This window comes from Schistocerca cancellata, chromosome 2, assembly GCF_023864275.1.
Source record: "Schistocerca cancellata isolate TAMUIC-IGC-003103 chromosome 2, iqSchCanc2.1, whole genome shotgun sequence".
Lineage (NCBI taxonomy): Eukaryota > Metazoa > Arthropoda > Insecta > Orthoptera > Acrididae > Schistocerca > Schistocerca cancellata.
Genome location: NC_064627.1, coordinates 855352572 through 855496750, shown reverse-complemented (window position 1 = coordinate 855496750; position 144179 = coordinate 855352572). Strand labels below are relative to the sequence as shown.

Genomic DNA, 144179 nt, shown 5'->3' with positions numbered 1-144179 from the left:
ACCAGTGTTTGTTCCGCTATCATGTAATCATACAATAAAAGGATCCTTCTTTCTATGTATTCGCAATACATTACATTTGTCTATGTTAAGGGTCGGTTGCCACTCCCTGCACCAAATGCCTATCCGCTGCAGATCTTCCTGCATTTCGCTACAATTTTCTAATGCTGCAACTTCTCTGTATACTACAGCATCATCCGCGAAAACCCGCATGGAAATTCCGACACTATCTACTAGGTCATTGGACACTACAGACATCCATGCCCGACGCAGGATTCGAACCTGCGACTGTAGCGGTCTGGCGGTTCTAGACTGAAGCGTCTAGAACCGCTCGGCCACGCCGGCAGGCACATGAGGAAAGTTCCCAACCGATTTCTCATACACAACCAGCAGTTGACCGGCGTTGCCTGGTGAAACTTTGTTGTCATGCCTCGTGTAAGGAGGAGAAATGCGTACCATCACGTTTCCGACTTCGATAAAGGTCGGATTGTAGCTTATCGCGACTGCGGTTTATTGTATCGCGACATTGCTGCTCGCGTTGGTCGAGATCCAATGACTGTTAGCAGAATATGGAATCGATGGGTTCAGGAGGGTAATACGGCCCAACGGCCTCGTGTCACTAGCAGTCAAGATGACACGCATCTTATCCGCATGGCTGTAACGGATCGTGCAGCCACGTCTCGATCCCTGAGTCAACAGCTGGGGACGTTTGCAAGACAACAAGCATCTGCACGAACAGTTCGACGACGTTTGCAGCAGCATGGACTATCAGCTCGGAGACCATGGCTGCGGTTACCCTTGACGCTGCATCACAGTCAGGAGCGCCTGCGATGGTGTACTCAACGACGAACCTCGATGCACGAATGGCAAAACGTCATTTTTTCGGATGAATCCAGATTTTGTTTACGGTATCATGATGGTCGCATCCGTGTTTGGCGACATCGCGGTGAACGCACATTGGAAGCGTGTATTCGTCATCGCCATACTGGCGTATCACCCGGCATGATGGTATGGGGTGCTATTGGTTACACGTCTCGTTCACCTCTTTTTCGCATTGACAGCACTTTGAACAGTGGACGTTACATTTCAGATGTGTTACGACCCGTGGGTCTACCCTTCATTCGATCCCTGCGAAACACTACATTTCAGCAGGATAATGCACGACCACATGTAGCAAGTCCTGTACGGGCATTTCTGGATACAGAAAATGTTCGACTGCTGCCCTGGCCCGCACATTCTCCAGATCTCTCACCAATTGGAAACGTCTGGTCAATGGTGGTCGAGCAACTGGCTCGTCACAATACGCCAGTCACTATTCTTGATGAACTGTGGTATCGTGTTTAAGCTGCATGGGCAGCTGTACTTGTACACGCCATCCAATCTCTGTTTGACTCAATGCCCAGGCGTATGAAGGCCGTTATTACGGCCAGAGGTGGTTGTTCTGGGTACTGATTTCTCAGGATCTATGCACCCAAATTGGGTGAAAATGTAATCACATGCCGACCGGTGTGGCCATGCGGTTCTAGGCTCTACAGTCTGGAACCGTGTGACCGCTACGGTCGCAGGGTCGAATCCTGCGTCGGACATGGATGTGTGTGATGTCCTTAGGTTGGTTAGGTTTAAGTAGTTCTAAGTTCTAGGGGACTGATGACCACAGATGTTAAGTCCCATAGTGCTCAGAGCCATTTGAACCATTTTGTAATCACATGTCAGATCTAGTATAATATATTTGTCCAATGAATATCCGTTTATCATCTGCATTTCTTCTTGGTGTAGGAATTTTAATGGCCCGTAGTGTATATTCTTCTTCACAAATAATGGCAGAGCCGCCGACACCGCGGCACCTTTTTCGGTCTGCCCTTTTCATATCGCGCGCGTGTCTAGTACGGCCATTTACGTTAGAATGGGCTTGAAAAGGCGGATTTATGATGGGAGAACACCACCTACACAATAGCGCGCTGCCACTTTGGCACTAGACAAGGACGTTGCAAGCTTAAAGCGATAAACTGCGCTCTTTTAGTGTTCGTTTGGCATGGTCTGATATTTCAGAATTGTGAGAAGAGAGAGGTAACTCGAAACGACGATTTCCTCTCTTTTCATATGCTAGCAGCTATCCACGAACTTTAATTGGCCGCTGAGAGTTTAGGTGCACTTTTCTACTTTTCTAGGGACCATCAGACGGGAAGGGATTTCGAAAACGACGATTTTCTCTCATCTGATAGGTTGAGGACTAGCCATGGTTTTAACTGGCCGATATGGTTTTTAGGCGCTGGTGTTTCCTTTTTTTTTCAGGAACGTCAGGAGAATAGAGGAGCGAAGGTTTTCGTCTCTTGGTTATCCGACTCTGTCTTTGTTCAGACTCTGTGTCTCTGAACTCAGCCACTGCAAGTCGACGTGGTAAGTGCTCCTCTCAGTGTTTGATTTTAACTGAGACTAGCTAGAATGTGGTTGATCAGACATTATTTCATTTCCAGGACCGTCATGATAATGTTTGATTTTCCTTAGCACGGTTTTTCATATTTTCGTATTTAGATATTTCATTTTATCCGCCATTCGCAAATGGATTCTTGATAGTGTGAATCTTGTACTTCGATGTTTTTGCTCCTTACCGCTCCCATATATTAAATCTTCTGCACGACTGAGTAGCGCCCATCCTATCGCCTCTCTCCCCCGCCCCTCTTGAAACATGGGTAACGCGATTGTTTCTGCTACATCTGTGAAAATATGCTCGCGTGCTGTCTCTGGAAGTAACATATGTGGTACCGAGCGAGGTGGCGCAACATACAGGACTCGCACGGCACGACAGATTAATTCCGCATCCGCCTTAGATTTACGTTTTCCGTGATTTACGCAAATCGCTCCACGCAAATGCCGGGATGGTTCCTTCGAAACGCCATGGTCCATTTCCTTGCCCATCCTTGAAACAATCCGAGCCTATGTTCCGTCTCTAATCATCTCGATGTCGTCTGGACTTTTAACCCAATCTTCGTTTTCTTTAACACTTGTTGCGTTTGGAACCACTCTCGCACTTCCGGTAGTGTTATGGAAATATTTCAGTAATTCTTTCTTTCATAATAATTTTTAATTAGCATTAACTGAAATAGTTAAGTAAAAATTCTAATTAGATGTAAATAAAATGATTATGAACTAAGTTATGAGAGAGGAGGAGGAGAAGGAGGAGGAAGAGGAGACTAGTGTTTAACGTCCCGCCGACAACGTGGTCATTAGGACGGAGCACGTGCTCGTGTTGGGGAAGAACAGGGAAGGAAATAGGCCGTGCCCTTTCGGAGGAACCATCCCGGCCGGCATTTGTCTTAAGCGAGGGAAATCATGGAAAACCTAAATCAGGACGGCCGGACGCACGTTTAAAGTTATAAGAGAACAAATCTGTAACAGCGTAGTTTGTTTTTGCCTACATTCGCACGTAACCATTATTGTTAGTTCATTACTATTCCGATTAATATTCCGATTCCTGTCCTGTGATTGCTGTCTTACTCCTGTTGCGATTGCCACTACTTCGTGTTAAGCAGAGTGAAGTACTGAAAATATACCAAGTTATTTTAACGAAATTATAATTATGTATTAATACCTTCAGCTGCCGACGAGCGTTGATATACAGGGTGGTCCATTGATTGTGTCCGGGCCAAATATCTCTCGAAATAAGCGTCAAACGAAAAAACTACAAAGAACGTAACTTGTCTACCTTGTAGGGGGAAACTAGATGGAGCTATGGTTGGCCAGTTAGATTGCGCTGCCATAGGTCAAACGGATATCAACTGCGTTTTTTTAAATAGGAACCCCCATTTTTATTACATATTCGTGTACTACGTAAAGAAATATGAATGTTTTAGTTGGACCACTTTTTTCGCTTTGTGATAGATGGCGCTGTAATAGTCACAAACGTATAAGTACGTGGTATCACGTAACATTCCGCCAGTGCGGACGGTATTTGCTTCGTGATACATTACCCGTGTTAAAATGGACCGTTTACCAATTGCGGAAAAGGTCGATATCGTGTTGATGTATGGGTATTGTGATCAAAATGCCGAACGGGCGTGTGCTATGTATGCTGCTCGTTATCCTGGACGACATCATCCAAGTTTCCGGACCGTTCACCGGATAGTTATGTTATTTAAAGAAACAGGAAGCGTTCAAAATGGTTCAAATGGCTCTGAGCACTATGGGACTTAACAGCTGAGGTCATCAGTCCCCTAGAACTTAGAACTACTTAAACCTAACCAACCTAAGGACATCACACACATCCATGCCCGAGGCGGGATTCGAACCAGCGACCGTACCGGTCGCGCGGTTCCAGACTGAAGCGCCTAGAACCGCTCGGCCACAACGGGTGGCAGGAAGTGTTCAGCCACATGTGAAACGTCAGCCACGACCTGCAACAAATGATGATGCCCAAGTAGGTGTTTTAGCTGCTGTCGCGGCTAATCCGCACATCAGTAGCAGACAAATTGCGCGAGAATCGGAAATCTCAAAAACGTCGGTGTTGAGAATGCTACATCAACATCGATTGCACCCGTACCATATTTCTGTGCACCAGGAATTGCATGGCGACGACTTTGAACATCGTGTACAATTCTGCCACTGGGCACAAGAGAAATTACGGGACAATGTCAGATTTTTTGCACGTGTTCTATTTAGCGACGAAGCGTCATTCACCGACAGCGGTAACGTAAACCGGCATAATATGCACTATTGGGCAACGGAAAATCCACGATGGCTGCGACAAGTGGAACATCAGCGACCTTGGCGGGTTAATGTATGGTGCGGCATTATGGGAGGAAGGATAATTGGTCCCCATTTTATCGATGGCAATCTAAATGGTGCAATGTACGCTGATTTCCTACGTAATGTTCTACCGATGTTACTACAAGATGTTTCACTGGATGACAGAATGACGGTGTACTTCCAACATGATGGATGTCCGGCACATAGCTCGCGTGCGGTTGAAGCGGTATTGAATAGCATATTTCATGACAGGTGGATTGATCGTCGAAGCACTATACCAAGGCCCGCACGTTCACCGGATCTGACGTCCCCGGATTTCTTTCTGTGGGGAAAGTTGGCTTACATTTGCTATAGTAATCCACCGACAACGCCTGACAACATGCGTCAGCGCATTGTCAATACATGTGCGAACATTACGGAAGGCGAACTACTCGCTGTTGAGAGGAATGTCGTTATACGTATTGCCAAATGCACTGAGGTTGACGGACATAATTTTGAGCATTTATTGCACTAATGTGGTATTTACAGGTAATCACGCTGTTACAGCATGAGTTCTCAGAAATGGTAAGTTCACAAAGGTACATGTATCGCATTGGAACAACCGAAATAAAATGTTCAAACGTACGTACATTTTGTATTTTAATTTACAAAACCTACCTGTTACCAACTGTTCATCTAAAATTGTGAGCCATATGTTTGTGACTATTACAGCGCCATCTATCAGAAAGCGAAAAAAGTGGTCCAACTATAATATTCATAAATCTTTACGTACTACACGAATTTGTAATAAAAAATGGGGGTTCCTATTTAAAAAAACGCAGTTGATATCCGTGTGACCTATGGCAGCGCCATCTAGCGAGCCAACCATAGCACCATCTGGTTTCCCTCTTCAAGCTAGACAAGTTTCGTTCTTTGTAGTATTTTCGTTTGACGCTTATTTCTTGAGATATTTGGCCTGGTCACGATCAATGGACCACCCTGTTTATCAACGTCCGTCAGCAGCTGAAGGTATTAATATATAATTATAATTTCGTTCTAGACGGCTGCAGGTCATCAATGGTGTCTGTTCTTTCGGACGTGTCAGACACCATATCCATATAAGTTATTTTAAAGCGTGTACCGACCATTAGACAAAAGTATTACCTGCGCCAAGTCAGCGTAATTTTCATCATCCGGAGATGTAGTTTCAGAGACTAGAATGTATTTAAAGGGAAAGGAAGACAGATTCTTTACTGATTGGAATCTAAGATTTGTGATATTTAACGTCAAATGAAATTATCAAGTGAAAAGTAAAAAGTGAAATTAACTGCATTTTAGTGTGAATATTTATAAAAGTTAACAGTATCGGTATATACATTCAAATGTTGGTACAAAATTTTAGTACTACCACTGCGGACTATTACGATCCCTCGTCGGTCGTAAACTTTGAGCTAGCTGGAACATTTGGAAAACTTGTTAATATATATTTATTGGCCTATCTAAAGAACAAAAACAACTTTGCAAACCTGTAATTGAAAATCAGAATCAATAGTGCAGGCCCGATATATTTTTTTTTACGTCGACGCAGCCGTTCTATAGCGTGTGTAATAATTTATGTAGAGACCTGCACGCAGCCCAAGAAAACCAGGTATTAAAATATCTGCAGTCAAGACAAGACCACAACAACCCGGCACCAACATACATGTTCTATTTTTCTCAGGACCCAAATCTAAATTTATGCATGCGATTAATGGAAAGCGTCCTGTCTGGTGGAAAGTATAGACAGCATCGGAAAGTAAGCCGACAATTTATGTCAAGCCAACAAGACGGCAACTTACATTCCGCCCTTTTTGCCAGAATATGTTCTTTTTATCGTCATTAGTAATCATGCACGTGGCTCCCCACCTCTGGATCCTCCAGTTTTCAGATTAGTAATAATCTATATGGCTCCCTCGATAAACAGAGTAGTAAACTTACAGCAGTGGTAAGAAGCCGGTCTCACATTCTGAAGGAGGGCGATTCAAATCCCTGTCCGGCCACCCAGATTCGTGTTTCCAGTAATTTTCTTAAACCCCCTAAGGCAATTACCATCGCAGTTCTGATGCAGGGGCACTGTCGATTTCCTTCCCAAATCGGAGTTTGTGGTCCATTTTTAAGAACCACATAGTCGAAGGGATCTTAAGCCCTAATTTTCTTTTCTTCCTTTCTCCATCTGAGTGTGACCCTCTTTTGTTCGCTGGATCCACCACACACGCATCATTGTGGTAGCAACATGCCATGCAAAGTGCTGAACTATTATACTATGAAAAACCTATTTCCCACTTAATTTGATGGCTTGTTGGCCACTCAATAGACAGGCCCGGTGGGTCAGTACGTCCGCTATGTCCTTGCAGTTATAATCTGTTTCTTACAGCTGGTACATTGTGTGAAGCAGTTCGCCAGGGATGACAATATATTACCACAATATATTAACACAAACACCCAGTCATCTCGATTCCCGTCGGGAATCGAACCCGGGACCCCGTGCTCGGGAAGCGAGAGCGCGACCGCGAGACCACGAGCTGCGGACAAAAGAGGTTTACTAAAGAGATTACTTACACTATGCTTTTCCGCCTTATTCTGGAGTATTGCTCTCATGTGTGGGATCCACAGCAGATAGAACTGATCGAAAAAATTCAAAAGAAGGGCTGCTCGTTTTGTATTTTCGCGAAATAGGTAGGCCACGGATACGATACGCGAATTGGGGTGGCAATCATCAAAAGAAAGACGTTTTTCGTTATGGTAGGATTTCCTCATGACATTTCAAAAAAAAAAAATGGTTCAAATGGCTCTGAGCACTAAGGGACTTAACATCTATGGTCATCAGTCCCCTAGAACTTAGAACTACTTAAACCTAACTAACCTAAGGACAGCACCCAACACCCAGCCATCACGAGGCAGAGAAAATCCCTGACCCCGCCGGGAATCGAACCCGGGAACCCGGGCGTGGGAAGCGAGAACGCTACCGCACGACCACGAGATGCGGGCTATGATATTTCAGTCGCCAACTTTCTCCTCAGAGTTTGGAAATACTTTGTCGGCGCCACCTACATAGGGAGGAATGTTTATCCTAATAAAGTAAGAGAAATTAGAACTCGTAAGGAAAAATAAAAGCGTTCTGCCAGGCACTTAATTGTGAAATGCAGAGTAATCATGTAGATGTAGATGGTTCACAAGCAGTCGAGGAGTTTTTTTTTTTTTCTTTATTGAATTTCAATTCCCCCCGAAGGGGGCGGGCTGGCAGCAGCTTAGTATGCCGCTCTTCAGCCTACAGACTTTGTGTGAGAAAGATCAAGAGAATAAATAGTAAAAAACAGGTGATAAAATCGGAGACTTAAAGAGTAACATGGCGTAAAGAAATCGTGAAACTTAAAACAAAGAACAGAGGGATGATGATGCTAATAAAATACATACGAAGCAGACAGGGAAAACAATAGACAGATAGACAGACAATTAAAAAACACGGCGACAGTCTGGATTCTGTTCGCAAAAGACATAAAATTCACTCCTAGCGACAGCATGGTTTCTGTTCGCAACACGAGAAAGACAAACAACACTGAATAGTCACTGGAACACTGCACTAAAAAGTTGGCAAATGTGACGTACCACAGTCGAGAGCAGGTGGGGGAAAACTGGACAGAAGATGGGAAAACAAAAAAGGGGGAAAAGGAGAGTAAAAGCGAAGGGGGGAACCGGGAAAGGAGCTGATGGAGGATGAGGACCCATAAAAGGGGTGGGGGGCAGACGCGACAGGGAGTGGGGTAGGCAGAGGAGGGGAATACAAAAGGACTTGGGGGGGGGAGAAGGGAGGTCGGGAGAGGTTTAGTGGGGAGAAAACAGGACGGAAGGGGGGGGGGAAGAGGGAGCCCAGGGAAAGGACAGAGGAAAGGAGGGGGACTGAGGATCAGAGTTGATAGGAAGGATAAATGGAGGGAGAGAGGGCATCGTCCGGGAGGGGGAGTTGATGGAAGCCACCTTGGGAAAGGAGATGTAGGGTGTAGAGATGGAGGGTAGGGGGGACACAACGGTGAAGACGTGGCAGGGGGCGGGGATGGGAGAGGAGAGGAGCAACCAGGGGGTGAGGGGGTTCAAGACGCTGGGAGGTGTAGAGGATGCGGATATGTTTGAGGAATAGGAGCAGATGGGGGAAAGGAATGAGATCATAGAGGATCCGCGTGGGGGACGGGAGGTGGGTACGGAAGGCAAGGCGGAGGGCATGACGCTCAAGGATCTGGAGGGACTTATAGAATTTGGGGGGGGGGGGCAGATATCCAGGCAGGACTGGCATAACAGAGGAAGCAGTCAAGGAGGTTTACGTCCCGCATTTATAGCCTCTTCAAATGCGTATCTGAAACCGTTACTTCTATTTTTGACAGTTTGACGACTCCAGAACGAACTGCAAAAGCACGTGTCGGCAAGAGAACTGTGCAGAGAATAGTAAAACAAAAGTGTCGGAGCTCTACAAACCGCAGGAAAATTTGTTTTCGTGTCGCCTGAAAATAAGCGCAATAAACTTGTAACTCAAATAGGTGGTTTTGACAACGACGTTTTAAAGCGCTCCGTGTTTGAAATGTGTATAAGAAGAGATTACCCAACATCACAAAAACTTGTTACAATTGTGCCCAAGCAAATTGGCTTCAAAGGCAGCGTTTCGTCAGTGTAAAATTTTTAAAAATATATTGCTTTTAAACTTGTTAAGAAGAGAGTTTTTAATTGAAAGAAGTGACATAGAAGCAGCACGAAGCACATCTGTTATAAGGATGCACGATAGAAGAGGAGAAGGTAGTTCTGCAATGTATTACCTTGATAAAACGTGGGTGAATCAGAATCATTCCATGAATACCTACTGGAAAACGAGTGATGGTACTGGCAGTTTTAACGTTCCCTTAGGAAAAGATTCTCGGATACTTATTCTGCATGCTGACTCTTCTTCTGATTTGGTTTCTGAGAGTAAACTTGTATTTAGGTGTAAGAGAAACAGTAGAGACTACCGTTCGGAAATGAGCACTGTCACGTTCCAGAAGCGATTCACTGAACAGTTTTTGCCATACCTAACTTCGAAGTCGGCCATTGTAGTTATCGTGCCAGTTATCATTCAGATGTTACAGAGAAATGACAAAGTTCGAGCACCAAGAAAGGGGATATACTATGGCTGAGAAACAAAAATATTCCGGACAATATAAGCCAGACTCGTGCTAAACTCCTGCAGCTCGTTAATTTACAAAAATTACGCGACAGAGTGTACAAATTTGACTTTCTTGTATGTGAATGTGATTACACAGTTTTGCGTTTACCCACATATTACTGTCAATATAATCCGACAGAATTAATTTGCGCACAGGTTACAAGCTATCTGGGGAAAAAAAAAAAAACATTCAAGATAACAGACACTGAAAGGCTTGTGCATGAAACAATGGACAGCATCACCCTTCAGCGTGGGCACATTGTGTGTGTCACGCTCAAAAGTTTCAAAGACAAGACTTTCACAGGGAGGTGAAGATGGATAAAAGCCTTGAACGTATCATCCTAACTTTACAATGAGATGGGTTGGACATGGATTCAGAGTCGGACATGGATTCAAATAGCAGATGGTATTACGACGAAGGCTTAAAACAAAGTAAAGTAATGATCTTTCTTAGTTTTAAAGACTCATGGTTTAAAAACGTTTTTGTCAACATATCAACTGCATACACTGTACATGAGAACTTCCTAGCTTTTACTGATTACGACTATGTAGCCTGTGAAGTAATCAGACGATAATGTTCAACACATTGCCCAAGGAAAAGTTAAGATTTTCGCAGCCTGTTGTATTACTTGCGAGAATGTGGCTGTATAAATTGGTCAAGAACTCCAGTATTCCGACACGTAAACCCCTGTCATTCATGGCACGAATTGGAAAATACCAGAAAGTGAAAGGGAGGGTTACGTGTCGAGATATCGGGTGGTTTTCGACGTTGTCGGTCAGCATCCCATCGAGTAATTCAAAGAAGATGGCTAATTGTTAGCTTGTTGAATGGATCATAAATGCCTTCTCCCACTGTGATGTTGAACGAAAAATTTGAACTCATAATGCCTGTTGACACTGAAAAATATGATAACATGCTGACAATTCCTATGATAGTCTTTTGCGCTAGTGTTTGCCACCAATGATTCCTTTTTTTATGAGTAGTGATTTAAACTGAACAACAGTGAAACACACCTACATAAGCGCATTATACACATTTAAAAAATTATATAGAGTAGAAGCAGTTGTCAAACAAGTATAATGATTTTCGTTTGAGTTTGAAGTTTATGTATTACATTTTTCCTTATAATACAGTCCAAATCGCAATAAATGGTAATTATTGCAACATTTTCGTTGATATTGTCGTTATACAATCGTTGTTTTGAGAAAAATTGTTCTTCACGTAGTGGGGCAGCGCGTGGAGAATTTATTCTCTATTGTATTGTTGCCGTTATCAACACAGGCTCTCTAATTACACTGTTGGCAACCAGAAAGTGATTAGCAAAACCCTGATGCCTGTAAGTAAAGTTCACTGTGCCCACTTGTGCCCACTCTGATGGAGAAATAAAGTTATTGTTCATTGAAGTTCATTACGCTGAGGATCTAGGATGATGTCTGGGATTCATAGAAAATGCAGTTTACTATAACAATTTTCACTATACTCTGAAAACGATAAAGCCTAAAGTTCCAGACAAATGTTTACCCAATCAATGCTACTATCAGCTATTGTAATATCAGAGCTGTTCAGAGTCTATTGCACGCATCCTATTATCCCTAGATAACGAAACTGTTCCATAATCGTTATCGATGTAAATGTTCAAAGTGAATGCTCGCCAAAATTTGATGTTAATACTCATCAAGTGCCACGCTAGTAATGGTAGAAGGTCTGTCCTGCGGCGACACGTGAAAATACGACATACGCAAACTGAGAAAAATTCACTGAAGTCGTTCTGCAATTAACACTTTACCACAATGCGAACTCATTGTTACGTGCATACTGAGTTACATATTACGGCATCCAAGGCTGTTCCTTGCAACTGCATATATGCGACGCGGCTTCCTACATGGAGTGTGCACTGAATCGAATGTAGAAGAGAACTGGGGCCTCACTCTAGCTCGCAGCGCTCTTACTTATATAGCCGCGGTGCGGACCGCCAAAGGCACAGCCGACATTTGCGATCCTGACTAGCCGCTGCGGCTAGCAGAACACCACTTCAAGTTACTAAATAATTAATTGCTTCATTCTCTGAAGGCCAATGAAGCTCTCAAACCAAGTGTGCTATCAGCACACAGGTAAGTATCTGTAATAAAATTCTGATGTGGCTAGGTTACTTTTTAGTTGTACTGCACGCAATAGATGAGCTATGAACTTGCCCTTTGGAGAGACGCTACAGCTATAGTTTTATAGCTACATTTTGGAAACTTCTCATGTCTTTGTTATTATAGCGTATCTCCCGTCTACTAGGTAGACGGGGTAAATAAACATCCTAGCTTTATCTAATCACTTAATCTCTCTTGCTTCCGTACTTTTAGGCCACAAAAACAGATGAAACGTCCCCTTTGAAAAATTATACATGACTGTACTTAAACTGACACACAATATTTTTAGCGCAGCGCAATCTGACTTTCAGAAATCCCTACAGTGGTTAGTTTGCATTGTTGTCTGCCATTGTAGTGTTGGGCAGCTGGATGTTAACAGCGCATAGCGTTGCGCAGTTGGAGGTGAGCCGCCAGCAGTGGTGGATGTGGGGAGAGAGATGGCGGAGTTTTGAAATTTGCAATACTGGATATCATGAACTGCTATATACATTATGACTTTTGAACACTATTAAGGTAAATACATTGTTTGTTCTCTATTAACATCTTTCAATTGCTAACTATGCCTATCAGTAGTTAGTGACTTCTGTAGTTTGAATCTTTTATTTAGCTGGCAGTAGAGGCGCTCGCTGTATTGCAGTAGCTTGAGTAACGAAGATTTTTGTGAGGTAAGTGATTTGTGAAAGGTACAGGTTAATGTTAGTCAGGGCCATTCTTTTGTAGGGATTTCTGAAAGTCAGATTGCGTTGCGCTAAAAATATTGTGTGTCAGTTTAAGTACAGTCATGTATAATTTTTCAAAGGGGACGTTTCACAGAAAATCATGGATTTCAACAAAAATATTACCTTGTGAGATCCAGCATGCTGTTTCCATTAAATTACAATGAAAAAGAAATCCGAATATAAATTTTGAAGTTTCCAGCTCCTTCCTGTTGCGCCGATGATTTTTACGTAAAATGTCCAAATTTCGAAAAACTGTTAGAGTTATTAAAGTGAAACTTAACACATTATTATTTTAGCATCACTCCTGACATGCTATTAACTTTTCAGAACATTTACTTTACTTTTAAGGTATTGCGCAACATTCGTGACGTCATATTTAGTTAGAGCGGACTACGCTGGCACACAATGGAAAGCACATGAATTCTATATGGCGTGAGTAGGCTGCTTACCTACAACATCTTCACAAAGCTGTATCAGTTGTTCTTTCCTTCTGACATAACACAGACAATTGCTGTGGAGCAGTGGAAAAGGCGTTCTGCTCGTTGATTTTTTGGAAAGAGGTGAAACAATAAATGCTGCGAGACATTGTGAGACCATGAAGAAACATCGCAGACCCATGCAAAACAAACGTCACTGGATGCTGACAATGGGAATGTGTGTCCTTCATGACAACGTGCATCCGCACACTGCTTGTGCAACACAATAGTTGTTGATTTCGTTTGGTTGGTATGTTTTAAGCCACCCCCTCACAGCCCCGGTCTCGCACCTAGTGGCTATCATCTGGCCGCTAAATTCAAAGAATACCTTTGTGGAAAACGCTTTTCCGACGACGACGAGCTGAAAACCGAGGCTGAAAAAGGCGGCACGTCACGTTTATGACACAGGAATCCCAAAACTCGTCCTGCGGATGACAGTATACACTATTGGCCATTAAAATTGCTACACCACGAAGATGACGTACTACAGACGCGAAATTTAACCGACAGGAAGAAGATACTGTGATATGCAAATGATTACCTTTTCAGAGCATTTACACAAGGTTGGCGCCGGTGGCGACACCTACAACGTGCTGACACGAGGAAAGTTTCCAACCGATTTCTCATACACAAACAGCAGTTGACTGGCGTTGCCTGGGGAAACGTTGTTGTGATGCCTCGTGTGAGGAGGAGAAATGCGTACCATCACGTTTCCGACTATGATAAAGGTCGGACTGTAGCCTATCGCGATTGCGATTTATCGTATTGCGACAATGCTGCTCGCGTTGGTCGAGATCCAATGACTGTTAACAGAATGTGGAATCGGTGGGTTCAGGAGGGTAATACGGAACGCCGTGCTGGATTCCAAGAGCCTCGTATCACTAGCAGTCGAGATGACAGGCATCTTATCCGCACGGCTGTAATGGATCGTGCAGCCACGTCTCGATGCCTGAGTCAACAGATGGGGACGTTTGCAAGACAACAACCATCTACACGAACAGTTCGACGACGTTTGCAGCAGCATGGACTATCAGCTCGGATACCACGGCTGCGGTTACCCTTGACGCTGCATCACAGACAAGAGTGCCTGCGATGATGTACTCAAAGACGAACCTGGGAGCACGAATGGCAAAACGTCATTTTTTCGGATGAATCCAGATTCTGTTTACAGTATCATGATGGTCGCATCCCTGTTTGGCGACATCGGGGCGAACGCACATTGGAAGCGTGTATTCGTCATCGCCATACTGGCGCTTCACGCGCTGTGATGGTATGGGGCGCCATTGGTTACACGTCTCGGTCACCTCTTGTTCGCATTGACGGCACTCTGAACAGTGGACGTTACATTTCAGATGTGTCACGACCCGTGGCTCTACCCCTCATTCGACCTCTGATAAACCCTACATTTCAGCAGGATAATGCACGACCGCATGTTGCAGGTCCTGTACGGGCCTTTCTGGATATAGAAAATGTTCGACTGCTGCGCTGGCCAGCACATTCTCCAGATCTTTCACCAACTGAAAACGTGTGGTCAATGGTGGCCGAGCAACTGGCTCGTCCCATTACGCCAGTCACTACTCTTGATGAACTGTGGTATCGTGTTGAAGCTGCATGGGCAGCTGTACCTGTACACGCCATCCAAGCTCTGTTTGACTCAATGCCCAGGCGTATGAAGGCCGTTATTACGGCCAGAGGTGGTTGTTCTGGGTACTGATTTCTCAGGATCTATGCACCCAAATTGCGTGAAAATGTAATCACATGTCAGTTCTAGTATAATGTATTTGTCCAATGAATGCCCGTTTATCATCTGCATTTCTTCTTGGTGTAGCAATTTTAATGGCCAGTAGTGTAAGAAAGTCGTCCAGGGGATGACAAAATGTATTGAGGTAAATGGTGATTATATGGAAAAATGATGCAAAATCTATACTACAATGCATGTAAATTTTATTAAAATTAATTCTTTTTTTTATTTCAAATAATTCTTGTAACCTTAGTTTCGGGATTAGCCGCGTAGTTGGGCCTGATAGCTCGTGGTCACGTGTGCCGTTTGCCGGCAGACTATGAGCGGTGTCTGCCGCCTCCTCCTGGTGGTGGCGATGGTGCTGGTGGGAGGGGGCGTGGCGCGGAGGCGGCGGCCATGTCCCAGCCTCACCGCCGCAGACCTGGACGCCCGGGAGCTGCTGCTGCAGTACGCCGAGTGGCGCCGCTGGAGGGAGCTCGTCATATTCGTCAGCCCCACAGCAGGTACAGTTTCCTTTTCTCCTACGTAAGGCGCCTTCACTGATGCTCTGCTCCGGGCTTACCATTGAGGTTGCACCGTACAGAGCGCGATGCTGTTGGTATCCTAATGGTTGTAGAACGCAAGTAGAAAAGTGAATGAATGTCGTGTGACTAGGGCCTCCCGTCGGGTAGACCGTTCGCCGGGTGCAAGTATTTCGATTTGACTACACTTCGGTGACCTGCGCGTCGATGCGGATGAAATGATGACGATTAGGACAACACCCAGTCCGTGAGCGGAGAAAATCTCCGACCCAGTCGGGAATCGAACCCGCTCTCTTTGGATTGACATTCTGTCGCGCTGACCATTCAGCTACCGGGGGCGGACTAGTAGAAAAGTTAATTACGAGGAAACACTTAACTAGGGCCGCAATGCCGCAAAGAAATGCCTGCTGACCAACACTCCGCTTCACACCTGTTTTACGCTTAATCCAAGGATGCTGCCAGGGCGTGTCTCCATTTGGTGTAATTTCCACTCTAAAGAATTACAGAACGTGGAAAGAGATGATAGTTTTCCCCCCAAAATGTTACTCAGAACAGCTTTACATCTACACTTCTACAGCATACTCCGCAAGTCACTTAATGGGTGTGGCGGAGGGTACTTTTTGTACTACTAACTGAGTCCTCCATCCCTGCTCCATTCGCGATGCTTGGGAAGAATGATTGTCGGTAGCCCACACTCTTGGCTCTAGTTTCTCAAATTGTCTCCTCGTGGTCATTACGTGAGACGTATGTTGGGGGAAGCATTATGTTGTAAGACTCTTCCCAGAGGTCGCGTCAGGCAGGTGTCTTCTTCCCTAAGTAGCCCAAAAATAATTCTACATCTACAGGGTGATCCATTGATAGTGACCGGGCCAAATATCTTACGAAATAAGCGTCAAACGAAAAAACTGCAAAGAACGAAACTCTTCTAGCTTGAAGGGGGAAACCATTTTTATTACATATTCGTGTAGTAAGTAAAGAAATATGAATGTTTTAGTTGGACCACTTTTTATGGTGTTTTCGTTTGACGCTTATTTCGTGATATTAGGCCCAGTCACGATCAATTGACCACCTTGTATAATATGCGTGCCACTGAAGCAAAGAGATCACTGCAGTCAACAGTGGGACTGTAACTCTTTAATCTGTCAGGTACAAACATAAGATCCGTATGATTGCTGTGGAACGCAAAAGAAGGAACGGTACCATTGTGCACTAAATGTTATGTAGAATCGCTAAAACTTTAGCTGATAGCAGTGTATTAGTTTCTCGTGTAGGGGCTAAGAGAATCCCTCCATCATACTTCACACCTACAATGTCTGTCCTACTTTATACAATTTCTCTTGGATTTCTACTTACCAAAATTCTGTCATTCCATCCGAATACTCGAAGCCATGCACTCGTCCTCCTCATCCTCTGTTTACACTCCTTCACTCCATCTCTTCCTCCCGTCCATAACTCCCCTTTTACTCTTCCACCTTTTGAGTTCGTATGCTCCATGCAACAAATTGACATCAACCACTTAATCGTTCCATGCTTAGTAACCAACTCTTGCACTCCGCCATACGTATACAGGCTGTACCAAAATCCCCATTACCCCACCTCTACATTGCTCATATCCGTGCGAAATGTTCTTTCAACAGCATGGGTCTGATGAGAGGAGGGCGTACCATCATCTACTTCAGGTGATCGCCGGCCGCGGTGGCCGAGCGGTTCTAGGCGCTTCAGTCTGGAGCCGCGCGACTACTACGGTCGCAGGTTCTATTCCTGCCTCGGGCATCGATATGTATGATGTCCTTAGGTTAGTTAGGTTTAAGTAGTTCTAAGTTCTAGGGGATTGATGACCTCAGATGTTAAGAGTCATTTTTCCAGGTGATCTGCGTGCAATCCGTCATTATCATGGAATTGTGTCGAACCGCGCACAGGCGTCACGTCGATTCTCCAAGTATTGGTCACTCATGAACTGTTTTAGTTTTGAAGCTGTTCGCACGTGTCGCCGTAAAGTTATTAATGGGATGTTCATCTCCCGTGCTCGTTTGTATAGCGACTGTTTTGGCGAACGTTCCACTGATGCTGCAGCGGAACCAGTTTCAAACAGCTTCTTCTCCCAACGTTATATTGTTGGTTTCGGTGGAGCAGCCGTATTAAATCTAATGGTGAAATCATTTCGAATCTCTCTCAGTGTTTTCCCACTATGGGGTCGTTCATGAACCTAGGTACTCGTGACCACTCGTTGTTTCAGCGCGTAACTAGATTCACCAGCCATTCATTTCGCAATTCGATATCACCTGCAAAAATAAAAAGCAATTAGTACACACGTAGGTTGGGGGGGGGGGGGGGGGTAATGGATTTTCTGGTACAGCATGTACGAGCTTTTCCCTCAAATTTTACATGTTCACGCGCTCCAGGACCTTAGGATACTTTAAACACCTCTCCTTACCTGACCACGGAATCAGCCCAGAGACCACCCCACTCTTCCAATTTTAAAGGAACGCTCCTTTCCCTGTCAGGTTTCCTTTCCTTCCCATTCTTCTCTCTCCCATCCCAACAGCTTGGTTTGGGACTCTACTTTAGTAGGCACTAGCTTCGTTACTCGCAAGGTTGCAGCGGTAGAAGCTGGTGACGGGTTTGCAACCACTGGTCACGTACTCTACACAGACGGCGGACCTGTTGACCTCACACAGGCACTGCATTCTACTCGACTCTAGCAGGGATGGTGCTGTACATCAGCGTCCCATCCCGTTGCACGCCATTATCTCATTTTCTGACAGATGCATCATGTGTCAGTGGGAGACTGAATGGTTGCAGGTGTCGGACAACAAACTGTGGTCGCTCAAACCAACCACAAAAGCTTGGCGGACTTCGTGTCAGCCTCCCTGCTGGAAGGAGGTTTTGCTTACTAGACTGCGTATCGGGCATAGCCCTTTCACAAATAGCTTCCTCCTCCGAGGGGAGGATCCATCTTTCTGTGAAGATCGTGGCCTGCCACTTTCAGTTCATATTGTGGCTACGTGTGTCCTGTATACTGATAATAGGGCAGCTCTTGGTTTCGCTGGAGATCTGCCCACTGTCCTCGCATATACCGATACCAGTGTGAACAGAGTGGTGAAATTTTGTGAACTATCAGGCGTCATACCTAAACTGGTGGGGAAGGGCGGCAGACTTTAGTACATTATAAACTGCTCTGCATGTGGGGACAGCCTTCGTCCCCACCCATGAGATTTCATGTTGATTTTTCGTCAGAGCGCTGATGAACGTGATGTCGAGCGCTCCCTCAACCCAACTCTTCATCATCATCATCATCATGATCCAGTCGGGACTCGCCTCACTGACGTCAGAGCTGGTCATTCAGAAGCTGTGACGGGTCTGCAGGCTTTGGTAATGGACAGTATACAGCTGCTGGCCACGTTGGCCTCGCAGAAACACACACACACACGCGCGCACACACACACACACACACACACACACACACACACACACACACACACACACTCTGGATTCTGTTGGGCTTTACTTTAGCAGACATTTGCTTTGCTGCTGCCACGGCTACACTGGCATAAGCTGGCGATGGGTCTGAGCCACTAGTGATACTGAACGATGTGGCGCAGTGGTTAGCACACTGGACTCGCATTCGAGAGGGCAATGGTTCAAAGCCGCGACCGGCCATCCTGATTTAGGTTTTCCGTGATTTCCCAAAATCGCTTCAGGTAAATGCCAGAATCGTTCCTTTGAAAGGGCATGGCCTATTTCCTTCCCCATCCTTCTCTAACTAGATGGGACGAATGACTTCGCTGTTTGGTCCCCTCCCCCCAAACCAACCAATCTCTAGTGATGGATCTCTTATAACTGGTGGTCACCATGGTCTCCTACAGACACTAGGTCATGCAGGGATTGCTATGGAAAGAATTTTCTTTACTGCAGGTGTAAGGTTGTGGTTCGCTTTCTTTTTATTCTAGAATTGAGAACAACTGTGTGAGGTGAAACGACAAGTTTAATGTTGCACTGTTTCTCACAAAATTACAGATTTCACACAGTTTTCAACTCGCCAACGTAAAAACAGCGCAAAGGATAACACATCTTGCCAACATGAAAAAGTGAAATAAGTTTATAGACAACAATGTTAAATATTAACTCTCTGAAAGAACATTAATCCTAAGCACAATATTATGAAAGTTTAATTGGAAGTTTCCTTACATTAATCCTAAGCACAATAATATTAAAGTTTAATTGGATGTTTCTTTACAAAATTGGTCCCAAACATACATTATGATGTCGGTCAGTACTACGAAAATCGTCCGATTCCGGTTCAAAGTTCGGTACTATTTAGGATGACAATCAAGTCTACGATGGATGGTTAGTCAAGTGCCAAAATTTGAGCGCAAGATTATCCAAGGCCGCTTGAGTTTACAATGGACGCAAGCTGGTGAACCACCGAAGTTTATGCCTCTGCGCACGTTATCTACCTTAAGCTACGATGTACTGCTGTCTGCAAGGCTGCTCTCTCCCACTGAAATTCCTACAAAACTAATCTGGCCTTTGCTGAACTTTCCAGCAGAAACTTTCTCTATGTTTCTCGTTATGTGAGAAAACATGTACTCAGCCCTAGTCTTATTATGTGGCGATATACACGCGCATGGTTGGAGCAGCGTGCATATTATAGTGCACTCTCAGTTCTCACAAGAGTAATTAACTAATTTGGCCGGTTCGTTTCTCCACAGTTGGAGCTACACGTTGCTACAGCTAATTTTTTAGCTGGAGTGCAGCCACTGTGAACGCAGTGTCCACACAAATTTCTTCTCTGTGCCATATGGAGCGTTAAACGCTCCGTTCTGCACTTGCTGCCAGTTCAGAGAAGAGTCCTCATATTGAAATTTCTCTCTAGCCCTACTCCTGGCAGAACTGCCTCCCTCCACTTGGGTTCCTTTTTCACATCACGGCTTTTTTCGACCAATAGGAGCGTTCCTCTTATTTTCTTGAAACACACTTTACCAATCGTAACGTCCCTTCTATCAAACTGTGTCGAAACTTCAGTATTTTTCTCCTTCCTAGTGCGTTTCCGCCAGTTGGACGTTATATGCCCGTTCTAGATGCCTAAAGTACATTGACCTTGTCATGTGTCGCACTCGCTGGACGAAAATGCGTCACTTGCTTTCGTTCGTATCCCGTTAGAATTCCAAAACGCAGTTTTATAAAGCTTCTTCCCTGCCCTTGAGCAGATGCCTCGCTGCAGGCAGTCCTCCAGCTCGAATCACCTGGTCTGGGGTCGCTGTCCTCCTTCCTGCCACCCCTGTAAGTGGTTTCTGGCTTAACTCCCGCAGCGCAGCTCCGCTACAACGTTGTGGAGCTGACTTTTCAAAACTAAAAATGACTCGACTCGCGTTCCCTGTTCTACCTTCCGCTCAAAGACATGCATTCTATAGGAATGGTGTGTTAATTACCGGCGATTGACTGTCATCCCTTTTTGCATTACATATTGATAGGCAAATGTTCTCAAAACTGTCGATTTACGTTAGGTGTCATCTTCACCTTCTCATTACGATTTGTAAAGCTCTCATGTAAGGTACGAATCTGACCATTTATTCTGCCACCTTACATAGGGTTCGGTATGTGATCCGTGCAGCATGCGCAGAAGCTGAAGATGGGTCTGCAGCCCCTGAAAATGGGAATTCTACATCTGGTCGCCGTGAAGGGCTTACACTGATACTGGGTGCTGCTGGATTCGACTTTAGGATGTGCTTACTTTGTTGCTGTCTGTGATATTCGCTATTTTTGACTTCATTAAAACGGCAAATACGAGCAGTTAATACTTTCGGCCAGAAGGCAAATACTTGTTTATAAATAATGATTAATGTATAATGAGGCGTCGCATGGCGACGGTGGAATTTTCTAAATAATGTAATTCGTCGTCTTTGGGCGGCAATATAAACAGGAAAATACGGATAGGTATGCGATCCTTCACTATTTTGTTCGCTGGAGAACAAATGAAGCCTTGAGCGCTAAAAAGACTTTTACTGTTTTTCTCGAGTAAGACGGACGGAGATTTGTGGCGGTCTGATCTAATTATTTTTACTAAATAAATAAAAACGTGTTCCGTCTAAGTTTGAGTGAAGTGTAAGAAGAACTGTTAAAACTTATCGTGACGACGCACGGGTGACTCAAAGAAGACAATGGCTATATAAAAGAGCGCTCAATGGACATGATATGGACATAAAAATCTACCGTCATTGTAGTATTAAGCTTAAGGTACGATATATGTTTTAGTAATAATAAATATTTGTTCTGGGAACACTGAATCATTTAGCAGTGCTCATTTCTATTATCTCCTCAGTATTATTTTCATTTTAATTATGCATTTTGCTAATATTACAGACTCCAAGATCAGCAGTCCAATGTGCGTGTTACATTGATAAAAAGAAAACTGTTTTATCGTCTTCTTGCATCAGCTTTAATATTGAATTTCCCTTTTGTGTGATGTTACAGTTGTTTTTGCGCCCTTAAGAACTTTCTGGTCCCTTAGGAAATTGTTTTGTCATAACAATAACTTCACAACCGGGTATGATCGTATCTACGATCACGAAGTAATTAGAAAGACGATAACGCAACTTCTTAATCAATAGCACGCTAGTTGTGACTGCCTCAAGCCACGCGAAACTGCAAGTAAAAACTATTCACATCTCATAATGCAATATTTTATGACAATGGTCAATCCATGATTCTTACGCCAATTGTGATTGATAAAACAGTTAGTTAAATCTCAATTTCCAACTTTCCATTGAATAACAACATCACTTTTATTTTGTAACATCACATGTCTCAGCTGCACAGGCAGAAGCTAGGGATGGTTCAACAGCCTCTGGTGATGGACCATCTACGTTAGCCTCACACGGACACTGTGATCTGCTGTACTTTACCATGGTGGGTATCTGGTTTGGTGCAGGGTGCTGGCTGCCGTCACTGCTGTCGGTGCTGCACAGTCAGCAGCTGGTGACGGGCCTGCAGCCCCTGGGGTCGGGGCCTCTGCAGTTGGCGACTGCGCTGGCCTCTCGCAGGCACCGGGTGGGCGCCGTGCTGCCGCTGCCCACCACCAGCAGCCACCTGGACCATCTGCTGCAGCAGGTGCCACTCACACCACACACTGTTATCTTCTGTAAAGATACTGCTGTTTAAACTAGTAAACAGTTGGATGGACGGGTCATCGCAGTCATCATCATAAACTTCCTCGTTTGAATTTAAAATTTGGAACTGCAGTTGTGGAATGCACATGTGACATTTCTTTTCCAGGCTGCTACGAGGGTCACTCCAAAAGAAATGCTCACTATTTTTGTGAAAATACAGTTTTAATTCTGCAAGTGTGAAAGTTTTACAGTGTCTAGATACAACCTTCCCGCTTGTTTTCAAGCTTAGTTCAACCTGTTCCCGTGAGTGGCGCCGTCACAGCATGTCTTCAAGATGGCTGCTATACTTGACGTTCGTCAGAAGCAACGTGCTGTCATGGAATTCCTGTGCTGTGAAAACGAGACAGTGGGAAACATTCACAAGAAGTTGACAAAGGTGTATTGAGATGCTGCTGTCGATCGCAGTACAATTAGTCTGTGGGCAAGCAGTTACGTGATGAAAGCACGGCAATATTGAGGATTGTCCTCGCAGCGGCAGGCCTCGTACTGCACACACTAAAAAAAATTGGTTCAAATGGCTCTGAGCACTATGGGACTTAACATCTGTGGTCATCAGTCCCATAGAACTTAGAACTACTGAAACCTAACTAACCTACGGACATCACACACATCCATGCCCGAGGCAGGATTCGAACCTGCGACCGTAGCAGTCGCGCGGCTCCGGATTGAGCGCCTAGAGCCGCTAGACCATGCACACACTCCAGACAATGTGCAGGGGGTTAACGAATTGGTGACTGCTGACAGACGCATCACAGTGAACGAATTGTCACGCTACGGTGGGATAGGGGAAGGAAGTGTTTGCAGGATGTTGACAGTAGCTCACAAAGAAACAAGAAAAACGGTATGTAGAGAACTTTTGGAACAGTACGAGAATGGTGGAGATGAATTTCTTGGAAGAATTGTGACAGGTGATGAAACATGGCTCCATCATTTTTCACCAGAGACGAAGAGGCAACCAATGGAGTGGCATCATACAAATTCACCCAAGAAAAAAAATTCAAAACCGCACCTTCTGCTGGAAAAGTTGTGGCTACGTTGTTTTTCGATTTCGAAGGACTCTTGCCTGTGGATCATGCCAAGTGGAACCACAATAATCTCTGATGCATATGTAACGACACTGGAGAAACTTCAAGCTCGACTGAGTCGTGTTCGACCGCATCGGCAAAAGCAGGATGTTTTGCTGTTGCACGACAATGCACGGCCACATGTCAGTCAAAAAACCATGGAAGCGATCACAAAACTCGGATTGACAACGCTGAAATACCCGCCTTACAGTCCTGACGTGGCTCCATGTGACTATCATCTCTTTGGGAAGCTGAAAGACTCTCTTCGTAGAACGGGGTTTGAAGATGATGACTCGCTTGTGCACGCTGCCAAACAGTGGCTCCAACAGGTTGGTCCAGAATTTTACCGTGCGGGTATACAGGCGCTGGTTCCAAGATGGCGTAAAGCAGTTGAGAGGATGGAAATTATGTGGAGAAATGAAAGTATTGTTCCTAAAGGGTGTATCTACACACTGTAAAACTTTCAAAGATGTAGAATAAAAGATGGATTTAAAAAAAATAGTGTGCATTTCTTTTGGAGTGACCCTCGTAGTTACGTGAGCAGAAAGTTAAATGACACTTTCTGCCTGCTGTAAAACTTGTAACTTTGGGATTTTTTTTTCTTAGGGCTGACGTTTCTCTCGAGTCCCAGTGTCCATTTTCTCTCTCAGCTCCTCATATTCTTAAAGGTTTCTGGTGAGCATAGCATCGTGTAAATCATCTTTCAGCTTTCTTTGAATTATCACCGTTTTGTCAGAAACCAATTTCTGAAGCAAGTTTCCCTTCGACTCTTTTATTCAGCTCCGCGTTTCTGCTGCTTTAGTGATATCATTTTTTGCTGTAGAACTGTATACAGGGCCATTTGACTAAGCTTTTCACCTCAGGTAGGTATTCCCTGAACCGTTTAAGATATCGTGATTCTGTTTCCACCCAGCTGAATTGTAGAAAAATCCCCAATAAATTAAGTACAATATCTTTTCATAGCTGTATTAGTTACAGAGATATCGTTATGAACTCTGCTATTTCAAATGGAAGTGTAGTAATTCCTGCTGCTAGTATCTTATTTCTAAAAGAGACAATTTCAACGGCGTTTTACTCTCTGATATCCGATTACTAGTGTCCGAGCAATTATAATACTTAGAACTTAGGATTTATCTGTTTTGAAAACGAAACCGATTACAGTCTTGCGGGGAAGTTTGTGTTGTCACGTTAATTTGTTGGAGCGCTGTAGCTTGTGGTAGCTAAGAGAATTTAAATACAAAAGTAGTATAGCGGAGCAAATTTTTATTAGTGGTTGGACCAACACACCAACTGGAAGGTAAAGGAAGTGCCATCTAAGGAGAGTAACAACTGCTCTTGTTTCTGTCCGAACCTTGAAAGATAAGTACACGTGAAAAATTGAATGCATTTATAAACCAGGAGTTGAGGTTAAAGATTGTTGCAATAACTTCGCAATATGAGTATAATGTCAAGCTACACAAATTGAAAAATTACATAACCAAGAGCAGCAAAAAGGAAATTACAAAAGAAAGTGGTGGTAAGCACTTCCTTAAAATTCCTGTCTGCTGGAATCGTTGCCATAATCTGAGATCACACTTTGTGGCACACGGAGGGCCCGTGCTACGACCTGCTGTGTTTGACCAGCCTCCAGTCGCCCTAGTATTCTACCCCTCATAATGTCATCAATAAGTGATCTTTGAGCCATTTTCAACACACAATCACCATTATCACGTCTGAAAACGTCTGCACACTTACTCGCTGCACCGTACTCTTACATGCACCAACACACCTCTGCGAATGTGGGCTGTTGGAAGTGCTACTGTGGAACGACCGCAGGTCAAATGCACCGCATGGTCATACCCCGGGGTGATTTAAACCCGCAAACCGCCCACCAGAGCGTTGGTCACCATGTATCAGCATTATCCTTAACTTATGAGCATGAGTGTAGAATCTGCCGACTCATACAAATACCTGGGTGTAAGGATATGAAATGAATGATCATATAAGCTCAGTCGTAGGAAAGCAGGTGCTGTACTTCGCTTCATTAGTAGGACACCGCAGTGTGTCAGCAAATGAGATTGCTTACAAATCATTTCTGCGACACGTCGTAGAATATTGCTCAGGTATACTTGGCACATATCATGCAGGTCTAGTAGAGGATATTGAATGTACAGGTATACAAAGGAGGGCAGAACGAATGGTGGCAGATTTGTTTGACACATCAGAGAGCATCAGGAAAGTGCAGAAAACCTAAACTTCAGACAATGAACACAGGCCAGACGCTGTCTTACGACATCCTACTTACAAAGTTTCAAGAACCAGTATCAAGAAAGAAATCTAGGTATGTGGAACGGGTTCCAAAATTCCTCACCAGAAGGGACCGCGAAGATACTCGTAAGATCAGACAAATTACAACGCCCACTTAGGTACTGAAGCTGTCTTTTTTCCCACACTCCACGTGCAACAGGAGCAAAAAGAAGGTCTAATACTTGACAGAATGCGAAGTACCTTCTGCCATGCACTTCACCTTGGTTTGCAGTGTATAGCTGCAGATGTAGAATCGATGATAGAATCTAGGGAAAAATTAAATCAAGAGGGATAGACGAGGATAGAGAACATTCTTCCCAGAAGTTTATGGAATGTCTTAATTCTTGGGCTTCATGGTACGGCAGAGTGTGACTATATTTATTGTCTGCTGTGTCCACAGGCTTCCGATCAATTGCAGTTCAACAGCTATGTGTCGTGGTTGGTGCTGCGCCGAGCGCAGCCGAATGCCTCCCAGCCACTGGTAGAGCGCTTCAGGTACCTCAGCCTGGCGCTGGACAGCGACGTCGTGCTGGCTGAACTCCACACACCAGAGACAGCAACACGCAGGTGAGCTGACACCACCAAGAGCTACTCATTGTAACATCACAACCTACAGAGACTCAGTCCTCTCAATCTGGACCTCTCGAACTTGTATCATCAAAATGGTGGCACTGTCTAACAGAAGATCAGTTATACAATCAAATCATATGTGGATATTGCTGTATTATCAATGACTGCACTGAGGCGCACAGCTTTTCGCTGTCAGGAATCAGATGGCGTTCAGCTCATAGCCACATAACAGCGCAGGCGTAACCACCCCTAAGCAACTTTCGCAGAACCCCCAGCAATGCCCGCCCGCTGGTGTACATATGGAACATAGCAACCTACCGACTGCAGGCCAATCACGCCATGCCACGCCACCCTGGGTTCATCGGCGGCCTGTGTACACCTGAGCGCCCGGACTAGTTCAAAGCTCACGCCCCACCATGGAGCCCGCATCTCGTGGTCGTGCGGTAGCGTTCTCGCTTTCCACGCCCGGGTTCCCGGGTTCGATTCCCGGCGGGGTCAGGGATTTTCTCTGCCTCGTGATGGCTGGGTGTTGTGTGCTGTCCTTAGGTTAGTTAAGTTTAAGTAGTTCTAAGTTCTAGGGGACTGATGACCATAGATGTTAAGTCCCATAGTGCTCAGAGCCATTTGAACCATTTTTGAACCCGCCATGGACTGCAGTGCGAAGTCAGGCTGCAGTCTCACGTAGTGTTTGGGCTCGTCACTTGTAACTTGTAACTACGGACACATACAGACTTCAAGTGACAGTGTTGTATGTTTGTGATAGGGACTCAGTGTACAATTCCCTCCGACAGTGTCTGTATTAAGATCCTGTGTGAACTTCAATCGAGAGATTAAACTTGTTTTTCAACTCATGCCTCCACTCTTTGCTCTTCTGCACTTCCCAGACACAACAGACAAATTACATGCTAGACTTGTGATTCATTTAGATACTCTATACTCTCACCATGGACCTCTACAACTTCTATCCGCGAAAGGATACCAGCGTCCAATGTAATATCAGTGACACACACCAAACATATGTGGACAAACTATGTGCCAGACCGTTGATTGGTTCAGAGACTCCATACTCTCACTCTTGAACCAATACAGCTTGTATCGTTGAGAGGACTCTATTGTCCAATGATAGATCAGGTATATACCTGACACATATGTGGACAAAGTAGCTGCTATAGTCTGGGTTGAGGTAAAGACTACATCCTATGACTCTGACCCTCTCCAGCTTGTTGTCACCAAGAGATGCCGTTGCTGGCAGGTCTGGTATGCATAGCTACCAATATAAATAGACTACATTATCAGCGTTCAGTTATCAATGCGATGGTCCAGATGTGTTACGCAAAGTCAGTGCCGTCTGATGCGACATGGATTCTAGGTAGTGAGAAATAGGTGGTATGTAATAATCAAGGCAGTGCAGACAGCAAAATTGCTCTATACGGCGTCTACAAAATGATCGAGGACGTACGAGAAGACAACGTTTTTGTCTGTCTTTAAACGATTTCCTGTATGGTAAACGGGGCAGTTCTACTTGCAGAGTACAGAATGTTCGACAGTGCCTATTAAATATTGCTAGAGGTTGAAATGAAGGCTTAATAAATGAAGTAGTCACATCATCATTTGATTTTCTTCCCTTGATGAAGGTCTCATTCAGACTTCTTTATGAATTATGGTCTTGAACGATACACATACGTATTGCTCCTGCTAATTTTCTGATGTCATCTTCCATTAGGTCCTCACCTCTTTCTTTATATCCTTGAACCCAACAGAAAACTTCCATGTACTATCTATTCGCTTGCAAATAATGGAACAACGCTCTAATTGTTGCATTACTCAATAACGGAGACAAAAAAGTATAGAGCACACAACTTCTTCTCTGTAATGTATAAGATATTCACTAAAATTGCAAATAAAAATCATCGGATTTCATTCGATCAAAGGAACAAACTGGCTTACAATATTGAATTTATCTCAATGGGCCACATACACGGCGTGATCGAGAGTACACACCAGAGCAATCAATATCAAGTACCGCTTTGCCTGTGATTCATAGATTCTGAGATAACGATTGACATGAATCAGCAAAATGCGTGATTCCATTTATCAACCTATGTCACTGTACTGAAGAATAAGGTTTCATCAAGACAATGAAAAGAAAGTAGGCAAATTAACGATGAAGTCACAGAGCCAGATTATGAGGTATGGCGTACACTGTGAGTCAGTGAAGACAGATCGTCCAAAAAAAGTGAACCACCCAGAACGGGATGAGAAAACGAAATCAGACTTCACGGGTTGAGAATACATGCGGTGTCATTTCAGTGATTACAATGTCGAGTCAAATTTGACAGGAACCTTGCAGAATGAGCCCATTTATCAGTATAACGTAGCATCCCATCTGGTCGGGATGCATGCACTGATTCGACTGGGAAGGGTGTCATAAATCCATTGTATCGTTTCCTGCGGCAAGCTGGCCCACAACTGCTCGTTGATATTCTGCATACTGGAGGCGGGGCGGCGATCTTGTTGGCCATTGGAGTACCTCGACATCACGCAGACAGGTCATAGAGACACGTGCTGTGTGTGGAGGATCTCTGTGCTCCCCCAAAACATTGGAGGAATGGGACTTCTCCTGGGGTCGCCACCATATACACCGACGACGGTCACCTGGGTCAGCGCAGAACCCTGATTCATCGCTGAATGCAGTGCGGCACCATTTGTCACCAGTCCGTTGTTGCGTCCTGACACCGGACAGAGGGAAGATATGGGGTCTAAAGACAGTCTGCAATTTCTGAGTGGTGAGGAGCAAATACAGAAAGACAAATCTCCAGTGAAGGCAGGTTGATGACCTGCATCAGCGCCAAACACTGCCACAGGGCATCTACGGGAGACGCGGATTTTGGGACTCGACTTGATGCTTGCATCAGAAGACTCATGGTTTTTAGGGGTCCGATTAACAATATTTATTTGCCATCAGACTAATACGGCAACGGCCTTGCCGCAGTGGATACACCGGTTCCCGTGAGTTCACCGAAGTTAAGCGCTGTTGGGCGTGGCTGGCACTTGGATGGGTGACCATCCAGCCGCCATGCACTGTTGCCATTTTTCGGGGTGCACTCAGCCTCATGATGCCAACTGAGCAGTTACTCGACCGAACAGTATCGACTCCGGTCAAGAATACCATCATAACGACCGGGAGAGCGATGTGCTGACCCCACACCCCTCCTATCCGCCTCCTTCCCTGAGGATGACACGGCAGTCGGTTGGTCCCGGTAGGCCACCCGTGGCCTGAAGACGGAGTGATCAGACTAATACAGTGAAGCCTAATTCCAAACAGTAGAAAAAGCAAAGGTGGCAGTCGGTTGCACAACAGAAGTTAGTATCTGAAGCCACGCTGGCGGATGGTAGCAGCGGTAACGAACACTAGCAACACGTTAAGTACAAACTAGAGAAGAACTCCAAGCGAGAAAAACAGACGTGTCGGAGCTTACCGAGGCTGGCCACGAGCGACACGGAGTCGGCACCCCAGCGATCTGACTGAGAACCTCCTCTGAATACAAAAATAAGGGTTTTTAAAGAATCGTGGCGGCGCACAATTTCTCCCTTCCTATAGTCGCCCGCCTATACACCGGCACTTAATAAGCTTAGGCCAATCTGTCGAGTCACTCTGCAGCTCCAGGGCGCCGCTGGACAGCCGCATTTATACACTACTGGCCACTAAAATTGCTACACCACGAAGATGACGTGCTACAGACGCGAAATTTAACCGACAGGAAGAGGATGCTGTGATATGCAAATGATTAGCTTTTCAGAGCGTTGACACAAGGTTGGCGCCGCTTACGATACCTACAACGTGCTGAGATGAGGAAAGTTTCCAACCGATTTCTCATATAAAACAGCAGTTGAACGCCGTTGCCTGGTGAAACGTTGTTGTGATGTCTCGTGTAAGGAGCAGAAATGCGTACCATCACGTTTCCGACTTTGATAAAGGTCGGATTGTAGGCTATCGCGATTGCGGTTTATCGTGTCCCGACATTGCTGCTCGCGTTGGTCGAAATCCAATGACTGTTAGCAGAATATGGAATCGGTGGGTTCAGGAGGGTAATACGGAACGCCGTGCTGGATCCCAACGGCCACGTATCACTAGCAGTCGAGATGACAGGCATCTTATCCGCATCGCTGTAACGGATCGTCCAGCCACGTCTCGATCCTTGAGTCAACAGATGGGGACGTTTGCAAGACAACAATCATCTGCACGAACAGTTCGACGACATTTGCAGCAGCATGGACTATCAGCTCGGAGACCATGGCTGCGGTTACCCTTGACGCTGCATCACAGACAGGAGCCCCTGCGATGGTGTACTCAACGACGAACCTGGGTGCACGAATGGCAAAACGTCACTTTTTCGGATGAATCCAGGTTCTGTTTCCAGCGTCATAATGATCGCATCCGTGTTTGGCGACATCGTGGTGAACGCACATTGGAAGCGTGTGTTCGTCATCGCCATACTTGCGTATCACCTGGCGTGATGGTATGGGGTGCCCTTGGTTACACGTGTCGGTCACCTCTTGTTCGCATTGACGGCACTTTGAACAGTGAACGTTACATTTCAGGTGTGTTACGACCCGTGGCTCTACCCTTCATTCGATCCCTGCGAAACCCTACATTTCAGCAGGATAATGCACGACCGCATGTTCCAGGTCCTGTACGGGCGTTTCTGGATACAGAAAATGTTCGACTGCTGCTCTGGCCAGCACATTCTCCAGATCTCTCACCAACTGAAAACGTCTGGTCAATTGTGGCCGAGCAACCGGCTCGTCACAATACGCGAGTCACTACTCTTGATGAACTGTGGTATCGTGTTGAAGCTGCATGGGCAGCTGTACTTGTACACGCCATCCAAGCTCTGTTTGACTCAATGCCCAGGCGTATGAAGGCCGTTATTACGGCCAGAGGTGGTTGTTCTGGGTACTGATTTCTCAGGATCTATGCACTCAAATTGCGTGAAGATGTAATCACATGTCAGTTCTAGTATAATATATTTGTCCAATGAATACCCGTTTATCATCTGCATTTCTTCTTGGTGTAGCAATTTTAATATCCAGTAGTATAATTTCCCTCTTACTCCTAATCTGTAGGTAGGGATGCTTCTGGATTTTACATTATCAAACTCCAAGTTTGGAATCAACAGCGTTCAGCTGAAAGACAAACGTTATTGCCACTCCTATTATGGCCAGCAGCAGCAGTGTTTCACGTCACTTGCCCCCGCCCTCCGTCCTTCTGTGGGTGGGGACTGCTGTAGTAGCGCTCCAACCTGTGAAACCAATGCGGGCTTTCAAAAAGCATAATGAAATTGTGTTGGCCCTCAACTACGTTCCCTCTGACTCAAAGTTGAAATATTAAAAGTTTCGGCTGGTTTCGTTGTCTAGGGGCTGGGATATGTAGTTGCCGCATTACAAGCCAAATACTGCTGAGTCTACAGTATACAATACGAATATACACATGAATGTAATGGTCGAAGGTTCCTATCACTCGGCAATTGCGAATTTTGAATGTGACATAGACATTTATAAATGAAAGATTGAAATTAAGTAAATTCTGCAGGTACTATTTTAACGACTTTAAATGATAGGTACGATAGCATAAGTTCCTTTAAGAATGCCCTTTATTACTGTAAAACTCTTATTGCTGTCGATGGTCCAGCAATTAAATAAAATATAAGTTGAATAAGAGGGAAACAATAGATTCCTACTTCACGTAATTAATTATGAACAACAACATAGCTCGCGACTTATTCACTTCTAAACGCGCACTACGTCTTCACTGCAGAAGCCAAGGGAATGTCACAAACGCACAAGTCGGCCCTAAGAAATATTTCTATCTCCCGCAAAAACGTGCTAACTGCTCCACTCTCCAAGTCTTTTCTGCGACTGCCCGTCGCGCTTTCGCGTCCCGCACTCCCCTGTCCTGTGTTGTACACCCCCGCTTCCATACAGTCTCCTCATTAACGAGCGCTGTGATTGGCTAGAGGGCTCCCGTCATGTCTTCAAGCCAATGCACTCTCACAGACATACTGAAACACATACGAAATACTGGATTTACATTTAAATGACTTGAAATTAAATAAATATTCCTACAGCTCGATCATAAACACGCTCTAACACAAGTTATTAAATACATAAACCAATTACATTAACATATATCAAAGGAATAGAACGGAAGTAAGCCAGTAGCCTAATGTCTCTGTGCTTTCTAAAACACAGTAAATAACTGACCAATTTCTTCATAAATAGTATGTATATCGGATATACACAAAGACATATACGAATAAATATATTTATATGCATGCTGCTACCGTTTTTTCGTGTAACTGTGGAGTACTTATGGCCTGTCGCGATCGATAGTAATCGGCCACTTTGACCTCCAATAACTCATGTACTATTCAAATTAGATGCCTGTAATTTATACAAATTTAGGTTTACAGTAATAGTTTTCTAGACTGTTTAGATTTTGTAAATTCGTCGCTGGATGTTACTTGTATAATTTATCATCAGATACTAAACTTTAAACTAATAAAGATATTGAAAATTTGATTACACCATCAGAATCGTAGTGCAAATAATGGTAAATTAAGCTGGCCGTTGTGGCCGAGCGGTTATAGGCGCTTCAGTCCGGAACCACGCGACCGCTACGGTCGCAGGTTCGAATACTGCCTCGGGCATGGATGTGTGTGATGTCCTTAGGTTAGTTAGGTTTAAGTAGTTCTAAGTTCTAGGGGGACTGATGACCTCAGATGTTAAGTCCCATAATGCTCAGAGTCATTTGAGCCAATGGTAATGTACATGTTTCTATTTGAGCTATCTTGATTCATCTGGCTACTATTAATTTCTATACGAACTGTAAAATGTCTGAAATTAAGGTTTCACAACATCTGCCATCTTTGTCAGTCCCTGCATGTCTCCTTCATCAACACAGCATCACTATGGAATTCCCAGCCATGCGGCCGATGGACCACATGGTCCAGCCATTGCGCGGCATCACGTGGTTGCCAACGAGCCGCTGCTTGCCGAGCTGCCCAAGCGACGGCCGCCAGCTCTGAATATTTTCAGGGCGCCACAACTCGCCCATTACGTCATGCCAGTGACGTTGCAGTTATCAGGAACAAGTACCAAGACCGCTGCCTCTGCTAAGGCGTGCCTTTTCTTGGCCATCTTCTACTGAGACGCCTTACAACAGCGTCTAGGCGGTGGATTGAGTTACCAGTTAATTCTCTGAAGTGAAGATTTTCCCCTGGGACAGCTGCAATTTGCAGGACTCTAGTGTTATTATTTAGCTCCGATAACCTAAATGGTACCACTTTTGCCTGCCCTCTGCATTGTGTCCCTGTTTTCTCACCCTGGAGTGCCCTTGATGGCTCCCAAAAGCTCTAAGCCTAACAATGTACAAGTCATTATGTGGTCAGTATAGGACACCAAGCTTGCTGGTCATGGCAATATTTCCGACACAGCCGTTTGTGTTGTGCTAATGGCAGCCTGGCACTGGACGGTAAGACCCTAGAGCGGCTCCTGCTAGTGTCGGACCGATGGTACATTTTGACGCAGAATGTTGCGGGGAGTACGTTGCTAGTTCTAGGATGGCAGGCACAGATGTGCACCATATATAGTACCGTGATCCTCTGTGATGGTGGTCAGACGTGGTCGACCATATCCTTGATGACGGGTATGTCTGCCCTCACGTTCCTATGCAGTCCAACATCAGACCACTATCACGTCCAAATGCCTCACAAATCTGAATAATGCACTATTCGACTACCTGTTTCAAATGGAGAGCTACAGTGAGACCGTTTTCAAATGCCATCCTGTGCTGGTAGCACTGTCTCACACGAATATGCCCGAATCTCCGTGTCCCTCATAGTGATCATTCCACATCCGAGGCTCATTACGAGGTGCATTCAAGTTCTAAGGCCTCCGATTTTTTTTCTCCGGACTGGAAAGAGATAGAAATATGCGCATTGTTTTAAAATGAGGCCGCGTTCATTGTCAATACGTTCCAGAGATGGCAGCACCATACGGCAGATGGAATTTTACCGCCAGCGGCGAGAGTGAGAACTGTTTTAAATACTTAAAATGGTGACGTTTTCCTTACTTGAACAAAGTGCAATCATTCGTTTCCTGAATTTGCGTGGTGTGAAACCGATTGAAATTCATCGACAGTTGAAGGAGACATGTGGTGATGGAGTTATGGATGTGTCGAAAATGCGTTCTTGGGTGCGACAGTTTAATGAAGGCAGAACATCATGTGACAACAAACCAAAACAACCTCAGGCTCGCACAAGCCGGTCTGACGACATGGTCGAGAAAGTGGAGAGAATTGTTTTGGGGGATCGCCGAATGACTGTTGAACAGATCGCCTCCAGAGTTGTCATTTCTGTGGGTTCTGTGCACACAATCCTGCATGACGACCTGAAAATGCGAAAAGTGTCATCCAGGTGGGTGCAACGAATGCTGACGGACGACCACATGGCTGCCTGTGTGGCATGTTGCCAAGCAATGTTGACCCGCAACGACAGCATGAATGGGACTTTCTTTTCGTCTGTTGTGACAATGAACGAGATGTGGATGCCATTTTTCAATCCAGAAACAAAGCGCCAGTCAGCTCAATGGAAGCACACAGATTCACAGATTCACCGCCACCAAAAAATTTCGGGTAACCCCCAGTGCTGAAAAAATGATGGTGTCCATGTTCTGGGACAGCGAGGGCGTAATCCTTACCCATTGCGTTCCAAAGGGTATGGTAACAGGTGCATCCTACGAAAATGTTTTGAAGAACAAATTCCTTCCTGCACTGCAACAAAAATGTCCGGGAAGGGCTGCGCGTGTGCTGTTTCACCAAGACAACGCACCCGCACATCGAGCTAACGTTACGCAACAGTTTCTTCGTGATAACAACTTTGAAGCGATTCCTCATGCTCCCTACTCACCTGACCTGGCTGCTAGTGACTTTAGGCTTTTTCCAACAATGAAAGACACACACTGTGGCCGCACATCCACCAGCCGTGCTGCTATTGCCTCAGCGATTTTCCAGTGGTCAAAACAGACTCCTAAAGAAGCCTTCGCCGCTGCCATGGAATCATGGCGTCAGCGTTCTGAAAAATGTGTACGTCTGCAGGGCGATTACGTCGAGAAGTAACGCCAGTTTCATCGATTTCGGGTGAGTAGTTAATTAGAAAAAAAATCGGAGGCCTTAGAACTTGAATGCGCCTCGTATGTACCCTACCAAGCCTGGCAACGACACTAAACACAAACAACACTAAAACAGATGTGATTCTTTAAATTTTCCTGGTGTACTGAATATTTCAGGATTGCAACCGGATCATGTTGACTTCTTGCCACAATATTTCGGCTGGTAACCGTCCAGCTGTCTTCAAGTGAGTGTCCACAACTTGACACTGCTAGTTCACGGTGTCGGCTTTGTAGCAAAAATTGGGTCTGAAACGCGTGCGAATCCTTTTGGGATTCAGTTATTGTAGAATTTGTGGAAATACGTCTAGCACAAAATCTTAGAAATAGTGACGGCGCCTTTCAATTGAACAGGGCTTGGGACCCGGTAATCTCTTTAATTTCCTTTGAGAGAAAACAGTTTATACGTAAGGCACGTGTGGTGACATCTGATGTTTGTTTTTAGCGACACAAGCCCGCATTACGACAGAAGATTTAGTTTCACCTTTAACATGTGCCTGCGCTCCACAGATGGAACAGTATTTGCAGAAGGCGCGGATTTCGATAGAGGACGCTCCTGTGACGGCCGCCAGTGCGCATGCGTTTCCGCGCCAGTTTTTGATATCAAACCGAAACCGTGAACTAGGTGTCACCCCCCCCCCCCTACCAACTCTAACTCCACCTTCCTCCTCCTACCGCTCAGTGCTCCCTCTCCACTCCCCTTCTCTTCTCATGTGCGGTCCCCCCCCCCTCCTACACCCTCTCCATCTCCTGTGCCTCTGCACTCCCTCCTGCCTTGTTTTCTCTCTTCATCTCCCATCTCCTGCCTCTTGGTACGCTTCCTGCCCCCTTTTTCATCTTCCTCTCGCCCCTCCAGCCCCCACCGCACCTTCCTCCCCTCTTTTTCCTTCCTCTCCGGCCTCCAGTCCCTCAGCACGTCCCTACCAGCGGTTTTTATTCTTTGTGAATGTTCCATCGTTTCCAGTGGTTTTTTTTAAGCGTCTCGCTCTGTGTGATTTTTAAAACTGTGGCTGACTTTTAACTTGCGTTTGACTCCAGTGATTTTAAGTGCGCAACGAATCGCCAGCTGTGGCCTTTTAACTTTATGTCGACTTTTTAACTGTCACCCAGTGCATGTCCCCGTATTAACGTATATTTTAACTTCCATCATCTCCATTTACTGTCATTTTTTACGTCCCCCTTGATCTCCCTTTTTATGTAACTCTTTCATGTATTTTTGTATAGCCATTTGGCTGAAGAGCAGTGGACTGTGCCACTGCCAGCCCTCCCTCGTCCATATGGGGCAGGGGCCTGAAATTACAATAAAGAAAAAAAGCTAGGAGTCACACTATCCTATCCTTCAATGGTACCAGCGCTCCCTCCAAGCTCACACAAACCAGTTTACCACTTGGTGCAACCAGTGGCTCCTTCAAATCAATCCTTCCAAAGCCCAGACTGTAGTAACCAAAACCAACTGCAGGAACGCCTCGGGCTGCAGATCGGAGCCGCCAGGCGGGGAAGCCGCCGGCGGTGGAGCACGCACCTCCGGGTAAATACAAGCACGAGTCGGACGACAGACCGACGACAACCGACCACGACCGACTATGACCGACACAACAAGGAAGAGATAAACAACGGAGACTTGTAGAAACCACAACACCAAACACCTCCAGTAAATCCACTTGGAACCAGAGCCAGGCAAATGTCAACAACGAGCAACGACCAGAACGCAGTACCGCTGAGATAGAAACGCAATCCAGAGCGAGTACCAGAATGACTGGACTAGGGCAGAGCGGGTCCCTATATACGAAACCGGAGGGAGCGGCTATTGGCCACTGTCTGCACGTGGCATAGCGGTGGCGCCCTCGCTGCACGAGAGCCGCTGCGCGGAATAGCCGCCGCGGACGCGGAGCCCTCTATGGGCTGACCACGTCCATTTGTTCTGGCGCGTGTTCGACTTCCATGGTGGGAGGTACTAGACAGACAGTCATTAGAGGATGGGCCACCCCCTCTTTCCAGCTCCATGATTTCTACCTCACAGTCTATGACTGGCCTCTCCAAATTACCCCCACTTCGAAATACCTTGGCCTCACCCTTGACTGTCACCTCACCTGGACTCCCCATTCCCTTACCATCCAATGAAAAGTGTACAGCAGACTCTGCCTTCTGAAACTCCTGTCCGGCAGGACATGGTGATTGCACCCTTTCACCATCCTTCATACCTACAAATCCTTGATCTGTCCCATCCTTTGTTATGCCAAAGTAGCCTGGATCTCCACCCCTCCTAAATTATATAGCGTATTCCCCTTCCACCTCACTTTCTGTATTTGTATCTGTCCCCCATGAGGAACCTCTATAACCTCATCCCCTTCCCATATCTCCTCTTTTTCCTTGAACACATCCATATCCTGTACACCAACTGCCACCTTGATCCCCCTCACCCCCTGGAGTCTCTGTTCCTCTCCTGCTGCCACAGCTGGCCGGAGTGGCCGAGCGATTAAAGGCGCTACAGTCTGGAGCCGCATGACCGCTACGGTCGCAGGTTCGACTCCTGCCTCGGGCATGGATGTGTGTGATGTCCTTAGGTTAGTTACGTTTAAGTAGTTCTAAGTTCTAGGGGACTTATGACCACAGCAGTTGAGTCCCATAGTGCTCAGAGCCATTTGAATCATTTGAACCTGCTGCCACACCTTTACCGATGTGTCCCATCCTCTCTCCATCTCTACACCCTGCACCTCCTCTCCCAAAGGAACTTCCAATGTCTCCCCATCCTGGATTATGTGCTTTGCTCCAATATTTATCCTTGCTTCCAACTCTGACCCCCCACTTTCCCTCCCCTCCTCCCTTCAGCTCCCTCTCCTTCCCCACCCCACACTACTGATTCCTCCGTCCTCCTCCCTGTCCTTATCACTTCTCCTTTCCCAGTCCTTGCACTCCATCTCCATCTCCTGCCCATTGGTGCGCTACCGACTCCACCCCTTCCCCCCTTCCTAGACCCTCTCCTCCGTCAACCCCGAATCCCTCTTTCCTCTCTTCCTCCTCTCTGACCTCTCCTCTCTTGGCAGACCCTTCAAATTCAAACTTTAATGCATTTTTCTTCATTGTGTTTGGTGTTCGCTGTGTATGTAATATAAGTGCAGTGTATGTTCAATGTCGTCATCCCGTACTGTGAACGCCGGCCGCAGTGGCCGTGCGGTTAAAGGCGCTGCAGTCTGGCACCGCAAGACCGCTACGGTCGCAGGTTCGAATCCTGCCTCGGGCATGGATGTTTGTCATGTCCTTAGGTTAGTTAGGTTTAACTAGTTCTAAGTTCTCGGGGACTAATGACCTCAGCAGTTGAGTCCCATAGTGCTCAGAGCCATTTGAACCATTTTGAACCGTACTGTGAACGCCGTTTTTAATTGTGTTATTTGTGTCACCAGTGTTTGTGTGCTACATCTTCATCGAGTGCCATTTTAACTGTATTTGGATTTTATGTAAGCGTGCCTCGCCAAAGTACCTCATTTTGTATATTTTAACTCCAGTTGTTTCACCCTTCTTATGTGTAAATTTCATCTTTTATCCCCGTATTTTATAAATGTACTGTTCTGTGATATTTTATGTAATCTCTTGGCTGAAGAGCAACGAATTGTGCTGCTGCATGCCCACCCCTGCCCCCAGGGAGCTGGGCAATGAAATGAAAATAAAGGAAAAAAGAAACTAGGAGTCACCAGTGGCGGACACTCACATGAAGACGGCTGGCTGGACGTTTGACAGCCGAAATATTGTGGCAAGAAGTCAACATGATCCGGCTGCGATGCCAAAACTTTATAGCCTAAAACACTCTGGTGGCCGTTCTACCTGTCACAGAGAACTGCAGTTCTAATCATTTAGAGATCTACCAATGGTGTGTACAATATCGAAGTTACAACGACATTCGGCGATGTCTTCTGGGTGCTTCAGTTTTTGTGAAGCAGTATAGAAGCGAACAAACTGGATTTTTTCATATGCTTCTACCTTTTTGTAAACTGCCGATCAGAGTCATCCTCTTCTACCTTGCAACACGAATTTATATTCCTTATTCTCATGCACGAAATTAAGTCTCACTGTCGTGACTGCAAGGATGCGCATCTAAACGTCCGTCTTCGACAGTGGTCTTGCACCTCCTTGCTGTTTTTGGATGGTCACACTGTCTTTGTAGTTTAAACGCAATTATGGTTCACCTTGTGCAAACACCATCCTGTGGACAAAGTATCGGCGTACTCACAGCTGGAAAAAATAGGAAAGGTTTTGTACAGAAAACTTTACAATCAGACAAATTAAATTTTCTAATACCTTAAAAACATTTTCATAACGTCAATGAAAGTTTGTAAAATTTTATTTTTTAATATTGAATCAGAGATTTTATAAGACTGAGTGTATTTTCGTAAAATATCATGTGTACTAGTTTGACAGGGAGCACCCTTCGAAAAGGTAGAATTCACTCTTGGTAGGGCTGTGAAGGAACTGGGGATGTATTACGAGAGTAACCACATAAAGCCAAATCCATAAAAATCTCAGGAATACAGAGGCTTCAAGGAAATCACTGGAATGGAACTCACTTGGAACGTTATTTCACCCCTAAGCACCTAGGGACACTGCTTCAACATCAAGCACAGAGTCAGAAGATACAGTTGCTGAACAGTACAAAGAAAACTTAAGTCTCATTTTAAATAGGTACCCCAATCATACAATTATAGTCGGTGGCGACTTCAATCTGCCCCGATATGCTGGAAAAATTATACGTTTAAAGCCGGTGGCAGACATAAAACGTCAACCGTAATTGTACTGAATGCTTTCCCAGAAAATTATTTTGAACAATTAGTTCATGAGCCTACTCGAAGCGTAAATAGTTGCGAAAGCATACTTGACCTCTTAGGAACAAATAATCTTGGACAAATATGGAGTATCATGACGAATACAGGGATTAGCGACCACAAGGCAGTTGCTGCTAGACTGAATACTGTTACACCCACAACCATCAAAAAGAAACGCAAAGTACATCTATTTAAAAATGCTGATAAAAATGCCCTTAATGCCTTTTCAAGAGACAGTCTCCACTCCTTCCAATCTGATCACGTAAGCATAGAAAAGATATGGAATGATTTCAAACAAATACTATCGACCACAACTGAGAGACATTATACCACATAAATTAATAAGTGATGGCACTGATTCCCCATGGTACGCAAAACGGGTCAGATCGCTGTTGCAGAAGCAACGAAAAAAACCTGCCAAATTTAAAAGAACGCAAAATCCCGAAGATTGGCAAAGTTTTACAGAAGTTCGAAATATAGCACGTGCTTCAATGCGAGATGCTTCCATAATTTCCACAACGAAACTCTGTCTCGAAATCTGGCAGAGAACCCAAAGAGATTCTGGTCATATATAAAGCACACCATTGGCAAGACGCAATCAGTACCTTCACTGCGCGATAACAACGGTGAAGTCACTGATGACAGTGCCACCAAATCACAGTTATTAAATACGGTTTTCCGAAACTCCTTCACCAAAGAAGACGAAGTAAATATTCCCGAATTCCAATCAAGAGCAACTGCGAAAATGAGAAACATAGAAGTAGATATCCTCGGTGTTGCAGAACAGCTTAAATCACTTAATAAAGGTAATTCTTCCGGTCCAGGTGGTATACCAGTCAGGTTTCTTTCAGAGTATGCAGATGCAATAGCTCCATATTTAGCAATTACATACAACCGCTCGCTCACAGGAAGTTCCATACCTAAAGGCTGGAAAGTTGCTCGAGTCACACCAATAATCAAAAAGGGAAATAGGAGTAATCCGCTGAATTACAGGCCCATATCACTACCGTCGATTTGCAGTAGGGTTTTGGAACGTATACTGTATTCGAACATTATGAAGTACGTCTAAGAAAACGATTTACTGATACATAATCAGCACTGATTCAGAAAATATCGTTCTTGCAGAACACAACTAGCCCTTTACACTGATGAAGTAATGAGTGCTATCGACAGGGGATGTCAAACTGATTCCATATTTTTAGATTTCCAGAAGGCTTTTGACACCGTTCCTCACAAGCATCTTCCATTCAAACTGTGTGCCTACGGAGTGTCGCCTCAGTTGTGCGACTGGATTCGTGATTTCCTGTCAAAAAGGTCACAGTTCGTAGTAATAGACGGGAAGTCATCGAGTAAAACAGAAGTAATATCCGGCGTTCCTTAAGGAAGTATTATTGGCCCTCTATTGTTCCTGATCTATATGAACGGCATAGAAAACAATCTGAGTAACCCACTTAAGATTATTTGCAGATGATGATGTCATTTACCGTCTTGTAAAGTCACCAGATGACCAAAATGAATTGCAAAATGATTTAGATAAAATATCTGTGTGGTGCGGAAAGTGGCAATTGACCCTGAATAAAGAAAAGTGTGAAGTTATTCACAAGAATACTAAAAGAAATCCGCTAAATTTCGATACGCGTAAATTCAACTAAATGCTTAGGGATTACAATTACGAAAAACCGAAATTTGAACGATCACATAGATAATGTTGTGGGTAGAGCAAACCAAAGACTACGATTCTTTGGCAGAACAGTTAGAAGGTGCAATAGGTCTGTCAAAGAGACTGCTTACACTACGCTTGTCCGCCCTATTCTGGAGCACTGCTGTGCGGTGTGGGATCCGTATCAGGCGGGACTGACGGATGATATTGAAAAAGGTTCCAAGAAGGGCGGCTCCTTTTGTATTATCGCGAAAGATGGGAGATAGTGCCACAGACATGATACGTGAATTGCAGTGGCAATAATTAAAACAAAGGCGTTTTTCATTGTGACGACATCTTCTCATGAAATTTAAATCACCAGTTTCCTTCTCCGATTGCGAAAACATTCTGTTGGCCCCCACCTACATAGGTAGAAATGATCATCACGATAAAATAAGAGAAATCAGGGCTCGCACAGAAAAATTTAAAGTAGAGAAATAAGAGCTCGCACGGAAAGATTTAAGCGTTCGTTTTTCGCGCGCCGTTCGATAGTGGAACGGTAGAGAGACAGCTTGAAGGTGGTTCATAGAACCCTCTGCCAGATACTTAATTGTGAATAGCAGAGTAATCACGTAGATATAGATATAGATACGCAAAAAACAGCCTCATCATGCATGTCTTTTAAGTTTATTACTTCGTGCTAGTAACTCTCTTCATAATGTTTCGCAGACAGTATCCACATATGCCGCTGAATGTATGTACTAAATTATATCACGGCATCACACATAGTTCAGGAGATATGACGTCATGAACACTGATATGGGTGAGAAAAATGGGACTTAACTTCTGAGGTCATCAGTCCCCTAGAATTTAGAACTACTTAAACCTAACTAACCTAAGGACATCACACACATGCATGCCCGAGGCAGTATTCGAACCTGCGACCGTAGCGGTCGCGCGGTGCCAGGCTGTAGCGCCTAGAACCGCTCGGGCACCCCGGCCGGCATGGGTGAGAAACTGCCACATCGTGCATGGCGTTTAAATTTATTACTTCTTTGTCACTACCTCTACTCGCAGCAAGTTTCGCACACACCCCATTGAGGGCATGCAACCAACCTGTCTGCCTGCTAGACAGACTCGACTTACACCTGAAGTTATCGACTGGTGTGCGATTTCGTATGAAAGCAGGAGCACTCTCATGTTTATCTCACGCAACCTGACTGAAAATTTGTATGTCAATCCGTTGATTCGACCCGTTGAGCTGCCGTTCATGAAGGGCATTCCAGGGGGGTTTACCAACAGGATGGCGCTCTCCTACATCCCGCTGTTGCAACCCAGTATACTCTAGAGAGTGTCGAAATGTTCCTTTGGCCTGCTCGATCGCCAGATCTGTCTCCAATCGAGCACATATGGGACGTCATCAGCTGGCAAGTCCACCGTAGTCCGCAAATAGTATTAACCGTTTCTGCACTGACCGACTATGCGCAGCGGGTGCGGAGGCGCGGGTCCTCCCGTCCCTTGACGACTAACCTGCACCTACCTGTGAACATTGTATCAGCAAATCTTCAGTACCGAAGCCGAGCGAACCCTACTGTACTTCGACGTGAACCAGGCTGCAATTAAAGTCGCTAATCTACGTTTCGGGAGAAAGTTTTCACACGAAATGAAAGGTTGGAAATTTTGTCCTTAATTAATACATTCTGAAACGTAGGTGGACAAGTGTCACTGCCAAGCCCGTGCTAGTCTTAACACAGTCACTCACAATCCCTTTCACTCACGTTAGCAAGTTTATGGTGTTGCATTTCCCGAAAACGTAATAGCTACAAAAATACGAATTGTTTTTCATTGAGAATGCTCGACAAATATTAAGTTCAAATGGTTCAAATGGCTCTGAGCACTATTGGACTTAACATCTGTGGTCATCAGTCCCCTAGAATTTAGAACTACTTAAACCTAACTAACCTAAGGACATCACACACATCCATGCCCGAGGTAGGATTCGAACCTGCGACCGTAGCGGTCTCGCGGTTCCAGACTGCAGCGCCTTTAACCGCACGGCCACACCGGCCGGCCTAAATATTAAGTCTGTCGGTACCTAACGCAGTCACAGTTTTTTAGCCACCGACCTGCTCGGTACACCACGCGGAATTTATGTTTTTCTCCTCACAAAATTCACTTAAAAATTCCGAATTTTCTACACACCCATCGGAATAATTATGCCGTCACTTTACAACACTTTTGATGTATGAAACACTGCTCGATCCAGCAAGCAACTTATCATTTCCATCGGAACCACTACTAGACACGTCCGTACTGTTTCATGGCTAGACTCCGACTCCTCTCTAGAATACTCTAAGTCTCTTCTATCAGCAGAGAAAGGCGCGCGAAGAATACTGCTTGACCATTGATCAGTTTACTTAACAGCCAATAGCAAAACGACATCCTCCCGCGCCAGTCCGCGCTTTTCATCACTAACCAATCGCAAAATAGTAAACCTATCGACTGCACTTTTTACCGACGTAATTATCTTATATACTGAAGTTTTGTTTATGCATAAAGTTATTTACTATTGTTATTTATACCTGAATTAAGTTTCCCTTTACCATAAACTTACTTTACAAATCTATTCTACAAAAATCCCCTTTGTCCACATCCACACTCCTTCGAAATGTTCCCACACTAAATCCCACTACATAACTCGTTAAACAATTATCTTCATATTAACCTTAAACCACACTCACGCATCATTCATACTGCTAAAACACATATAACATTTTACATACACAAAAAGACATAATAACACTTTATGAAAATATATTCTATTACTTTAGTGCACTCTAGTGGGCACAATCGAAACTAAATCACAGTCCCCTATCCAATACTGTCCTCTATCGGCTGATACATAAACTACGTGCGCGTCCAGTCTCGCGTCACCATCTGTCACTATTCAGCTCTGAGACACATCTTCCACTTAACCGCCTCCAAGGCAGGATCGGTATACATCGCTACACCTCACGTGCACGGAACTCCATTCCACAAACTTGCTTGTGGCATCTGTACGACACAATAGTTGCACATTTGCGTCCTTGCATTCAACATTCTGGCAGGTATTGCGGTTATTAATGCACCAGCATTTGATATTTGCAATGGACTACATTGCACTTACATTAACCTGTGAAGTTGCAATGTTAGTCAAATATGTTACCTGCAAAAATGTATTCCCGAAATTTCATTATTCTAGATTAATTATCTGTTGGTACTGTAATTTTTTCCGTCAGTGTAAATTTCATCACTTTCTCTCCCAGGAATGGAAATGAGGTGCGAGAGAGGGGTCCGGAGTACTTCATGACCAGTGTGTGACGTGGGACTGTGCAGGGACAGTGGCAGAAACTCCGCCAGTGGGAGGAGGGGTGAGAAGCGGGCGCGTGGTCGCTGCGGGAGCGGCGCCTGCGGACACAGCGGCGGCGCCAACACCACGCGGGGGCGGAGGGACGTGGCAGGCGGCCTGTGGGCGGCGCCCGGACGTCGCAGGGGCGGCGTGGGAGGCGACACCGCGCAGCGCAGGTCAGTCGCCACAGCTGCTCACTGCAGCTCGTCCACACTGAGATACCATTCCGCTGTTCCAGCCTTTCTGTCAGCTGCAAGCACTCGATCATACACAGTCTACTCACATTAAATACGACCACCGCCTATGTTGGACGAACACAAGCATTAACCTCTCACAGACAGCAGGTGGCAGCACTGGCAGTGGAGGGTATATAAAGCGGAAAACAGTGCAGTCGTTGTCGTATTGCAAAAAAAGAAGCAATTTAATTGGCATCAAAAGGGGAATGATCATTAGCTTTCAGGCCAAGGGTGGAAGCATTTCCGAAACTGTTTGGATTGCAAACTGTTCGAGTGGCGCCGTGGTTGAAGATTATCGTGCAAGGCAGAACAGCGCTATCCAAACCCTGTGGTGCACAACAGGTCATAGATGACACGGGTGAATGACGGATGCGCAGACCGATGAATAGACATGCAATTGATTGGCCAGGTGAACGAACGAGCTGCCAACAGTGTCTCCCCAACGACATTCAGCGAACTTTGTTCCTTATCGGCCTCTGCAGCAGGCACTTAATTCACGCACCCATGCTCACTGCAGTTCATTGGCGACGAAGGCTGGATTTTGTATCGCAACTGGACATCCACTGAGTGGTGAGAGGTGACCTTTTCAGATGAATCACGTTTTGAGCTCCATCAGACTGAAAGGAAACACCCTGCAACAACTGTCGAGAGGGTGCAGGCCGGAGGAGGGAGCGTTATGGTCTGGGGAACGTTTTCGTGGCATTCCTGGGGTGACCTCGTCATTCTGGAAGGCACAATGGATCAACACATGTAAACATCTATCCTTGGGGGGCAATGTACACATCTACATGAAGTCTGTTTTTGATCAATGTTATGGCATCTACCAGGAGGACAATGCAATGCATCACACAGCTCACAGTGTACGTACGTGGTTCGAAGAGCACTAGGACGAGTATACTGTACTCACCCAGCCACCAAACTCACTGGATTTAAACCCAGTGGAGAAACTGTGGAACCAACTTGACTGGCCCGTTCATGCCATGCATCCTCAACAGAGAAGTCTACCACAGCTGGCCATGACACTGCAGTTGGCATGGCTCCACATCCTTGTCGCTACCTTCAAGAACACCATGAACTTGGTACTATGTATCCCCTCATCAGTGTCACATTGAACTCCCTCTGGCTGGATTCTAGCATTGGTTTGGTTGGGAAGAGTATTGTAGCGGCACTACCGTCTGGGATAGGAAAAGACAGTTTTGGTGCAATATTTATGAGTCCATAAATTACAGTCAGGCGTGGGCCTGTTTACAGTGAGTTCCGCTCACCAGCAGTTGCGAAGTAAAATAGAGGCCACATGGGCGTAGAACTGCCAGAAAAAGCACATGTATTGGTTTGCATGGCGCAAGTCACAGGCAGAAGGGGCCCACTGGCCAACTGAAGTGTTATGAGTACGTGATGTGGAGCAGTGCATTTAGCAAAACAGAGGGGCACAGCCACATATAAATAGGTGCCAGTCCACCAACAAAGCATTCAAGTGTGGCAGCTCTCCTGGATGGCGAGGTGTGTCACACCACCGGCTACACGCAGCAGCAGATGAGGCACCAGCATTGCAGTCCTCAGTGGGTCGCTGGTTCGACCCTCTGAGGCCAACGCTTGGTCCATAGCCAGCCAGCCGAGGGCCACCACATGGCTCACTACCATGGGCAGTTGTCTTGGCTCCCAACAAGCACCAGTGACATCCATGACGAGGGCCGCAGATTCAGCTGCCGGATCGTGCCGTGACCCAAGCCACACCAGCAGGGATGCACGGCATGGGCCAACTTGCAATTGTCAGCAGGTGGCACTGAGGCAGCCATTCCACACCAATCCATTTTGCAGACAGCGAAGTGGTGTCCTCAGCATTGTGGGACCCAGTGACGCAGACCGAGGTGAATGCGGCACTGTAGTTGGAAACAATAAATCACTTGGAAAGCTCGGATGAGTCTTAATATGATGCCTTCTACCTCTTTCCACTACATTTGGTGTTGCTGTTACATTTGATGTCAGAAGTTGGTTCAAATGGTTCAAATGGCTCTGAGCACTATGGGACTTAACACCTGAGGTCATCAGTCCCCTAGAACTTAGAACTACTTAAACCTAACTAACCTAAGGACATCACACACATTCATGCCTGAGGCAGGATTCGAACCTGCGACTGTAGCAGTCACGCGGTTCCAGACTAAAGTGCCTTGAACCCCTCTGCCACACTGGCCGGCTGTCAGAAGTTGCTGCTATAGTATGACAACCTCTGTTGTATTCTCTCTTGTGGCAAGCTGGTTCACACCTGCTGGAATTGGTCCTTTATATGATGTACATTAGCACTGGGATAGAATTGACATCCAAGTTGCTGCCAAGAGTGTTCTATTGGGGACAGATCTGAAGATCTTGATGGTTACGAGAGAGTCTTAGCATCATGCAAACAGTTCATAAAACATGTCATGTGCGGATGAGCATTGTCCTGTTGGAAAACAACACAACAATACTGTACCATGGGAGATAACACATGAGTCACCACCAGCCGTGAAGTCATAAACGTTAGTTCCCCCACACCATGGCGTCAGAAGCAGCACCACTGTGCCTCTCCAAAGCGTTGGAAGAATGGAATCTCCACTCAGTCGCCGCCATAACTTCACAGAAGCTCTTCTGTGAAGAAGTTTGGAAAGTAGGGGACGAGGTACTGGCAGAATAGAAGCTGTGAGGACTGGTCGTGAGTCGTGCTTGGGTAGCTCAGTTGGTAGAGCACTTTCCCGCTAAAGGCAAAGGTCCCGAGTTCGAGTCACAGTCTGGCACACAGCCAGGAAGTTTCATGTCAGCTCACACTCGGCTGCAGAGTGAAAATCTCATTCTGAATTGGAAGATAGTTTGGTCTAACATTAGGCTCCAGATATTCCCGATGGAAGTGGCGTTCTCGTGGTACCAAGTTGTTCATGATATGGTACCTAACAACGTCCGACTTTTTCGTATTGGTCTCAATGTGACGCTTCGTCGCCATGAAACTGATACATTATATCATCGGTTGATCTCCTACGCTCATGACCATTGGAGATGGCTTCGCCGATAAGTGGCTTTTCTCCTCAGGACGTCGTAGGCGTCTATCTCGGGGGAGATTCTCGTGCTTCCCGATTTAGCCTTCTTTCCCCGATTGAAGAACAATGCCATCATGTGGCTTGTTGGACATTATGTACACTACGTGATGGTGAGTTGATATGACGCAGATCCATGTGCCTTTTCCCAGTATACGGCCACAGCCCATTGGATGTGGCTCAGGATTCCCCATTATCGTGAACTTTTTTCTAATATGCTGTATCTTGTTTTTCATCGACAAGGCGTTGGATGAGTTGACATTCCCCCTTTTTTCTTTTTTTTGTGGACATTCTTGTTTGGATTTAGATGTTCCACGATGCAGAAGTGACGAGGAAAGAAGGTCTGGGCACGATAAAATTAACCGCCCATTCCTTCACATATATTTTTCTGATTTAACCGAAATGACTTCTTTTGTTTTATTTTAATTGATTGCCTTCAATAAGTGCTTTGAAAAAAAAACTGAGTGAAGATTTTCGTTTTTTGAAGGAATACACTTGCATTTGAGTGTATATTTCGGTGTGTTTCCTGTGTGAAAAAAAAATCTGGTCTTAAGCATTGACCGCTAGTTAGCAGACCGGGGTTCGACTCCTGCATATACCAATTATTTTCTTTTTTCATTTTATTTTGTTCCTCGCTGGTCAAGCATTTTTTGAGATTATTGGGAAGAACCTTTTCCTTTATCTGTTGTATGTACTTATATATTAGAAAAATATATAGTCTATCTTCGTCCGAATGTTTATAAGAGCACCACATGGATATTTTTGATAGCCGCAAAGGCTTTCTAAGCTATAATCATCGTAATTTAGAGGTAATTCACTGAGGTGACAAAAGTCATGGCATAGCGATATGCGCGTATATAGATGGCGGTAGCATCACGTACTCGAGGTATAACAGGGTAGTACATTGCGGAGCTGTTACTTTCACTCAGGTAGTTCATGAGAAACGGTTTTCGACGTGTGTGTGGGGAGGGGGGGAGGGGGGAATTTGGTAGCACGACGGGAATTAACAATCTATGAACGCGGATTGGTAGTTGGAGCTAGATGCTTGGGACATTCCATTGTGGAAATCGTTAGGGAATTCGGTATTCCGACATCCACAGTGTCAAGAGTGTGGCGAGAATACCAAATTTCAGGCATTACCTCTCACCATGAACTACGCAGTGGCCGACGGCCTTCACCTAACGATCGAGAGTAGCTGCGTTTGCGTAGGGTCATCAGTGCTAACAGACAAGCAACACTACATGAAATAACAGCAGAAATCGATGTGGGACGTACGACGAGCGTATCCGCTAGAACAATGCCGCAGAAAGTGGCAGACGATCGTCGCGAGTGTCTTTATTAACAGCACAACATCGTCTACAGCGCCTCTCTTAGGCTGGTGACCATATCGGTTGGACCCCGACTGGAAAACCGTAGCTTTTCAGATAAGTCTCGATTTCAGAGGGGTTCGAGTGTAGCGAGACCCTACGAAACCACAGACCAAGGTTGTCGATAAGGCACTGTGCAAGCTCGTGGTAGCTCCAGGATGGTGTGGGTTGTGTTTACATGGAACGGACTGTGTTCTCTGATCAAACTGAACCAACTGGGACCATTTGCAGCCGTTCGTGGACTTCATGTTCCCAAATAACGATGGAATTTTTATGGATGACAATGCTCCATGTCACTGGCTCACAGTTGTTCACGACTGGTTGGTCGAATGGTGATCTGGCCAACCAGATCACCCAATATAAATCCCATCCAACATTTGTGGGACATAACGAGATTTCAGTTGGTGCACAAAATCCTGCACTGGTGACACTTTCACGACTATGGACGTCTCTAAAGGCAGCACAGCTCAATATTTCTGGAGGGGACTTCCAACAACTGTTGAGTCCACACCAAGTCGAACTGTGGCACTACGACATGCAAAAGGAGGTCCGACACGATGTTAGGAGGTATCCATTGACTTTTGTCACCTCAGTGTAGTTTGCACCTCGGGACATCACAATAGCTAAAACTTGATTGTTAAGTCTCCGATGAGGTTAAGCCTTCCAGTAAGCAGTGAGGTGGAGGGGTTCGTTCCACGCTGCAGGCCCGCAGCTTGGGCGCAGCTGCTGCAGGTGTACAAGATCCGGCCGGCGCTCAACTCGTCCCTGGTGGTGGTACCCCTGGGCCGCTGGGACCGCGCCAACGGCACCGCGGCGCTCTCCAGCCCCAGGGCTCTAGAGGCCAGGGGAGATCTGCAGGTACGTCACACACCCTGGCTGTACATATGATCTACCTCCACCTCTGCACTCTGCCCGTCGTTGTAAAGCGCGTAATGGCAGAAACCTTTCGACGTGCAATATGCTAAGCATTCCTTCCTTCCATTCATAGGCACAGTGTGGAAAGAATGACTGTCTGTGCCTCTTTGTCCGAGCTCTCACTGGTCTAATTTTTTCTGTGTTAACCCTGCAGGGCAGGTGCGTAGCGGCTGAAGAATAATAGTAGTTTCTGCCTTCTTGAAGTTTTCTACATAGGTTGTTGGGGAATGTACTATGTCCTACTCACACTCTCTGCCAAGAGAGGTCTCTTTTACACTCAGTTCAACCATCGCGATCCAACTCTTTGTATACACTCCTTGAACCAGTTTTAGTGCGACTTGATATGGGCCGCATACACTTACCAAGTAACCTAGTACGAGCCGTACAAGCGTTTTCTATCCAATCTCTTTTCTACACGGTGTATGGTTTCCAAATATCCTACCAAAGAATTGCAGTTTGCTTTTTCTTTACCTACTACTTATTATTACTGATCGTTCCACTTCATATCTCTGCAAGCAGCTATGCGCAAAGACTCTGTAAGACAAAAAAAGAAAAAGTAATCGACACACCAGGAAGGATTATCCGAATGGGATGTTGCTCATTGGGGCTTAATTCGAAGAGGGACTGAGCACTGAAGAAGCTTTGAAGGCGTCGTCGACAGTGGTGGAATACGAACCTTACTCTCGCCCGCCATATGGCTCGACAGCCACGAGTGATGGTGTGGGGTGTCTTTTCATTTCACAGTATAACCACATTGATTGTCATCCGCGGCACCCTTGCAGCAAAGCGGTACGTCGACGATATTTTGCGCCCCGTCAGTATTGGGACAACCTATGTTCTACGCCAAAGTACCGTTATCAAAGATGGCGGTGATGACATCATCCAAGATGGCGTCTGTGACGTCATCCAAGATGGCGGATTTTGGTGGAAAGTTTGAATTGTTCCAAAATAAATAAAGTACACTCCTTCCTCTTTCCAGTAGCCCAGTGCAGGCTGATTCCTTTTCCCATCAATCCCTAGGAAGAGTTGGCGGTCGGGTGACTTAGTTTAGTGGAGGTAGTCCAAGTTTTCTTTCTTTCACGCCTTTTTCGTAGGTTAGTAGACCTTTCTTTACCACCAAAATTCAAACTTGGCACCAGTTCCTAGGAAGAGGTGGCAATAGGAGGCTTAGGTTAGTGGAGGTAGTGCATGTGACCTATCTTCTCGCGATTTTATTAGGTTAGTAGAGACAACCGTGGTGTGATGCATTCTCCTGTTGGAATTTGAACTTCCCGCCGTTCTCCTGGGGGACAGGAGGGGAGGGTGGGCGTTAGGTTAGTGGAGGTAGCCCAATTGGCCTATCTTAAAGCCAAAATTCAAACTTACCGCCAAAATCCGCCATCTTAGATGACGTCATCGCCGCCATCTTGGATAATGCCACTTTGGCGTAGAACATAGGTTGTCCCAACACTCCCGCCTTGTTGCCCTTCATGGAAAACCGTCCTGGGATTATGTTTCCGTACCGTCCGTAATACCTGCCAGCACACCCTGAGAGATTCTGCTGTTTTTCGCCATGTTTGCTAAACCCTACCTTGACCACCAAGGTCTCCAGATATCACCCCAATTGAGAAGCGTTGGCAGGGCCCTCCAATCATGTCCTGATTTTGACGACCTAATCCGCCAGTTGGACTTTGGTACGATATCTCTAAGGAGGACGTGCGACAACTCTATTAATCAATGTCAAGCCGAATAACTGCTTGCATAAGGGTCAGAGATGGACCAACGCGTTTCTGACTTGCTCAACTTGTGTAGATCTTTCTCTTGAAAGAATCATTTTTCTGAATTTGTGGTCATTTGTTTGTCTGTAAATGTACATCGCATCTACCGACCCGTCCGATTCCGATAATTCATTCGTGGTGCGTCTTTTTTTTTTGTCGTAGAGTGCGTTTAGACATATTTACCGGATATCTGAATACATGTTGCTCTCATGGTTAGCGATTCAGTCGCTTGTCCATAAGTGGTGCAGTGCAAACGCCCTCGCCTCTTGTCAGTAAACCTAATTTTCAACATCGTGCTGTAGCACCACGTCTCAAACGTTTCGATGCTATTCTTTTCCAGTTTTCCGACATTACATGAATCACTACCATTTGATTCTGTGTCCAAAAGCGCTTTCCCAGAAATTTCTTCCTCAGTTTAAGGCCGATGTTTCATAGTGGCAGACTTTTCATGTCCAGGAATGCCCTTTTCGCCTGTGGTACTCCGCTTTCAGTGTCCTTCTTGTTTCGTGTGTCGTGTGTTAGTTCGCTTCAAATGGGTCAAATGGCTCTGAGCACTATGGTACTCAACTGCTGAGGTCATTAGTCCTCTAGAACTTAGAACTAGTTAAACCTAACTAACCTAAGGACATCACAAACATCCATGCCCGAGGCAGGATTCGAACCTGCGACCGTAGCGGTCTTGCGGTTCCAGGCTGCAGCGCCTTTAACCGCACGGCCACTTCGGCCGGCTAGTTCGCTTCCAAGGTAGGAGAATTCCTTAACTTTGTCTGCTTCGTGGTCACTAGTTTTGATGTTAAGTTCGTCGCTAATATCATTTCTGTCAGTTTACTTTCTGTCTGTTTACTTGCATCTTCTTTTTGCTTCCTCTCAGTTCATGTTCTACACTCATTAGAGTTCTCATTTCATTCAACAGGTCCTATAATTCTTCTGAACTAGGGAAAGACGTGTCATCATTGAATCTTGTTATGTAGGAGATACTTGAGAAAACTGCCCGAAATTATATAAAAAAATAGCAGTTATAGCGAGTGTCGACTGCGGCTGATTCGCTACAAAGAAATTCTGGTCGTGTGTAAAGTATGCTAGCGACAAGACACGATAAATGCCTTCTATGCGTGATAGCAATGGAAATATTATTGACGATAGTGCTGCCAAAGCAGAGTTAGTAAACACAGCCTTCCGAAAGTAGTTCACCAAAGATGACGAAGTATATATTCCAGAATTCGAAGCAAGAACATCTGCGAACATGAGTAACTTACACATAGATATCCTAGGAGTAGTGAAGCAACTTAAACCACTTAATAGAAGCAAGTCTTCCGATCCAGTTAGGTTCCTTTCAGAGTATGCTGAAGCTATAACCCCATACTTAAAAATAGCTCCATACTTCACGATCGTATACAACCGCTCGCTCGACGAAAAATCCATAGGCAAACACTTAAAAGTTGCACATGTCACACCAATAGTCAAGAAAGGCAGTAAGATAAATTCACTAAAATAGAGCCCATATCATTAACGGCAATGTGCAGCAGAGTTTTGGAACATATACTCCTGGAAATGGAAAAAAGAACACATTGACACCGGTGTGTCAGACCCACCATACTTGCTCCGGACACTGCGAGAGGGCTGTACAAGCAATGATCACACGCACGCCACAGCGGACACACCAGGAACCGCGGTGTTGGCCGTCGAATGGCGCTAGCTGCGCAGCATTTGTGCATCGCCGCCGTCAGTGTCAGCCAGTTTGCCGTGGCATACGGAGCTCCATCGCAGTCTTTAACACTGGTAGCATGCCGCGACAGCGTGGACGTGAACCGTATGTGCAGTTGACGGACTTTGAGCGAGGGCGTATAGTGGGCATGCGGGAGGCCGGGTAGACGTACCGCCGAATTGCTCAACACGTGGGGCGTGAGGTCTCCACAGTACATCGATGTTGTCGCCAGTGGTCAGCGGAAGGTGCACGTGCCCGTCGACCTGGGACCGGACCGCAGCGACGCACGGATGCACGCCAAGACCGTAGGATCCTACGCAGTTCCGTAGGGGACCGCACCGCCACTTCCCAGCAAATTAGGGACACTGTTGCTCCTGGGGTATCGGCGACGACCATTCGCAACCGTCGCCATGAAGCTGGGCTACGGTCCCGCACACCGTTAGTCCGTCTTCCGCTCACGCCCCAACATCGTGCAGCCCGCCTCCAGTGGTGTCGCGACAGGCGTGAATGGAGGGACGAATGGAGACGTGTCGTCTTCAGCGATGAGAGTCGCTTCTGCCTTGGTGCCAATGATGGTCGTATGCGTGTTTGGCGCCGTGCAGGTGAGCGCCACAATCAGGACTGCATACGACCGAGGCACACAGGGCCAACACCCGGCATCATGGTGTGGGGAGCGATCTCCTACACTGGCCGTACACCACTGGTGATCGTCGAGGGGACACTGAATAGTGCACGGTACATCCAAACCGTCATCGAACCCATCGTTCTACCATTCCTAGACCGGCAAGGGAACTTGCTGTTCCAACAGGACAATGCACGTCCGCATGTATCCCGTGCCACCCAACGTGGTCTAGAAGGTGTAAGTCAACCACCCTGGCCAGCAAGATCTCCGGATCTGTCCCCCATTGAGCATGTTTGGGACTGGATGAAGCGTCGTTTCACGCGGTCTGCACGTCCAGCACGAACGCTGGTCCAACTGAGGCGCCAGGTGGAAATGGCATGGCAAGCCGTTCCACAGGACAACATCCAGCATCTCTACGATCGTCTCCATGGGAGAATAGCAGCCTGCATTGCTGCGAAAGGTGGATATACACTGTACTAGTGCCGACATTGTGCATGCTCTGTTGCCTGTGTGTATGTGCCTGTGGTTCTGTCAGTGTGATCATGTAATGTATCTGACCCCAGGAATGTGTCAATAAAGTTTCCCCTTCCTGGGACAATGAATTCACGGTGTTCTTATTTCAATTTCCAGGAGTGTATATTGTGATCGAACATTAGCAATTACCTCGAAGTGAACGGTCTATTGGCAGACAGTCAACAGGGATTTAGAAAATATCCTTTTTGCGAAACACAACTAGCTCTTTACTCACACGAAGTGTTGAGTGCTGTTGACAAAGGATTTCAAACTGATTACGTATTTCTAGATTTCCAGAGGGCTTTTGACACTGTACCTGACAAGCGGCTTGTAATCAAACTGCTTGCTCGTGGAATATCGTATCAGTTATGCTAGTGGATTCGCGATACCCTGTGAGAGAGGTCAGAGTTCGTGGAAACTGACGGAAAGACATCGAGTAAAACAGAAGTGACTTTTGGCGTTCCCCAAGGAAGTGTGATAGGCCCTCTGCTATTTTCTTATCTACAGTATATGATCAAAAGTATCCGGACACCCGGCTAAAAACGGCTTAAAAGTTCGTGGCACCCTCCAGCGGTGATGATGGAACGCAGTATGGTGTTGGCCCACCCTTAGCCTTGATGACAGCTTCCACTCTCGAAGGCATACGTTCAGTCAGGTGCTGGAAGGTTTCTTGGGTAATGGCAGCGCATTCTACACGAAGTGCTGCACTGAGGGGAAGTATCGATGTCGGTCGGTGAGGCCTGGCACGAAGTCGGCGTTCCAAAACATCCCAAAGGTATTCTATAGGATTGAAGTCAGGACTCTGTGCAGGCCAGTCCATTACAGGGATGTTATTGTCGTGTAACCACTCCACCACAGGCATTATGAACAGATGCTGGATCGTGTTGAAAGATGCAATCCCCATCCCCGAATCCCCGAATTGCTCTTCAACAGTGGGAAGCATGAAGGTGCTTAAAACACCAATGAAGGCCTGTGCTGTGATAGTGCCACGCAAAACACAATGGGTGCAAGCCCCCTCCATGAAAAACACGACTACACCATAACACCCCCGTCTCCGGATTTTACTGTCGGGACTACATACGCTGGCAGATGACGTTCACCGAGCATTCGCCATACCCACAACCTGCCGTCGGATCGCCACATTGTGTACCGTGATTCGTCACTCCACACAACATTTTTCCACTGTTCACTCGTCCAATGTTTACGCTCTTTACACCAAACGAGGTGTCGTTTGGCATTTACGCCGTGATGTGTGGCTTATGAGCAGCCACTCGAGCACGAAATCCAAGTTTCCTCTCCTCCCGCCTAACTGTCATGATACTTGCAGAGAATCATGACGCAGTTTGGAATTCTTGTGTGATGGTCTGGATAGAGTCTGCTTATCACACATTACGACCCCTCTTCAACTGTCGGCGGTCTCTCTGAGTCAACAGACGAGGTCGTTCTGTACGTTTTTGTGCTGTACGTGTCCCTTCACGTTTCCACTTCAGTATCACATCGGAAACAGTGGACTAAGGCATGTTTATGAGTGTGGAAATCTCGCGTAAAGACGTATGACACAAATAACACCCAATCGCTTGACCACGTTCGAAGTCCGTGAGTGCCGCGGAGCGCCCCATTCTGCTTTCTCACGATGTCCAATGACTACTGAGGTCGCTGATATAGAGTACCTGGCAGCAGGTGGCAGCACAATGCACCTAATATGAAAAACGTATGTTTTTGGGGGTGTTCGTATACTTTTGATCACATAGTGTATATAAACGACTTAGGAGACGACCTGAGCCGCCGTCTTGGGTTGTTTGCAGATTATGCTGTCGTTTATCGTGTAGTAAAGTCATCAGAAGATCAAAACAAATTGCAAAACGAATGAGAAAAGATATCTGTATGGTGCAAAAATTGGCAATTGATCTTAAATACCGAAAAGTGTGAGGTCATCCACATGAGTGCTAAAAGGAATCCGTTAAACTTCGGTTACACGATAAATCAGTCAAATCTAAAGGCAAATTCATCTAAATACCTAGGAATTACACCGTCCTCTTTTACAATACTGCTGCGCGGTGTGAGATCCTTACCAGATAGGAGTAGCGGAGTACATCGAGAAAGTTCATAGAAGGGCAGCACGTGTTGTATTATCGCGAAACAGGAGAGGGGGAGGGAGGGAAGAGGTTAATGTCACTGAGATCATACAGGATTTGGGGGAGACATGCTTAAAACAAAGGCGTTTTTCGTTGTGGCGGAATCTTCTCACGCAATCAATAACCAACGTTCTCCTCCGACTGCAAAAATATTTTGTTGATGCCCAGCTACATATGGAGAAACGATCACCTTAATAAAATAAGGGAAATCAGAGCTCGCACGGAAAGATATAAGTGTTCGTTTTTTCCGCGTGCTGTTCGAGATTGGAATAATAGAGAATTATTGCGAAGGTGGTTCGATGAACCCTCTGCCAGGAACTTAAATGTGACTTGCAGTCAAGAGGACAAAGAAATGCCGTCAAATTACCGACCGATCTCACTTTTTCCAGCTTTTTCAAAAATCTTTGAAAAGGTTATGTTCAAGTGTCTACTTAAGCACCTTAGTGAAAATAACATACTGTCAAAGTCACAGTTTGGGTTTCGGAAGAGTTCTGATAGTGAGAAAGCTATTTACACTTACAGCGAAGATATCCTTAATTCATTGGACAACAAATTAGTGGCAACTGGCATATTCTGTGATCTGTCGAAGGCGTTTGACTGTGTGAATCACAGCATTCTTTTAAGTAAATTAAAATATTATGGCGTCACTGGTAGTGCTGCAAAGTGGTTTCAGTCATATCTTACTAATAGAAAACAAAGGGTGTCATTACGTAACACTTCAGCAGTAGGCAATCAGACATCATCCGACTGGGAAGAAATTACATGTGGTGTTCCCCAAGGTTCCATACTAGCTCTACTACTGTTTCTTGTGTATATTAATGACCTGTCATCTGTTACATTACCAGATGCCAAGTTTGTCTTATTTTCAGATGATACAAACATTGCAATAAATAGTAAATCAAATATAAATTTAGAAAGGTCAGCTAATCAAATTTTTACTGACATTAATAAGTGGTTCATAGTCAATTGACTGTCATTAAACTTTGAAAAGACCCACTATATGCAGTTCAGAACTTCCAAGAGATTTCCTTCTGGTGTGTGTGTAAAATATGATGACATGGAAATAGGAGAAGTTGAGAGTGTAAAATTCTTGGGATTACAACTTGATAATAAATTCAGTTGCGAGCAACATACTAATGAATTGCTAAAGTTCCTAAACAAGTGTGTGTTTGCAATGCGAATTTGTCAGAGATAGGAGATATAAATATAAAAAAACTGGCATATTTTGCTTGTTTTCACTCCATTATGTCATTTGGTATCATATTTTGGGGTAACTCCACAAACAGAGAAAAAATTTTTAGAGTAAAGAAGCGTATAATAAGAGTAATGAGTAGTGTAAATCCAAGAACATCACGTCGAAACCTACTCAAAGAACTGGACATATTAATCACAGCTTCTCAGTATATTTATTCCTCAATGAAGTTTGTTGTAAATAATACATCTCTTTTTCCAACTAACTGCTTAGTACACAGTATCATTACTAGGAATAAGAACAATATACACAAAGATTTAAAATCACTTACTCTTGCCCAGAATGGAGTCCAGTATTCAGCAATGCATATTTTCAATAAGTTACCAACAACCATTAAAAGTTTAGTTTGAGACAAGACACAATTTAAACATAATTTAAAAGAATTTTTGGTGGCCAACTCCTATTCCGTCCATGAGTTTCTCAACAAGTGCAGTAGACCATTTTAATGAAAATTTATTATACTTAAATTTTTAACAATACTTGGTTATAACAGCCAAGTAACTACCTACTGTGTGAATGATGGATGTATGGAAAGCAGACGTAAGTCTTAAGTCTGTAAATACTGGAAGTTTAATTTTAAATCTTGTACATAATCTGACTGTTCTTAACTCAGGATCACTGAAATGAATAATTTGCTTTAATTTTTGACAATGGCTTGGTTGTAATAGCCAAGAAACTAGCAAATGTCTGGATGATGGATTTAATGAAAGCAGATGTAAGTATTAAACCTGTAAATATTAGAAGTTTAAATTTAATTCAAGTACATAATTTTACTGTTTAAATTTAATTCAAGTACATAATTTTACTGTTTATTGACTGACATTTTTGTAATGTATTTATCTGACGTGTTCCACACCTAGGAGGATTCCCTCTTTTATGGGTCTATGGAATGAATAATTAATCTAATGTAATCTAAGTAGACGTAGACGTAGATATAGATGAAAGCGCGCTTGTGCCGCCAGGGCCTGCCGCTGCTGGTTGGCGTGAAGAACGCGAGCGCGGCGGCGGCGGCTGGCAGCTTGGCGCCGGACGTGCTGGCCGGGGGCGGCGCCGCGACGCTGGAGGAGGCGGTGGGCGGCGCGGGCGGCGTCAAGGACCTCAAGACGGCCAGCGTCGACGACGACTCGGACGACGCCCGCAATCTCATCGATGTCATGGAGTTTGTCGCGCGCTCCCTCAACGCCAGGTGAGGTCTCTGCTATGGAACGGGAGCGTTCTGATACCACACCCGCATCGCAGTAACGAACTGACTGACAGCTGAGCTGGCACCGGGTGGTTATAATTAACCCTAGTTGTGTACACTACTGAAATCGTCACACGAAGTGTACACCAGTGTAACTGTGATCTTCGGTTATTTGCCCGAGAGTCCACAGCTCGTGGTCTTGCGGTAGCGTTCTCGCTTCCCGCGCACGGGGCCCCGGGTTCGATTCCCGGCGGGCTCGGGGATTCTCTCTGCCTCGCGATGACTGGGTCTTGTGTGTCTTTCATCATCATTGACTCGCAAGTCGCCGAAGTGGCGTTAAAGGACTTGCAGTCCGGCGGCCGAACTTCCCCGCATGGGGCCTCCCGGCCAACAATGCCATAGGCTCATTTCATTTCATTTGCCCGAGAAATTGCATTAAAATAGAATCTTTTGTAGTGAAATCGGATACTCGTGTACGAAACTCAGTTTATTTCACCTCTCCGTTTTACTTTTCCAGTCAATATTAGTATTAATGCATCCATATTCGAGACTAAGTAAAAACTGTCATGGAAGCTTTTCAACGAAGAAATGCGAAGTGATCCAGTTCTAAAGACTTTATTTGTATGTATGTAAATACATGAAATTGCAACCAACCACTTTTTTGAATAGTTATTTATGATTCAATGAAGCCATTTTCGAACCTCTTTCAGGTTCATCTTCAGATGGTTTTCTTGATGTTACATCACTATTTCACAACTTTATTAGCAATTTAATAGGGTGAAGATGTCATTCATTTAATGAAATGCACATGTTTCATGTCCGCCCCGATAGCTGAGTGGTCAGCGTTACGGATTGCCGTCATACAGGCCCTGGTTCGATTCCCAGCTGGGTCGGGGATTTTATCCGCTCATGGACTCTGTCTTGTGTTGTCTTTATCATCATTTCATCCCCATCCGGCGCGCAGGTCGCCCAATGTGGAGTCGAATGTAATAAGACCTGCACCAAGGCGGCCGGACCTGCCCCGTAAGCCGGCCGGAGTGGCCGAGCGGTTCTAGGCGCTACAGTCTGGAATCGCGCGACCGCTACGGTCGCAGGTTCGAATCCTGCCTCGGGCATGGATGTGTGTGATGTCATTAGGTTAGTTAGGTTTAAGTAGTTCTAAGTTCTAGGGGACTGACGACCTCAGAAGTGAAGTCCCATAGTGCGCAGAGCCATTTGAACCATTTGAACCTGCCCCGTAAGGGGCCTCCCGAGCAATGACGCCAAACGCCCATTTCCACATGTTTTATGAATATTTTAAAGTACTCACAGTTATTTACAAAACTGTTCATTCGTTATTTCCATACTCTTTGGAATATAGACTACAATGTTATCAGCGACCTGCCAGGCTCCTCTGTCAGGGGCAACTGTGTTCCATCAGCGACCATTCTTAGCGTGGACGACTGTACCTTCTTCACCGCTGTCTAAAGATTCACCAGACTGATCAGTTTCACCAACGTCCATAACTTTTGGAGGTACGTCAGCTTCAACATGAAGTCATGAAGAAGGTCTCTTACGTCAGTTTCACATCTGAATTCTTCTAACAACGCTTCCCATATAACATCTTACGTCACTAAAATGTCGTTCCTAAGTGCCACTTTCACGTCAATGAACTTTACACTCAGCTACACAACAATTACACAGAGTGTACACCAGGGTCACATTAACCCTTAAAAAATATTTCTCTCAAGTTAACCAAAAATCAATGTCTCAGAAATTCGAATGTCCACCCTCGATTAGGTCTGACAGCGGGCTATATATGTGCAGAGGCCATGAACAGTAACAGAGAGACTCTGGTGTACGCTGCTAGGGTTAAAGTGCAGCTACTCATGGAGTTCCAGTGTGGGCTGTAATATCGTAAGGGAGCGAAACTTGGTCGATATCCTAATGCGTTAATGTGGAACCGATTTACGCTGGAGAAAACATTAGTTCTAATTATGGTCACCAGGAGCAAACCTGGCGCTCTACACGGTTTCTATGAGAGTATGACATCCACGTGGTCATTTTAGAAGCCATAACGTGAGTGAACAGTATTGTTATCGAGAAGAAAAACCGTGCGCCATTAGTGGAACTGTTTTTTGTGAACGGCAGCAGTGCGGCATTGAGAGACTATCGTTGACTGAAACTACTGAGGAGAGGTCTGATCTCATTAAACGGTTTAAAGAAGATGATAATGCCGGCCGCTGTGGCTGAGCGGTTCTAGGTGCTTCAGTCTTAACATCTGAGGTCACCAGTCCCCTAGACTTAGAACGACTTAAACCTAACTAACCAAAGGACATCACACACATCCATGCCCGAGACAGGATTCGAACCTACGACCGTAGCAGCGGCGCGGTTCCCATAGTGCTTAGAGCCATTTGAACCATCTGAATATGATAATGAAATTTGGAAACACTGGTGAGCTTGGTGTGGATCTGGAAGAGGAAGGCGTCCTATCCTGGTGGAAGTTATAGATGAAGTTGCTGTTGCTGTAACTGACCATATGGCGCTTGCCCCTAGTGGTGATATTGGTCGGGCAGTGTCACGAGTATTCGCCATCCCATGGTCAACAGTACAGAAAGTTTTTGAGGTCTATTTTACGATGGTACCCGTACAAGATCCCGACGGTGCAGTAGCAGGAATATCATAAACGGCAGCAACGTTCTGAATTTGCTCTTCGGTTTCTGGCACCGATCGAAGTTGATGATACGTGGCCCGGCAGTATTCTATGGAGTGGCGAGGCACATTTTATATGACAGGATGCAGTGAGTACACAGAACTTCCAAATTTGGGATAATGTTAAACTGCGTGTTGTGTACGAAGAGCCAATGCTCTCGCCGTATGTGACAGTGTGGTGTGGATTGACAAGAACCTTTTTTCTTGATTCGTTTTTCTTTGAAGAGAATACACCCAGAGGGCCTGTCAGGTGTGCCGTGATATCTGCACGTTATCGAGACCTACTTGTACAGGGTGTGCTTCCTGCGTTGGAAGAGCGCACCAATGGTTGGGCAATACCTCATGTCGATCACCTAGTGAAAGAAATACTCAACAGCTGTTAACTTTAAGTTTAAATCGATGTTCGTTCTCTTTCTCAGTATAGCAACTTAGACATTCTGAATGCATTGATACAGTAGTACCACGTCAGTGTAGAAAATAAAATCATCGTATAAGAGTCCATTTATGGCCGTAGTTCTCAGCAGGCTGATTCTCAAGGGTTGCGCTTGTAGCTGCACATGAGAAAACGAACACTTGACCATTTTCCGAATTTATTTAGAAACGCAGATAAAAACGTAGTCACAACAATGTTACTCCCGCCGTTTTCTATAGCATCTTTTCCAAAGCCCTTTGACAGCTTTCCAATCACAAAACAATTAACGAACAAAGAGCGAATAAGAGCTCAGTATAACATACACTTCCACAACTGACAATGAGATCTATATATCATGATGGCCCAAGATTACGGCTGACCTCATTACGACTGACCTCCTTTGACGCCAAGTACTAGTATTGGTAATACCTGGTATTGGTAATACCTGTATTGTTCTAAACATTCTTGAATAATGCTATCAAATTACATATTTAACATCCGATAATTACAAACAGTGAAAGGAAATGAATAAAGTTCACTTAGTTCTTAAAAAGTCTGTAAATCATATTTCTGATGACAAAAAGTTTACATAAGACCAGAACAACAATAAGAGTCTCCAAAAAATTTGACCAGAAATTTTGTTAACGTTTTGCAGATTTGCAATTTTTATGCAGGTGAAACATTTTTGTGTTAAGTTACGTACGTTTTTACGGTCAGGTGATCACATGTTAACTAGTGAATAATAAAACATTGCTGTATACATTATGGAACAGCTTTTGAAATTCGTGCTTTCTTTGAACTTATATGTGATTAACTTGAATGTAAATTACGTATTTTTGACATGTTTTAGTTTCGAATGGTACTCTGACATTTTTTTCCCAGCAGCATAACACCAATTGTATAACATCGTCTATTTTTGAGCTGTATTACGATTTTAGGCCCCCTTAGGTTATGCATATACATGTGTAATTAGGACCGATAATTATGTTTAATTACGTAATTAATACCGATCTTTACTTCAGTTTCCCAACCAAAATAAATAAAGTACATGAATGTAACCTTCTTCTCCTGCATCTGAACAGTTTCCATCTATTGAGGGGCGCACTTGGGCTCTCCACCGAGAAGGACCAGGGTTCAAGTCCAGGAAAGGGCACCACCATTACAGTTTCCCGCCAATTCCCGGGTAGGGTTTGGCTGGTACGTCAGCGCAGCCTTCGGATGAAGAAATTCCTGCCGTTTTGAAATTCTCACCAGTTTCTTGAATTTCCCTCCAAAATTCGAAATTTCCACCAATAGGTTAGGTGGGGGGAGGGAGAGGGGTGTCGAGGGGGAGGGTGTGGACATCTATATGCTGGCTAGGGAAAGCAAGTGACGTCACCTGGGGGTGGGGGTGGATGGGTATGGCGGTTTGTGGTGGGATATAATTAACTGATGAATTTAATTCATTTGCATACGAATTTGATGTCGAAAGTGCACTAGCATCGCCATCACCCTACTACTAATGTGGTGTATGGAGACTTGCCCCTCTTAGGAAATGCAGTGATCTGTGGCAGATCTGATGACAAAGTACAACAATGGTGCAGACACACCGTTGAAGAGGGGGGGGGGGCTCTGCAGCAGACGACCTCTACGTATTCTCATGCTAACCCAGCGACACATCATTTACGACCGAAGTGTTCGTAGGATGATCAACACTTGACTGTGGACCATCCAACCAAACGCTCGAAACACGAACCACGCCATGGACGTAGTCCATTTGGATCAGCATTATGCTTTGGGAGACTTGGACTTCCATATGGACATGTGGCAGTAATCAAAGACACCATGCTAGGTGTGGAATACGTGGATATTGTTGGAAACCTGCTGCATACGTTCATGTTTGATGTTTTCCCCGGCGGCTACGGCATCTTTCAGCAGGATAGCTGTCTGCACCAGAAGATTAAATATTTATACAGGACCAAAAGAGTGAACTGAAACTGATGTCTTGGCGACCGAATTGGTTTGATCTGAATTCGACGGAACTCATCCGGAACGTTAATGGTCTCAAGCTCTACGACCAAAAATTGTCAGCCATAACTTACGAGAATTATGTGACCTATGTATGAACATCTGGTGCCATACCTCCAAAAATCTACCACGAACTTGTCGAATCCATGCCTCACAGAATCGCTGCCGTATTGTGTTCCAAAGGTGGACCAACGTGGTATAGTGAGGTGGTCATAACGTTTTTCGGCTCATCGATGTGTGTGTGTGTGTGTGTGTGTGTGTGTGTAAATTTTTCTGTGGTATTGGAAAGACTCTTAGAAGAGGACTTCAACGACATTACATCTGTGGAACTTGATCAAATCGTAAAAAGTTAACAGTGGCATAAATCACTGTCTTTCCATCAGCAGGTGAGATCTCGTGAATGTCTTATCGGTCCTTCTTCATTTTTCTAGGTATGTACTCACAAATGACAATTATTTCTATGTTATAAACCTAGTCTTTTTTAGTTGTTCCTTGCACATCCACTATACTTCTAGTTTATTCTTTGTGCCCGCAGTACACCTGATTTCTTGTGTACTCTCCATATATATTCTTAAAAAGTTAGTTTTTATTCTTAAATGAGATCGCTCTGACATTTATACTTCTTAAATATTACTCTTTTCCGCATAATGTTCTTAAGTATGTGATGGAAACGACAATGTTTTCTTTTTACAAAGGTTCTAGGTTACTCTATACTCATTCATTTTGTTGCGATATCCCAAAGAGGCCAACCTTTTTGACAGCAGCAAATATTTCAGTTGACCTTGTTGAATTCTTGCACTACTCCTTTTCCATCCACCTTTTTGTCTGCTTTGCATTCGTTAAGATTTTTGGTACTCACTCCAAAAAGTTTATTCGTGTTGCTGCTTCTGCCAGAGTTTTTGACTCTATCGCAAGACGTGCCATTTACCTTCATTCCATTAACATTCCTGTCTAAAATGGTAGGTCTAGTTGTAATTTTGAAGCTATTAATGTCACATCCGTTTTCTTTATTTCACTTTTTTGTAATTTCCATAGTTTTTTACTTTATTAATTTGTTACCCATTTTGTGTTGTTCTTTATGTAAAATATGAATCCATCCAGTATAGTATAATATTATACAAATGTATATTGCTGTGGGCTCACAGTCTCGTAGATTTTTTTGAGTGACTCCACATTCGCCATTGATCGTGAATTTATTACAATATCCACCGTTACAGCTTCGATGTTTTGGTAATTTTAGAGTGATTATAGGTGCTAAAACACAGCAGTAGTCAACTTTTCAGCACCCTTAACCACCTGAAAATGATCAAAAGGTCAAAACTGCAATAGCGAATATTGCAATAAATTTACGGACAATGGCAAATATAAAGTAATTTAAAAACAGTATAATGTTGTATCTCTGTAGCATGGTTTGACGATTCTGTTCATCATAACGACGATAAATGTGAAATTAGTGACAAAAGGGATGCATCATTCGAGTTACTTGTAGTTAATGTATTACAGGTTTTAGGGCAGAAAATCTATTAACAAGTTTGCTGTTTTGTGTTGGATACATCGATTTATTTTTTCGTGTGGAATTTTTTGTTTTCACCTCCCGGTCTTTCTCAGACCTATTTTCAGCATCAGTGTATGACAACACAGAGCTAGCAATACTCTCCTATCTAGCTATTTGATTTTTTTAGAAAATGACATTTAGCTGCTTTACTACTCTCTGGTATGCTTTCTTCATAAGTTTTATAACTAAGGTGTGTGTTATTTGCTATTCTTCATTTTAGTTAAGAGTTTTTCGGCTTTTGCAATTTCTCTTGTGACCCATTTCTTATAATGCCTTATACTTACGATTCTGCACAATTTTGGACATAAACTATCTACATAGTAATTCAGTATAGAACGGGAAAGTTCCTATTTCTGATCTCCATTTCTACCCCTGTATATGTGCTCATTGTCCTCTGGTGACTTTTTTTATCCAGCAACACACCTGTTACATCAAACCATGAAAATAGCTCCAAAATTTTAATGTTTTTAATGTTCAGGAAATTACCATTACGATGAAAGTTTATGTGTGTAAAAGACAGCCTTTGGTGCAAGGAGACAATGTCAGCAGTTTCCTCTCATTTGCTGGTGCTGCGTGGGGCCTTGTCTCATTTTTGAGACGCAAAGATCTCGCATCTCATCAACGTCTCTGGTGCTCATTCTGAATAAATTGTCGGCAAGAGGCAGTTAATAATGCATAATCAACATAATTCCTTTCTCACCTGTTTGAAGTTTTCTGCCCATTCCCCGTTCCTAATCCATTAATTATGGAAACATTTCTATACGTCTTTCTTGCATTCACAGCGCCATATTAGCACCTGATGGCCAAAATTGTAACTACTAAACTGGTTAGGCATTAATGCATTAAAATATTTACGAAGTTTCGCTGCCATACAGTGATTGTTGCCCAGACTCGATCTCCGTGAATAGCTGCACTTATAACCAGCCATTGGTTCATAGGTCAACTAGCATAACAACAAACAATTAGAGCACATGTTTGGTCACACCTCTTGTAATGTTAACAGTAGTTATACCGCTCTGCTATCTCAGCTGTTGGTTACCAACCAGCTGCGGACGACAGTTGCAGTCTGTGATATCATAGTTATTATTTATTACTAGATACTTTGTTTTGCAGTGTCGTACATTTCTTCTGTCTGCCTCCATAGCTCAGTGGTCAACTCGGTTGACTACGACGAAAAGGGCCCGGATTCATTTCCCGGTGATGACAGGGATTTTTTCCTTGTTGGAAGGACTGGGACACGTCATATTCCGCCTTGTGTTGCTAGCTGAGTGTGAATGAGAAGTAGCAGCACTAGGTCTGCTAAACCAACAATGGCTGGGAGTGCTGTGTGCTGGCCCCTACCCACACCCCCGAATACTGCATGAAGTTGACGCCATTGGCTGGGAATGACATGGCAGTGTGGTTGATCGGTCCTGACTGGTTGGTCTGTGACCAACACTACGGTGATATTTTATGGAAGATGTGAAGCTAACTGCGAAACTGCTGAGTATTTCCCCTGTCTCATATACCTAGCTTGCCTGGTGGAATAGATCTGTAATGGCTGGCTCTGCCATGGATCAGAGTAATTGCGTGAGAATTTCATCTACTCCAAGGGCCTTGTTTCTACTACTTAAGTCTTTCCGTGGTCAGTCAAATTCTTCTCACAGTATCATTCCTTTTATCTCAGCTTCACCTACTTCCTCTTCTGTTTCAATAATATTGTTTCAAGTTTGTTTCCCTTGTATTGATCCTCCATGTGTTATTGGAATGGTCTGTATAGCAGCTGTTTAAAAACTGAAAGTTTAAATCGATGTTCCTCAGTATAGCAGCTTACATCTTCTGTGTTTATTGATATGGTAAACAGAGCCATATAAATCTAGAAAATAAAATATTCTTCTTATTAAACTCTGTTTGTGGCAATAGTTGTCTTTAGGCTGGTCTTAAGGCCCTGTGGTGGTATTAGCTGTAGATGAGAAAATGAACACTTAATCATTTTCCTAATTTATTTAGAAACGCAGATAAAACCACAGTCACAGCAGTGTTACACCTGCCACTTTCTATAAGATCTTTTCCAAAGCCCTTCGACAGCTTTCCAATCACAAAACAGTTGCCGACCAAAGAGTGTATATCACAACTTACAATGAGATCTATATCATGACAGTCCAAGATTACCACTGACCTTCTTTGGAGCCAAATACCAGTACTGATAATACCTGCATTGTTCTAGAACGTTCTTGAATAATGCTATCATATTAATTTACGTATTTAATATCTGATAATTACAAACAGTGAAAAGAAACGAATAGAGTGCATTTGGTTCTTAAAAAGTCTATAAGTCATATTTCTGATGATAAAAAGTTTACAAAACACCAGAATAACAATAAAAGACTTCAAGCCGGCCGCGGTGGTCTAGCGGTTCTGGCGCTGCAGTCCGGAACCGCGGGACTGCTACGGTCGCAGGTTCGAATCCTACCTCGGGCATGGGTGTGTGTGATGTCCTTAGGTTAGTTAAGTTTAAGTAGTTCTAAGTTCTAGGGGACTTATGACCTAAGATGTTGAGTCCCATAGTGCTCAGAGCCATTTTTGAAAAGACTTCAAAATATTTGGCTCAGAAATTTTGTTTACATTTTGCAAAATCGCAGTATTTATTCACATCACAAAATTATATGTGACGTTACGCACATTTTTACAATCAGGTGATCAAATGTTAACTAGTGAATAATAAAATATGTCTGTATGCGTTATGGAACAGTTTTGAAATTCGCAAGTACGTGTGCTTTCTTTGAACTTAAACATTATTAACTTGAAAGTAAATTACATGTTTTTGGCGTGTGTTAGTTTCGAGTGGTATAGTGAAATTTTTTCCCAGCAGGATAACGCCAATTGTATGATATCGTCACTTTTTAAGCTGTATTAGGACTTTAGGCACTTCTTGTGTAGGGCTTTGCATATAGAAGTGTCATTAGGATGGATATTTATGTTTAATTACTTATTTTATACCGATCTTTACTTCATTCAGTTTCCCTACTAAAGTAAGTAAAGTACACTAACATAACTTTAGCCTCCTGCATCTGGACAGTTTCCATATGTTAGGGGACGCACTTCAGCTTTCCGCCCAGAAGGACCAGGGTTCAAGTCCCGGCAAGGGCACCGCCATTTTGAATAACCTGCCAATTTCCGGGTAGGGCTTGGGGTGGGACGTCAGCACAGCCTTGAGATGAAGAAATTCCTGCCATTTTGAAATTACATTTTTTTGAATTTCCCTACAAAATTCGAAATTCCCGCCAATAGGGTAGGTGGGGGAGGGGAGGGGGAGGGGTGGAGAGGGGGAGGGGGAGGGGACTCACATGCCGACTAATGAAAACATCTGACGCCACCTGGGGTGGGGGTGGATGGGGGTGTGTCATGGGGTGTGATTAATCGATGAATTTAACTAATTTGCACACCAATTTGATGTTAAAAGTGCACAACTATCGTCAACACCCTACTACTAACGTGGCACGTAGAGACTTGCCCCAGGCAGTGATCTGTGGCAGATGTGACGACAAAGTACAACAATAGAGCAAGTACTTGTACTCCAGAGTACACCACTGAAAAGCGGGGGCACTGCAACAGTTATCCATGTGTACTCATGCCGACCAAACGACACATCAACACTGGACTGTGGATCATGCAAACAAAGGCTGCTCGAAACACGAACCGCGTCATGGACGTAGTCCGGTTGGAGCAACATTATGCTTTGGGAGACTTGGGCTTCCATATGGACATGTGGCAGTAATCAAACAGACCATGACAGCTGTAGACTATGTGGACCGTTGCTGCGAACCTACTGCATACATTCATGCTTGACGTTTCCCTGGCGGCTATGGTATCTTCCAGCGGGGTAGCTATCTGCTTCACAAGATCCAAATATTTATACAGGAGCAGAAGAGTGAAAGTCAAGCCGATGTCTTCGTCACCGAATTCGTTTGATCTGAATCCGATGGAACACCTCTGGGACGTTACTAGTCGCAAGGTGCACATCCGCAAATCATCAGCCACAACTTACGAGAATTGATGACCTGTGCTTAGAAACCTGGTGCTGCAAAAGCCTATCACTAACTTGTCGGATGCATGCCACTCTAGAATGGCTGCTGTATTGTGTTCCAAAGGTGGACCAACGTGGTATTAAGCAGTTGGTTATAACGTTTCGGCTCATCGATGTGTGTGATCCCTGTATCGCCATCAGCAGGAGACGTCTCGCAAATGTCGTATGGGTCCTTCTTCATTTTTTTTAGTTATGCAATCACAAACGGAGATTATTTCTATGTTCTAAACCTAGTCTTTTGTATTTGTTCCTTGCACATTTACTATACTTCCAGTTTATTCTTTGCGCCTGCACTGCGCCTAATTTCTTGTATACTCTCTGTATATATTCTTAAAAAGTTCGTTTTTATTCTTAAATGAGATCTCTCTGACATTTGTGCTTCTTAAATATTATTCTTTTCCACATAATGTTTTTAAGAAACTGTGGCAAGCTACAATTAATTTATTTTGATAAAAGGTGTCAGTTACCCTATGCTCTCTCATTTTGTTGTGACATCCCAAAGAGATCAGCTTGGTTCACTGTAGCAAATATTTCAGTTTACCTTGTTAAATTCTTTCACTACTCCTTTTCCATCCATATTTTCGTCTCCATTGCATTCATTACGATTCTTTGCTACTCGCTCCAAAAAATTTATTCGTGTTGCTGCTTCTGCCAGAGTTTTCTGACTGTATCGTCAAAACTCGCAGTTTACCTTAATTCCGTTGATATTCCTTTCTGAATTGATAGGTTTAATTGGTAATTTTCAAGCTCTTAATGCCACATGCATTTTTGTGTGTTATTAGTTTATCATCCATTTTGTTTTTATATTAAATATGAAGTCACTCGCTAAAGTATAATATTACACAACTATATTTGCTGTCGGCTCACAGTTTCGTAGAATATTTTAAATGACTCCACATTCGTCACTGACTGTAGGTTCGTCACAATATTCACTATTGCAGTTTGGATCTTTTGGTCATTTTCAAGTGGTTACAAGTGCTACAAACCCATCAATAGTCAACATTTGAGCTCTTGCAATCACTTGAAAATGCCCAAAAGTTCGAAATTGCAATAGCGGATGTTGCAATAAATTTACGGTCAATGACGAATATGAAGTCATTTAAAACACTATAATGTTGTTAAGCGTCATAATTATCGTTATCGGGAGATGCTCTCTCATCTCAGGACCATTGTTTGACGATCCTATTTATCATAAAGACAAGGCATTTCTTCTAATGCCTTTGATCGGTGATACCGCACAATTTTGGACATAAATTATGTACACAGTAATTCAGTATAAGACAGGAAGGTTCCTATTTCTCATTTCCGTTTCCATCCCTGTATGTGTGCTCATTGTCTTCTGGTGACTTTTTTATCCTACAACACTCCTGTTACATCAGACCATGAAAATCGCTCCAACATTTCATTGTTTTTGTTGTTCAGGAAATGACCATTACGGTGAAAGTTTGTGTACGTATAAGACAACCTTTGACGGAATATCGACAAAGTCATCGCTAAGGCTCCCTTTAGGGAAACTGTGACAGAAGGGAAAGATAGTGCCTGTTCATATGAGCTATTTGACAGCCCCAAGGAGACGGTGTCAGTGGCTTCCTTTCAGTTGCTGGAGCTATGTGAAGCCTAGGCTCGTTTTTGTGTACCTCTCAGAGGTTATCAACAAATTTATATCTGAAGGGCATCTCCTTCTGCCTTATCATGTGTTTACTTCTGAAAATATCATCTTATCTGTGTAACGCGTGTAGTAAACACTGCTGTGTTCTCGACTTGGAAAAGCATACCGAGTTATCTGAAGTAAGTTTCATGCAAACACGTTATCCATTACGGCAACTTTCTACACCATAATAGCCCAATTTTTCTTTGTTGTCAAATTAATTTTCATCTGCTTTTATTCACTGTTCAGTCTATTCTTGGTAGAATATTTTATAACATGGGAATAAAAACACGCACAATACTGGTGTAAAATTCTACAATATTTATAGGCAATCTGTCACGACAGATATTGTAATACCTTCCAATTCTCAACACTCAGTGACCCATAAACATACTACTTCCATTCAATGATACATCGCCTAATACCCATCTCAAGGAAGGAAGATGAACTATCTTGAAATAGTGGAAATTAACAAATACCCTCTGCCAGGCACTTAAATGTGATTTGTAGAGTGTCCATGTAGATGTAGATGTCAATCTACCCAAGACCAGACACAAGTCCCTTACTCGCCACTTATAACTCCAGATACTACTCGTAATCCCATCCAGACCATGTTGTAAATTTCCCTTTTTAGTCACATATCCCCTTTTTCCTTTGTTTCAGTTACTATAATTTACTTTGTATAATCACAGCTGCTTCATTTACCTGCTTAATGTTACTAGTATAACTTATCTGTTTGTAATTTAGGACTCATTAAAGACAAGGACGTTTTATTCAGCCACGTTGTACAAAAGTTATTTGTTCAATTTATTTTCTTCTATCAACAACGTTATAATTTGTAAATAGTTCATTAGTTAATGTATCACATATCTCATCTTACTTAAATAACCTTACATCGCACTTAATATGAAGTAATTCCTCTTGTTTTATTCCTACATCTAAAGTTAACACTTTTCATCTCTGGAAATGGAGATACTCTACAGACACACTAGTTTAAAATCTATAATCTTTCAAACTTTCGCTGCACCCTGTATTTATCATTGTACCTGACGATGGCGTTAACAGCCGAAATGCGGGTTGTGAAATAAATAATAAATATTGCAGGATATTACACGTCTTGGGTGTGTTTCATTCATAAAGCAATTTCCATCTTTTCTGTGGGAAATACACTGATGGGAATGGAAAGTGCTGCACGATGAAAAATGTTGACTGAATATACTTTCACTCCTATACTTCCATGGTGTGGGATATGTTGATTACAATTTCTCATTTCTTCCTTATTCGCGCTTATCAGTATGGGAACAAATTCATTCCTACAGATGAAGGATGGTGAGCGTACATCATGGCTGGTGGACGTGTGTAACGTTACTGGAACTTCTCAGGCGTGGATCACAACACAACACAACATCCAGAAGATGCACTCGTTTAACTTTTCGCCATCTTCTGCACTTTGACAAACGTCAAACCATAGTCATCTGGGACTTGAGTGCTTCATACCGACATATCGTGCAGACAGTTGACTGTAGTATGAGTGGTGGCGAGATGGACTCAGGACAACCAGTGTGGCAAGGAGGGGACGGCCCCTCCAGGAGGACAACACTGCGAGATGATCGTAGGATTGTTCGACCGACTCTGACGAATAGAGGGATCATATACAGTTGATGTTCCTGAAACATATTGAGTCTCACCTTTATCTATGATAACCATGTAGGCCGCAGTAACGAATTATATTTGTGTTAGGCCTGGGATTCGAACCTGGTTTGCTGCTTACTAGTAACAGGCACTCGGCTTTACACTATCCTGGGAGCCAGGAGCGGCGGTCCCAGTGTGGCATAACTGCTAGCGCATCTACCTAGTAAGCATGCTGGCACGGTAGGCCAGCCTTTTCGGTCAGAGAGTTAGCTGCCACTCTGTAATAAAAAACGGAGTGAATACGTCACCGATGAACTTGAAGGGTGTCAAGGGATGTCCGCCCCGAACAAATGCAATGAACAATATCGGACAAAATCAGATTAAAAACAAAAGGAAGCAGGAGACCCACGTTCGAATCCCAACACTGATACAAATTTTAATCCATTGCTTGAGCCTACATCATTATCGTAGAATAGAGGGATGACAACAACTGAAATAAGGGCATTAGGTAACAGCCAGAGTGTTACCAAGATCCGTCTGGAACTGCGAGCTGGGTTGAGACCTCGAGTTGCCATACGCTGTTTACACAACGTTCTTGGTGTAGAGCTGGACTCAACTGGTGGAAGGGGCATAAATCAGATGCGAATAATTATAGGCCTATTTCGCTTACGTCAATCTGTTGTAGAATAATGGAACATGTTTTGTGTTCTCGTATTATGACGTTCTTAGATAATACAAATCTCCTTTATCATAACCTACATGGATTCCGCAAACAGAGATCATGTGAAACTCAGCTCGCCCTATTTGCCCAAGAAATTCACAGTGCCGTAGACACTGGCGAGCAGATTGATGCCGTATTCCTGGACTTCAGGAAGGCATTTGATACGGTTCCGCACTTACGTTTAGTGAAAAAAATACGAGCTTACGGAATATCGGACCAGGTTTGTGATTGGATTCAGGATTTCCTAGAAGAAAGAACACAACATGTCATTCTTAACGGTTCAAAATCTGCAGATGTAGAGGTAATTTCGGGAGTACCGCAAGGAAGCGTGATAGGACCTTTATTGTTTACAATATACATAAATGACTTAGTTGACAACATCGGTAGCTCCGTGAGGCTATTTGCAGATGACACGGTTGTCTACAAGAAAGTAGCAACATCAGAAGACTCGTACGTACTCCAGGAAGACCTGCAGAGGATTAATGCATGGTGCGACAGCTGGCAGCTTTCCCTAAACGTAGATAAATGTAATATAATGCGCATACATAGGGGCAGAAATCCATTCCAGTACGATTATGCCATAGGTGGTAAATCATTGGAAGCGGTAACGACCGTAAAATACTTAGGAGTTACTATCCGGAGCGATCTGAAGTGGAATGATCACATAAAACAAATAGTGGGAAAAGCAGGCGCCAGGTTGAGATTCATAGGAAGAATTCTAAGAAAATGTGACTCATCGACGAAAGAAGTAGCTTACAAAACGCTTGTTCGTCCGATTCTTGAGTATTGCTCATCAGTATGGGACCCTTACCAGGTTGGATTAATAGAAGAGATAGACATGATCCAGCGAAAAGCAGCGCGATTCGTCATCGGGACATTTAGTCAGCGCGAGAGCGTTACGGAGATGCTGAACAAGCTCCAGTGGCGGACACTTCAAGAAAGGCGTTACGCAATACGGAGAGGTTTATTATCGAAATTACGAGAGAGCACATTCCGGGAAGAGATGGGCAACATATTACTACCGCCCACATATATCTCGCGTAATGATCACAACGAAAAGATCCGAGAAATTAGAGCAAATACGGAGACTTACAAGCAGTCGTTCTTCCCACGCACAATTCGTGAATGGAACAGGGAAGGGGGGATCAGATAGTGGTACAATAAGTACCCTCCGCCACACACCTTAAGGTGGCTCGCGGAGTATAGATGTAGATGTAGATGTAGATGTATACTGAATGCCATTGTGTGGCGTTCAGTGACGAGTTTCGGTTCTGTTTGTGGCCATCAGATCGACGACAACGTGTCCATATACAGCATAGTAAGAGGTCACAAGAAAAGTGATTCTCGAGACCCTTGCACCCCCAACTTCTGGAATTATACTGGGGGGAGCTGTTGTATACAAAAGGTCCGATTTGGAAATTGTTGAAGGGAGGAGGCTGAATATTTCCTAGTACGTAACACGACTAGTAGAACATATGAAAAAAAGTACCATCACAGCTGTATCTTGAGAACATTTTTATTCCGTTACACGACTAATTTTGGGCGGCAAATTACCTCCATCCTCAGGCCCTGTTTATCAAATATCAATAACGCAGTGCCAATATTCGAAAACTAAACAACTATAAAACAACGAACACATACAATCATGTTTTAGTTGAAATACCAATAGAGTACATACATCAATACCTCCTTTTTTCTTTGCTCTAGTCCAGAAATATATAAGCTTATAAAACATAAACACAGAATAGACCTGAAGTCACAGTCACAAAACACATGGCTATCATCATATGTAAAAAGAATGGACATCTTTCGTTCCTTTCGAACCAAATCATTAAAACAACACATTGTACGACGGTATAAATTTAACAAAGGGTCCAGAATATCAGACATGATCCGACCAAAAATGTTCCTTAATGTTTAAAGACGTATGCCAAAGGTGTATGTGTGATGCGAGACCCTAACGGTAAAAGTCAAACCAACCTGGTACTGGCTAACCACAGACCCACTGAAACTGTACATGAACCGCACAATTTTATGACAACCTATCTCCAAGAACTGTAAAGGTCCTCCTCTCAAAACCCTTGAAAACTATGTACAAGGTTTCAAATACTATGTTGACTATTAAACCCTCTGTTATAAACATAAACACCTAACCGCAAGAAACGAAAATAAAATACTCACTTTAAACAGTATATTCCTCCTTAATAAAACCTTCCTAGAAACAAAACCTAGGAACCCGAAAACGCATTTAAATATCTGGAACCTAACTGCTACAACTTCATCGTCTCAGCGTTTGGCACGCATGTCTAAGGTAATCCGGTCCCCTCTGATCTCTAATCACATACAAATCGTAAATATGTAGGCCAGTACACTGTCAGATAAGGTGTAACAACAATAAAAAAAGTCGTACAATCCATCCTGAAACACGCATTACTTATTACGAAAACTGAAAACAACGATATCTGAATCTTCACATGCTTTGACACACCGATGTCATGTATATGGAGTCAAAGGGAAAAGAAGAAATGCAAACTGGACCTTGACCTCCATAATACCAGACCACGAAGTATTACGCCGTAAGAAGTAAAATATGGGAAGACTAATGCATAATAAAAAATCTACGGCCTAAATAGGCACAACTAACTTGACTGGAGGTCTAACCGTATTTTTTTAGAAACTGTCCACCACGCCCTGATAAGAACTGTTAACACTGAAAACTCCTATGCGAACTGTGGAACGCATTATGTACTACAGAACTATTATCCTTGTAATCATTATTCAACGACTGGTAATATAGAAATCACTGCTGAACTCATTATCAAAATTACACCATGATAGTAGGACAATAACCAGCAAAATGCCACATGACTGGTCGATGAAATACCTGTAAACGTGGAGCAGCGTTCGTCAGACAAATAAGAACCAACTACGGGCCAGAGCCAATTACGGCTGTCAGTAAAATAACATAAATCCAGAATATATGACAAAACAGTCTCTCTTCCCCATGAGCTGGTATTCGCAAATGTTACTAAAATGTATCATCATATATGAAGATACCATAACTTCAAAAGAAAAACACATATAAAAAAATCAGATAGCACATCATATTAGCACTTGCAGGATTAACGGTGGGTAACCGCCCACTGATCGGTAGTTACCGTTAGTACAACAACTGATGACGGGAGGGATTCCATATGGTATATCACCATTGTGAAGGAAGTTCTAAAGCAACAGCTTCTGCTTCGTAGTTGTAAGACTTGTCACAGAGCCAAACATAGAGACATGGCGAATGAAAAGCGTTTGGCTGTCTAGAGGGCAATGCATGAAGCTTTAGTCACTACCGCAGCGCAAATTTATGGACTGATCTCGCACAAAATGGAAAAAAATACTGGTCGTACGTAAAAGCCGTTATTGACAGTTGTTTTATGTTATAATTCCACCTTAGGTCACTTTGTATAGTTACTCCTACCTTTTTTACAGTAGTTACTGTTTCGTGTGGACATATGAATGCATCTTGAGCCGCCGATCTCTCATTGCTGCGGACGAGTTACTTCCATATGTCGGTGAATGAAAAAGTTTCGAGAATTTACCAAATGTGCCTCATTACTTGCTACCACTTTCAATAAAAATCATTTCGATATCTTGAATCGTTTAGAATATATGACGATTTTTGTGACCACACGCGAAGCGCAAGGACAGGGATGGTGTGTTGTGCGCACCCGTCCTTCGGATGTACACTGAAGAGCCAAAGAAACTGGCACACCCGTCTAATATCGTGTAGGGCCCCTGCGAGCACGCAGAAGTGCCTCAACACGACGCGCCATTGACTCGACTAATATCTCAAGTAGTGCTGGAGGGAAATGACACCATGAATCCTGAAGGGCTCTCCATAAATCCGTAAGAGTACGAGAGAGTGGAGATCTCTTCTGAACACAGTACGAGGGGGTGGAGATTTCCTCTGTACAGCACGTTGCAAGGCATCCCAGATATGCTCAATAATGTTCATGTCTGGTGAGTTTGGTGGAATTGTTTAAACTCAGAAGACTGTTCCTGGAGTCAGTCTGTAGCAATTCTGGATGTGTGGGGCGTCGCATTGTCGTGCTGGGATTGCCCAAGTCCGACGGAATGCACAATGTACATGAGTGGATGCAGTGATCAGACAGGCTGCTTACTTACGTGTCACCTGTCAGAGTCGTATCTATGCCTGTCAGTGGTCCCACATCGCTCCAACTGCACACGCCCCACACCATTACAGAGCCTCCACCAGCTTTGCAGGCCCCTGATGACATGCAGGGCCCTTTGATTCATGAGCTTGTCTCCATACCCGTACACGTCCATCCGCTCGATACAATCTGAAACGAGACTCGTCCGATCAGGCAACATGTCTCCAGTCATCAACAGTCCAATGTCGTTGTTGACGGCCCAGGCGAGGCGTAAAGCTTTGTGTAGCGCGGGCTGTGAAAGCCCATATCGATGATGTTTCGTTGAATGGTTCGCACGCTGACACGTATTGATGTCACAACATTGAAATCTGCAGCAATTTTCGGAAGGGTTGTACTTCTGTCACGTTTAACGATTCTATTCAGTCGTCGTTGCTTCCATTCTTGCAGGATCTTTTTCCAGCCGCAACGATGTCGGAGATTTGATGTTTTACCGGATTCGTGATATTTACGCTACACACGTGAAATGGTGGTACGGGAATATCCCCACCTCATCGCTACCTCGGAGATGCTGTGTCCCACCGCTCGTGCGCTGACTATAACATCACTCTGGAGGTCAGTTAAATCGTGATAACTTTCCATTGTAGCAGCAGCAACCGATCTAACAACTGCCAGAAACTTGTTATCTTGTATAGGCGATGCCGATCGCAACGCCGTATTCTGCCTGATTTCTGTACTTGGCTTTTGCAACGTAAGAACGAAACGAGATATTTTTCTGCTCTCAGTTTTAAAAAAATTTCGATATCTTATCTACATTTCATTTACTGGAATGTAGGTGCTAAAGTCAACCAAACGCAAAGCTTACGCAATGAGTTTTTACCTCTGCAAAATCTTTAAACTTTCGCGCTATGTTTTACATATTTTGATGCAGCTCAATAACTATGGCATAAAACGAAAAGAAATTCAGTCCTAAAAGAAGCGAAGATATCAGACTTTCATATGTGCAAAATTAAGTTCTTTCACCCAACAGTTTTCTTAAAAACGTATGGTACGTATTTCATAGCAACCGGCAAGACCGCATGGACGGATCTGGGCGGGTCGCTCCCGACCGTGCGTCGGATATAAAACACAACAACTCGAGGACGAAACGAGATATCGTTCTGCTCTCGATTTTAAATAAAGTTTCGATGTCTTATCTAAATTTCATTTACTGCAATCTAGGAGCTAAAATGAACCACACCCGAAGTTCACGCAATGCGTTTTTATCTCTACAAGATCTTTAAAATTTCGTGATGCAGCGCAGAAAGTATGACGGATAACAAAAAGAAACTCAGTTCTTTATCGTGTGAAGATGAGATGCTGTAAGCGTGCAAAAATAAATTTTTTCACCTAATAGTTTTCGAAAAATCGGATAATAAATATTTCATTCCGTATCGTAGTTCGGGGACCAGCATTTGGCGGGCAGTCCGTCATAAAGAAAACCGCCTCAGCACGGAATGCGAAGCGCGCGTCTGAAACAGTGACAGGGTTAATTTACGTTCAAGGCCAACTGCCAGTCCACGCACCAGCCGACTACCCTCCGGAGGTCTTCCTGCACCCTGGGTCTCCAAGTAATCCGCTATATCATTAACATAAATTGTAAATAATAATGACCCTATAACAATCACTTAGGGCTACCGTAATTACTGTATATATGAAGGTAGTATGTTCCTGAAAGCACAGATACCATTGCTGACGTGTAGTTTCTCTAAAATGAAATGCTAATTAAGTCAACACCCTAGCTGCAAACAGGCGTTGATATACATCATTGGGGACATGTTGAAAATGTGTGCCCTGACCAGGACTCAAACCCGGGATCTCCTGCAAACATGGCGGACGCTCTGTCCATCTGAGCCACCGAGGGCACAGAGGATAGCGCGACTGCAGGGACTTATCCCTTGCACGCTCCCCGTGAGACCCAAATTCCCAACATGTCCACACCACTACATTCGTAGTGCGCCTAATAGATGTTTGCCCATCACACTCATTACACATGCCAGATTAATCTACCAAGTCCCGTACGAGTTGGGGCATACCGTGTGCGTTCGCACAAGAAGGTCAATGGCCGGGTAGCCATATTTTAACTATATATATATATGAAGGTAGTATCTGTTCCCGAAAGAACAGATAACAGATACCATTGATGACCGTGCAAGCTTCTGTAGAATGAAATGATGATTAAATCGACACCCTAGCTGCAAACAGGCGTTGATATACATCATTGGGGACATGCTGAAAATGTGTGCCCCGACCGGGACTCGAACGCGGGATCTCCTGCTTACATGGCAGGATCTGAGCCACCGAGAGCACAGAGGATAGTGCGCCTGCAGGGACTTATCCCTTGCACACTCCCCGTGAGACCCACATTCCTAACATGTCCACACCACTACATTCGTAGTGCGCCTAATAGATGTTTGCCCATCACACTATTAGGCGCACTACGAATGTAGTAGTGTGGACATGTTGGGAATGTGTCTCTCACGGGGAGCGTGCAAGGGATGAGTCCCTGCAGGCGCACTATCCTCTTTGCCTTCGTGGCTCAGATGGATAGAGCGTCTGCCATGTAAGCAGGAGGTCCCGGGTTCGAGTCCTGTTCGGGGCACACATTTTTAACATGTCCCCAATGATGTATATCAACGCCTGTTTGCAGCTAGGGTGTCGATTAAATTATTTCATTCCGTAATTACTTTTATTATTTTGATTTTGCCACCTTAAAAACGACAGTTCTGTCTGGAAAGAAGGCCTGTGCCTCATCACAAAACTGGTCCGACTCTGGCCGGCCGGAGTGGCCGCGCGGTTCTAGGCGCTACAGTCTGGAACTGCGCGACCGCTACGGTCGCAGGTTCGAATCCTGTCTCGGGCATGGACGTGTGTGATGTCCTTAGATTAGTTAGGTTTAAGTAGTTCTAAGTTCTAGGGGGCTGATGACCTCAGAAGTTAAGTCCCATAGTGCTCAGAGCCATTTGGTCCCACTCTCGGTAAGCCCATATTTTTTTCAATAAACCACAGTTCGAAACTGTACTGAATGCTTTCTGGAAATCAAGGAACAGGGCATCAACCTGTGTGTTCTTGTCTACGGTGCATTGGATATCAAGGACGAACAGAGCGAACTAAGTTTCACAAGATACCTGTTTGCGGAATGCATGTTGAATTTTATACAGAAGGTTTTTGTTCTCCAACAGTTTGTCTTTAGCAGTGTAGGCCTACAATTATGCGCATCTGTCCGATGGCCTCTCCTGAAAGCGGAACTGACACGCTCTTTTATCCAGTCGCTGGGTATACGTCGTTGCTCCAGTGACATACGATAAACAGCTGATAGCTCTTTTGGTAATTTCTGTTGAGCATCAAAGGTACTTCGTCCAGTCCACTTGCCTTTCCGCTGTCGACCAGTTTTACTCTATTTTCTGTTCCGCGGTAGCTTATTTCAGTATCTGCCATTTCGTCATTCTTGTGATCACTGAAAGGGGGAGCGCTATTACAATTCAGTATTTCGATCTTCTCACTCTCACCTTCTGTTTCGGTGCCTGTGTGGTACATCCGCTTATTGGTCTTGCATAAAACTAAAGTATAAGGCGCGTTTTGTGCAGTTTGTCAGGATATGTAGGCATTTGACCCGTGAGGTGCAGAAATGCAACGCCGAATAAATGACCTTCTCCACTTCCTTTCACAAACAGACGTATAATAACTGTCACGCTACTCCGACCCGACTTAACATCTACATACATCCATACTCCGCAAGCCACCTGACGGTGTGTGGCGGAGGGTACCTTGAGTGCCTCTATCGGTTCTCCCTTCTATTCCAGTCTCGTATTGTTCGTGGAAAGAAGGATTGCCGGTATGCTTCTGTGTGGGCTCTAATCTCTCTGATTTTATCCTCGTGGTCTCTTCGCGAGATATAAGTAGGAGGGAGGAATATACTGCTTGGCTCTTCGGTGAAGGTATGTTCTCGAAACTTCAACAAAACCGCGTACCGAGCTACTGAGCGTCTATCCTGCAGAGTCTTCCACTGGAGTTTATCTATCATCTCCGTAACGCTTTCGCGATTACTAAATGATCCTGTAACGAAGCGCGCTGCTCTCCGTTGGATCTTCTCTATCTCTTCTATCAACCCTATCTGGTACGGAGCCCACACTGCTGAGCAGTATTCAAGCAGTGGGCGAACAAGCGTACTGTAAATTACTTCCTTTGTTTTCGGATTGCATTTCCTTAGGATTCTTCCAGTGAATCTCAGTCTGGCACCTGCTTTACCGACGATCAACTTTATATGATCATTCCATTTTAAATAACTCCTAATGCTTACTCCCAGATAATTTATGGAATTAACTGCTTCCAGTTGCTGACCTGCTATTTTGTAGCTACATGATAAGGGATCTATCTTCCTATGTATTCGCAGCACATTACACTTGTCTTCATTGAGATTCAGTTGCCATTCCCTGCACCATGCGTCAATTCGCTGCAGATCCTCCTGCATTTCAGCACAATTTTCCATTGTTACAACCTCTCGATATACCACAGCATCATCCGCAAAAAGCCTCAGTAAACTTCCGATGTCATCCACAAGGTCATTTATGTATATTGTGAACAGCAACGGTCCTACGACACTCCCCTGCGGCACACCTGAAATCACTCTTACTTCGGAAGACTTCTCTCCATTGAGAATGACCTGCTGAGTTCTGTTCTCTAGGAACTCTTCAATCCAATCAACCAATTGGTCTGATAGTCCATATGCTCTTACTTTGTTCATTACACGACTGTGGGGAACTGTGTCGAACGCCTTGCGGAAGTCAAGAAACACGGCATCTACCTGTGAACCCCTGTCTATGGCCCTCTGAGTCTCGTGGACGAATAGCGCGAGCTGGGTTTCACACGACCGTCTTTTACGAAACCCATGCTGATTCCTACAGAGTAGATTTCTAGTCTCCAGAAAAGTCATTATACTCGAACATAATACGTGTTCCAAAATTCTACAACTGATCGATGTTATAGATATAGGTCTATAGTTCTGCACATCTGTTCGACGTCCCTTCTTGGAAACGGGGATGACCTGTGCCCTTTTCCAATCCTTTGGAACGCTACGCTCTTCTAGAGATCTACGGTACACCGCTGCAAGAAGGGGGGCAAGTTCCTTCGCGTACTCTGTGTAAAATCGAACTGGTATCCCATCAGGTCCTACGGCCTTTCCTCTTTTGAGCGATTTTAATTGTTTCTCTATTCCTCTGTCGTCTATTTCGATATCTACCATTTTGTCATCTGTGCGACAATGTAGAGAAGGAACTACAGTGCAGTCTTCCTCTGTGAAACAGTCTTGGAAAAAGACATTTAGTATTTCGGCCTTTAGTCTGTCGTCCTCTGTTTCAGTACCATTTTGGTCACAGAGTGTCTGGACATTTTGTTTTTATCCACCTACCGCTGCCAAGTCAGTCCATAGAACTTTACTTTCGAAATCATTGAACGCCTCTCGCATAGCCCTCCTCACACTACATTTCGCTTCGCGTAATTTTTTTTGTTTTGTTTATCTGCAAGGCTTTCGCTATGTTTATGTTTGCTGTGAAGTTCGCTTTGCTTCCGCAGCAGTTTTCTAACTCGGTGGTTATACCAGGGTAGCTCTTTTCCATCTCTTACGATCTTGCTTGGCACATACTCATCTAACGCATATTGGGTGATGGTTATGAACTTTGTCCACTGATCCTCAACACTATCTGTACTTGAGACAAAACTTTTGTGTTGAACCGTCAGGTACTCTGTAATCTGCTTTTTGTCACTTTTGCTAAACAGAAAAATCTTCTTTCCTTTTTTAATATTTCTATTTACGGCTGAAATCATCGATGCAGTAACCACTTTATGATCGCTGATTCCCTGTTCTGCGTTAACTGTTTCAAATAGTTCGGGTCTGTTTGTCACCAGAAGGTGTAATATGTTATCGCCAAGAGTCGGCTCTCTGTTTAACTGCTCAACGTAGTTTTCAGATAAAGCACTTAAAAAAATTTCACTGGATTCTTTGTCCCTGCCACCCGTTATGAACGTTTGAGTCTCCCAGTCTATATCCGGCAAATCAAAATCTCCACCCAGAACTATAACATGGTGGGGAAATCTACTCGAAATATGGCGTTTGTCACCATAGCGCTGGATAATACGGACTTATCGAAACTCAATTGTGAGACGAGAAAGACTTATTCCGCGCCGGACGTTTCCGTTTAACACAGGTCTGCTGTGTGCAGGCGGGCAGCAGCTCGACTGAGTGTGTTCGCGAGGACAGAAAAGGGATATGTGTCTTACAGCTAGAGCAACTAATGATCCGGGAACACTGAAACATTATAAAAACTACGGCAATGTATTAAGAAAAGTTATTAAAAAGTCCAGAAGTATGTGCATCATGTCTGAAATTAGCACCTCTCATAATAAAGTTAAACCAATTTGGAATACTGTTAAAAGGGAAGCAGTGCAACCGAGAGCACAGAAAGACCGTATTTTTATCAACATCAATGAAAAGTTTGTTAACAAAAAGTCAGAAGTAGAAATATTTGTAGTAATCATTTTCTAAATGTTGTAGAGGAAATAGGAGCCACCTTTTCATTAGAAAATGTAAGGTTGTATATGGAAGAGGAAATACCAATGCAATTTGATGAAATTCAACCCACCTGTCCTACTAAAATTAGGAAAACAGTAAACTCACTCAAAAGAAAAAGCTCGTATGGAATTGATGGTATTTTCAACAGAGTACTAAAAGCTTGTTCCCACCAGATAAGTAGGATTCTCAGTCACATATGTAGCAGTTCAATGAAACAGGGCATTTTTCCAGACAGACTGAAATATCCTATTGTTAAATCATTGCAAAAAAAGAGGATAGGTCTGATGCTAACAGCTACCGCCCAGTTTCGCTTCTGTCAGCTTTATTCAACATTTCAAAAAGAGTAGCTTCATATATTTGTAAAAATCAAGTACATACCTCTTGATGCAGCCTTGCCTAGTACTAATTTTATCTTATTTCAAACTTTTGTTTATCAATAGAAACTGTTATGTAGGCATGCTATTCTTATTTTGTGCTAAAGGTTTTCCTGTCAACTCCATTGTTATTTATGTACTGTTCAGTTTTTACTATTTCATTGCAAACATGTTACTCACTGTATGTTTCTACTTCACTCTAGATGTGTTACTTCTCTTCCAATGTTGTCTGCTAACATTTAACTTCTTTGGTGATAATACTCAGTAAATGCCTGAAGATGGCCTTGTAAGCCGAAAACCGGTTAGCAATAAAAATAATATTGTAGAACAAAAGCAAACTGGTGCTTTTCATTTATTATTACTAACAGACTGCCAATTTGGTTTTCAGAAAGACTTTTCGACACAAAATGCTGTATATGCTTTCACTGATCAAATGTCAAATGCTCTGAATAACCGAACATCACCCATTGCAAATTTTTGTGATCTCTCAAAGGCTTTTGACTGAGTGAATCATGAAATTCTTCTACATAAATTAAACTATTGTGATATGAGTGGGACATTGCACAAACGGTTTAATTCATATTTCACTGGAAGAACGTAGAGGGTTGAAATTAGCAGTACAAATAGTCTGCAAAAATCAGCGAGTCCTCTAACTATATACAAGTCCTCTAACTATATACAAGTCCTCTAACTATATACAAGAATGGTGTCCCACATGGTTCTATGTTGTGTCCCTTATTGTTCTCGATATATCTTAAGGACTTGTCACTCTGTATTCATCAAGATGCAAAGCTAGTTCTTTTTGCTAATGATACAATGTTGACTGGAACACTCTATTTCAAATTCTGAAGGTAGCCAGTGTAAAATACAGGGAGTGAAAGGCTATTTACAATTTATACAGAAGCCAGATGGCAGTTATAAGAGTCGAGTGGCATGAAAGGGAAGCAGTGGTTGAGAAGGGAGTGAGACAGGGCTTCGGCCTATCCCTGATGTTATTCAGTCTGTGTACTGAGCAAGCAATCAAGGAAACAAAAGAAAAATTTTGAGTACGAATTAAAATCCATGGAGAAGAATTAAAACTGTGAAGTTTGCCGACGACTCTGTAATTCTGTCAGAGACAGCAAAGGATCTGGAAGAACAACTTAACGGAATGGACAGTATCTTGAAAGAAGGATACAGGATGAACATTAACAAAAGCAAAACCAGAATAATGGAATGTAGTCGAATTAAATCAGGTGATGTCGAGGGAATTAGATTAGGAAAAGATACACTTAAAATAGTAGATGAGTTATGCTATTTGGGGATCAAAATAACTGATGATGGTGGATGTAGAGAAGATATATAATGTAAACTGGCAATGGCAAGGAAAGCGTTTCTAAAGAAGATAAATTTGTTAACATCAAGTATAGATTTAAGTGTCAGGGAGCCTTTTCTGGAAGTATTTGTATGGGGTGTAGCATTGAATAGAAGCAAAACATGTACGATAAATAGTTCAGAGCAGAAGAGAATAGAAGCTTTAGAAATGTGGTGCTGTAGAAAAATGCTGAAGATAGATGGGTAGATCAAGTAATTAATGAGGAGATACTCAATAGAATTGGGGAGAAGAGGAATTAGTGGCACAACTTGACTAGAAAAAGGAATGGGTTGGTAGGATACATTCTGAGACATCAAGGGATCGCCAATTTAGTATTGGAGGGAAGCGTCGAGGGTAAAAATCGTAGATGGAGGCCAAGAGATGAATACACTAAGCAGATTCAGATGGATGTAGGTTGCAGTAGGTACTGGGAGATGTAGAAGCTTGCACAGGATAGAGCAGCATGGAGAGCTGCATCAAACCAGTCCCTGGGCTGAAGACCGCAACAATATCTCAAGTATAGTAATCACACCCAAGAAAGAAGTGAGAAAGCTGCAAATAATGTCATTTAGATCATTATTAAGTGGTTCTCTGGAAATAGATTCTCACTAAATTTGGAGGAAACGCAGTATTTGCAGTTCTGTACAGTAAATGGCATAACACCATTGATAAATATAGACTTTGAACGGAAGTGTGTTGCTAAGTCAGATTATACAAAATTTCTGGGGATGTGCACTTATGAGGAATTACATTTGAAGAAACATATTGATGATCTGCTCAAACGTTTGAGTTAAGCTACTTAGGCTATTACAGTTATTGCAAATTTTCGTGATAAACATATCAGTAAATTAGTCTACCACAACTGTTTTCATTCACTGTTCTCATGTTGCATCATATTCCGGGGTATTCATCATTAAGAGAAAAAAATATTAATTTCCCAAAAGCGTATAATCAGAATAATAGCTGGAGCCCAGCCAAGATCGCCGCGCGATCTGACGCGCTTTGTCACGGCCCGCGCGGCTTCCCCCGTCGGAGGTTCGAGTCCTCCCTCGGGCATGGGTGTGTGTCTTGCCCTTAGCGTAATTTAGTCTAAGTTAGATTAGGTACTACGTAAGCTTAGGAACTGATGACCTCAGTAGTTTGGTCCCATAGGACCTTACCACAAATTTCCACCCAAGATCACCTTGCAGACATTTACTTAAGAAACTCGAGATATTAACAGTACCTTTGCAATACATACACGTATTTACTTATGACATTTGTTATTGGTAACCCATCCCAAGCCAAAAATGATAGAAAAGTACATAGCTGCAACACTAGAAGAAATGATGGTCGTCACTATTCTCGGTGAATTCTGACTTTGGCACAGAAAGGGGTGAATTATGCTGCCACAAAAATCTCTGGTCATTTACCAAATAGCAGATAGCCAACCAGCATTTAAAAACAGAATTAAAAAAAATGAATGACAACTCATTCCACTCAAAAGAGGAATTTTTGGATACGAAATAGTATCTGTAAAAGTAATTATAACATATACAGAAATTTAATGTTAAACTTGACACATTCCACATCATTACGAAATGTCGTATTCCTGATCTATTGAACAAGTATTAATGTAATGTAATGCAACGAGGTGTTCTGCTCCCGGCGTAGACTAAAACTAGTAGTAGTGAACATTCCGAGATAGAGCCAACTCGCGCGCTCGTACGCACGAGTCCGCTTCGCGCAAGCCTCTGACCCTTCATTCTAGTGACTGCTTTCAGGATCACACGAAGGAATCACACTAGAGACCGCCATAAGAAGTTTCTACGATTTTCTACAGTTGTTGTTATTATTAGAAATGAGGTTGTGTTTTGTGCAGCATATATAAATATGTCGAGTTTTACACATTAAGGTGCTGTATAATATTCAAAAGCTATTAGGAAAATATTGTTAATTCTTCAGATAGAGAAAATTTTATGGTGAGTAAAATGCTACGTATTTTTAAACTAGTCATAGAAAATGTGGATAGTGAATACATATTTCATTGGTCGTGCACCATCTTGTACGGTAGAACAAAAGGAGGTCTTTTTCCCACGTAACATATGATGTTTGCAAATGGGGTGAGTTTCTTTAATGTCGTAACAATATACAAGGTGATTTTTACCGTTACAGAGATTACAATGTAACACGTGCTGTACCAGGCAGCCACAGTTACATCATGTTTCGTTTCCTGCTTGAGGGTGGTACTGCTCCTCGTACGTCATGCTGTAGCGCTCTCTCCTGCCGTAGTAATTGGTAATGTTGTGTATGAAAATAATGCAAATTGCTCTGAGCACAGTGGGACTTAACAGCTGTGGTCGTCAGTTCCCTAGAACTTAGAACTACTTAAACCTAACTAACCTAAGGACATCGCACACTTCCATGCCCGAGGCAGGATTCGAACGTGCGACCGTAGCGGTCGCGTGGTTCCAGACTGAAGCGCCTAGAACCGCTCGGCCACTGCGGCCGGCTGTTGTGTTTGAATCACTTCTCTTGCTGACTCACCCTGTAGTGAATGTGAGCCGGCCGAAGTGGCCGTGCGGTTAAAGGTGCTGCAGTCTGGAACCGCAAGACTGCTACGGTCGCAGGTTCGAATCCTGCCTCGGGCATGAATGTTTGTGATGTCCTTAGGTTAGTTAGGTTTACCTAGTTCTAAGTTCTAGGGGACTAATGACCTCAGCAGTTGAGTCCCATAGTACTCAGAGCCATTTTTTTTTGAGTGAATGTGATACAGCGTTGTAAACAGTGGTTCCGTATTCGAATCGAGAGGTTGCCGACAAGATGTTCACTTACGGAAAGGCAAACGGCAACGGGCGGCCGGCAGCAAGGTTGAATGGGGAGACCTACCCCTGCCGACAACAATCACAGCTTGTCTGCGACAGGGTCGTTTCAGGAAGCAGGAAATTATGAAGGACGTACCCGAAATTGTTCGGACACCAGACTTGGAGGAAAATGTGATCAACACTGCGGAAGGCGGCCGCCGTGTCAGTACCAGGCAGTTGGCCGGTCAGTACAGGGCAAGCCAGACGACCGTGTGGAACATTCTCCATGACAGTTGTTACTGCCGTTGTCATTTACAGCGTGGGCAGGGCTCACTGGCTACAGACTTTCCACATCGGGAGCAGTCGCCCCCACCGTATGGTGACAGCGAATCATCAGCATCGGTGCAGCCGGAATGTGTGGGCTGGGAAAATTGGCGACCGTATTTTGGGACCTCATCGCCTAAAGGGCCGGAACTATCGGCGTTTCTTGCGGGCGACTTGCCTCCCCTGCTTGAAGAAGTGCCATTGATGATTCGAAGAGTTATGTGGCTGCTACACCACCCTGCTCCAACCCACTTCGCCATCAACGTCCGGACGCATCTCAATCGTGTCTTCCCTGGTCGATGGATCGGACGAGTGTCTCCTGGTGCTGGTTGACCGGATCTCAACCTGTGCGTTTTCTGGTTATGGGCCCATCTCAAACGTACCTCGTGTGCAGAGCCCATTCCAGATATGGAGACACTGGAGCAGCGTATTCAAGCTGCCTCTGACACTGTTCGGATGCAGCTTGGAGGATGTGAACGTGTGAGACAGAACATGCTACGACGCGTACATGCATGTGCTGAGGCACATGGAAACCATATTCAACACATACTGTAAGTGTGGCTGGGTGGTACAGCGCGTGTCAGACCGCCGTCTCTGTAACACGTATGACTGAATAAATGGTTTCTAGCATGGAAACCATGCATTTCCGTACATAACTTCATTAGATGTTTTCTTGTTCCACATCCTCTCATCGATCAATCCGTAGAGTTTGTATATGGTGGAAAAAATCACCCTGTATCTAACATGTGGACAGCTAAGCCATACGTTTTCGGTCGTGCACCATCTTGTACCTTGAAAGAGAACAAGATCTTTTAGAATGGAACATGTGTTACTTGTAAATGAATTGAGTTTCTTTAATGTCTTAATAACTTTACCTGTCTTTCAAACGAAAGTCGGTGTTAGTTTCCAATAGCGTCTATTTCAAAAGGTATTTAAATTGTCGTTTTTTGCCGGCCGGAGTGGCCGAGTGGTTCTAGGCGCTACAGTCTGGAACCGCGCAACCGCCACGGTTGCAGGTTCGAATCCTGCCTCGGGCATGGATGTGTGTGATGTCATTAGGTTAGTTAGGTTTAAGTAGTTCTAAGTTCTAGGGGACTGATGACCTCCTCAGATGTTAAGTCCCATAGTGCTCAGGGCCATTTGAACCATTTGCCATTTTTTAAAATACATCTGCTTAATTTGATTTTGCTTGCTGAGTATTGGTGAGTAGTATGTTAATAGTGGAAGGAACAGGCCATTAAATACAGTATTGAAAAGCTTTTCTCGTGTGTAACGCTTTCAGATTTCAATAGAACATCTGCTCCTAGATACATGATTATGTTGTACCTGGGAACATATTTTCGCATTTGGAATAACCTTATTTTTCCAGAGTATTTTTTTTTAATTTCAGAAAAAGACTGCAGTACAAAAAAATAAATGCCATCATTTAAAAATGGAATCAGAAAATATGGTAAACTACTGGAATAGGGCTGGCTGGATTCGAAAGTCTGTACAGTGTTAAGCGCCTTTGAAAAATGAGAAAGCATGATTCTGTATACATATACTAAAAAGTATCACTGATGGCGAATACCAAAATTCTTAAATGAGATTTAGTTTACACGTACATATGTGAACAAGTCCAAGTGCTCTCTGGACCTTAATAAAGACGTCACATGTATATGAAATACTGATGGCGAATTCCAGACTTGTTTAGTGTTAGACACACAGCATGAGCACATATGAAGAACAACTTGCATCCAAATATCTTGCAGTGTGTAGACAGTGGACGATCAAGAATTCGATATGCGAGCAGTGCTCTTGGTCGTGTGCCATAGTTTTCCCGCCTGGCTGCACACTTCCCCCACCGAGATGCCACGGTGTCTGAGTGTGACGAGGGGGAAGATGAGAAAACAGTGAAAGAGCAGCATTTACATGGCAATGCGGTCGCCCTGCATACGACTTCATTTCTCCACAGCACAAATCACAAACAAAACAAATTTTCAGTATTATTTAATTATTCTTGGCGCACTGAAAACATTATATAGTTTTTATCTGGTACAAGCTTTTCGTATACGAACAGACACACAGAGTTTCACTGATTGTCACGCTGGTAGTGTCACGCAATCATTGCTTATTTATGACCCTCCCGCCGGAGGTTCGAGTCCTCTCTCGGGCATGGGTGTGTGTGTTGTTCTCAGCATAAGTTAGTTTAAGTAGTGTGTAAGTCTAGAGACAGATAACCTCTGCAGTTTGGTCCGTTAAGAACTCACAAACATTTGAAAATTTGAACTTATTTAATATAGTAATCAAAAAAGCCTTTCACACACATTTGGATCGAAATATTTCATCGCAATTGCAACCTCATAGGGAGACGTGGTAAAACTTCATGAGGAAAGCAATGTAAACATCCTGGACAGTTTTAAAGTAAGATAATTTGTCTTTTAAACTGGAATTACATTGCAAATCGATCAGTTGTACCTCCACATGCACAGGGGCAGTTTCAACTGAAGTAGCAAACGGTCTCAAAAACAGTACGTAGAGAAATATAAGATTTGCAGCGTCCTCAAAAGGTGTAGAAAACTTTCCTTGTAATACTTTCAAGGTCACTATGAATTCTTCAAATCTCACATTTTCTTTAGCTCCGGTGGGATTAGGGAAATGTACGGAGTTTTTTTCAGAATTTGCCCCTTCCACAATGTAATTTCCTTTTTAAAGCATTCCATCCAATCAGATACAAAATGTTTCACACCATCCAGTGTCTTACTGTGGACAGCGTGCACTGAAGTTCACTTGAACAGTGATCTAATTTTCGTTCCTTCTTTTCTTCTTCCATCATAAGTTTAACAATAGCGGGTTTGAAACAGAAAAAAGTACCAGGCATGCCACTTGACTTAAGCAACATACACTATGTGATCAGAAGTTTCAGGACACAATCCCAAAACATAGGTTTATCATGTTAGGTGCACTGTGCTGCCACCTACTCGCAGGTACTCCATATCAGCGACCTCAATAATCATTAGACATCTTGAAAGAGCAGAATGGGGCGCTCCACGGAACTCACGGACTTCGAACGTGGTCAGGTGATTGGGTGTCACTTGTGTCATACGTCTGTATGGGAGATTTCCACAATCCTAAACATCCCTAGATCCACTGTTTCCGATGTAATACTGAAGTGGAAACGTGAAGGGACACGTACAGCACAAAAGCGTACAGGCTGACATCGTCTCTTGACTGACTGAGGTCGCAGACAGTTGAAGAGGGTTGTAATGTGTAATAGGCAGACATCTATCCACACCATGCCAAAAAGGAATTCCATACTGCATCATGATCCGCTGCAAGTAGTATGACAGTTAGGCAGGAGGTGATAAAACTTTGATTTCATGGTCGAGCGGCTGCTCATAAGACACACATCACGCTGGTAGATGCCAAACGACGCCTCGCTTGGTGTAAGGAGCTTAAACATTGGACGATTGAACAGTGGAAAAACGTTGTGTGGAGTGGCGAATCACGGTACACAACATAGCGAATCGATGGCAGGGTTTGGGTATGGCGAATGTCCGGTTAACGTCATCTGCCAGCGAGTATAGTGCCAACAGTAAAATTCAGAGGCGGTGGTATTATGGTGTGGTCGTCTTTTTCATGGAGGGTGCTTGCACCCCTTGTTGTTTTGCTTGGCACTATCACAGCACACGCCTACATTTATTTTTTAAGCAACTTCTTGCTTCCCACTGTTGAAGAGACATTCGGGGATGGCGATTTCATCTCTCAACACCATCCAGCACCTGTTCATAATGCACGGCCTGTGGCTGAGTGGATACATGACAATAACATCCCTTTAATGGACTGGCCTGGACAGAGTTCTCACCTGAATCCTTTGGGATGTTTTGGAGCGCCGACTTCGTGCCAGGCCTCACCGACCGATATCGGTACCTCTCGTCAGTGCAGCACTCCGTGAAGAATGGGCTACCATTACCCAAGAAACCTTCCAGCACCTGACTGAAAGTATGCCTCCGAGAGTGGAAGCTGACATCAAGGCTAAGGGTGGGCCAAAACCATACTGAGTTCCAGCATTACCGCTGGAGGGCGCCACGAACTTGTAAGTCATTTTCAGCCAGGTGTCCGGATACTTTTGATCACATAGTGTACTTTGCAGTGATATATAAATACTCCGTTATCTTCGTTCATTTCCGTCGAAAACTGTGGCAACAAACTGTAGAATAATGCGTGCAACTTCAGAAAATTTCGTATTCGCATTACCAAGCCACGTGGTCCATGCCTGTAAATCTAGCGCAAAGTAGTTCTTGATGCAGAGAAAGTGTCGAGCATTGTAATTTTTTTGCTCTTTCATCGTTAACTAAATCTTTAAATTCTTTCTGAATGGTGTTGTAACGTCATTCCATAGAAACTTTGTGGTACCCGTCGATTGTGAGACTTTACATCGCAAAACACATACTGAGAATTCTTATCCTTCTCTTCTGTCATTCTCATTCATTTTTAAAGGCTTGTGACAATAGATCGCTGGACTGCCTCTTTCTGTGCAAACAGCCACTGCACTCGTGAACTTCTCCTTTACTGTGAACAAATAGCGGAGAGTAAACACCGATGACATCGCGGTTCCCCCGAACTGAAGAAAGTCGTGCCGACCGAAAAATTCAGCACCACAGTGCTAAGTGAAATATCACGCTGCACCGAGTACTTCCGAAAAGGAGCGTGGGTCAGCACGCGCCACGCGCATCGTGCTCGCGTGCAATTTGACACGCACTCATAAACTCTGATGTAGGCCATTATTATTAGGTCAGGGTACTCTTATCAACGAAATAAATGTTTTTATTTGTTGTGTTGTGGAATTTGTTTCTCTTATACTGGGTGGTCAATATAAAACCGGCCCGGAAAGTACAGGGTGTTTATAAATGAATATCGGTGTTTTAACGCTTTATAATATTTATTATATCAAACTTACAGCTATAAATGATATGTCAAATGAAAGAGCAACTCCAACAGTTTTACCAAGAACTTTATAAATGTTCAATGTGAGCACCATTTGTCACTCGGCACACATCAAGTCTATAGCCGAGTTCTTCCCAAACATTGACAGGGCTTGCATCGCATGACCTCCACGTTCACCCGACCTAACGCCATGCGATTTTTTCCTTTGGGGCTTTATCAAGGATGGCGTGTACGTGCCTCCGCTACCAGCAGATCTCCCTGAATTAAGAAACCGATTGTAGCAGCTGTTGCTACACTCACTGAAGACACACTTATCAACGTTTGGGAGGAACTCGGCTATAGACTTGATGTGTGCCGTGTGACAGTTGGTGCTCACATTGAACATTTATAAGGTTCTTGGTAAAAGCTGTTTAAATTGCTCTTTCATTTGACATATCATTTATAGCTGTAAGTTTATCATAAGGCATTAAAACCCCGATATTCATTTATAAACACCCTGTATTTCAAACACCTCAGACTTGCGTTATCCACCCAAGGTGTGCATGATGTAAAATATTTTCCGGGCCAGTTTTATTTTGACCATCCTGTACTATGAAGAATGCAACTACAGAGCCAATGGGATTCCGTCACAATGTAGAAAATCCTCATTGCTTATAAAAATGTATGTATAGAAGTGTGTTTGTTCCAGCATCGCCCAGGAGCAGTTGTAACCAAACGTGGTGCACAAATAACTTATTATATGGAAAAGAATACTATGGTGATGAAGACAGCTCCAGTGCTCATAGAAATGTCGATGGGAGAAAACTGGAACACCTGTAGAAACTTCGTCAATGTTTTAAACAGTAGTTCCTACCTGAAAAAAAAATCTGCGAGTCTAATATATTCCAGTTACTTCTAGGAGAGGAGTGTGGGTGCGTATAGGATGTTAAGTAATAATAGACATAGACTTGGTACACGTATGGCTCACTAACTGGAAAAATCATCGTGTGGTACATAAGGTAAAGACGCCCGACTTAGAGCAACGGGTATGTAGTGAAGTGATCTTGTTGGTGTGGTGACTCTGCAGCTACGAGCTGGTGGCGTTCCCGATGCTGGGCTGGCGCAACAGCGAGGGCGCCTGGCTGCACCTGCTGGGGGCTGTGACGCGGGGCGCCGTCGACGTCGGGCTCGACAACGTCGTCATCACCAAGGAGCGCGCGCGCGACATGTTCTTCTCCTTCCCGCTCGTCGAGTCCATGTGAGTATCAGCTAAGTATACACCCAGGCTCTATGACAAACTGGCTTCACTAAAATTTAGGTGTCGTTCTGTTCTGCTATTTATTTATTGTGGCTGACAAGAGAAGGACCTTAAGGCACTCTGCTACATCGCACCAGGAACAAAACATATCAAAAAGTATTACAAAAAGACTCTCAGTTTCTATGCGTACGTTATTTCAGGTTCAGTTATGTACACTCGCGGACAAAACGAGCGAGACCCCTTGCCTTTTCGTTATGCAGATCCGCACAGCTTTAAAGTCTGCTACACAGTATAAGGGGCAAGGCGACGAAGTGCTACCAACATACTATGCACAGGCGTGAAATTGAAAAACTATCCAAACTTTGTCAGACTGTTTTCTATCATGTCTAAGACTATATTAATGCTGATTAGTGTGTTAAACACAACACGTAATCATAAGATATAAATGAAAGAATAAACGCTAATTAGTATGAATTTCAGCTTATCGAAATAACATAACTGTTTTAGTGAGACGAAGTACCCCAGATCGATACGAATTAGCAAAATATTATGCGCATTCGGCCGCGAAACAGTCTGTGTCAATGTTCAGACCAGTCATACTGGATTACCGTTGCATAAATTTTCTTTACATAAACAGCCGTATCTTTAGATTGCGTTCACATAAAAGCTCACTTTTTTACACCAAGAAGGGACCGTATACCGCAGGAAGTGCAATTCATTTCCGCTTATTGTGTCTACCCGTACTCGAGGTAAAAGGGTTTTAAGGGTTGGGTAGACAGATAGACTGTCAAGAAAGTGATACTAGTAGGGTTCCGTTTTTACCGATTTAGGTGACGAAATCCTAACAACGGAAACAGCTACGACAGTTACTGAAGATGAGGGCCGTATAAATAATTCCCCCTACTCTTTATTCGAAATGTTCTAGTTGCAGTCGATACATCAGCATATTAACCGTAGCTACGCTTTTGGTCGAAATCACGTTTACAGGAAAGCAAACAAAATCGATTTGCCTATACACGTCGTAATTCAGATCCTAGTATTAATGCCACACCGTTTTAGAAGTGCGAGAATTCCCATAACTTAAGAAACACTCTAATGGAGAATTCGAAACACTGTAGAATACGTTTGGCAGCTATGTCGCCGTTTATTTCCTGGGGTGGTGCAGAGTTATCCTACTAAATTTACTCGCTAATAACAGTATTTGGTATTTCGATAAACATCCCGAATGATTGTCACATAAGCGGTGACATAAAGGTAGAAAATTGAAGTTTTTGAGTCCAGAAAGCCCTATGCAACAGAAACTGGAGATCATTTTGCCATTTTCATTGCGAAATTGCCGGCTTATTCATGTCTGGGGTAATAATAGAGGGCTGTTTGCCTGGGCTGTCTGCTAGCGTAGTGAAAGGTGTTTGTTACTGCAAGGGGTGTCTGGTTTCTTTTCAGTTCTAATCTCGATGGTAGGCAGATAGACTATCAATAAAACAATTTTAAGAATTTCTCGCGCCCCCAATACGTTTCTTTGCTACCTTTATTCTCTACCGGCGCCCTGTGGATGTCAATATGAAACTTTTGTAGAATTTCATACTTGTTACTGCCTACTTTTTCCGCTTGTGTCAATTATTGAATAGATTTTTAAATGAATTTCGTTAAGAATATTCACGCATTGCTAAATTTTTTCATGGCAGATCAGCAAATGTAATCCAGTATGACTGGTCTGAACATTGACACAGACCGTTTCGCGGCTCAATGTGCATAATATTTAGCTAATTCGTATCGATCTGGGGTATTTCGTCTTACTAAAACAGTTATGTTATCTCGATAAGCTGAAATTCATACTAATTAGCGTTTATTATTTCATTTATATCTTATAATTACGTGTTGTGTTTAACACACTAATCAGCATTAATATAATCTTAGACATGATAGAAAACAGTCTGACAAAGTTCGGATAGTTTTTCAATTCCACGCATGTGCATAGTAATGTTGGTAGCACTTCGTCGCCTTGGCTGTTATGCTGTGTAGCAGACAGTAAAGCTGTGCGGATCAGCATAACGAAAAGGCGAGGGGTGTCGCTCGTTTTGTCCACGACTGTACATCTGACAAGTTATTATGAGAACACTTACACCGACGGGGCGAAACATTAAGACCACTCGCTTAATAGCTTCCTGGGCCATCTTTTTACCGCAATATATCACTGATTCTATCGAGTCTACAGTTCGTCGGTAGATTTGGAGAGCCATGCGGCACCAGACGTCTACGCATAAGTCTTGTAATCCCCGTGAATAACTAGCCGCAGATTTGTGTACGCGGTGACGATAGCGACCCAAATGGGGACCACCGGATTCACATTAGGCGAAGTTGGTGGCCAAGCCCGTTCATAGGCTTTACGTAATAGTAATCTACCCTTTGGCAAAGACACTTTCCTCTGTGGATTTCTCCATTTGCAGTGCATATCTTCCCTAGTGTAATCCCCCATTCGTCTCTGCTCGGCCTACATACTTTTCTTAGTGCATCACGTGGCCGCAACTCCACCAGGAGGCATTCAACCTTGCAGTGGGCAGTGGTCATAATGTTTTGGCTAATCAGTATACAAGTACCACCGCAAGTAATAATAGTGAATAATAGCAATAATCGGCAATAATAATTGACAATGATAATAAAAGACATTAAAAATAAGATTACTACTGATTACACTGCTGCAAAGAAGATGCAACACCATCGAGGACAAGGCCTTTTAGTGACAAGTGATCAGAGAAATATTTGATCAGTATAGAAGTATACTTACTTACTATACGCGATCAGACCCGGTGCTTTCAGAGATTGCCTCCACTTCAGCCTACTTCGGCTCCTTTCTGCCACCCTTCCAGCAGTCCCACTCTCTGAAGGTCTTTGGATACGCAGTCACTCCATCGAGTTATAGGTCTTCCTACGGGCCTTCTGCCGGTTGGCTTGGTGTTGAGTACAGTTTTCGGCCATTGGTTATCCTGCATTCGAGCAACATGCCCTGCCCGCTGGAGTCGTCATGTCTTCATTATAGCGACGATGTTCGGCTCTTTGTAAATATCATACAACTCTGTATTGTGACGAATCCTCCATTTTTCGCCGCCAGTGTGGCCGAGCGGTTCTAGGCGCTTCCGTCTGGAACCGCGCGAGCGCTACGGTCGCAGGTTCGAATCCTGCCTCGGGCATGGATGTGTGTGATGTCCTTAGGTTAGTTAGGGTTAGGTAGTTCTAAGTTCTAGGGGACTGATGACCTCAGATTTTAAATCCCATAGTGCTCAGAGCCATTTGAACCTCCATCTATCACTCTTAATATCGTAGTGTAGGAGTATGTTCAAAATGGCTCTGAGCACTATGGGACTTAACATCTGAGGTCATCACTCCCCTAGAACTTACAACTACTTAAACCTAACTAACCTAAGGACATCACACACATCCATGCCCGAGGCAGGATTCGAACCTGCGACCGTAGCGGTCACGCGGTTCCAGACTGAAGCGCCTAGAACCGCACGGCCACACTGGCCGGCTTTTGGTTATCGTACTGGCTACGGCAGTTACTGTAGACCACAATGGGAACATTCTGCCGCAGCAGCCGTATGTAGACGTGCATTGTCCTGCTCACAATGTACGTCACTTTCCTGTTGAAGAAAAGGCAGTGGCGCGGGTATTACACCTCTAAGGTATAGCGGGCACTGTTTACTTTACCCTACAGAGACACCAACTGTGTTTCTGACGTTCCTCTCCCACCCTTCCAGACACACCACGAAGCCTGGATTGGGACTTGAGTGTCGTGGGCGAATTCACCCCTGAACAGGACGCTCAAGAGGTCTACGCCGTACACCTGTATGTCCATCATCCACATTCAGATAGAACCTACTCTTATTAGCCTGAAGGCAACAGAGTGCCATTCCGCTCTACTCTCCAGTCGACTGTTCCACGACAGCAGGCTTGATGGTGTCGTGGTTTCAGTGGTAGGATGTTCGGCCGGCCACCGCGTCTCTAACAGTGCGTCGATTTTTAAGTGTATCTGTACTACAAAGAAGTCCAGAACCTGGTCTACAGGTGTGGGAATGTACTGTAGGTCACTGCCGAAACTAGCGACGCATTACCGATACATTGTGCCCAACGTCTGCAGCAACATTCTCGATATCTCCAGCAAGGTTCCCTCCGGCCGATAATGCTGAAATCTGGTTTCGCAGGACAGAGCGGATCAGATTGTGGAAAGGGACCCAAATCAGTTGCTGTTAGTTGCACAAACATACAAACTTTATTTTGCTAAAACACTTATTCACACGTGCCCTTCAAAGAACTCAGAAACAATACGGCTGAAGGCCAGAACAAGTTATTAAAACCGCCTTAAGGATTACACACGGCCGGCCGTGGTGGCCGAGCGGTTCTAGGCGCTTCAGTCTGGAACCGCGCGACCGCTACGGTCGCAGGTTCGAATCCTGCCTCGGGTATGGATGTGTGTGATGTCCTTAGGTTAGTTAGGTTTAAGTAGTTCTACGTTTCAAGGGACTGATGACCTCAGCAGTTAAGTTCCATAGTGCTCAGAACCATTTGAACCATTTTTTATTACACTCGACTGAAGGCCTGGATAAAAAGAATTTCAGTAAGAAAAGTTTAAAAGGTTTTAAAGAAATGACCTTTCAAATTTTAATTTAAGACGGCTGAAGGCCTTATCTTAAAATATTTCACATAAAGTTCGCCTGAAGACCATATATTGAACATAGAACACTCAAGGTTTAAGGCCTGGATAAAAAATCAAGATAGAAAGGAAAATTCTCAAATTTTTAAATGATTTTGCAAATTTTAACTTAAGACGGCTGAAGGCCATATCTTAAAATATTTCACGTAAAAGTTCAGCTGAAGGCCACATGCTGAACATTAAAACAAACTAAACTAATAGACGGCTGTAGGCCTTGCACAATACTTGAGACTAAAAGAAAATCACAATCTCAAACCAACATGACAGTGGTGCTCAGAAGTGTTCCAAGGGTCGGGCTGAGGAGGTAACTCTAACGTAAGTTAGGTGAGACAGGCAGCCAAAGGTAAGATTAAATAATCGGATGGCAACCCGACCCGGGGACGGCTGAAGGACCGACTAACCACCTAATCAATTCCCTTCCGCCCGACCAACGGCACGACACCGGAAAATGACAGTGAGGACCAATATACCAGCAGCACTACGTCTTCAAATATTGGCATCTAAATACAGCCAAGGCGCAATAACCACTCAAAAATGTGAACAACACCAAAGGCTGCCGAGCTTCACGCCGTGCCGTACTCTGACCCAACCAACCGACGGACAACTCCAGTGCGCAGGCAGCATTAACATAACTGCTCAGTCGAAATCACACAAGCTAGACACAGTTGCACGAAAACACTTCCACAAGAACTCGAACAATCCTAAAAGCAATCACTGTGGAACAACAAGGACGAATCACAAGTCAAGACACACAGAGAACCCATAAGAGGTCGGCGACCAAATACACGTCAAGTCTTGGCTGTTCGGACCTCACTGCAGCTCCATCCCGACTCAACTCCATGTCCGTTCGGAACTCGGAGACACGACGACCCGGACACACTGGCTCGGACCCAACCATGCAGAGGGAACAATTGCCCATTGGCCACCCGACATCTCTGCACAAGGAAGGAACCGACCCACGTCCGGTAAGATGACCAACTGACGAGACCCAGAAACGGTCAAAAGACCAAATACACACCGCCCGATGAGAGGACCGACCGAATGACCAACCAACGGTCATTCCTGCTCCAGTCTCCTTCTGTGGGACAGTTCATGTGTGTCGCCAGCGGTCGGCGAGCACTGACTGTCCGCACCTGAATGGCGCTCTGTCCCAACTGAACTGCCGACAGACCACGACCCGGAAATACCAACGATCGCTCCAGAAATAGTACGACAGTGCACTTATCGATAAGCGCTGCTGCTGCCACTCGCGGGCAAGCAAACCAGAAACTTACAAGGGAACCTCGCCATCGCACCCCCCTCAGATTTAGTTATAAGTTGGCACAGTGGATAGGCCTTGGAAAACTGAACACAGATCAATCGAGAAAACAGGAAGAAGTTGTGTGAAACTATGAAAAAAATAAGCAAAATGTACAAACTGAGTAGTCCATGCGCAAGATAGGCAACATCAATGATACTGTGAGCTCAGGAGCGCCGTGGTCCCGTGGTTAGCGTGAGCAGCTCCGTCCGGAACGAGAGGTCCTTGGTTAAACTCTTCCGTCTGGTGAGAAGTTTACTTTTTTTATTTTCGCAAAGTTGTGATCTATCCGTTCGTTCATTGACGTCTCTGTTCACTGTAATAAGTTTAGTGTCTGTGTTTTGCGACCGCACTGCAAAACCGTGCGATTAGTAGACGAAAGGACGTGCCTCTCCAATGGGAACCGAAAACATTTGATCGCAAGGTCCTAGGTCAACCGATTCCTCCACAGGAAAACACATCTGATATATTCTATACGACACTGGTGACGGCGTGTGCGTCACATGACAGGAATATGTTGTCGACCCACCTAACTTCTACACTTGGCGAATGGGTAAAAAGATTCTTCTACCTTGCCCGATTTAGGTTTTCTTGTGGGTGTGATAATCACTCGCAAAAAAGTGATGAAAACATAAGAGTTTGTCACATAAACTGCAACAAATGAATGCAACAGTTCCACAGACACACAGTTTCCCCTGTGCTCTGTCAAAACATATGTTTTTAACGTTTTCAAATTTTTCCGTGTGTAGACCGTCAAATTCTGCATATGTCCAAGCAAATCCGAAGATGTACTGGAATTTTGGAGAGCAGAGTTGATTATGTGTGAGTGCCTGAACTTTAATAATTGTCTGAAAATAAAAAAATTAAACTTTTCACTCGAGGGAAGAATTGAACCAAGGACCTCTCGTTCCGCAGCTGCTCACGCTAACCCCGGGACCACTGCGCTGCTGAGCTCACATTTTCCTGAATGTTGCCTATCTTGCACATGGACTACTCAGTTTGTATATTTTGCTTATTTTTTTTCATAGTTCCACACAACTTCTTCCTGTTTTCTCGATTGATCTGTGCTCAGTTTTTCAAGGCCTATCCACTGTGCCAACTTATAACTAAATCTGAGAGGGGTGCGATGGGGAGGTTCCCTTGTTAGTGACACCAGTAAATCGGAAAAAAAAGAGACGGCGACACCGCAAAGACAAGCTGTCAAGCAACAAACGGCACGAACGCAAGCCGCGCACGACTGAAATGCGACCCCGTTCTAATGGCTGAAATTGTTCGACAAGATTATGTACTCATCGGTGGGACATGTTTGTACTCTAGAATGAATGTTGCAAATCTTATTCACCTCTAAACTCAGCGCAGTTACTGTCTGCAGAGTCAAAAGCGATGGTGCGCAGACAGGCTTCCTTAACGCCATCTGATCGCCGATGACCTGCCGATGAATCAGTAATACTACAGCCCTTCAGTATGCACATATTACACCCCGGTGTCACTTAACACAGTCCTTGAGGGTACTAAAATGTAGACTTTCACGGCCGGAAATATCATCTCCATTATAATTATACGGGCTGTTATGCCGTGGTCGGTTGATGAATTCTGTGTCGATTCCCAATCGACACAGAATCGACACAGAATTCATCAACCGACCACGGCATAACAGCCCGGATAATTATAATGGACAGTCCATAACGGTGTTGCACTTTTTTTTCCAGCAGTGCAATTTAGCGCATCTGAAACCATGTTTAGTGTCTTCAGAAACAGATGGGACTACGAGAACAAGATTGAAAATGACAGTGACAGTAGTTGTCAAGGAAGAACAGACTTTCAATAGAGGACTGTGTGACGAGGGGGAGAGGATGTTGACAAGAGTGAGCTGCAGACAAGTATTTGGAAAAGATAGCTACTCAGACCGAATGTGGACTATTAGCTGCATTTTGAATTCTGAAAGGAATTTAATTTCTCTACTATTTTGAGGAAGATCTTCCCAAAATCGGATTCCTGCTACAGAAAATGATTTTTTGAAGATGGCTGTATTATTTAGAGGCACAGAGAGAATTTTACTTTGTTGAAACGACTATTTCTGCTGTGCTTTACAGAGAATACTGTAATAATTGAAGATAATTCAGAGGGAGTACAGTGATTGAGAAGACGATAGAGCAAACACAGGCAATGATAGTCTCTATGCTTATCAGCACACAGACAAGATAATTGTTCACAGGCAGGAGTGAAATGGTGAAAATAGCGAACAACATCAAAGTATTGCTTACAAGTATTCAACACCAATTCCAACCGTCATGCGCTTTCAAGTATTCAACACTAATTCCAAACGTCATGCGTTCTCATACATACGTCCTTGAAGAATGTTGTTGCTATTTGGTCTCCATTTATAAGACTAGTTTGATGCAACTCTCTATGCTACTCTATCCAGTGTAAGCCTCTTCTTCTCCGAATAATTACTACACCCTACATCCTTTTGAACGTACCTAGAGAACCTACTTGGTCGCCGTCCACAATTTTTATCTCTCACATTTCCCTCCAATACTACACTGGTGATCCCTTGATGTCTCAGAACATGTCCCACCAACGGATCGCTTCGTCTAGTCAGGTTGCGCCACATATTCTTTTCTGAGCAACTACACTACTGGCCATTAAAACTGCTACACCAAGAAGAAATGCAGATGATAAACTGGTATTCATTGGACTAATATTTTATACTAGAACTGACATATGATTACATTTTCACGCAATTCAGGTGCATAGATACTGAGAAATCAGTACACAAAACAACCACCTGTGGCCGTAATAACGGCCTTGATACGTCTGGGCATTAAGTCAAATAGAGCTTGGATGGCATGTACTGGTACAGCTGCCCATGCAGCTTCAACACGATACCAAAGTTCATCAATAGTAGTGACTGGCGTATTGTGGCGAGCCAGTTGCTCGGCCACCATTGACCAGACGTTTTCAATTGGTGGGAGATCTGGAGAATGTGCTGGCCAGGGCATCAGTCAAACATTTTCTGTATCCAGAAAGGCCCATACAGGACCTGCAACATGCGCTCGTGCATTATCCTGCTGAAATGTAGGGTTTCGCAGGGATCGAATGAAGGGTAGAGCCACGGGCCGTAACACATCTGAAATGTAACGCCCACTGTTCAAAGTGCCGTCAATGCGAACAACAGGTGACCGAGATGTGTAACCAATGGCATCCCATATCATCACGCCGGGTGATAACGCCAGTATGGCGATGACGAATACACGCTTCCAATGTGCGTTCACCGCGATGTCGCCAAACACGGATGCGACCATCATGATGCTGTAAACAGAACCTGGATTCATCCGAAAAAATGACGTTTTGCCATTCGTGCACCCAGATTCGTCGTTGAGTACACCATCGCAGGCGCTCATGTCTGTGACGCAGCGTGAAGGGTAACCGCAATCATGGTCTCCGATCTGATACTCCGTGCTGCTGCAAACGTCGTCGAACTGTTCGTGCAGATGGTTGCTGTCTTGCAAACGTCCCCATCTGTTGACTCAGGGGTCGAGACGTGTCTGCGCGATCCGTTACAGCCATGCGGATAAGACGCCTGTCATCTAGACTGCTAGTGATACGAGGCCGTTGGGATCCAGCACGGCGTTCCGTGTTACCCTCCTGAGCCCACCGATTCTATATTCTGCTAACAGTCATTGGATCTCGACCAACGCGAGCAGCAATGTCGCGATACGATAAACCGCAATCGCGATAGACTACAATCCGACCTTTATCAAAGTCGGAAACGTAATGGTACGCATTTATCCTTCTTACACGAGGCATCACAACAACGTTTCACCAGGCAACGCCGGTCAACTGCTGTTTGTGTATGAGAAATTGGTTGGAAACTTTCCTCATGTCAGCACGTTGTAGCTGTCACCACCGGCGCCAACCTTGTGTGAATGCTCTGAAAAGCTAATCATTTGCATATCACAGCATCTTCTTCCTGTCGGTTGAATTTCGCGTCTGTAGCAGGTCATCTTCGTCGTGTAGCATTTTTAATGGTCAGTAGTGCATTAAGAGCATCACGTCCATGCGTCCGTAATCAGGTCCTTATGTAGTCTGCACATCTACCTGATCTCTTCTCTGCATTTGACAGGGGCATTCTTTTTGCAGTCCTGATTTTGATGCTCTTGCTGTACATGTGATCGGAAGTTATTTTGATTTTTCCATATACTGAATCTGTTCCTTTAACTACAGTTTTTGTTGCTTTACACGTTTCCTATAGCATTTTGCCTTAGCTCCCCCGCACTTCCTGCTGATGCTGCAGGAAGAACATCTACTTCCGGCGGCCGGAGGGCGGCGCGCTGCGCGACATCTTCCTGGCGCCATTCAGCCCGCGGCTGCTGGCGTGCGTGGCCGCCACTGGCACGCTACTGGCGCTAGCAGCCGCTGCCGCCACCGCCGCCGGCGTGGGGGCCGGCCTCGCGGACCGCCGCTGGGGCGCGGGGGAGGCTTTCGTCTGGAGCATCAGCGTCCTCTGCATGCAGGGTAGCCGGCACCTGTCCGCGCGCTGATCTGGCGAGGTTCTACATCTGTTGCTTGTTCTTGTGGGTCACCAACCATCTGACTGGTTTTGTTACGGTCGGCAACGATTTCCTTTCCCATTACAATGTCTTCATTTCAGAGTAGTACAAATACCCAGCGTCCTCAATAGACTGTTCAACATTCAGGGTATATACATCTACATCTACATTTATACTCCGCAAGCCACCCAACGGTGTGTGGCGGAGGGCACTTAACGTGCCACTGTCATTACCTCCCTTTCCTGTTCCAGTCGCGTATGGTTGGCGGGAAGACGACTGCCGGAAAGCCTCCGTGCGCACTCGAATCTCTCTAATTGTACATTCGTGATCTCCTCGGGAGGTATAAGTAGAGGGAAGCAATATATTCGATACCTCATCTAGAAACGCATCCTCTCGAAACCTGGACAGCAAGCTACACCGCGATGCAGAGCGCCTCTCTTTCAGAGTCTGCAACTTGAGTTTGCTAAACACCTCCGTAACGCTATCATCCTTACCAAATAACCCTGTGACGAAATGCGCCTTACCAACAATTAATTTTATATGATCATTCCACTTGATATCGTTCCGTACGCATACTCCCAGATATTTTACAGAAGTAACTGCTACCAGTGTTTATTCCGCTATCATATAATCATACAATAAAGGATCCTTCTTTGTATGTATTCGCAATACATTACATTCGTCTATGTTAAGGGTCAGTTGCCACTCCCTGCACCAAGTGCCTATCCGCTGCAGATCTTCCTGCATTTCGCTGCAATTTTCTAATGCTGCAACTTCTCTGTATACTACAGTATCATCCGCGAAAAGCCGCATGGAACTTCCGACACTATCTAATAGGTCATTTATATGTATTGTGAAAAGCAATGGTCCCATAACACTCCCCTGTGGCACGCCAGAGGTTACTTTAACGTCTGTATACGTCTCTCCATTCAGAACAACATGCTGTGTTCTGTTTGCTACAAACTCTTCAATCCAACCACACAGCTGGTCTGATACTCCATAGGCTCTTACTTTATTTATCCACATGAAACATCCCTGATTATCAAAGGCAATTAAAAACAAACTCTGAGACAAAGATACTTGCAATTTGGAATGTCGTGTCAACTAACTCAGAAAGTTTTGTACAAAATATTAATATACTTCTACTTTCGTAACCTATAAAATGTCGAGACGTTACTCTACCTCAACCCATGTGGGCACAAGCAAGGATGAAGTAGCGGAGGCTACCGGGTCAACAATTCTTATCCGGACATAGCTAAGGTCGCCTACGCGCGAGGCATGCACAATGTCTTTCACTTCACTGTACCGGGAGAAATCGAGATCAGTTATATCTGGCAATCGCGGTGGCTACTTGGTTGGTCCATTAGGTTCTGTCCATCGTTGTGGAAATATTCGATCCAAGAAGTCACGAGCGTGTAAACTCGAGTACGGTGGCACACCATCCCTCTGGAAGTTTTTGGCCGAAGGGGAAGAAGCAAAGGAACAGCAACTTGCTCAAGGATGTCCTAATAAACGACTCCCGTTACTGTTTGCTCGATGAAGAAAAATGGTCCATCTATTCTGTCTTTCATCAGAAAATAACGTTCCTATGCTCTACGGTGTACGTAAAATTTTATTATTCTGGAAACATCCCCCAGGCTGTGGCTAAGCCATATCTCCGCAATATCCTTTATTTCAGGAGTGCTAGTTCTGCAAGGTTCGCAGGAGAGCTTCTTTAAAGTTTGGAAGGTAGAAGACGAGGTACTGGCAGAAGTAAAGCTGTGAGGACAGGGCGTGACTCGTGCTTGGGTAGCTCAGATGTTAGAGCACTTGCTCGCGAAAGGCAAAGGTCCCGAGTTCGAGTCTCGGTCCTGCACACAGTTTTAATCTGCCAGGAAGTTTCACTTGTAGCTAATGTTGTACTGTTAGTGGAATCAAGGCATCGAATCTGAAGATCTGTGCTTACCGACAGAATACGCATACAACCTGATCGGTATTGCACGAGTGTTTGTTACAACGCACAAAGCGATAGAAATGTAAAAAATGGCAATAAATTAAAATCTCATTGTAGTTACATTTTGAATGTCAGAATATAGTTAATATGAATTTAGGTTGCAGAACAAAAAGTTCGCCAGCTCCAGAACGAGCAAAAATTGAAATTTAGAGAATGACTTAACAACTTTGTTGAAATCACACAAATATTCCGTAGCAAAGAAAAAAGCAGCCACCTGACAAAATACACACACGCTGGATTACATACAAAAGACGTTCACTACGAACACAAAAGTCTTTAATTAGGAATGCAGTGATGTTAGTTACCTTTATGATAACCAATAGTGAGCAATGATTAGCAACAATTTATGTAAACTACGAGTATACTGTGTTACGTAACTCATAATAGTGCTGTCTTTTTGAAAATATGCTTAATGGTGACAAATAACTGTTTATCATTCTTTACTTAGACTGCATCTTATATTATTCCGTAATAAGTCTCATTCATGGTAACAACTATTTTTCGGTACTGATGTGACGCACGCATACACATATAACGTCATTTACAAAATGACACAAAAATGGCAAAACTACGCTACTGTTTGTAAAAAGTGAGAAACTCAGAAGCAATGGTCTGCAACACGCCACTATAAGTGGTCGCTTAGAACAGTGGGACCATAACAAGTGATTCAAATGGCAGAGAGATGACGTGCACTTAGGCCCAGCTTCACAATCTTTCGTGTGGCCGGACAGGTCTGTGTTACGCAACGCCCAGCTGGTGTGGAGCCGTCACCCGAAGTGGAAACGTGTAAACAGGTGCCACTATACCTTCCCGAATCACCATAGGGTGGCACACCAGCATGTGAGTGCATTCAGATGGGGCAGAATGCTTGGTCTTCGGGAGGCGGGTCTGACCTTCTGTGACATTGAAGCTTGTACAGGGCACGGTGCTTCAACGGTGAGGCATAAATGGAACCAGCTGGGAGAAGAGGGCCGTACACAGTGCCGACAGTGTACTGGAGGATGGAATGTGACCACAGCACGAGATGACCGCCATCGTGTCCACTTGGCTGTATCTGATAGGACAGCCTCATCCACAGTGTTGACGTGACGTCAGAGCGCTGCAACGGCTGTGGTCTTATCTGTGTCGACCGTCCGACGCTGTCTTCTGCAGGTTGGACTGGTGTCAAGCATGCCATTGCGTCGGCTTACATTGACCAAACAACTCCAATGCCGCAGAATGCAACTGCCACGCGGACGCCGACACAGGTATGCTGAGCCGGCCGGTGTGGCCGTGCGGTTCTAGGCGCTTCAGTCTGGAACCGCGTGACCGCTACGGTCGCAGGTTAGAATCGTGCTTCGGGCATGGATGTGTGTGATGTTCTTGGGTTAGTTAGGTTTAAGTAGTTCTAAGTTCTAGGGGACTGATGGCCACAGATATTAAGTCCCATAGTGCACAGAACCATTTGAACCATTTGAACAGGTATGCTGAGTGGGGAAATGTAGTATTTTCTGACGAGTGCCGCTTCAACTTGTCCTACAGTGGTGCCGTATAGGGATTCGACGCCGCCATGGTAAGCGCAGTCGGGCAGTCTGTATTGTTGAGAGGCATAGCCGACAAACGTCAAATGTTTTGGTGCGCCATTGCCTGTAACACACGACCTCGCCTCCTACGTCTCGAGGGCAATATGAACAGCTACCGCTCCATATATACAACCGTTCGCTCGACGGAAGATCCGCACCCGAAGACTGGAAAGTTGCACAGGTCACACCAAATTCAGGAAAGGTAGTAGGAGTAATCCACTAAATTACAGGCCCATATCGTTAACGTCGATATGTGACAGGATTTTAGAGCATATATTGTGTTCGAACATTACGAATTACCTCGAAGAAAACGGTCTATTGAGACACAGTTAACATGGGTTTAGAAAACATCATTCCTGTCAAACACAACTAGTTCTTTATTCACATGAAGTGTTGAGTGCTATTGACAAGGGATTTAAGATCGATTTCATATTTCTGGATTTCCGGGAGGCTTTTGACACTGTACCACACAAGCGGATCTTATTGAAATTGCGTGCTTATGGAATATCGTCTCAGTTATGTGGCTGGATTTGCGATTTCCTCGGATTAGCCGAGCGGTCTGAGGCGCTGCAGACATGGACTGTGCGGCTGGTCCCGGCGGAGGTTCGAGTCCTCCCTCGTGCATGGGTGTGTGTGTTTGTCCGTAGGATATTTTAGGTTAAGTAGTGTGTAGGCTTAGGGACTAATGATCTTAGCAGTTAAGTCCCATAAGATTTCCCACACTTTTTTGAACTTTTTTTTGGTTGCGATTTCCTGTCAGAGAGGTCATAGTTCGTAGTAATTGACGGAAAGTCATCGAGTAAAACAGAAGTGATTTCAGGCGTTCCCCGAGGTAGTGTTATAGGCCCTTTGCTCTTCTTTATCTATATAAACAATTTGGGAGACAATCTGAGCAGACGTCTTCGGTTGTTTGCAGATGACGCTGTCGTTTATCGACTAATAAAGTCATCAGAAGATCAAAACAAACTGCAAAAAGATGCAGAAAAAATATCTGAATGGTGCGAAAAGTGGCAGCTGACCCTAAATGACGAAAAGTGTGAGGTCATCCACATGAGTGCTAGAAGGAACTCGTTAAACTTCGGTTACGCGATATATCAGTCTAACCTAAAAGCCGTAAATTGAACTAAATACCTAGGAATTACAATTACGAACAACTTAAATTGGAAAGAAAATATTATGGGGAAGGCTAACCAAAGGCTGCCTTTTATTGGCAGGACACTTAGAAAATGTAACAGACCTACTAAGGAAACTGCCTATACTACGCTTGTTCGTCCTCTTTTAGAATACTGCTACGCGGTGTGGGATCCTCACCAGGCAGGACTGATGGAGTACATGGAAAAAGTTCAAAGAAAGGCAGCACGTTTTGTATTATCGCGAAATATTGGAGAGAGTGTCACAGAAATGATGCAGGATTTGGGCTGGACATCATTAAAAGAAAGGCGTCTTTCGTTGCGACGGAATCTTGTCACGAAATTCCAATCACCAACTTTCTCCTCCGAATGCGAAAATATGTTGACACCGACCTACATAGGGAGGAACGATCACCACGATAAAATAAGGGAAGTCAGAGCTCGTACGGAAAGATATAGGTGTTCATGCTTTCCGCACGCTATACGAGATTGGAATAATAGAGAATTCTGAAGGTGGTTCGATGTACCCTCTGCCAGGCACTTAAATGTGATTTGCAGAGTATCCATGTAGATGTAGATGTAGATCTGGGAGGTTTCACAGCCCGAGGCACTGCCCCTCCTGCGGGCCGTTCCACATGTCATATTTCAGCAGGACAACGCCCGGCAGCATGTGGAGAGGATGTGTAAGCCTTCTTCGAAGAACGATGAGTACCACTGCTTCCCTGGCCTCCCCGTTTGCCTGACATGTTGCCCATCGAAGATATCTGGGATATGGTCAGTCGGCAACTCGTTCGTTCAGACCCTCCTGCAGCCACAGTTGATGTTTTGTAGACATGCCTATAAACCACGTGGCAGGAGAATTCCCCATCATCATATTCAGGCGCTCTTTGATTCCATGCCACGATGTCTAGCGGCTCTGATTGCTGCACGCGGTGATGCTGAATTTCCGCAGTTACAGTACATGTACAGGTCTGTAATGTCAATCATTTGTGCTCTGTCATGTCCCTAACCGGTGGAATAAATTTCATTGTGATCACATCTCTCGGTGTTGGCGTTTCACTTTTTCCAAACAGTAGTGTACAGTAATTTGACTACAGGAAAGCCAGAATACTTTTGTCATGGAAAATGAATTTCAATTAAATCACTTTTAATTTAAGCTGATTGTCTGCAGTGGTAGTGCAATACTATCTGAGCAACTATAGTTACTACTGACCTTAATTACAACAATCGCTCGACTGAAAATGAACTGTAAATTTAGTTAGATTTTTCTTATTTTGATTATTTACATCTACATCTACATCCACATTTATACTCTGCAAGCCACCCAACGGTGTGTGGCGGAGGGCACTTTAGGTGCCACTGTCATTACCTTCCTTTCCTGTTCCAGTCGCGTATGGTTCGCGGGAAGAACGACTGTCTGAAAGCCTCTGTGCGCGCTCTAATCTCTCTAATTTTACATTCGTGATCTCCTCGGGAGGTATAAGTAGGGGGAAGCAATATATTCGATACCTCATCCAGAAACGCACCCTCTCGAAACCTGGACAGCAAGCTACACCGCGATGCAGAGGGCCTCTCTTGCAGAGTCTGCCACTTGAGTTTGCTACACATCTCCGTAACGCTATCACGGTTACCAAATAACCCTGTGACGAAACGCGCCGCTCTTCTTTGGATCTTCTCTATCTCCTCCGTCAACCCGATCTGGTACGGATCCCACACTGATGAGCAATACTCAAGTACAGGTCGAACGAATGTTTTGTAAGCCACCTCCTTTGTTGATGGACTACATTTTGTAAGGACTCTCCCAATGAATCTCAACCTGGTACCCGCCTTACCAACAATTAATTTTATATGATCATTCCACTTCAAATCGTTCCGCACGCATACTCTCAGATATTTTACAGAAGTAACTGCTACCAGTGTTTGTTCCGCTATCGTGTAATCATACAATAAAGGATACTTCTTTCTATGTATTCGCAATACATTACATTTGTCTATGTTAAGGGTCAGTTGCCACTCCCTGCACCAAGTGGCTATCCGCTGCAAATCTTCCTGCATTTCGCTACAATTTTCTAACGCTGCAACTTCTCTGTATATTACAGCATCATCCGCGAAAAGCCGCATGGAACTTCTGACACTATCTACTAGGTCATTTATATATATTGTGAAAAGCAATGGTCCCATAACACTCCCCTGTGGTACGCCAGAGGTTACTGTAACGTCTGTAGACGTCTCTCCATTGATAACAACATGCTGTGTTCTGTTTGCTAAAAACTCTTTAATCCAGCCACACAGCTGGTCTGATATTCCGTAGGCTCTTACTTTGTTTATCAGGCGACAGTGCGGAACTGTATCGAACGCCTTCCGGAAGTCAAGGAAAATAGTATCTACCTGGGAGCCTGTATCTAATATTTTCTGGGTCTCATGAACAAATAAAGCGAGTTGGGTCTCACACGATCGCTGTTTCCGGAATCCATGTTGATTCCTACAGAGTAGATTCTGGGTTTCCAAAAACGACATGATACTCGAGCAAAAAACATGTTATAAAATTCTACAACACATCGACGTCAGAGATATAGGTCTATAGTTTTGCGCATCTGCTCGACGACCCTTCTTGAAGACTGGGACTACCTGTGCTCTTTTCCAATCATTTGGAACCTTCCGTTCGTCTAGAGACTTGCGGTACACAGCTGTTAGAAGGGGGGCAAGTTCTTTCGCGAACTCTGTGTAGAATCGAATTGGTATCCCGTCAGGACCAGTGGACTTTCCTCTGTTGAGTGATTCCCACGTATCTGGGAGGTTGCTTCAACAGAGACTCCGACATTTTCTAGATAGCTGGGGTTTTCCCGGATCCGGTCCATCAATTCAACAGCAAATTCGTGGCGAAGCTGCAACTCATTTCGTTTCAACTCTTGCGCAATTTGAACTTTTTATTTCTTTCACTTGTGACTTTCTAGGAATTTGTGGTAAAAGTAGAAGACGCTGCTGATGGTTAACGACTCGGGTTAGTGAAGTAACTTCCGAAAAGAAAAATGTTTTCTGTGACTAGACACACTATAATCTTCCAAAAAGTTACTAAGACGTTGGCGAGTGTATTACACAGCTACAAAATTTCGGCTGGATCTTACTTTGCGATGCGTTGCTTGTGGTGCAACGTAGTGTTCATTATGAGATCCATTAATGGCAAGAGGCTCGCCCTGTTCAGCGACCAGTTTGAATAAATTTGGGTCACACAGTATTCTTCATTATTTCTAAAAACTTATTGTGACTATATACTGTGCCGACATGCTTGCTCGGCCACCTATAACTTGCCTGGTAGCGTACTTCAACATTTTCGACGCAAAACTCTCTGACATTTTATCGCTAACACATACGTTTGTTATACACCACACATGGCTGCGCGGAGTGGCCGCGTGGTTTAGGACGCCACGTAACGGATTGCGCGGTCCCTCCAGCCGGAGGTTCGAGTCCTCCCTTGGGCATGGGTGTGTGTATGTACTTCTTATCATAAGTTGGTTTAAGTAGTGTAAGTCTAGGGACCGATGACCTCACCAGTTTGGTCCCTTAGGAATACACATACACGCACTCACCACAGATGCTTCGCTGATGCTTCTCTGCCTTCAACTCTCCAACTGCGCACACTCGCGTCAGTGATATTATTGTTTTGCTTTATACTATGAAGTCCGCCACTTGTGGTCTTGCGGTGGCGTTATCGCTTCCCGCGCACGGGGTCCCACGTTCGATTCCCGGCGGGGTCAGGAATTTTCCCTGCCTCGAGATGGCTGGGTGTTGTTGTGTCGTCTTCATCATCATCATCATTCATCCTCATTACGGTCGGAGGAAGGCAATGGCAAACCACCTCCGCTAGGACCTTGCCTAGTACGGCGGTGCTGGTCTCCAGCATCGTCCCCTATGCTCCTCGGAGTATGGGACCTCATACTCATCATAATTATACTATGAAAACTTCCCTGACATGACTAGCGCTATTACTACAGTGATTTCACATAAATAATGCTTCTTTATCCTATCAACACGTATTACATTTTCACAAACACTAATTATTCACAAAATTCATTAATACATATATTTAAAAAAATGGTTACAAACTCGAGAAATCAAGATACTGAAGAATACGTGAGGCACTGCGTTACAAGCGCTCACCATACATTCGCCTTTTCGCTGTCTCTGACACGTTCCCGAAAACTGTTGTGCTTTTCCGAATCCCAGGTGCGAATGTTGTACCGATTAACCTTCCCACGTATCTGGGAGGTTGCTTCAACAGAGACTCCGACATTTTCTAGATAGCTGGGGTTTTCCCGGATCCGGTCCATCAATTCAACAGCAAATTCGTGGCGAAGCTGCAACTCATTTCGTTTCAACTCTTGCGCAATTTCAACTTCGTAAGCGTGCAAGCGAAGTCATTTATGCAGCACCTTTCGAACTGTTGAGCGAACTGAACTTTGATAGGCTTCTGTGGAAGGTCTTTCTGATTTCATCTACCATTTGACCAGATGTCCGCTTTCTCTGAGAACACGTCTGTTTACAGTCCCAGTGCCTGGGAACTTCTGTCACAGAGCTTTAATCGTCTTAACATGTCGTGGTGCCCTTTGAATTTCACGTCGGAAATTACTTTGGCCAGCAATGGGTGATTTCGTTTCGCCGACCGAAGTGGCCGTGCGGTTCTAGGCGCTGCAGTCTGGAACTGCGAGACCGCTACGGTCGCAAGTTCGAATCCTGCCTCGGGCATGGATGTGTGTGATGTCCTTAGGTTAGTTAGGTTTAACTAGTTCTAAGTTCTAGGGGACTAATGACCTCAGAAGTTGAGTCCCATAGTGCTCACAGCCATTTGAACCATTTTTGATTTCGTTTCCGCATGCTCTCTTGAGGTGTTGGTATTTCTGGCAATCGCTTAATTGCTTAGAAAGTAAATGTTTACAGTTGCTTCACGTGGTGCGGCAAACCGCAAGTACCTATGTCACGTAAATTTTTTTTATTGCATTTGTAACTCAGGGAGTTGTCATGTGGGTACCCCGTATTGCAATCTCATAAGATCAGATAGTATATATGGCTTCGGCTACAGTGAATAAAAATGGCAGCTGTTTGATACCAGATGAATATCGAAATACGACAAAACTAAGCAAGATAGTGAAGTCGGTAGCAGCGGAAACAGTTGATCAGGAATTACAGGCCAGAAAGTTCTAATGATCGCTGCAGATAGAGAAATATCACTGGAAGTTATGATAAGATCAATATCTATACATGGCCTTTCCACCTACGCGAGTAGTCAAGAGTGAGAGAACGTTATCAGCAGCTGACACAGCTAAAGAGGGGCCCCATTGTAGGTCTCCATTTGGCCAGTTGATCGAATTGTGGAATATCCAGATTTGCGTGGCATTTGGAGGTGACAGGTCCGATGGCTGGGAGGCGTGCATACTCTTTGTCAAGGTTCGGCTGACCTCGTGTCATTACCACAATGGAGGATCACTGTATTGTAGATCAAGCACAAGATAAACACCTAACACATGCGCCTACATTCCAATAACAAGTAATGGACTCCTAGTGACTTTGTGGTCGGAGACTTAAGGCAACCGGACTGTTTTTGGAATTACCGTTCTATGCGCAGGATGCCATTAGCAAACGGCAGCGTCTGGAGTAGTGCCGTGACAAAGAAAAATGGTTTAAATGGCTCTGAGCACTATGGGACTTAACATCTGTGGTCATCTGTCCCGCAGAACTTAGAATTACTTAAACCTAACTAACCTAAGGACATCACACACATCCGTGCACGAGGCAGTATTCGAACCTGTGCCCGTAGCTGTCACGCGATTCCAGACTGAAGCGCCTAGAACCGCACGGCCACACTGGCCGGCCATGACAGAGAAGTATTGACTTCCGATGAATGGCGTCACACTGTGTTCGGCGATGAATCGTGGTTCTGTACCACTCCGGATGCGTATTACTACCAGTATGGTGGTGATCTGGGGAGGAGTCCGTCTCCACTGTTGTTTTGGAGAGAGACAGCTGTGTTACTCCTGGCGTTACGGTGTGAGGAACCATCGGATATGACTTCAAGTCGCGGCTGCTATTGAGTGTCGAAGCTCTGACGGTGCAGTTTCTCGTACGGACATCTTGCATCCTCATATGTGGCTCTGATGGGAGAATGCCGTGGTGTCTTTTTTCAAAAGGACAACACCCGTCCACCCTTTTCACAAGTCTCCACGAACTTTCTGTGAGCTGGTTGGATAATCCCGTGGCCAGCAAGATCTGTCCCCCGATGGAACATGCGTGAGACCAGACGGAATGTCAACTCCGCCCCAGCGATAGTATGCAGAATATCAAGGACCAGTTACAACAGTCGTCGGCCACCTTGCCTCAGGAGGTGAAACCACGGCTTTACGACACCATTCCCAACCCAATCTGTGGGATCCAGACCACTCGTCTAAAATAGGGTGCCTAGGAAGCTGCTTTATTGGATAGCAAAACAACATTCAAGCAAATCTTATTAATAGAGGTTATTACAATAAATTAAAGTGACAATACTTAACCCTGTCTTCTAACAATGGGTCCCAAGCAATTGACGATATGGAAATAATCAGTGACCTTCGATATATACACTACTGGCCTTTAAAATTGCTACACCACGAAGATGACGTGCTACAGATGCGAAATTTAACCGACAGGAAGAAGATGCTGTGATATGCAAATGATTAACTTTTCAGAGCATTCACACAAGGTTGACGCCGATGGCGACACCTACAACGTGCTGATATGAGAAAAGTTTCCAACCGATTTCTCATACACAAACAGCAGTTGACCGGCGTTGCCTGGTGAAACGTTGTTGTAATGCCTCGTGTAAGGAAGAGAAATGCGTACCATCACGTTTCCGACTTTGATAAAGGTCGGATTGTAGTCTATCGAGATTGCGGTTTATCGTATCGCGACAGTGCTGCTCGCGTTGGTCGGGATCCAATGATTGTTAGCAGAATATGGAATCGATGGGTTCAGCAGAGTAATACGGAACGCCGTGCTGGATCCCAACGGCCTCGTATCACTAGCAGTCGAGACGACAAGCATCTTATCCGCGTGGCTGTAACGGATCGTGCAGCCACGTCTCAATCCCTGAGTCAACAGATGGGGACGTTTGCAAGACAACACCATTTGCACGAACAGTTCGACGACGTTTGCAGCAGCATGGACTATCGGCTCGGAGACCATGGCTGCGGTTACCCTTGACGCTTCATCACAGACAGGAGCGCCTGCGTTAGTGTACTCGACGGCGAACATGGTTGCACGAATGGCAAAACGTCATTTTTTCGGATGAATCCAGGTTCTATTTACGGCATCATGATGGTCGCATCCGTGTTTGGTGACATCGCGGTGAACGCACATTGGAAGCGTGTATTTGTCATCGCCATACTGGCATATCACCTGGCGTGATGGTATGGGGTGCCATTGGTTACACGTCTCGGTCACCTCTTGTTCGCATTGACGGCACTTTGGACAGTGGAAGTTGCATTTCAGATGTGTTACGACCCGTGGGTCTACCCTTCATTCGATCGCTGCGAAACCCTACATTTCAGCAGGATGATGCACGACCACATGTTGCAGGTCCTGTACGGGCCTATCTGGATACAAAAAATGCTTCCCTGGCCAGCACATTCTCCAGATCTCTCACCAATTGAAAACGTCTGATCAATGGTGGCCGAGCAATTGGCTCTTCACAATACGCCTGTCACTACTCTTGATGAACTGTGGTATCGTGTTGAAGGTGCGTGGGCAGCTGTACCTGTACACGCCATCCAAGCTCTGTCTGACTCAATGCCCAGGCGTATCAAGGCAGTTATTACGGCTAGAGTTGGTTGTTCTGGGTACTGATTTCTCAGGATCTATGCACCCAAATTGCGTGAAAATGTAATCACATGTCAGTTCTAGTATAATATATCTGTCCAATAGATATCCGTTTATCATCTGCACTTCTTCTTGGTATACCAATTTTGATGGCCAGTAGAGTACAATGTCCATGCAAGTAATCAGTATAGATCACAAGTCAAGACTAAAGAGTTAGGGACGGTTCGTCTTAGTGCAACTCTTCTTGTTTGGCCAAGGCTAGCTGGAGCGGCGTGTATATTCTCTCTTGTCGTGATTCGGTACTAGTCAGGGTTCTATTGGCTGACATCGTCTCACAACCTTCTCGGCTGTTACGTTCCCGGCCGACACGCCGGCGCTTGGTGTTACTCCGGAACACAATCAGTGCATGCTTCAGGCCAGACAGAGTACACATCATACTGATAAGTGGATTCATACGGCTCGACGCCATTGTGATGGTACTAGTCTGGTAAGATGAAGGGTATTGTGAGTTGTAAGGACTTAAATGGAACATTACCTGTTTGTTGCTGCATACATACAGTATTTTTTAGTCTTAACCATATTGTCTACACATTCCAGTGTACGTGAAGAAAAATGTTGAAGAGTTAAGCGCCTTTTATTGCACGAATAAATCCGGGAAAGGGAACCTACATTATCTTCCCAGGTATACAGATATGTTTAGAAGTTTCGTATTAGCGATCTTCAGTCATAGCACTTACATTTTCAGACTGTGTATATCACTGACTTTGCCTTTTTTTTAGCAGTAGCTGATATTTTTGAAAGTACTTGTCGACATTATGCTCAAAACATTTCGTTTCATAGTGCAGCAAACTAGCTCAGATGTTGGTGTGGACACCACAGAGAATGCACGTTGCGACCGAACCGCTGAATCTTTCCATCAGTAAATGGGGTATGTTCTCCACTGACTCGGTTGTTTTAACCCCCTCCACTGATGGGATGACCCACTTCCCAATTCCGTATGTATAAAACCAATACGGACTTGTAGCTGTCACGCCTTTGCGCTTACTGCTACGTATTTTAACTGTAAATAGCTCAGTCCCAATGGTAAGAGGCAGTAGTGAATTCACGTAGTTAATATTTGAATCCAGCACAGCTGCCACAAGCTCAGCTCACTTTTACTCCACTCCTACCCTCGCCATTGCACCACATTAACTAGGTGCTACGTGGACCTTGCTAAATTCACTTGCGTATACATTTTTGACCGTTACTCGCCAGTATTTACCTAATGATTAGTACACTCCTAACCGGACTATTTCCCTAAGAGCTGTGATGATTGAACGGGTTCGATCCACGGCCTACAGTGCCCTACAGTTCACACGGTAACACTGCCTACCTGACCCACTTAACTTGGTAGTGAGCTTATGTGTCCAATCACCACTGCTAGCAGCAGTGGATAATCCTATCAGCACGACGAGAGCAGCAGACTTACCGTTGAATCCTCCTGAAAATACTTATAACTACGGTCGCCAGCTCTGAAGGAGCAAAAGAATAAATCAATTTTTGGGCTCGTTTCAAAGTGAAATGGCTTGAGTTGAATTTAAACTTAATTCTGAATGTTACTATTTCTGATCATTCTAGATGATTCTACAAAGCAAATACTCTCTCACTTTCTGTGAGTTGGCTTGGTAATTACTACAAAGACAGGTTATGCAACTTCGGTTAACAAAATTCTATCCTTCAACTTATTTAATGATTTTGGATATTACTCTTTGGACCATTGATACAGAATTAGTTAAGTGACTTTACTTGAAAGGTTGCTCAGAAAAATTTAAGTAACTGTAAATAGGCGACTCATTCTGGTGTGACCATTGCTCTTTTCAACATTCTTATACGCTAAAGTATTCTACAACCAAAAGAATTGTAAATGAAAGAGGCGATGGTGGCCTCAGTCTTATTTCACTATACTATGTTTGAGGTTACTACACTTTACAATGAACAACATGCATCGTAATTTTACTCATTACTATATTCTGTCCTCTGCACTTGCATAAAAGAAAACTGGTATTCTCCTTTTACATGTATACAAAGTTCGACTTAACAATTGCAAGCAGTCTTGCCTTGGGTAGACGTGTCGGTGCTGCTGGTGAGATGCATGTGGCTAACGCAGCTCTTCATGCCTCATGCCCTTAATGGCGGCTGGAACTATGAGCTGTAGCACTCGTATAAGCTACTGCACGTCCGCCATAAAATCTGGGCACAGGAACTCTTACAATCAGCCCCAGTGGCATAAAGGCGGCTTCAACAACCATTCGTCGCGTTTTACTCCAAAAACGGCGACGATATTCGCCTCTTCGCTGTTGCACAATCACTTTTGCATGAGCACAGTTACGCACGTCCGATCACGTCAACACTCCCCAGGCCATTCCATTGTTCAGTCCTTGTGTCTCCAGCTACCCCTAGCTACGCTCGTATCACCAAGAGTGGGGGCGTTCCCCTACCACCTTTTTACCGAAATCATTTAGTATTTAAGAATATTTATATCTACTACCCTGGAGTTCATACCAGTCATAATAATTTACTACTAGCGCTTTACAACATTAAATTATACAGTAATAACTTACAATTACCAAGAAAAAGAATACATTTGACTCTGAGAGCTTAGTGCATTGTCTGACAGGCAGCGCTAATTCCCAGTTTCGCCAATAGATGGCATCAGGGTGCACTCCCTGGCAGTCTCACACAAGCGCGCCCGTTTCCGACGCGCGGGCTCCAAATTACTGTCAGCCCACCATCATTTCAGTTCCGTTACACATGCCCCACTTCTTATTGAAGTATCTTACACTGATAATTGAATAAGAAGTCTCTCCTATAATGAATCTGAAATGTTCGTTAAGCTTTTTACCAAAGGTTTTCCCTTTCTTACTGATACACCTCGATACTTACATTACATATTTAAAATCAAACACCAATTCTTTCTCTCTTTCCTGCTAAACATTACATAAATGATTTACATATATATTCTTTCCAATTTTATTACTTCTAAACACAGTACACTTTAAACATCTTTTTTACAAAGTTTTAAATACACTTCTTTTATCTCAGGCAAGTAAAACACACGTTATGCGCCTATTACTTTGTAGCCCATCCTTTTCACTTTACCTCCTCACTTTTCTACCTCTTCCACAACACTTATTTACACATCTATTAAGGCTTTCTTAGAAGCTCAGTCTTTCCCAGTCCGTTTAGTCTCTACTTAAACTAGAAGTTTCATTAGAATACTGCAATATATTTTAGTGAGCATTTACCTTTCACATAGAACAAAAGAAACACAACTATTTACATATTGGTTTACTTTAATATTTATTTATATATTTATTTTCAATCTGGTAGAATTCGTGGTTCATACCTTTTGAGATCCACTATGTTTCTTACTCCCAGGCGTTTGCCTGTTAATGGGTACTCTAAATAATAAGCATTCACATTGGGTATGGACACTATTTTAAATGGTCCATTATATATATATTTAAATTTGCTGATCTCGTTATTAATTTCACTTGAATTTTCATGTGTTTTTACAAGAACGAAATCACCTATTTTGAATTTGGGATTCCTTACTTTTTCGTCGTGACGACGAATTCTCGCATCTGCTTGTTTTCTCATCTTGTCTTTTACTAAGTTCTTTTTACTATCATAATCTAATTCAACTCTATTTGGAAATTCTAGTAGGTCTTCTACTAGACTTTTACTTCTTGTCTTTTTCAGGATTTCTTCTGGAGTAAATCCAGTGCTCTCGTTTGTTAATGAATTCATGATTTCTTCGAATTCACTCACATACATGCCCCACTTCTTGTGGTTACTATGGCAGTACGTCCTAAATAACTGACCTATCTCACGCATATATCTTTCTGCTGGATTGCTTGATGGGTGATAAGCTGAGATATGTACCACTTCTACCTGTTTCTCAGTTATCCCATCCTTCCACATTTTTGAGCAAAACTGAACACCATTATCTGATAGTATTCTCTTTGGCTTCCCTACTTTCACAAAATAATCACACACCATTTTATCATACACAGCTCTGGCAGTAGCTTTTCTCAAGGGATAAAGCTTTATATACTTTGAGAAAAGTTCAACTGCTACAAATACGTACACAAAACCCCCCATGGTTTTCGGTAATGGTCCAAAGATATCTACTGCTACTATTTATAATACTTCATCAGGTTTTATTGATTGCATGGGCCCTTGATTAGTTGCATTTGTTACTTTCGCCTTTTGGCATAGATCACAAGATCTTATCCTCTGTGCTACCCTTCGTGCCATGTTGTTAAAGGTAATGCATTCATCTAACTTATCGGTACACTTCCGTGCACCACAATGGCCATATGCCAAGTGAACATAATCTATCAGCACTTCAGTGTGTTGTTCCGGCCAACATACTCTCCACTTCCCTGGATTATTTAATCTTTGAAGATACAGTACACCTTTATGTATTTTATATGAAGCCCTTATGTTAGTTGCGTCCGGATTGTCAAACTTGACCTTTACCGACTTGAGTGCATCATCATCACTTTGATATCTTCGCATATTCCGACATATTTCCCTAATTTTTTCTCTTCCTTCCGCTTTTTTGAAGTAATTCACCTCAAAAACATCTTCCCTATTCTTTACACTTTCTAGTGTCTCACATCCTTCCGGTAATCTCGACAAAGCATCCGGTACTGCATGTTCTTTCCCTCTAACATACTTGATCTCTATATCAAATTGTTGTAAAAACAGCGCCCATCTGGTCAACCTGTTATTTAACAATCTGCAGTCCTTCAAAATTATTAAAGCTTTGTGGTCTGTACGGACCACAGTCTTATGTCCCCATAAGAAAAGTTGAAATTTCCTAAAACCTTCTCCTTTCCTAAAAACTTCTCTGAAACTGTATAGTTTCTTTCGTACATAGACATGGTTCTACTCGCAAATGCTATTTGTCTATGAGTTTTTTCCCCATCTATCATTACCTCCTGAAATATGGATACTCCCAATCCATAATCTGAACTATCTGTTGCCATGTGGAATGGTTCACACAGGTCAGGGTGCCATAACTTTATGTTTTTAGCCAAATTGTCTTTTAGCCGGTTGAATGCTGTTTCACATTCCTCAGTCCATATATACACACTGTTCTTCTTAAGTAGGTTCATCAGATGTGGGCTATTGAACACCTGATCATCCACATACTTACGATAAAAGGAACAAAGTCCTATAAACGACTTTAGTTGTTTTTTATTCTTGGGAGCCGGACAGTTTCTTATTGCTTTGACTTTGTTGGGATCCTTTTCAATTCCCTCTGGTGTTACTATGTGACCTAAAAACTTTATTTCTTCCTTCACAAACTCGCATTTTTTCAGGTTCAGGGTCATTCCTCCTTTAATTAAAGCTTTGAACACCCTTTCGCATAACTCCATGTGCTCTTCCCATGTCCTTGTAGCAATTAACAAATCATCTACATAAACCGTGATTAGCGAACTAAGTTCACTCCCTAAAATTTTTTCTAAAGCCCGAATGAACACTGAAACGGAAGTATTTAGGCCAAATGGTACCACTGTGTAATGGTAGCATTTGCCATTGAATAAAAATGCCGTGTACTTCCTAGACTCCTCACTTAATGGGATTTGCCAGTATCCTGCCGTTAGGTCTAAACTAGTCATGTACTTTACACCATTAAACTTCTGCAATAAATTATCTATATTCTCTGGACGATCCAACTCCCTCTTCACTACTTTATTCAGAGTACGAGCATCTATCACTATTCGTACACTTCCATCCTTCTTACCTACTATCACCAATGGGTTATTATATGGGCTAGAACTCCGTTCAATGACCCCACATGAAACCATTTTATCTATTTCTTTTTGAACTGCTTCTTTCTTAGACAAGGGTACATTATATGGTGGTTTAAAGAAAGGTTCATGCTCCTCTACCTCCATGCAGTACTCATAATTTATCACTCGTCCCGGTTTGTCCGAAAATACCTCCTGATTTTCTTTCAGAATTTGCCATAGATCCTCCCTTTGGGCATCAGATAGTCCTTCCGTTTTATCCACTACATTTCGAAGGAGTGTCTCCTTATTTCCATCTTCAACTATCTGCCTCACCAGAAACCAATCGAATTTTTGACCTATTCCTGAATCATGATCATTTCTAAATTCTACCCATCTCAGCTGGTTCTCTTCCATTACTCTAGATGATTCAAATGGTATTTCTAATACCGCACTATCAACTTTACAAACTATTATCCCTCTGTCACAATCTATAATTACTTTTTGTTTTATTAACCAGTCAATGCCTAAAATGATCTCGGCACTGAGCTCTGGAACTACTAAAAATGCATTGGAAAATAGCTTGTTTTTTATCTTAAATTCACTTGATGTTTAACAGGTTTTCTACATTTCCCTGTCGCCCCTATCACTTTAACACCTGTTACTGGCATCATGACTACTCCTCGTTGCTCTTTGATCATCTCAAAAACTGCGTGCGAAATAGCACCTATTTGAGCACCCGTATCCAACAATACATATAAATCGTACCCACATACATTAATAGGTAGGATTGTTTGCATCCTATTGTCCTCTTTCATACTTTCTTTATCTTCCCATAATAAATCCTTTTCCACCGCCAAGTCTTGCCATATTATTTTTCCGGTTTTTATACTGACCATTCCATCCGGAGGTTTCTTTCTCCTTTTCATCCTAAATTCTTTCACCACTTTTTCCAATAGTCCTTCGTCTAGGCTCTTTAATGCCATCGCGTTCTCATTCGAATCTGTCATGCCTGAACTCTCGGTTGCGGAATCGGAAACTTCCTCTATTTCTTTTTCTCCCTGGATGCTTTCTGATGATTCTGACGATAATTCCTCCTCCTTAGAAATATGACATTCTTCGGGTTCAAATAATTCTCGCAAATTATAATCCATTTCAATACTTTCCCTTTGTTGGATAGTGCATTCGCCACTCTTACTAATGGAATTCCAATCTCACTCAACTCATTTGCTTCAGTACTACAGGGATCACAACACTCTTTCTCTTGGTTAGATACACTTTCTCTAATTTCTTTAAAAGAATCTTCATCACAGTCATGTACTCTTGCTGTCACTAGGTACACATCATAATCGGTATGGCTCTCTAACACTGTCATATTCGGGTCCAAATTAATCACTTGAGTGGAAGATCTTTCTAATTGTGCTGGCTGGCTTTTGAGCTGATGTATATATTCTGCATACGAGGCAATTTCTGAATCGGCATGCGTCTCTGCACTATGCCCCTTTTTCTTATCCACCCTTTCCTCTTTAATTACTTCTCGATGCGATTCGTCGACTATTCGTACGAACCTTTTACCATAAGTCACATCACTCCTCCCTTGCCCCTACCTCTCTGCACAGTTGCCATCCCTACCGACAAACAACGCCTTCTCTGACTCTTCCTTCATCAATTCGTCACTCTGACCGCGAATTGTACTTATTTCATTCACGTGAGCCTTCACATCCGACCGATATTCTTTTCCTACTTCATTTCCCTTAATAATTCCTCCCTGCTCTCTCTCCTCTGTTTGTATCCCTGCATTATACTTCGCAAAGTTTCGTTTATGTAACTGCTCTTCAGGCGAACGACGCACTATCCTACTATAGTACTGCCTACTCCGATCTTCCCTATACTTGGGCCATTTCTTTCTTTCCGCGCGCGTTAGGCCCTTGACCTGCGCGGTATTTAGTTTTCCTGATTTTGATAATGCATCCTGTTTCCCTGATAGTGTCCTCTCCCTCGCTGAGAGTTACCTTCTTGACCTCTTCCTCTCATCATGTTAATTTGCGGTTCATTCCTACCACCTTTTACTATTCCATTCTGATTTCTGAAACCTCGAAACTCTCTAGTTTCACGCCACCTATCTTCATTCTCGATTTTTTCTAAAAATTCATCGAATGTTCGATGAGTGCCTCCTACATAACGCTTTGAATCGTCAGGTAGCTTTTTCCACAACTCCCACACTATCTCCGATTCTGATCTACGATCTTTAAGATACTCCAAACGCTTGAACCATCCTTCACAGTATTCTTTCATGAGCCCACGCCCATGTTCTGGCATTCTGGAGACAACGAATTCTCTCCACAACCTATCTCTCTGTTGTGTGCTCCAGAATTCCTCAAGGAACTTTTCTTTGAAGTCTGTAAACTTCAAATTGTCGATATCCAAATTCAATCCCCAACGTTTAGCATGACCTGCTAAAGCGTCTATTACTAAATTACTATCCGACATGTCTGTTGGTAAGACACGTTCACAATTTTTTATAAAATCCATTGGATGCCATCCACCTTGTTTCTTTTGAGGATCGTATTTTTCCTCCCTACTCAGTATTTCCGATTTTTGCATTACCAATGGGATACCACTACAGTTAAGAAACGTCTGATTCTGAACTTGCTGACTTAATAATTTTATCTCATTACGCAGTGTATTTTCCTGCTCCTGCACACATGCATCAAAATTCAACATGGTATTGCGCAGTGTTTCAATATCAGCTGCCGTTTCTTTAACAATCTCTTTCTTTAGAACTGGTACTATCACCTGTAATTTACTTTCAATTATCGGTTCTAATTTTTCACTAACCAAAGGTTCCACTGATTTCTCTATTCTCTGAATTTCGGTATCAAATCTTTTCTCTATTTCTGTGACTTTTCTCTGAACATTTGTTATTTCAGCCCTAATGCTATTTACTGATTTGTTTACCTCTGTGATACGTTGGCTTTGCGTATTCAAAATATCTAAATTGGCTTTTATTTTACCAGATAGGTTTTCATCCAATTGGGATATATGACTAGCCATTTCTGCTTTCAAACTAGCATTCCCTTCTTGAATTTGCGCCATCATCCTATTTAACAAACTTGTTAATTCCATATCCTCTCCCTTGTGACTTGCATCCACAGATACATTGGGTTCACTTTTCACTACCTTTGGTTTCACTTCCCGTTCCTCCTGTCTTATGGGTGTGGATTCATCTATAAGATTTTCCAACCCTACAACAGTATCTATGGTCCCTAATTCTGGGTATGACCTTGTAATGTTTTCGTCTTGCTTGTTACTATTCGACTCCATCTTATGCTGCTGTATTTCGTGCCTAATAGAAATATTTATTAAACCAAGTATTACTTGTTTAACTCCTACTTTTGGACTTTCTTTTGCTGCTTTGCAGGTTGTCGTCTTGAACTTACCAATTGTGGTATATTTGTCTACAACAGAATTTTAAATTTAAAATTTTCTTGAAACTACAAGTTTATATAAAACACTTTTATTGCAGTCATTATTCTACAAACTTGGTTAGTCCTGTCACGGTCGCCACATGCGACCGAACCGCTGAATCTTTCCATCAGTAAATGGGGTATGTTCTCCACTGACTCGGTTGTTTTAACCCCCTCCACTGACGGGATGACCCACTTCCCAATTCCGTATGTATAAAACCAATATGGACTTGTAGCTGTCACGCCTTTGCGCTTACTGCTACGTATTTTAACTGTAAATAGCTCAGTCCCAATGGTAAGAGGCAGTAGTGAATTCACGTAGTTAATATTTGAATCCAGCACAGCTGCCACAAGCTCAGCTCACTTTTACTCCACTCCTACCCTCGCCATTGCACCACATTAACTAGGTGCTACGTGGACCTTGCTAAATTCACTTGCGTATACATTTTTGACCGTTACTCGCCAGTATTTACCTAATGATTAGTACACTCCTAACCGGACTATTTCCCTAAGAGCTGTGATGATTGAACGGGTTCGATCCACGGCCTACAGTGCCCTACAGTTCACACGGTAACACTGCCTACCTGACCCACTTAACTTGGTAGTGAGCTTATGTGTCCAATCACCACTGCTAGCAGCAGTGGATAATCCTATCAGCACGACGAGAGCAGCAGACTTACCGTCGAATCCTCCTGAAAATACTTATAACTACAGTCGCCAGCTCTTAAGGAGCAAAAGAATAAATCAATTTTTGGGCTCGTTTCAAAGTGAAATGGCTTGAGTTGAATTTAAACTTAATTCTGAATGTTACTATTTCTGATCATTCTAGATGATTCTACAAAGCAAATACTCTCTCACTTTCTGTGAGTTGGCTTGGTAATTACTACCAAGACAGGTTATGCAACTTCGGTTAACAAAATTCTATCCTTCAACTTATTTAATGATTTTGGATATTACTCTTTGGACCATTGATACAGAATTAGTTAAGTGACTTTACTTGAAAGGTTGCTCAGAAAAATTTAAGTAACTGTAAATAGGCGACTCATTCTGGTGTGACCATTGCTCTTTTCAACATTCTTATACGCTAAAGTATTCTACAACCAAAAGAATTGTAAATGAAAGAGGCGATGGTGGCCTCAGTCTTATTTCACTATACTATGTTTGAGGTTACTACACCTTACAATGAACAACATGCATCGTAATTTTACTCATTACTATACTCTGTCCTCTGCACTTGCATAAAAGAAAACTGGTATTCTCCTTTTACATGTATACAAAGTTCGACTTAACAATTGCAAGCAGTCTTGCCTTGGGTAGACGTGTCGGTGCTGCTGGTGAGATGCATGTGGCTAACGCAGCTCTTCACGCCTCATGCCCTTAATGGCGGCTGGAACTATGAGCTGTAGCACTCGTATAAGCTACTGCACGTCCGCCATAAAATCTGGGCACAGGAACTCTTACAATCAGCCCCAGTGGCATAAAGGCGGCTTCAACAACCATTCGTCGCGTTTTACTCCAAAAACGGCGACGATATTCGCCTCTTCGCTGTTGCACAATCACTTTTGCGTGAGCACAGTTACGCACGTCCGATCACGTCAACACTCCCCAGGCCATTCCATTGTTCAGTCCTTGTGTCTCCAGCTACCCCTAGCTACGCTCATATCACCAAGAGTGGGGGCGTTCCCCTACCACCTTTTTACCGAAATCATTTAGTATTTAAGAATATTTATATTTACTACCCTGGAGTTCATACCAGTCATAATAATTTACTACTAGCGCTTTACAACATTAAATTATACAGTAATAACTTATAATTACCAAGAAAAAGAATACATTTGACTCTGAGAGATTAGTGCATTGTCTGACAGGCAGTGCTAATTCCCAGTTTCGCCAATAGATGGCATCAGGGTGGACTCCCTGGCAGTCTCACACAAGCGCGCCCGTTTCCGACGCGCGGGCTCCAAATTACTGTCAGCCCACCATCATTTCAGTTCCGTTACAACGTACACACGGCACCATGTGGTAATAAAGTACGAGGTGCATTCAAGTTCTAAGGCCTCCGATTTTTTTTCTCCGGACTGGAAAGAGATAGAAACATGCGCATTGTTTTAAAATGAGGCTGCGTTCATTGTCAATACGTCCCAGAGATGGCAGCACCGTACAGCAGATGGAATTTTACCGCCAGCGGCGAGAATGAGAACTGTTGTAAATACTTAAAATGGCGACGTTTTCCTTACTTGAACAGCGTGCAATCATTCGTTTTCTGAATTTGCGTGGTGTGAAACCAATTGAAATTCATCGACAGTTGAAGGAGACATGTGGTGATGGTGATGGAGTTATGGATGTGTCAAAAGTGCGTTCGTGGGTGCGACAGTTTAATGAAGGCAGAACATCGTGTGACAACAAACCGAAACAACCTCGGGCTCACACAAGCCGGTCTGACGACATGATCGGGAAAGTGGAGAGAATTGTTTTGGGGGATCGCCGAATGACTGTTGAACAGATCGCCTCCAGAGTTGGAATTTCTGTGGGTTCTGTGCACACAATCCTGCATGACGACCTGAAAATGCGAAAAGTGTCATCCAGGTGGGTGCCACGAATGCTGACGGACGACCACACGGCTGCCCGTGTGGTATGTTGCCGAGCAATGTTGACGCGCAACGACAGCATGAATGGGACTTTCTTTTCATCGGTTGTGACAATGGATGAGACGTGGATGCCATTTTTCAATCCAGCAACAAAGCGGCAGTCAGCTCAATGGAAGCACACAGATTCACCGCCACCAAAAAAATTTCGGGTAACCGCCAGTGCTGAAAAATGATGGTGTCCATGTTCTGGGACAGCGAGGGCGTAATCCTTACCAATTTCGTTCCAAAGGGCACTACGGTAACAGGCGCATCCTACGAAAATGTTTTGAAGAACAAATTCCTTCCTACACTGCAACAAAAACGTCCGGGAAGGGCTGCGCGTGTGCTGTTTCACCAAGTCAACGCACGCGTACATCGAGCTAACGTTACGCAACAGTTTCTTCGTGATAACAACTTTGAAGTGATTCCTCATGCTCCCTACTCACCTGACCTGGCTCCTAGTGAGTTTTGACTTTTTCCAACAATGAAAGACACTTTCCGTGGCCGCACATTCACCAGCCGTGCTGCTATTGCCTCAGCGATTTTCCAGTGGTCAAAACAGACTCCTAAAGAAGCCTTCGCCGCTGCCATGGAATCATGGCGTCAGCGTTGTGAAGAATGTGTACGTCTGCAGCGCGATTACGTCGAGAAGTAACGGCAGTTTCATCGATTTCGGGTGATTAGTTAATTAGAAAAAAAAATCGGAGGCCTTAGAACTTGAATGCACCTCGTAGTGTACCAGGTACTGGAAAAAATCATGTGATGCTAAATGGATATCAACTCGAAAATTTGGAGCACTAGACAGTGAAATTGTGCAATAGGCACTCACGCTAACGTAATAAAGTGCATTTTGTTGTGAATAAACAGTTACAGCGAATTTCTTGTAGTAGGCAAAGTATCGGTAAACAATGACTGATTGCTGTCTGGTAGTTACATGTTTAGATGAGACATTATTTTCGTGACATCCTGAGAGGAAGATGTCTCACAAACAAAGGTGTGTACCTTTAGCACCAGAATGGCCGCTAAGGCGCCTTTGAAATTGTCCGCTGTTCACAGTAGCAGCAAAGGCATTGTCGTGCCGTGGCGGGCGTGCCAAACCAGTAAGCACTTGTGTAGTGCCAGTATTGCGCTAGGAAAGCACAAGTTGTTACCCTCCCAGCGCAACTCTCCCCGCGACTGTCCATGTGTTGGGTGTCAGTGGGCAGAGACTGCTTTCTCTGCTGCACGCACCCTCCTGAAAACTTCGTCAGGATGTCATACGTCATTTTTTTTAATGAACTCCACATGACAATGCCAAACGACTGTGAGCCCACCTGCCAGAGATTCTTTGATGAATTTTGCACAGCATACAAACCATACTTACAGGTGTATGAAACTCTAGAATTTTCCAAATCTATTAAAAACTGTGGTAAAAATGGAGATAATTAACTACAAAATTTGATTTTTTTCTAAACATAAAGTTTAAAACGAAACAGCTCATTCATTTTTTCATAAATTAAATAGCGTCTAGAGTTTCAGACACCTGTAAGTATGGTTTGTATGCTGTGCAAAATTCATCGAACAGTCTCTCTTACTTATGAAGAAAAGTGTACCTATAGCAACAAATGCAGCCAATAGTAAGTGAAAAAATGATGAAATTTCACATGAAAAAAAAATTATTTTGTTATGCTTTTGAACTTCCGCTGCTACGAGTGTGAATCCTGAATCCTTCCTGATCGTGCTGACAAAGTTTTATGAGTTTATTTGTAAAAGTATAGACCAATGTCCTGTGGTGCCCCTCCTGCTCCAAGTCGGCCCGTTTGACATCCTACCCCCCTTAAGGATTTAAGGAGAGCCTTGCAGGATTTATGGTGTCAGTTCCCTCCAGCACTACTTCAGCTATTAGGTCGAGTCCATGCCAACTTGTTTTGAGGCACTTCTGTGTGCTCGCGGGGGCCCTGCACGATATCAGGCAGGTGTACCAGTTTCTTTGGATCTTCAGTGTATAACATGAATAGCAAGGAAAGGGATCGTCAAATGAAACACGTCTACTTAACATCAGATTGACATAAATATTCAACAAAAGTGTACAAGTGACACTTACATAACTTATCTCGGTAGCGGAACACAAAAGAGAGAGAGATAGTCGCGTTCCGCTTTCTTATATCGCTAGGTAAATGAAGGTAGTTACTACGTTTTGTTTCACAGTGTTTTCTTTACATATTTTAGCTCATAGAGACTTTTTTTTCAAAATAATTCATGAAAAATTAAACATACATCACCTCATTATTACATTGTTTCTTTCTATTAATATACAAATTTAATTATATATGTAAAATTATTTAGAATATTTACAGGCGTTAATTAAAATTGGGGCTAATTTTTATTCATTTATAAAGTAACATTTCACCACCTCAGTACGACTTCAGCTGTATCTCTATGGCAGACCATTCCACAATACCGTAGATGAACCTGCATGATGTGTAAGCAGCGTGTCAGTGGCGAAAGATGCGTAATGTTTGTGCAGATTGCTTGGCAGTTAAGTGAGAGGGTGATCTGGAAGCGAACGCGTCGACAAGGAGGTAGTTAGTCGACAGGTCGTTGAGTTTGGCTCCGACCTCTAGACATCTGGCCGTCACGTCTATTTACCCACAAACGTCAGGACGTGTCCTATTTGTTTGGTAGTGTCGAAGCTGCGTCGGTCTGAAACGTAATGGTGCGGCGCGTCTCTCCGAGTGGTCGAACTGTTGTCCCGCAGGCAGCACGTGGAACCCGCGGACGGCGTCCGGCAGCCTGGTGCTCATGTTCGGGCTGGTGTTCGCGCTGGTCATGTACAACGCGTACGCCGCCTTCATCACGTCCGTGCTGTCCGTCAGGGTGGCCTCCATACGCGGCCTCGACGACCTGCTGCAGAGCGACTTCCAGTTCGGCTACACGCTGGCCGGACAGGGCGAGATGTTCCTCAGGGTGAGGCTGTGACGTTGCAAGCTCACAGCGCTGGTAGAGAACAGCCATAGACCACAAAACCACTCACAAGCAGACCAAAACGGCAAACGTGGTTTTCAATTTTTTTATGTTTATGGTGTCTGAAGTTCAAAGAACTCAAATATCAATTTCCGAAGTTCGCAGGAGAGCTTCTGTAAAGTTTAGAAGGTAGGAGACGAGGTACTGGCAGAAGTAAAGCTGTGAGTACCGGACGTGAGTCGTGCTTCGGTAGCTCAGTTGGTAGAGCACTTGCCCGCGAAAGGCAAAGGTCCCGAGTTCGAGTCTCGGTCGGGCACACAGTTTTAATCTGCCAGGAAGTTTCATATCAGCGCACACTCCGCTGCAGAGTGAAAATCTCATTCTGGAATTTCCGAAGTAGTTCGATGCAACTCTCAAGAATTCTCGAGATAATCGAATTTAAAGTTTTACGAGCGTCCGTAATACCCTAAATTTATGCCAATTCGCCGAAAGGCATTGTGACACTCTAGTAGAGTGTCCCCCTGCAAGTGGCTTGTGTTTGATCCTCGGCCAAAGCGAAATTTTAAACAATGGTGCATGTGACCGAGCAATTCCGTATAGTGTGAAACACATAAAAGTAAAAAAATTAATCTCAAATTTTTTTAAATTTAAATAATGTTTATTAACAATCTTTTACAAAAGGTCAGTAATTCACAACTTATATTTCGAACGAAAAATGGATTGTATGCATGAACCGCGAATTTACTTTCGAAACTTTTTCTTAATAATTTACTTTATTTACTAGCGATTCATCAAGAACATTAACACGTTTAATCACACTATGTGAGCGTGGAAGTAGTTGCCAAATAAAAAAAAATAATAAATGGAAATTTCATTCCTTTTTTGTTTTGAAACGGATTTAAAATTATAATCAGAAAGCACCCTGTAAATATCAAGTTACAATTTATTCAGAGACAGAAATAACAATTTTTGTTGTTGTTGACAGTATGAGCTTTCGGGCTGAGAACCTTTTTGCTCCCTTTTAACACGGCCGTAGTCACGACCACTCACAACAACCTCTGAAAGACTATACTGGTGCAAATCTGCAACACACCAGATTACTTTAAACTAAAAATTTTAACAACTCACACAACCACATGAACTATGCACACCGTAAGAGGGATGGAAATGGTACAAAACACTGACATTAAAAATTATTTGCCACCAAAGTGCAACTTGTTTTTGAAATAACTCTTACGGTGGAAGGGTGGCAATTTATATACTAAAATAACCATTTAAATAAAATGCATGACATGCAGTTGTACATAAAATGTACGAACATGCTCTACATTACACATATACCACCTCGCAAGATGATACGCAAGATAAAAACGTATTTTAGGAATTCAGCCTTTACACCTTAAGCAATAAATTCGTTAACTCCGAATCCGACAAACATGACAGAGGCACCTATTAACGTATGGTAGACCAACAGACAGACAGATAGACACCAACTGCCTAACAAATGCGCACGGGAGACACGAGCAAGCTGGGGACGAGATATTGACCAAGAAAACAAGTAGAATTTAACAAGTAAACGAAGCAACATATCACAAATCACTTAACTTCTAATAAACTGCGATATCTGGCGAAGACCTGGCGCAGCACTCCCAAAACGCTCTCCCGACCCGTCCGCTGCCAGCCGCTTCAACGGATGCAGGAAGGCGCGCCGATCTCCCATCTCACGACGACGCAGCTCCTACCGGCCCGACCGATGTCATGGGTTGGCTCCTGTTGCTCTCGTGTCGGCCGCGAAGCCACTACCTCTCACTATACGGCGCGGCCCACTGGACTCACGTGGCGACCTCACATGCGCCGACGCTCAAGACGGACAAGTCATCTTGTGTCCCAGCGCGCGACCGACCAACCGATCGATCCAACCGCCAATGCCCACTGCCTGAGCAAACTCGAGCAGACTGGCGGCCTAACACATACTAGCACTCCGGACGACAAATCGACACTGACTGTCGCACAAATACGTACGAGAGACAGACCAGCAACCGGTGGCGAGTGACTGACCCTGGCTCACTCCGCCTGACCAACTGACCAGACTCCCCCGACTGACAGACTGACCATCTGCCTAGCTCATAGCGCCCCTTAAATGCACGTGAACAGGCAACTTTTCCCCTTTACCACCAGAGGGAGACACCAAAGCTGCGATTACCACAGCGGCGCCACCGTCAGAAACGGAGGGCGACTGCTTCACACTACGCGCTGCGGCACGCTCTTCAAAACAGCAAATTTTACCACGGCTCAATGTACAGTACGTAATTACAAAGAAGCGGGCGTGTATTTTTCATAAAAATGAGAGTTACATGTAGTTAATTGGAATAAATATGTCCGCCCCTGGTAGGTGAGTGGTCAGCGCGACGGAATGTCATGCCTACCGGCCCGGGTTCGATTCCCGGCTGTGTCGGAGATTTTCTCCGCTCAGGGACTGGGTGTTATGTTGTCCTTATCATCATCATTTCATCCCCATCGACACGAAAGTCGCCGAAGTGGCGTCAACTAGGAAGACTTGCACCAGGCGAACGGTCTACCAGACGGGAGGCCCTAGGCACACAACGTTTCCATTGGAATATATATGACGAATTTTGTATTTAAATGATCCAGGTGTTCGAACTGAACGAAAAAAATGAAATAATGACTGAAAGGAGATTCTAATAGTGATTACCAGTCTCAAGCGTTACTGATTTTTTCCGTTTTTATGTATTTTACCCTTCACCAAAAAGCTCCTAGAACCTCTGCGTTTGTTTAGACATTTGCACTGGCCGGGAATCGAGCCTAGGCCCCCTACGAGACAGACGAACAGCCAGTCACAGAGCGACGCTGCCAGTCGGAAATAATTGACCTTATTTCAGAGTATTAAAGACGCTTGGAAAACTTCAGTGTCGATTTTCTTTTGAGAATTCTTGAGAGTTGCATCGAACTGATTTGGGTGATCGATATGTGAGTTCTGAACTTAACGAAACATAAAAAAATACAAAAAATCCTATTGCCGTGTGTTTTCTTGTGAGTCGAAAGGTATCAGCAAAAATTTTACCATTGATCTCCTGAAGTTGATAAAAACCAGATTAAGAAATGTATACAGTACAGGAAAAAATGTTTGCGGCCTATGGCTGTTTTAAATTCTATTGATTTTAGACCTTGGGTCGCTGCATCCTTCAGATGTCGCATTTAATCCGTATGCGAAATGCAAGGGTGTGAAAACCTGAAGGACGAAAGTAAATTTAGCATGAAATGTTACTTCCAAGTAAACTTGATCGATACGGGGAAAGAACTGCTGCAGGATAGTAAAGAAGGTAGTTAAAATAAATACGCAGTGAGTGCCGTGAGACGAAAAGAAATGACACTCTTATTCAGAGACAATTGAAGTCACCTTGATGCAAGATACTCCCATGGACATTACAAAAAGCGGAGCGTGATTCTTGATAGGGTGTGTGGTTACCCACGGACGGCTATAGATGCCTTGCAACGTACTCCCATGCTGGCCACAACGTTATTAACACTTTGCCGACCGGCGACACCACAGTGACCGTAGTCGAATCAAATCGTGTGATTCTGAGGAAATTAGATTAGTAAATGAGACACTTAAAGTAGTAAATGAATTTGCTATTTGGGGAGCAAAATAACTGATGATGACTGAAGTAGACAGGATATAAAATGTAGACTGGCAATGGCAAGGAAAGCGTTTCTGAAGAAGACAAATTTGTTAACATCGATTATAGATTTAAGTGTCAGGAAGTCGTTTCTGAAAGTATTTGTATGGAGTGTGGCCATGTATGGAAGTGAAACATGGACTATAAATAGTCTAGACAAGAAGAGAATAGAAGCTTTCGGAATGTGGTGCTACAGAAGAATGCTGAAGATTAGATGGTTAGATCACGTAACTAATGAGGAGGTATTGAATAGAATTGGGGAGAAGAGAAATTTGTGGCACAACTTGACCAGAAGAAGGAATCGGTTGGTAGGACATATTCTGAGGCATGAAGGGATCACCAATTTAGTATTGGAGGGCAGCGTGGAGGGTAAAAATCGCAGAGGGAGACCAAGAGATGAATACACTAAGCAGATTCAGAAAGATGTAGGTTGCAGTAGGTGGGAGATGAAGAAGCTTGCACAGGATAGAGTAGCATGGAGAGCTGCATCAAACCAGTCTCTGGACTGAAGACCACAACAACAACAGTTAATGTTTTGTGTTTCTTTATCTATACCGGTATATTCTTTAAGTTTTGCAGAGAAGTGTATTTCTGACTAAAAACTATGTCGAGGCCGAACGATGGACAGCTATATTGTATTACAGCTAGAATTACATTAACAGCTGAAAATGCTCCTTTAACTGATAGACCTGACGCTACCTAAGTTTAGTTACTGGCATTTAATCCGGTCCCCGTGATACATACAGCGATCTTTGACAGACTTGGTGAGGCCTAACTGAAGCCAATAAACTCTGTCTGTTCCCATGCAAACAAGAAGTTTTTTGTTTTTGTGTGACTTGTTTGCTTTTTAATAAAATCTTCTAGTGCACAGACCGCATCAGATTTGAGTTAAAACTCGAGCTTTAGAAGACAATAACCATCTTCTTCGTCAGGAGATTGCTGTCTTCCGGGACCGAAATCTGTCTAAGTTACAGCGGTGCCCAAGCTTCCCAGTGGCCGGCTGACGTGGCTTACAGTCCTATTTTCTATTGTCGGAGTGACATAACCTAGAAGCCGTGATATGCGAATGCAGGAAATTACCAATGTGGCGGTAAGGCCCTTTCTGACTTGAAACTGAGGGGCGGAAAGGGAATGGAGACCACCCCCCAGCATCCGTTTCAATTGCTTGTCTGTAGTCTGGAACAGCGCGACCGCTACGGTCGCAGGTTCGAGTCCTGCCTCGGGCATGGATGTGTGTAATGTCCTTAGGTTAGTTAGGTTTAAGTAGTTCTAAGTTCTAGGGGACTGATGACCTCAGAAGTTGAGTCCCATAGTGCTCAGAGCCATTCGAACCATTGTGAAAGTTCGCTGATGTGTCTCACAGGTGTGACTGCACAAATTGATCTTGTCAATAATAGGTCCTGAATTACAAACAGATAAGATATACTAGTGAGATTGAGCAGTTAAGCTATGCAGCTTTTTTTTATCAGAACAAGAGAAATTATAATAACTGAAATACGTGAAAATGGAACTTTTGAGTAAGAGGGGTAATTTCCAACAAGGACAGGATGGGGTTATGAGTAGCATCTGAAGTTAGAAATGGCCAGCAAGGGAGTCTGGTACTGACTTGAAATAATGTGCACAATATCGTTTTACCCAGTGGTGAAGACAGCGGTCCAGCTTTGAAAAAAAGAGTGAAATATATAAAATTACACGTGACTGTGGGAAATTTTAAACTGTTCAGACTGGCAGGCAGAAATACATCCGCTTGAATAATTACCACAGAAGCTGGAAACTTAAGAAAAGGAGCCTCTACTTTTGCAGACCACCTGCTTTATGTGCAACACACATAAAGAAAGCCGGCCGCAGTGGCCGAGCGGTTCTAGGCGCTACAGTCTGGAACCGCGCGACCGCTACAGTCGCAGGTTCGACTCCTGCCTCGGGCATGGGTGTGTGTGGTGTCCTTAGGTTAGTTAGGCTTAAGTAGTTCTAAGTTCTAGGGGACTGATGACCTCAGATTTTAAGTCCCCTGGTCCTGGCAGAGATTCGAGTCCTCCCTCGGGCGTGGGTGTGTGTGTTTGTCCTTAGGATAATTTAGGTTATGTAGTGTGTAAGCATAGGGACTGATGACCTTAGCAGTTAAGTCCCATAACATTTCACACACATTTGAACATTTTTTTGTTAAGACCCATAGTGCTCAGAGCCATTTTTGAAAGGAGGATGAACTCACTTGAAATAATGGAAATTATAAACATGTATCCATCAGCCCATGCTTAGTACTGAATGACCAGACACAGTTCTCTTACTGGGCACATCTAACTGCAAATACTACTCATAATGCCAACCTTCAAAAATTTCACAGCCACTCACATTTGTCTTTGTATCCATCAGCCCATGCTTAGTACTGAATGACCAGACACAGTTCTCTTACTGGGCACATCTAACTGCAAATACTACTCATAATCCGAACCTTCAAAAATTTCACAGCCACTCACATTTGTCTTTGTATCTGATGATGGCGTAATAGCGGGAAACCGGTTTGTGAAATACATAATAAATATTGCAGAATGTTGCACCAGTGTTGTGTCATCCATAAGGAGCTAGCACGTGCCAATGGCTGCTCAGATGGTTCGAGATGGCCGTCTCGTGTAGCACTGGGACAGAGTGCCCTCCGCCAGTTGCTCGGTGCACCGCGGCCAGCAGTTTCAGCGGCGTGACGAGATGCTGTGCCGCAGACGGCGAACGACTCGCACCTGCGGCGGCTGTACCTGCGCGGGCTGGTGGGCAACACGGGCGTGCACGACGCGTCGGAGGGCCTGCGGCGCGCCGTGCGCGGCGGCTACGCCTTCTTCGTGAGCTCGCGGCTGGCGCGGCGCGCGCTCGCCTTCACCGTGGAGCTGCAGCGCCGCTGCGACGTGCGGGAGCTGCCCGTCGAGGCCACCCGCTCCTCCGTCGCGCTGCCCGTCAGCCGCACCTCGCCCTTCCGCCGCCTGCTCAACCTCAGGCACGTAGTCGCCGCCGCCGTCGCCGTCCCGTACTACGTGCCGAGCTCACGGATGTCGGCCGTCGTTGTGAACATTCTTCGTCCCCAAAGCAAATGTGGTCGACATTTCTGTTGTCAGTCCAGTCTCAAATATCCATTAAGCTTCACGTCTTTCTCCTTCCTACTATATTTCTCTTTTACGTCCATTCTGAAGAACGTTGGCATCACTATGGGTGGTGTCCTTCATTCTTCAGATATATAGTAGAAACGATGGGCTTTTTTGGTATTAGTTCACCGTAAAGTGCTTCTTCTTCTTACACTAGCCATGCACAGGCTTTCATTCTCCCTCTTCTCCTACTTCTCCTGCTCCATTTCCCCACTCCACCTTCTTTTCTCCTACTTTCCTTCTTTTTTTGCTCCTTCACATTTCCTCTTGATTTCTCCTTCTTGTTCTCGTTTTACTTCTCTTCCTTCTTCTCCCCTTCTCTGCTCTTCTGTTTCTCTCTGTCTCTTTTCCCCCCTTTCCTTCTCTCCTTCTCCTTTTCTGCATTCCTTCCCTTTTCCTTTTCTCCTCTCCTTTTCCTTTCCTCCTCTCCTCTCCTTTTCCTTTCCTCCTCTACTCCTCTCCTTCTCTCATAGTTCTCATTCTATCCTTCTCTCCTAATTCTTATTCTCTCCTTCTCTCCTCATTCTCATTCTCCCCTTCTCTCCTCCTTCTCATTCTCCCCTTCTCTCCTCCTTCTCATTCTCTCCTTCTCTCCTTCTTCTCCTCTTCTCCTTCTCCTTCTCTTCTTCTCGTTCTCTCCTTCTTTTAGTTCTCTCCTTCTTTTTGTTCTCTATTTCTATTCACGTTCTCATTCTCTCATCCTCGCTCTCCTTCTCCTTTTTGTTCTTCTTCTTGTTATCCTTCTTGTTCTCCTTCTCATTCTCCTTCTCCTTCTCCTGCTCCTCCTCCTCCTCCTACTCCTTTCTACACCTCCTCCTCCTCCTTCCCCTTCTCTCCTTTTCCTTTTCTCCCTTTCCTTGCCTCCTTCTCTCCTTCCCCTTTTCATTCTCTTTCCATTTCCCATTCCCTTTCTTCCTGTTTCTCTTCCCATCATCGATATGCCATGTCGAGTATATCAAATACTGGCCTAGGATTCGTTGACCTTTTGCAACACATTGTAGATGACAAACGTTTCCTACATTCAGTTACGATGTTCTTATGATAGAAGGTCTTTCTTTTCCTCATTATTCTACTTCGTTAACTTCCTGCTTCTTCTCCTCTTCTTCTTCACCCTTTTCTATGATTTCATCTTCTGTGGCTCACAGTCTATTATCGAACACTGACGATCGACTTGTACAATGCATGTCGATATCTGTTACAATGGAAGTATGATCGACGTTTTTGATGCTACATCGATCGATTCTGTTCTCAAGTCATACTGTTAGTCTTCTTTTGCTTCTTCTCTTCCTTCTTCTATTCATAGTTCAGTGTGCCAGTCCCACTCTGTCAGATGTTGATGAGCAGAAGTCCAGTGTGAGAAGCCTGTGTGGGACAAAGTCACACCTATTCCTCAATAACATAAAGTAGTTAGCTACCTGTTCAAAAAAGATAATTTCAAAACAATATTTGACAAGCTGACTTAATCAAAGAGATAACATCATAAAAGGATTATTGTTTGACATATGAAGGCTTATAACTACTTTAACTTTAAACACACACACACACACACACACACACACTCAAAATTACAGACAAACACAGCACCTGTGAAACTGAGCCCAACAATAATGCTGCTGCCTGTCTATTAAATATATTCATTCTTTCCTGTTAGTGTATCACAAAACCTAAGGCACTATCCTTTATTAATAAATGAGGTGGTTGAGCTCAGGATAGTGAGCGAGGCCAGATACTTTTACCACATTGAAACAACACAATTGGATTACACTCACTTTACTGTAATTACTAAATCTGCTTGGATACTGCTGGTTTTTCATAAATTAGTAGTCTGTTAGTCTTCTTGGAAATACTGAAATCTCCAGTTTCCTGTATATGCGTGAACGGTGAAAACATGAAAATTTGTCGCTTAAGCTTTCCTAACACACACGTCACCTTCATCACGGTTGCAGCCTGCTGCGCATGCGCGAGGCAGGCGCGCTGGCGCGTGCGCGCGAGGCTCTGCTACCGCCGCTGCCGCGCTGCCACGACGAGTCGGCCTTCAACTCGGCGCGACTGGCCGACGTCTACTCGGCCTTCCTGCTGCTCGGCTCGGGACTGATGGGCGCCGCGGCGCTCACCGTCGCGGAGTTCGTCTGGAAGCGGCGCCGCCTCCTGCGCAGGCTGCGGCACACCCTCTGCGGCGACGCCGATGGCGACGCTGCGGAAATGTTGCGTCCCGTGGCGCCCGCGGCCGGCGCCCTCCCCATGGGGAGCAGGTGTCCGGCCATGGCGCTGCCCCGCCCTTCCGTGCAGTGGCTCGGTTAAAGCTACAGTCAGTCAGTACGCAAGGTGTCCTGGAAAGAACTGAGGCACTTCAATTCGTGTAAGGCTCGCGCAGTATAACTTGGCACCTGTACAGAAACGAATTCTCGCACTGAGCGCTGAGCAAGTGATCCGGCTGCTCTGAAGGAAGAAGGCCGATTAGAGCTTACTCGATGGTACTTCCTGGTCCCCACTGACATGCA

At 44.1% G+C, this 144179-nt stretch overlaps 1 protein-coding gene across 1 annotated transcript; it reads left to right on the top strand.

Moving 5' to 3' along the window:
- The first annotated feature begins 51010 nt into the window (after positions 1–51010).
- Positions 51011–143979, top strand: LOC126159351 (ionotropic receptor 75a-like). Its single transcript, XM_049916509.1, has 7 exons — positions 51011–51220; positions 60326–60447; positions 96774–96944; positions 107247–107467; positions 134647–134855; positions 141265–141533; positions 143625–143979. Exons 1-7 carry the CDS (start codon positions 51011–51013, stop codon positions 143977–143979), a joined length of 1557 nt encoding a protein of 518 aa, XP_049772466.1.
- Positions 143980–144179: the final 200 nt, after the last annotated feature.

Bases quoted from the DNA above. Each gene is read 5' to 3' on its own strand.
- LOC126159351 (XM_049916509.1), top strand. From the start codon at position 51,011: ATGAGGTTAAGCCTTCCAGTAAGCAGTGAGGTGGAGGGGTTCGTTCCA. The intron at 60,448-96,773 runs GTGAGGTCTCTG...GTGACTCTGCAG, and splicing joins GCGCGCTCCCTCAACGCCAG to CTACGAGCTGGTGGCGTTCC. The intron at 96,945-107,246 runs GTGAGTATCAGC...CTGATGCTGCAG, and splicing joins TTCCCGCTCGTCGAGTCCAT to GAAGAACATCTACTTCCGGC.